Raw genomic sequence first — 104525 nt, 5'->3', positions numbered from 1 at the left:
TTCTTTCCTTGGGACCCAAGCCTCCTCTTTGCGTCTCCCTTCATATACCTTTCTCTTTTTTCCTTTTATACATTGTTGTCCCCTTTTGATCTAATGTGCTCTCTTTGAAAGGCTAATAGGCCACAAATTTTTATTTTTTATTATTTTATTTTTATTTTTTTAATTTTTACACATTCTCTTCTTTCTTTTTGGTTGTTTTCTTTTATTTTTTTATATTTTTTTTCTTTTCTTCTTTTTTTTCACGTTCTTTTTTTTCTTTTTCTTTTTTGCTTATTCATTTTTTTTTCTTTTCTTCTCTTTTTTATTATTATTTTTTATATGTTTTCTTTTTTTCCTTTTTTTTCCTTAATGTTTTTTCTTTTCTCTTTTTTTTTTCTTTTGAATCCGGATAGAATTAAGGTTGGAATGAAATGAAATGTTTATATTTAATTAAAATTTTAATCAAAATTGTTATAATTCTTCACTTTATTCTGTAAAGTTAATATCTCCCTTTTAAATTCTTATGAAATCTATGTCCTGGAATTTAAACAAAAGTTGACCTTCAAATAAATCAAGAAATAAAAAACTAAAAAGAAAGCCATAATTTCATTCATTAAACTAATTAGGGATCGATCGTTTGTTTATTCATAAGCCTAATTCGAGAAAGTAGACAGATATCAGCAAGTGCGATGCTATTCTTAAGTTGATGCATATACACACTAATGCCATTGTTAGAAATGCTTTTTAAGGTTTGGATAAATAGACAAATGCATCCCGGATAGTCTAATATGGTGGTAAATTTATTTTTTGAAAGATAAAAAATATAAATTTAGTTTTTAAATGTACAATTAGTATAACAAATTAGTAATGTCATTAAATTTGTGAGATCATTTTATCATTAAATTGTTATGTTCAAAGATAAATTTTATAATAGGTTATATTTTTCAAAGACAAATTCAACATTAAGTTACAAAATTTAAGCATCAAATTGTCATTAAATTATATGCAGGATAAATTTATCGCACTTCTTTTACATGACTATAATTTTTCATCTTCTAAACAACCAACAACAAATTTTCAGTGCCTCACACTTCATGAATAAATTTGACTATTTGACCTTAAGGTTTCCATGTAACCTTGCCATCAAATTGCAGCAGAGCGATGCGAAATATCATGTCATTACTAGTAGTAAACACAGCAGCACAATGTTTTCTACATTACGGAGGACAATGATTTTGATCGTTCCATCAACATCTCCCAAGTGAATGAAGTTGTTCCATGGTTTTTAGTTCAACAAGAACATTGCTCATGACATCAGTTAAGCCCCCCACACATTGAAGAACTTCGGCACCAGGTCTGTCTTTGACATAATGACATTTCCTAAGCTTTTATGTTTCCGGATAGAACCCATGAAGGCTTAATTTAGCATTAATTAATAACCTCACTTATGGTTATGATAATAATGGCATCCAGAGCAACTTGCCTCACTGTGCTAAGGGGTCTATTGGCCATAACTGACTCATTGGTATGGCCAGCTGCACATAGAGAAGTTGAGATATTAATCAGCTATGCTAGTTGTATTAGTTAGTTGAAATTTATTAATTAATTTTATTGTTAGAAACGTTTATCAGCTGTTAACTGGCTCTCAATAAGTTTTATAAATAGAACATGTAAACACTCCTATTTGCATATTCTTTCACATCAATCAGTAAAATGAAATATTTCTGTTGAAGTTCTATCTTATTCTTTAAACTCTGATTTTTGGCTTCATTAACTTGAAATCACTTATTATCTATTCTCAGATTTTTTATCATACCAATGCCAGAAAAGGAGTTTGATTTGTAATTGATAATATTAATTGATTTGGGTCAAATTGGGATAGAGATCGGGAAGTTGAATTGGTGCAGGTCCAAACATTCATTTATAACACTAAAAAAAGTCTCTTCTTGAACGGTTAAGAGGTGGTTTCACTTTCAAAATGCAGGGCCACAGTTTTTTAAGTGAACGACAGGTTAACGGATAATGCTTCCATGTCCAATCAGCCAATTAAAATATTAATTAATATTCAGGCAATATAAGCTAGCAAGTTGGTTCATCTATAATTCATAGTTCATAGTATAATATAAGCCCACCTAAGCAGTTGAGGCAGAGCAACTAAACTAAATAAAATATGAGACATGTAGTGTAGCATTGACTATAGGTAATAGCCATCCATCAACTTTGATATCAATCATCCTATGAAGAGACAGAGAAATTAAACAAGGAGGCAACCATATGCCTAATGAGGAATTAAAAGTATAGAATTTCAAGCCAGGAATAATAAAATGAGAAAGAAACAGAAAGCAGCTGTAACATTTTAAAGACCAACTTAGAACTACCCTTATTGATCCTAACCATAGCTTTCACATGACCTCACTGATAGATTCATAATACTAGTGCCTTAGAATTTTGCTTCAGTTGTTGAGAGGTGCAGGATATCTGTTGATGCAATCAAGCCAAGGGTTCCTAGAAGGCTTGGTAACTCGGCGCATGGCGCGCCAAACCACGCTGTTGCACTTGAAGCCTGAGCCAAATGCGAGTTGCCAAACGCGGTCTCCTCTTCTCACACTCTCTTTTGCTTCCATGTAAGCCAACTCATACCAAATGCTGCTGCTAGAGGTGTTGCCAAAGCGGTGCAGTGTCATCCTAGATGCTTCGATGTTCTTGTCACTCAGTTCTAAGTTCCTTTGAAGCTCATCAAGAATGGTCTTGCTTGCAGCATGAACACAAAAGTGCTCAAAAGCCAGTTTGTAGTCAGGAATGTATGGCTTCTTCATTGAGGGTGAATTCCCATCATTTTTGCTGCCAAATAAGTGCCTCCACACAAGGGTGCTAAAGAAGAGAAGCTGCTCAGAAAAGGGTAGCACCAAGGGTCCTAGTGTGGTGATGTTGGTTTTTAGAGCATCACCACCAATTTCAATTAAGTCTTTGCTGATCTTTAGTCCCTTTAGTTTTTGCTCATCTTCCTCTTGGTACACACACCTGCAGATATTTATTATAAATCACCAAAAAATTAAATTTAAGAAAATAATGCTGATTTAATTATTACTAACAATAGAAATGATGAAACAACTTGGCAACTGGTGTGTCTGCTGAGTTAATAATTAGACGGTTGGCAGATCGAACTAAAATGTCAACCCTCTTAAAAATACACTATGACATCTAATAAATTTAGGGGATGTTTTTGGCTCAACTTTATCCAAATTTTGCAGCAACCTCCAGTTTTGCCTAAAAAGCAATCTCGTTTTCCATTTAGGATTGGTATATATTGACGAGAATAAAGTCTCAACCTAAAATCTCATATAAATTACCTTAACCAAATATTCTACTATTAAGTCAACCTTAACAAGTTATTTAGAATTGGTCAACTTATACACAATATTTTTGTGGAGGATTAAATTTACTAATTACATGTTTTTGGCTGACCGATAATATATAATATATACTATATAAAACTATTTCAATATTTTTTTTTTACAACAGGTTAAATATAAAGGACCAAGGTATTAGTCAAAGAAGATATTATAGAAGCACTTAAAAATCCAATTAGGGGCCAGGATCATAAAGGTATATCCCAACATCCTTATGCCGTGCTCGATCAATTTATCTATTAAAAACATCTGTCCATGTTATCACCTATGTTATTTTGAAAAATATTATCTACACATTCTTTTTAACACATATTTTTTATTGATAAAAATTTATTAAAAATTATAACATATTATATGAGTTTTACTCCTATAACAATAAATTTCACTCATAATTTTATAATTTGTAGCAAATTTTAGTCAATTTATAAAAACATTAAAAAGAGTGTTAAAAACTACACTATTAGCTTATTGATGTAATAGAACTTGCCAACAACGAAATTAATAGCTTGTTTTAGATTAGTCCAATATCTGTCACATCGAAAATTAATCAAATTTATGAGACTTTAGAAGAAAATGCCGCACATAGATAATGAAACACTCAATAAGAGAATATTACGTTGACACACGTTAGTAATTTCCCTGCATAGCTCAACCCCAAGAAAACTCAACAAGCAACACACCAAACCAAAACGACAAATTAAAATCCCAAAAGCAAAGCCGAAAGACAAAGGTTAGTGATAGCCTGATTCGATAATATACAAGAATCAATCTTACATAATAAAAACATGGAGATAGGTGAAAAAATAAAAGTAATTATTTGTGATTTTGCTTTCACCATGAAAAATTAATTGATCATAAATCTAATCCAAACATATTAGAAAGCTAATTACGAACCTGAAGCTGCGGTCATCGGCACCCTTATGCGTGCGAACAATGTGTTCAAGGCGGTACTTTGCGCGGCTATAGTCCCTTCGACGGTTGGAAAGCAGAACCGCGGAACACCCCATGCGGAAGAAGCTATTCGGGATAAGCATAGACCTATCCTTCCCCTGGTACCAGTTGTACCCCACCATCTCCGTGCTCACCACCACCGCGTAGTTATTTGGGTTCGCCTGAAGAATGTCCTTGGCCAGGTCCACACCAATGATCCCGGCGCTGCAACCCATTCCTCCGAGGTTGTAGCTCAGAATGTTCCCTCTCATCTTGTAGTGGTTTATGATCATTGCTGAGAGCGATGGTGTAGGGTTGAAGATGCTGCAGTTTACTACTAGGACACCCACGTCCTTTGGTCGGACGCGGGTTTTCTCGAAGAGCTCGTCGAGGGCTCCGAACATTACCATGGAGGCCTCGGCCCGACCCTCTTTCATCGTTGCGGTGTTCTCGGTGGAGGCGATGACGGCCTTCGGTATATAGGTTTCATCGCCGATTCCGGAGGACATTAGCATCCTCTTCTGGAACTCTAGACTTGCTTCGTCGAACTTGCCTGATTTCCTTGCCACCTCCATTAACTGCTCCCTTGACACCTGCCATGCAGTACAATGCATATTCATCCATTAGTATTTCTTAAAATGTGCGTGTAAGGTGAGACTTTTTCTCTTCTTATATAGATTATTTTAGTCTTATCTCTATATCATGTGAGATCCCCCACAGCACAGTAATTCAACAATCACCCACTTCACACCAATTATATCCAAGTAAACTTATGTTTAACTTTGTTTCCCGAGAATTTGAGTCTGCAAATATTAAGAGTTTTTCAGTTTTGCTTTTTGAATAGAAATTGGAAGTCTCCCACTTGAAAACTAAACATAGCAAAGGTTAATTAACACAGAGTTTAGATGTAATTCTTTTAGTATTTATTGTTTTTTCATCAAAACTCTAAAGTTTCATGTCAATAATTCAAGTAGCAAAGATCTAGCTTAATGATTAGAGCAAATTACACTGAAATCTTCTGAGTTTCATCAAATTTTTTCTAATATTTTTTTATTTGTTTCCACTCTTATACTAATCTTTCTTAATTGTTTGAAATAAATACATTCATCCTCCTCCTTATATTATCCAAAAACACACATTACATTTGTGTACCCCTATCAAGAAAATAGTTATAGATGTTAAAAAATATATGAAATCTTGTACAATCTAAAAAAAAAACCTAAAAATGTTACTATAATTTCCTTTGAAGTTATTATAATTTATTTAAGAATTTTGTTTGAAAAACAATGTAAAAAACACCTAACAAATTACATCTGAGTGTTGACCATAAAACTAGTCCTTGGTCAATTATTTGGGTTTGAGAGATATACTACATCAGTTAAAAACTTCAAACAACAACTAATGCATTTAGATTAACTTTGTTTCAATAAAGATTTATAATTGACATACTAAAAAAACATGTTTGGTAAAACATAAGTTTGAAAAAAAAACAATAATCTTATAGTTTCAATAAAGATTTATAATTGACATACTAAAAAAACAATAACCTTATAGTTTCAATAAAGATTTATAATTGACATACTAAAAAAACTATTTTAAAATTATTTTTAGGTTAAATTACTCATTTAGTCCCTATATTTTCATGATTCTTACTTTTTTAGTTCCTATAGTTTTAAAGTGATATTTTTAGTCCTATAATTTACATTTTAATTCTCTTTTAATCCCTGTAATTTTGAAAGTGATCTTTTTAGTTTCTATAATTTCAGGATTCTTACTTTTTTTGTTTTTATAATTTTCAAATTATAGGGACTAAAAGAGAATTAAAATATAAATTATAAGGAATAAGAAGGACATTTTTAAACTACATGGACTGAAAAAGAACTAAAATATAAATTATAGGGACTAAAAAGATCATTTTCAAACTAAAAGGTAAGAATCATGAAATTATAAAAACCATTTAACCTTATTTTTATCAAACGACTCAGACAAAAAAAATATTAAACTACAGAATTTTCCCATTCAAATTACTTGACTTTGTTTCCATAAAGATTTATAAGTAAAATACTAATTAATTAAAAAAAACATTGAGTTTGAAAAAATCATTATTTTATTTTAAAATTCTTTTACCATACTACTTTATAAACTGAAAAGAAATTATTTTTTAAAATAAGGTGAATGAAATGTATTTGGACTAGTAGTATGTATAACTTTACTTTTGTGTGACAAAATTTAATACGGATCCGGACGAAATTTAAAGCTAACCAATCAAATGGTCGTGTTTAAATAAACCAAAAGAAAGAGAATACCATTCAATCCACCAATCACGTTGAAAATTCGTTTCGGTATAATCAAGCATTCATGAATGAAATAATCATTACTATCATGTTTCATAATAGACGTGTCCTATGAATATTGAGTAAGAAAAAATAGAAATATTTTTATTGAAAGATAAATATATTATATCGATATTTTTATATAATTTATATAACAAATATTTTTTTAAAAAATTCTTTAATGAATGTCGTTAGAAAACTGGTTAGGAAGACGTTGGTGTATTCAAAGAAAAAGCAAAAGCATTCTTTTTCATAAACGGTAAGGAGTAGTACCTTGAGTTCGTCATCGGGTTTATAACATGCAAAATCAATGAGGTAAATGGGACGTGGCCTCGACATGAAGTAGACGGACAAGGTGAAAACGAAGACCCCAAAGGAAGCAAGAACCGTAGCAAGGTCGTAACGCGCGTCTTCCCAAAGCTTCTTCCATAGGTCCTCTTTGCTGAGGCTCCCAACCTCAGCACTAAACACCACGAGAAGAACGGGTATGGTGAACAAGTATATGCCATGGTTTATGAGATAATGGTAACCCAATTTCACGTACTTAAGGTTCACCGATTGCAGAAAATCCGGTAAGCGCCTCCTCACCCTCACAGAGAATGTCAACGAGCCAGCGTTGGGTCCCGACGGTTCAATTCCACGATTCACAATCTCCGCCGAGAAGAGATCACGTTCATTATTAGCCATGGCCGAGGAAATAAGAGCTTAACAAATAGCAATATCAATATAACTATAGCTCTATATGCTACCTATATTATGAGTATTCTTGTTGATACTCACAATGTGTGTGGGATTGGGATTGTGTACATATTTTTATACTACCAAATTGATAATACACGAGGTGGGTGGAAATCAGTTAATGCTAGCACCTAATTGATGTTTGTGTAGTTGAGACTTTTCAACAGACTTAATTTCTTCATTTAATGTAAGTGGGTGTGCATGAGTTATAGTCCTAAAAGGCGAGGGAGCGCTATGCTAGCTATCCACTGTTTCTAACTTTTTTTTTCTCTTCTATCCCTAGCAATATCGTCCTCTTGTGTTAGGAAAAATTGTTACATTTATATCCACGATCTAGTTGTGTCTCTACTCTCTTGTGTCAACAATGAATGTTAGATCTAATTGGTCACACAAGCTGGCGCTCCACGTGTACATGCAGTTGGTACAGTTGCCTTCTTTCATATGGTTACCTTTATGCAAAAAAAAACAAAAAACTTATCAATGTTGACAACTCATTCTCTTGTATATTTTCATTAACAAACTCTTTATTATCACTTAAAATTATCATATATCACAAAGTTATAAATAAATAAGAAAGGTAATCAACAAATTTCACTACATAATAAAAAGTGTGTTAAAAAATATTTTTTGCATCTCCTTTAGTTTGATGATATAAGGTGTGTTTGGTATAAAAGATAAAAAAATTAAATTGAAGTAAAATATAAAAGATATAAATTTCACATGAAAAATATAAAATTTCTCTCATATTTCTTTCTCATCTTAAACCAAAGGCAGCCCTAGCGAAAATAAAATTGTTTCATTTGTTTGTTATGTTTCAATATCCATAATAATTTATTGTAAAGTGAGGAAATGAAAAAGGAGTATAGATAAAAGAGAATTTAACTAATATAAAATACAAAAGATACAATAAGAAATTATATGAGGGAGTATGACATATACTAGCTAGCTGTTTCAAAACTTTAAACATCAAATAAAATGAGACGTATGGAATATGTTACAAACATCATTTTTGAATCCATTTAGCATTTGACTAGTTTTGTTTTGTCTTGGTCGATCTCTGCCTAAGCATGCAGATTGCTACAGCTGATAAATGTGAGAAAGAATTCAGATCAGCAATGTTTGATAAACTGATCCTTAAGGTCACTAAATGAAGAGCATTATTAATTAGAAAAAAATAAGCAATATTGTTAGGATACGGTTGAAATCACTGTACATAATGCAGAACAATAAGTGTATACAAAAATTGAGGTTGTGTTGTAACACAAATATAAATGTTCCAACGCTAATCTTATGGCGCCAGCAGCAAGAGAACGAAATGAAAGTCACGGTTGAGATTGGAAGATAATAAGATGTTGATGGACTAATGGTCAATTGGTCACCATGAATAATGATATTTATTAGATATTAATTCAATGAAAAAAGTTGTAAAGTTTTTTTAAAAAAAAATATTGGCAAAGTATATGTAATATCACGCTTAAGCTTAACTATACAGATAAATGAATGAAAAATTTAGAGGGCAGCATAGCAGGGCCCAGAGGATAACCCTAACCTGACAACATCAGTGACATCACAAACAGTTCAGAGTGACCTGTAATGTAAAATAATGCGTCTTTAAGAAGCTGAGCAGAAGAGAAATTGATTGTATGTTATGTTTGGGCTTTTTTTTTCATAAGTATATTTTTCGGAAATAATCATCTTTAAAGTTTGGTTAAATACTAAATATAATATTTTTAATCACTAAAGCACGTGAAATTATTCCACTTTGCGTAGTGATTTAAACATTAATTCATTTCGTTGTAAAATGTTAGTCTCTTATAGTATTAAACCCAACTTCCATTTATTTGAAGATATCCACGGGTGATGCATGTGATTTTTACTGACACTGTGGTGTGGGTACCATACACGTACACATAACACGATGATGGTTATGTTGCAGAAGCAGCTGCGTAAATAATTACTCGATCAATAGTTGTTCAGTGTACGTATTGGCTACTACTGCCCTGTATTGAAGAAACTGTTTTCATGATACAACTTACATGACAAGTGGCTAACTGAAGGGAGAAAAACAAACACGATTGCAACTGCATAACCCAAAAATGCCATAAATTCTCATGTGCTCTTGGGCCAAGACAAATTGCTGTTCTCAAATATTCTTTTTTGAAACAAAAAAACATTTATTTCGAAAGTAACTTTTTAAAATAATTAAAAAATTAATTTGTTTTTTAGTTTCTATCAATTTTCTCCAAAATTTTAAACAAAACAAATACATTAAAAATTTGAAAACTATTTTTTAATAAAAAAAATAATAAAGAAATTAAAAAAAACTTTTCTATAAGAGTCCGTGAGTTTTCAACCAGGCCCCATACAAGTGCCAACAATATTTGTCTTTAACAGCTCAAGGAGCAGGTGAATCGTGAACATAACAATATTTTTTTTTTAAAATAACATAACAATAAATTTTGCATCAGGGTGTTAAACTGAAAAATTGGATGAATTCTAAATCTAATCAATGGTTATATTAAAATCAAAGTATTAATCTATTTATGAACAGTTAAATATGTACAAAGTGATCTAATTCAATATACCAATGATCCGTTTAATAAAAAAGTCATCTATTATCATTATCCATTTTTATAAAGTGATAAATGTGTCCAACCCATCCATTTAAATAATATTATATTTATTTTGAAAAAAAATTCTAAAATAAATTTCAATACTTATACATATTTTTGTACCCAAACATTGTAGAGCAGTTAAGAATCCATTCCTTAAAGGTTTATGCTTAACCAATAAACTTTGGATTATTTGATCCAATAAATTACAAATTATATTAGATAGTTCATTATCCATCCAATAACAAATTAGAATCTATTCATAAAAAAATTAGAATCCAATGTAATCAATCCATTAAATTTTATTTTTATAATTTGATGAATTAATTAAATTTATATAAAAATTGATTGCAGATGAAAAATGAATAAATGGATTAAATTGTCATCCCTAATTTACATAAATGATATATAGGTTTTGCTGAGGAGTAACGGCCAAAAATACTTGTCTAGAAATTAAAAATGGAAAATATTTAAGAAAAAAATAAGGTATTTAATACACAGAAAACTTAACAAGATATTTTTGTGTGAGATAATAGAACTTAACAAGTTTTATTCAAAATTTACACATCGCAACTAATTAAATTTGGCATTAATGTAATATATGTTAATTAAGGGACATGTGAATGGTGATGCAACTCGTAATTAATCAAGCTATTTTAAGTGTTGTTTTTTTTTGTAAATGATGTATTTTAAGTATTTTAGCATAACTCATATAAGTGTTCAAATTTAACAAAAAAAAAAATTAAATGGTTTGGCCAAGAACGTACTCGACGTGTCATGTGAAATATATTACACAAGCAGGTCCAACACAGGCATATTTATGAAGATGCTGCAACAAACATTGCCTTCTAAAAGAAGGGGGTAAGGCAGATACGATACTTATGATTTGGGGATACATAATACACCCATCTACCTTGGAGAAACACTGATCTTCCTTCATCAACTTTGATAGTGACAGACAGCTTGGTAAGCAGATGACGGATAACTGAAGACAATAAAAAGAGGGATAAAATTTTATATAAAGATAGGCCTTTTACTTAGATATATCATGCATAAATCTTTTAGAACGATGATCATACACGTCTTACAAAGTTTTTTTTTTTTTTTCATGTTCTCAGCTTCAAATACAACATTTTTTTTGCATCGGCTTTGCCAATTACTATCTTCCACCGGCACTGTACATCTTGATCTCTTTAATTCTTAAATTTATTAGATTTTTGTTTCACTTTGAGTTTGTACAAAACGTCATTTTAATATTATGCTTTTGTAAAATGAGAATAAAAAGTAAAATTCCTTTTTACAAAAATTAAATGTTAAGTTAAAGAATTTATAGATTTAAACAGACAATTAAAAAGATGAGAGTACATAGAAGAAACCAAAAATCCAACCAATAACAATTTGACTGTGAATCGTCATTGCTGACCCACTGGTAATCTTGGACTTGTTCATTAAAGAGCTTGTAACGCTTTGAACAACACATGACGATCAATCCACAAGACAAAATTATGCAATTTGCTCAATTTCTTTCTTGTCTAGTAATCAAATCAACACAACTATAACAACTTTATTCAACTAGGCTTAGATCATCTATTCATTGGACTAGGTCATAAAACTAAATTCTTAGATATATTATTCATTATTGAATCTCTTTTGATATTTTTCTCTAATATTTGTGTGTGTTTATTTTCTAACTTTTTAACTGAAATTAAGAATTATGCAATTTATTCTTTTAATTTGTACTCTTTGCATGTTTCCCAACTATGTTAATTAATTTTTTTATCACCTTCTCCTAGGTAGCACATCAATTTTTTTATGTTTTCATATTTTATCCTTTTCCTTATAGTCATACATTCATCTTAATATTATCATTTTTGTTACTTCTTTTTTTTTTTAATTTTGCTCATATTTTAAAACGGGTAAAATGTGGTTTAGATCCTTCAATTCCCTGTCAAAAACAATTTTACTTTCTATACTTTAAAAAGGAGGGTTTTGGTCCGCATTTTTTTATAGTTCGTGAATTTCGATTTCCTTTTGTCCAAATAAATGAACCATCTCTACTGAAACAAATACAAATTCCATGAAGCAAACAAGTTCACGTCCTAGACTTTTAGGCAAATATTAAGGTTACAGTTGGCCCTATTTATTTTTAACTTTAAATTCACTTTTAAGTTAAGGCTCAAAATAAAAGCTCAAAAATAAGCATAAGTTGTTTATTATTTTGGCTTAAAGTTTCAATAAAGTTAAAAATTGTTTGGTAAAAAATTTAATAGCAATAATTTTCTTTAAAACTAGTTATCTTGTGCAATACAAATATATATATATATATATATATATATATATATATATATATATATATATATACACACATGTGTGTGTGTATTTATAAATAAAAATAATTTTGTGAAAAATAATTTTATTTATATAAAATAATTTAATGATGAAAAAAATGTTAAAATAAAAAATTTTAAATTTTAAATTTTAAAAAATTTCAAGAATTACTTTAATTAATAAAAAATTAATGATATTTGAAAATATTTTATTATATAATATTAATTAAATAAAATGAAATATTAATTATAAAATATAAAATATTTTAAACCTCTATTTAGTTTTCAATAATATTTTAAAAAATAAAATTATTTTATTAAGATAGAATTCAATAATCCCTAACTAAAAAGTGAGGCAGGTTATGAAAATCACGAATTACTATACTACTACTGGATAGCAACGGGCAAGGCACGTGCTAACAATTGCTACAAGCCTACAACAATAGTACAGCTAGCATGGCAAATGAGCAACCAGCACTGAGGCATGCTATAAAAAAAATTAAAATATTAGTAATTATGGATATTGGCATTCGAAAATGGCTCACAAAAAAACTCCGTTTAAGAGGTTAAGCCATAAAAAAATTCCTAAGTTAGCTTTCCTTTTAAGCTCTTTTAAGTTTTAATTTTCTTCTTAACAAGCTAGTTATTATTTTAAGAACTTAATTTAAAATCTGTTTTGCCCAACTTCTGTTTTAAGGAGAAGTTAAACTAAAAATAAGTTGGGTCAAACATACTCTAAATGTTTAACAAAATATAATGAATACAAATTCTAGTCACAGATGTAATTGATTGAATGACTCCCTCGGGTAGTTGATATATATTGCTTAATTATATAATTGGATGGGAAAGATACCTGCAGACATTTGATGTAAGGTAAAAAAAAAATAAAAAAATGGAAGCTTAATATATGGTAAAAGGTTAAGGATTAAGGATTGTCAATTATTGATGTTTCATCATGTTATGGAATGAGCTTGTCCATTCCACTAAAAGCCCCACATCAAGGAATTAAACTATTAAAGAATCCAACCCATTCTAAGTTTTTTTTATAAATATAATCAACATTACTATTTAAGATAGACATTTATTTTAACAATGTTATTCTAGATTAATGTTTATTGACTTGAGTGTCAAATGTTAATTTTGCTTATTATCCTTCACTTAAGTTTTTCAGCCACAAAGGATGAATTGGAGAGCTCGGACAAACCAACAATCACTCCGATCCAAGCAACAACCAGTGAGGATGAGTCAGCAGTCTAGTATGGACATAACCCATCATAAATATCCAAACCTAAAATCACAAATCGTGTCTCTCTTGAATAGGCACAAACTTACATTTAAGATACAAGCTCAAAATATAGACAGCCAATAAGTGAGTTTAACACAAGTACATCAGATAATACGCATAAAACAACTCGGTCCAGTAGTTGAAAAAAGTGAAGGGAGAAGGAAAGGGGAGATGTTAGAGTTAGAGGGTTTGAAACCCTTAATTGATATTTCTAATAAAATTAACAAATTAATATTTGTCAAATAAAAAAATTCACATAAGCCATGAAAACAATAAATTCTTAAATAATTCAAGATCAATCATCTATTTATAATCTCAATAAGTATTTATGTGAAACATATATTTAAAATTTTCAATTTATGAGAGAAAATAAAAAGTACTCAAAACCACCTAATAATTTCTCTATAGACACTAGGTCTGCTTATTGAACACAACATCACTAGCTACTTATAGAAAGTATGAATTCATCCAATATAATATCAACCAAATTAATGATAATTATCCTTTAAACCAATTTTATTTCCATGCTGCAAGGATGCATCTGTATAATATTTATCAAACCACTTCATGATGATGATGATGCAACCATTCACTTCTAGAAGGGATCATCCTTTTGGATCAAGTTTCTCTACCCTTAAAGTAGTCAAGTTTTATGATGAAGATGTATCTATTCGTTCTCTGGAATGTTTTACTTCACACTTTAATCTTCAGTCAAACCTGTACTAACCATGTGTTTTTAGTTAATTTTATTATGCCCAAACCAAGTTGTCTATATAATCTTTTATGCAATAAAAATTGATGCATAGAAGTGATCGATCATGTTTGATTATTATACTTTATAGCATGTTACATTCAGAAGAAAAACATTACCCCACATTCAAAATGTCACAGGATTTCGAAACATCAACACCATACAGGCTACTCTACTTTTGAGATTTACTTAGTGATGAAAGTAGAAAGTAATCCTTAAATTTTGATTCACATTAAGGTGTACAATCCTTCCGCTGAGACCTTTGAGGTTTAAATTGAAAATTTTATATCTATGGTGAAATTTGAATACAAGTCCAACTCAAGAAGTTTCAATTTTTTTTTATATGTAGAGGTAATTAATCACTCCAATATCCATTTGAGAATCATCTCTAAGTAAAAAAAAATCTTGTAATCCAAGACTGTTAACTCATTAGTAAGTGCACCAATTTGTCTCAAGTAGTAAAGTTTACTTGGAAGTCCGAGTATCGAATTCACAGGGACTTTGTTTATACTTAAGACTGGTACAAACCCAATTTTCAAGCAATTGATAGAAAAGATAAGGAATTGTAAGTGGAAAATTTGAAAGAAAGAAATAGAAGATAAAAGACAAGAAAAGTAAATATTTGAATGGAAAAAAGACTTTAGAATTTAATTATGTTGGGACCTAGCATGCCTAACTATCATTGATGCAATGTTAATGTGTTTCTCTATTTAGTATTATTCTAATTTCCACTCACATCTATTATGATACTCAACCCTGATCCCTCAAGATAAAGAGCCTAATTTATCTATTCTCTCTCTCAAATCTCTTTGCAGAGATAAAATAGTAACTTGTATGAAGTTTAGAGATGTATGCATAATATCACTTTATCCCTAGCAATGTTTTGTTTAGATGCCCTTTCCCAGTTCTTTAAAAATTAAACACTTCCCAATGCCTAATTCATAAACATATGCATGGATTATCAGACCATAACAATGACAATAAAGTGCAGGAAAAAAACAATAAAAATTGGCATTGCATTTAATAGATAGTAAGGAAAGATTACATTACAAGGGTATTAGCTGCTAGGCTTCCAATAATGGGGGTTTAGCCTCTCATTTCCATGAGAGGCTTTATACTTTAAGGGATGATATGAATAAAATAAGAAGAGGGATGAATAAAGGAAGAGAAGGGGGAAATGACTATAGAAGGAGGATTTTCTCTATTAGAGATGCTCAGGCTTTGGATGTAAATAAATAATTGATACATCTTTATTATATAATACACATAAAATTAAACAGTGCAGTGACTGAGATAGTAGACGAGAATAACAAAACATACTAAAAATACAATTGCAACGTAAATATGACGAAATTAATGATAGTCTGAAAGATGTTGTGCATGAGACATGTCTTCTTCCATTTGGGTTACTAGTTTGTTAAAAATAACTAAAATTTCTATTGGGCAGAATCATTTTCAATAGTTGGATTCTACTAACACCTTTAGCACATCTTCGTCGTTTTTCAACTCTATTATTTCATGTTCGATTAATTTTTTTGAATATTTAGCATGGTCTGGCGGTCAAAAGAACAATCATCCGACCACCTGTGATTCGTGAATTATATAAAGGGGAACCCTTAGAGGTGCAACTTGCTTGATTATATCCTTGAGTTTGTCCATGCTACATCCAAGAGGAATGTCAAATCTTATTGGATTTGTTCAAGTGAAGGAGTAATCCAAAAACCTGCCTTGGCATGGTATGTTCCACTTTTCGTTGTAATACAACATTGCATCATGAGTAGGAGTAATAGTGGATTGAAGCAGGTTGAATATATCATCTGGTGGTCTGTTGATAGTACATAATAATTCTATAGGGCCAACACACGAGTATTGCTCATTGCACGTTAACATTGTGTAAACATCATCATCATTTTAAACTAAGGAAAAAATGTGTCACTGATATTAGTAATATATTGGACATATTTTTAAAAAAATGCATAACATGATCACTTAAGCATTATTTCAAGGGTCCAAATTATAGACATTATTTGTTCAATCACATGCATTGATAATATGCGGAGACCCGCATTAATAAAAAAACACCTTTAATCTATCGCATGGGTTCGCCGGTTGTGTGCAGTTGTTCACAATGCGGTCACATGCAATGATACTTGGCATGCAAGGTTGTCTTGCACATGACTTTTATCTGAATGTGAGGTCTCGAGATTCCAAAGGCCATTAAAAAATCATCTTACTGTCATGCCTCATGAGTCCAATTGCCATTAAAACAACAGCCTTACTGTAACACCTCAAGATTCCAAAACCCCTATGCACAACTATCTTATTGTCATGCATCTACCTTCCAAAGCACGCCTACCTCTATATTTAACTGCATAATATCACCCAATACTTTGCATAGTTATATCAAAGTGTCAGTGAGCCAAAAAAAAAAGTTTAACCCCAATTTGTGTGTTTGTTTATGTCAATGGTGAGATCACCAACAATTCAACTAGAAACACAGTTTTTACTAGTGACAACACAAGATCAATGTTGTACATGACATCGTTCACGATACTTTTCACGTTACTGCGCGCATTAGGAATCATGTAGACACAATGTTCATGTCACTCTGTGTGTTAGAACACTGTTCATGGATGAGAGAGAAAAAGGTAAATCAGAGTGGTGTTCAATCTGAAGGCTAGTTGGTCATTCAAAAAAATAGGTGCCCTCACCGTCCTGGAAGTTTAAGTCAAGTAAATTATTATTTTTTTACTATCAATGTATTTTATTTCACATCATTCATAAATTAATAAAATATTCTTCAACTGTACAATTTTTAACTAATGTAAATCTTCAAAACTAATTTACATTATAATATTTTTAACTAATTTTGTTTAATTTCATAATCTTCTCTAATTTTATTAATTAACTTTATTTATATATATTTTTCTAAAAAATAATTTTAAAAAATTATTTAAAAAAAAAACACGTTGAAGATTCGAGTTGGAGGGACCTGAATTCTCAATGTAAAAAACCAATTTTTTTTCAAAATCACCACAACCCGAATTTACACTGTAAATAGTAAACATATATATTGGTGTAAATAATAAGGGGAAATGTATGTTTTGGAAAAAAAAAATTGTTGTATATATGGGAAAAAAATCCAACTTAAACCAGAAACAAGAGAACCACATTAACAAGAATTTGCCAAGGTTCGAAGGCGTTGCTAGGTGAAGTAAGCCTAGCACCAATGTTGTTGGGCCTTGGCCTTCAGCTTATGCCTTAGGCCTGGAGTATTAATTTGTTCTTGCCAATTTGTTGTAAGAATATTGTTTAATATGATATAAAATAATTTTAAAATATGAGTAATTAAAGTTTGATATAGAATATAAAATTTTAATATAAGAATTTAAAATTATTAAATTTAAGATTTATAAATTCAAAATCTTAACTTTAGAGAAAAAAATTCAACATAAAAATGAATTAAACATAAATATAAATTTTTAAAATAAATGATAATTGAAAATTTGGAAAGAGAAAAATAAGTGTTAAAAAACGAGAAAATTACATGTTATAAAAAGAAAAAGAAATAGAGTGTAATGTACATTTTTGTGTTAAAAATTAAAGACTTGAATTTATAATAATATAATAAATGAATTAATGAAAACCAAGTTGGTAGCTATTGCAATTATAAATCAAACAAATGCATGTTGTTTTTTATAATAATAATGTTATAGGTGTGAAATATTTATTAATATTTTATCTTTTATTTACCCCTTAATTAAATCCTTAGAAACATTCAACTATAAATTTTCTATAGTTAAATATTAGTAATTAGTGTGATATGTTAGCGGAAAATTGGGTCTATAAGCTCCTTATTACTCCAACAGTTGTATCCTTTTTCTAGCCAACAAACCATCTTATGGCTCCCTAGGTTCATCCATCATTGAATGAGTATGAATATTATATTATTATTTTTTATGTTTGTCTCAAAAGAAAAGGCATAAATTACTCTTTTAGGCAACCAATCAACAATTAGTAGGTCCATATGAAATTGTTCTCAATGTCAAATATTGTATACTATAGTTGACCAAGAGCAACTAGTGTGTTTATAATTACTCTAATAAGCAAAAACAGGTATTTGACTCCGTACCGCTGTAGAAAGCATGATGTGACTGGTGACGTTAAGTGGTTAACAGCGCAGAGAGGTCGGAGGACTTGCCAAATCATATGTATGAAATATTTTTAAATTACAAAAATCAAAATTAACTTCTAAATAAGTATTGGGAAAAAAATATAAAATACATACAATATCAGATAAATATGTGCTATATCGGTGGACTAATCTTTACGGAAAAAAATTAGTAAAAATGTGTTTGGGATAACTTCAAAAATTAAATTATTTAAATAATCAATTAATTGTATAATAGATTATTGTTAAAAAGGATTATAATCACAATTTATTTTTGTTTGAAAAAGTTAATTGAAAAGTGATTTTAAGATGATTAATTTCATTTGGATGCAATAAAAAATTTAACTTTTACATAGTAAAAAAAAATATAAAAACAGCCGGCAGAAAAAAAGCTATTAGAAAATAATCACAAGTTATAAAATTTCATATTCATAAAAATAATTTATTTTTTCATAAAAGATTTCTTACAAATTTAAGTTATTGTCATAAAACATACACTTTATTTTCCAAAAAACTTTCTTACAACAAAAATAGCTAAAATCTCACTGCCTTCCTTTCATAATAATCTTGGTATAAAAAAATTATTTTAAAATAATTGTCATTTTAACTTTTTAATATAACATTAATTTTTTTTCTTATTTTTCTTATAATACTAATAACATGGACAGATAAATAAAAAAAAATAATAATAACAAAGTTAATTTTATAAAATTATTATTATTTTTCATTTTTTATTATTTTTTTCATCTGTCTTCCATAATAATGATCGTGTGAGTAGAAAATAAAATTTTCAAGCATGCTCAAAAAGATAAAATTTATGATGCATTAGTGGACTAGTCTAATTCTTATGAGGTCCACCGTAAGTGTTACTTACGAAGAAGGCCGGTGAAGAGAAGTTTCAAAAAAGAAAATGAAGGATAGATGTTTAATAATTACTTTATCTGTGGTTGTTTTCATTGCGCTGGATTATTGATATCTTTCAATCATATGATATGTATTGACAGAAATTATATATGGGAACTGAAAGACTTTCTTTTGACACGTTACGAAAGTAGGTAAATTTTTATTTTGGTTGCCAGAAAGTCAAAGTATTATAAAGTGGCTGAAGTTAATATTAAATTATTTGAATAACGTTTAAATAATTTATAATTAAATTTTATTTACTTTTTAATTAAATTTTAATTTAGTCAGATTTTTTTGTCAAATAATTAAAATAAAATAAAAATGTATACACCTAAGAATCTTCCGTTATTGGAAGAGCCATGTGGCCGGATATATGTGTTACAGTCCTAGAATGAAATGTATTTTTTTTTTCTTCCTCTTATAGTCTTCGTGATGGAAAGTCTAAGTATTACCAAAAATATTCTGATTAGGCTACTGTGATATCATTTCGAAATAATTATTAAAAACAACTTTTAAGCTTAAATTATTAATCAGGATTAGCAATTATTTTTCAGTTATTGGAGTATGTGCTGATCATTGAATTTTTGTTTATTTATTATTTCAAAAAAATAGTTGTTCATTAATGTTCAATATTATTTTCATTGAAAAAATGCATCCTTAATTATAAAACAATTACATTTTTTAATTTGTAAGAATAAAAAAATACTAGAAAGTTTATAATGAAATTAAGCAATTACATTAAAAAAATAGGTTATTAAATGCTAACTAATTCTTGTAAAAAAAAAAATGCTAACTAATAAATACATATATTGCACCCTTATATCCAACTATTTTATTTTATACATTTTTTTTTTCATTTTGAGTGTCGCTTTTGATGCTGTGCAAGTTGAATTCATGTTTCCTCACGGCGTGCCTACCTTTTGACTTATATTTTTCCTATGCTATACATAACTAGGGGCAGAGCCACTTATTATGATTTTTCAAAAGAGTTTTTTTTGAGAAAATCACGAAAAAAATTATAATCAAATACATAATCTGAATTGTATATCATTGTAATAATTGAGGCAACTTATATAACATTGTAATTTATCATGACAAATGTGTTAAAGTGAGCTAGCTAATTTGACTCACTTGAATTGGCTCATTATGAGTTTCTCAAAAAAATATATCAATTCAATTCGATTTCTTTTTTCACGAGCTAAAAAATACAACTCAACTCAATCTATCATAAGTTGTTAGGTTAAGTGGATAGACTCACGTGTTGACTCATCTGATGTTAAAAAATAAAAGAAATTAAAAGATACAAGAGAATATAAGAAAAATAAAAGAAAAAAACATAAATAGAAATTTTATACTAATATACCAAGGCCTTGTTTGGATAAAGTTTTCATTGATAAAATTAACTTATGCATAAGTTAATATAAAGAAATTATATAATATAATCTAGCTTTTCATAAGTTAACAATTAGGCTAATGGGTTTATTAGATACACAAATGAACGTGATTTTATATATACCTGAATAGTAACCAAAATTTCACTCATATTTATTATTACTAAATAAAAAAAGCTTATATATAGAGAGAGAGGCGTATGTATGTTATGTCTTTGGGGGTAATTGTCCCGTAAGATTTTTTTTACTTGGTAACATATGGAAAACAATATTTTGCATGCCCCCATTCAAAATTTGATGTTGCCCCTTGGGAACAGATACGGTCAATTGCCAAAGCCCAAAAAAACATGACATTCAATAAAAAAAAATTACATGCTCATTATTTTGTGTAAAGTCAGATATTGACATTCTAAATATGGATGATGCATAAGAAGATCAAAGCTTAAAGTTCAAAAAGTTTCAAATATCTATCACTTTTAAGTTCAATTATTTTATCAAGCAGTTTATAGACAACTTCAAAAGCTAAATAATATATTTATGTGAACCCTAAGTTGCTTTTTTTATAACAAACTTAAATCTAAAAGATTTATTTTTAATATTTGATAAGAAAAGGTTAATTTGTTTGACTAAATTTTATCTATTCAGATTTTATTTTTATGAAATTTATGATGTTTGAAAGTTAAATTGAAATTTTTATCAAGATGTTCGATTTGTTAATTAATTTTTAATATTAAATGAAATTATTGATCTTTCTTAAATGTTTGTGAAAATTAAAAAATATATTGTATATCAAATGATATACTTGTAAAATTAATTTTGATTTTGCCTATGACAATGACAATCATTGAAAATGTGTTTTTATGCAATAAATTTTGTAAAGAATAAAATACACCGTTATAAGAAAGATAAATGATTAAATAATTATTTTGTTACATACATAAGAGAGATTTTTGTATAGTATTAACAATAAAAGAAACCAGAGAACATTTTTAAAATATAAAAATGCATAAAGGATAAATATAATATAATTTGTAGAATATAGATATTTTAAATTTCTTTCGTCATGACGTATGTATTTTGTAAAACCTTATTGTTTTACTTTTACTTTTGTGAAAACATAAATTCTATATTGCTTCCACTGATTTTTTTTTTTAATCCTTCATTGTATATAATAATAATAATAATAATAATAATAATAATAATAATAATAATGACATATTAATATATCACAAGAACTAAAATATATATTTAGGTCAAATATTATCTAACTAAAAAACTAGGATTTAAATCATTTGAAGAAACTTATAAGTCTAACAAATTGATATATTTAAATGATTATAATTAATAAAACAAATAGTATTATTTATTATTATATTATTATTATTTATAATATTTTAAAATTATCTAATTATTTACCTATTTAATTTATATACATTATAATTTTCATTCATGGATCAAAGAAAATATATTTATGATTACTAAATAAACAAACTTAACTTGAATAGTAGGACCAACGTTAAACATAGATTTACTAGTTACTACTGCTAAATAATAAATTATATATATATTATTGTTAAACAAAAATGCCTGGATCCAAAATGGTGGTTAGTTAGATCAATTAAAATTTTCAAAATCCTCAAACTATTTTCAAGGGCCTATAATAAAACTTTCATTATTTCTTGAATCAAAACTAAATATTTAACTAATTGAATTTGATTCAAGAAATTTATAAATATTCTCAATATTGATCTAGATATTTTCGAAGGCACTTATCAACTGAGGCACATCAAAACTAAAATCAAAACTTAAAGCTTGTATACAATGATTTCGCTCTTCGAGCTTGTCTTCACAGTTTATTATTATTCATAATATTATCGATAAATTAATACTAATAATATTAATATAAATATTTTTTATTAAACTTCTTCTAATATATTAATTTATATTCAATATATTTATATTTATTGATTATTATTTTATCTATTAATACTAATAATATATATAATACAATTTTTTATTTAATAATAGTAAATATATGTGCAATTTTCATTCCTGTTGAAGATATACATATTATAATTTGAGTAAAATATGCTATCAGTTCCCATACTTAGGGTGAAAACTGATTTTAGTCATTGAACTTTAATTTTAATCAATTTGATCTTTGAATCTTAAAAAAAAAAATTGTTCCTTCTTGCGGTAAAAATCGTTTGTGACAAATGACAAATCATTCTTTTTCTAAATTTTAAAGATCAAATTAAAATACAAAAACTAAAATAAACTTTTATGAAAAAGTGTAGAGAGTAAAAACATATGGTATCCTTATAATTGTCATTTATAAGAAACTCAATATCCTAGTGATTAGGTATTGTTGTTGGAACTTAGGGTGTAGGGTTATCATTCTTAACATTTTTTTTAATCTTTTATTAGCTATTATTACATATTGAATTCTCACAAAGTCATCGTTTCTCTAATAGAATAATGATATGTGGATACTGTTGTTATCATACATTCTTTCTACATCTATTTTTTATTATATTATATTTCTCTCTATATATATAAATTTAAGATGAAATCCCGACCAATATTTTTCCTATGTAATATACACCTTAGAAAGTCTATACCCCAATCCATTACAGATCATCTATCAACCAGTGAAGCCATTTTATCATCTCTAAGGCCCAAATAATCCATGACATGATCGAAAACATAATTTAAATTAAAAGAATGTTTTCATGACTTCGAATATTATTCCTATGAAAGTAACAAAACAGCGAATAAGAAGAAACCGAAGATATGTATCATCCTTAATTTTTGGGTGTCGCTTTTGATGCTTGCATCTCGAATTCACGTTTCTCATCGCGTGCGTACCTTTTGACTTAATGTTTTGCCCTATGGTATTCATAACTAGTGGCAGAGCCATTTATTATGATTTTCCAAAACATTTTTTTTCCCTTAAGTGCTATTATGATTTTTTAACTTTTTTTTTGTTTAAATTAAGGATGTGTTTCAACTCGTTTTTGTCGTGTTATTTTTTCAATCATACCATATATGAAAACTTATTGTATTGTTCGATAACCATATTACATATTCACAAATTTGGTTCTCTATATATAACATGTAACCTTGGTAACCAAATTTTTTAATTCACAATAAAAAGTTAATAAAACTCATCTATATATCAATCGATGCCTTAGAGACATAATGTTCAGAGAAACATACAATAATTTCTCCGTATTATACACGTGGATTACCTCTCACTTGTGCAGCTTTTCTTTTTCTTTTTCTTTTTGTGAGTGTGCAACTCTTTATTTATTTACTTTTATATGAGTGAATGGACCCATTTTCACTCTCCAATATACACCGCCTTTCCTTAATTTAATGATCTATAGAAGTGAGTACGTATTTGACACCATTAAATACAAAAGTTCAGCATTTGTACATAATATTGGGGAAAGAATGTTCTTATGGAGATGAATTTGCTTGTCAAACCACACCTATACAAATTTCATCATGTTTAAACTTAATAGTTCGTTTAAAAACAAATGCCAAAGTGATGATATATGAGTGAAACATGAATTTGGTTTATAAAATTTATATGAGAAATAATACTTAATACAATAATTTATATAATCAAGAGAATGTGAGAAAAGAGAAAAAAATTGAAATGCAATCAATGATGGAGTGGAAAGAAATTAATAGACAAAAAAATGATGTTGAATAAATTGTTATATGCGCATCATATCTCAATTTATATCATTAAATCAATTTAGCCCTACATTACAAACAAACAAATTGAATTTTAACTTATTTGATAATTAATTAATATTACATTAAAATAATTTAATTTATTATTTAAAAAGTATTAATCAATTTGGTCTCTCACTTTAGTTCTTATCATTTATTTTTTATTTATTTTTATCATTCAGAAAGAAAGAGACTTTATCATTTAATTTGATAGGATTCTTAATGTTAGAAGTGTGAAATGCAGATGCGAAATGCTGCATTCTCACTTGGTTGAACTTAGCTTTTGGCTGGCATGTTAATTAATTTGTAAGTTTTTACAGCATGCTTTTGTAGATGACTCTTGTTTCTGCTAATCATATTCGACACATCTCATCCAAATCTTGTTTTTTCTTCCTTATCGAGGTTTTTTTGTGTGTGAAAATATTAAAGAACCTAGAAACCTCTAAAAAAGGAAATACATGTTGCCCGGCCTGAACCCTTAGAAAGAAACTACATCAAACATCCTACAACGATCATATATATCAAGAGAAATACCAAATTTAGTAAATGTGATTATATTTTATATATGTAATTTTATTTTCAGGATTCCAACTCAAGATTACTTTTATAGTAATTTTTCTCACTAATTAATTCGTTCAACTATGTATCCGTATAGTGTTACTCTATGCATGCATCTAATAAGATTGACTCTAAGATTTGGCCATCAACCACTTCATTAATTTCACAGCTTCAGTACTGTTAAATGTTAATAGCTTCGTATTATCTTCAGCTAGGAACCTTACGTACTTGTTTTATTAGGTGATTTAGTATTCCCTTAATGATATATGCAAGGCATCAATATTCAATACTGTCATTTTATTGTTATTCATACTAGGTGTTATAGAATAAACACTTGATTCTCCTTTCAAAATTGTATCATTTGTCACATGTTTCAAAATACGAATTTATTTTCCATGTTGTATGTCCATTACTTATTGGTAATAAAATTTATTCCAATCCCAATATTTAAAATATCTACTTCGAAACGTTATTTTTGCTATATGTTTGTAATTATGAAATTGCTTTCATAAATCGTTTTCAAAACAAACAGTTTGGAGTAAAAAAAAAAAGGTTGATAACTTGTTTCCGATCGAAATGCTTAAAAAAACGTGAGCAGTACTGTACAGATTATAAACTTAATTCTGAACTTACTATGTTGTAGGATATATACTAGGATACTAGCATATTATAAGTATTATGTTATAGCAGAAACTAGTTCAAGAACTATCTAGTCGTCATTGTCAAGCTATAGATATAGCTACACTAGTTTCTTTTGTAAGACATTAATTTCGTAGAGTTTAAGATGGATATTAAAGCAGTGTACGAACCTTTCTAGATGGCCCCGGCCCGAACTCCAAAATCCAAATAGAGAAACTCAGCATTTTGACATGTGAAGATATGAGCAGTGACAACGTACGGGAATATGTTAGTAACATGTTATGCATCTAATCCAACAACATCATTGAAATATTGGTGATGAGCACGTGTCTAAAACATTTAATAAGAAATACTAATCATCATTCGTATAGAACTCGATTTACTACACGTTAGTTGTCTGTTAGTTTGTTTATCACTTGCCACTGGGGACCTTTTTTTGTGGCCATAGATTTCTCTGGTAGTGATTTTTGATATGTTGGTATCACCGAGATATGGAGATTAACAATATTTGCTGGAAGTCAGCATAAGTTTGAACATATTTTTGTTGTCTCGATCAATCAAAATTAACAAATCATGAATTTAGCGAATATATATCCAATGATAAAAGAGTGATGGAACTATAGCAAAAGCGGCGATACCTTTTCTCCTAGAATAGGATGATAAAAGGCATAGGTGGCAGGTGAACAAATTAAGAAGAATAAGGAGGGACTACATGCGGAAGTGTTCCTTTATTTAGGGCAAATTTACACCACTTAAAAGCTTGTTGAATTATTATTACAATATAACTGTTATATATATGTTAACAAAAAAATTAATGTTAGTCCTTAATTATTATCTTTATCCCTTGAGTGAGGTTTTTATTTTTATTTTTACTAAAGTGAGACATTGTCCATGTAAATTAAATTGTTGATAAAATTTAGTATAAGTTAATATATGCACTAAAATCTTTTTACATTACTAAAATATACAATATATTTATTGACATTTATAATAATTATCTTAAAATTTATATAAAAATAATTTTTGATTGGTTACCAATACTTGCTTATTAAACACATAACTTTATATAATTTATTTTTAAAAAAATAAACTTTACATAACATGTAAATTGAATAAATCATGTGATACTATTTGGATAGTTATACCTAATAAAATTTAAATTAATTAAATATTTATTAGCATGTAATCTCATAGTTGATATTTATTTATAATAGGTATTAATTATCAATTATATACTATAAATTAATTGATTAATGGGGTATCAATTAATTTTTAAACTGTATAAATTTTTGCAGACTTGATCTATATATATATATATATATATATATATATATATATATAAAATCAAATCTAACGGTTAAATTGATAAAAATTGATCAACAAGTTATTAATTCGAATGATATTGCGTTCGACCTTTTTAAGCAAGATTTTTAAAATTTAGCATTATGAGAAAAAAAAAATTAATTGAAAGAGGAGCTGTTGACCAAAGATAACTGATGAAGTTCTCCAACGAAAACTAATCGATAAATAATTACCAACAACATGATGATAATAAAATTGGTAAAGGTTAATGTTGACAAAATATTGAACAAATTAAAGTAAATGAAAACTCATTACTACTAAAATATGTAATCACTTAACCATAGACCTAATGACACTGAACCGATTTTGTAGTTTTTGTTTTTTACAGAAGTGTGTTCTTTGTTTACCACATTTTTGTTTGAGATACGATCCACAATACTAATGTGAATGTTTCTCCAAGCAGGGATTCAAACTTAAATTGCCACTAAATGTACTTAAATAAAGTTCCGATTTTAATTAATTCCTACCAATAACATGGTAATACAGAGATTTGATGAACTTTAGCATCACAATTACAACGCCTAATGGGTGCTCATAAAGTACTATGATATACAGTTATCTACTTAAGTGTTAGGCCTAACCAATATTATTTACTATGTTGAAAAATTTAAATTAGGATCCATGAAAAGTATATTGAAGAACTAATTATATATTAAAAGAGCAAGAAAATCGGTAATAATAAAATAAATACAATATCATGCTATTGGTATAGGTTAATGTTCGCAAATCTGTACCAATTAATGTTACAATATTTTTCATAATACTAAAAATGAATATTAATGGCTTTAACATTATTACAGAGATTTGATGAACTTTAACATCACAATCCATAACGCCTAATGGAGTAATGGGTGCTCCTAAAGTATTATAATATGCAGTTATTTACTAGAGTGTTTGGCCTAACCAATATATTATTTACTATGTTGTAAAATTTATATTTGAATCCATGAAAATATATTGAAGAACTAATTATATATCAAAAGAGCAAGAAAATCGAATTTTTTTTAGTTTATCCGATTAATTATGTTGGTGAGTTCACTCTTTGGTCGGTCCTAGATTCTCAAAAATTTGTTATTAATTATGTCAGTTTTTCTTTTTATTGGATATCAATTTATACTTTTATTTTTAAACTTGAATAGTCTTTAGAAGTTAGAGGTCAAAACATTCTGGAAGAAATTTAATAATGTTCAGAAAACCTCCATGCATACATAAAAGATAAATTCTAGCAAAGAATTTTTTTAAATACACTTTTAAATATTTCTTTTACTGTTGGATGAAATTGATTGAAAAACATTTTTTATTTAATAAACCTCTCTTCTAATTTTATAATTTTCAATATAATTTAATCAATATTAAAATGTATGTTAAAAAGGTGTTAATTAGAAAGTATGTTGTTAATATGTGTATGGATCGCCTAGTGGTAGAGTAGAGAGATTTGAGTAACTTGCAAAAGATTGAATTCAAACCTTGTTGTTGCTACTGTATAAAAGAAAGAAAAATTACTTAATTGTATATTTTATGATCAAACTTTTATCATTTTGTAAATTTTATTAACCAAATTTATAATTTTTGCATATTTAAAGATGTTCACGTGTCACTAAAAAATTAAAGAAAAATAAAACAAAGCCGTTGGGGTAAAATTCATAAAATGATAATAGCTGACTAATAAAACATGCAGTTCAGCCTAAAAAATGTTGTGCAAGCACTCTTCTAAATAAAATATTGAAAAATATTTAATATATATGTTTGGATAAAATTTTCATAAATATTATAAAAAAATAAGAAGAAGAAATGTAATAGGATTTTTTGTAAGTTAAAAATTAATTTAATTTATGCATAAGTTAAAAATCATGTGAAGAAATAAATATGAAAAAAGATTTACAAACTAATTTATACACAAGATAATTTTATCTTACGAAAAAAATTTATTTCATTTTTATTTTTATTTTATTCTAAAAAAATGCTTATACGAAAGTTTATCTAAACATACTTATACTCACTTTCTTTACATTTCATTTTTACCTCATTTTCTTTTTATATATCTCTTTCTTTTCTAATTAGCGCCCCCATTACTTTCTCAGACTAATTTTTCTTGATTCTGTTCTTCTTTCTTATTTGTACTCCAATTCAAAAAGTTTTTCATTACTCTAAAATGTTTATATGTCTAACAGACTGCCACGTTGTCATAAGTGTTACGGGTTTGTCTATTTAATACAATCATAGTATTTCACATGACATTGTATGACTACCTAATTAAAAATATAACTAAAATATGAATTAAAAATATTTAAGGAAATATTAGTCCTATCCGGTAGAAGATTTATTTTATAATTAAAAAACAAAAAAATCAACATTTAAAATTTCAATTCTTAAAACTTAGTTTAGTTGACAAAGCACCGTAATTTTAATATTATTTGATAAACAATTACTTATTAATAATGTTAGTAAAAAAATTGAATATTAAATAAAATATTTTAAAAAATATCTTCTTTTCTTAAATTAGTTAACTAAAGAGAAAATATTAAATTAGTTTAATAAATATTTTAAAAAAACGTGACTATATGTGCAAAAAAGAGTACACGTGTAAAGACTGTTGTAAACGACTCAATTATTAGATGAATTCATTAAAATGATGAATCAACTTATTAGGTAACACATATAGTGTGTGGGCATAAAGTATCCTTTCAAATTCATAAATACAGTATCGTATATGCTTAGACATGATGTTTAAGTGTAACAATATTTTATAAATTAATTATCATCACCTTACCCTACATCATTTTCTTCTTCTTTTCCTTCTTGCTATAAATTCTTATATATTGCTTGTTATCAATTTTATATCACTCTTAGTGATTTATGAATCATTATAAAATTGTTAAGTGATAATTTTTAATTTTTTTGACAGAAAGTGATCATTTTAATTATTAACATTATTGTTATCAAATAGATATATGATTAGTTATTATCATATATATTATGCATCTCATTATAATTAAATTTTTATGATATAATGATGACAATATAAAACTTCTGTACTAGATCATTATGTTACAAAATCTACTGTTAAATTGATTTTTTATATAATAGAAATCATATTTATAAGTTTTTCATCATTATATATACACCAATAAAATAAAAGAATATTGAGCATTACCCAATTAACTTGGCCTTAAACCAAATAAATAGAAAAGAAAATAATAATTTCTTTATCTGAAAACTTCTATCTGCAACTAACATATAAAAATTTATCTATCTCACGCACCAAAACCTCTATCCTCAACCAAGCTGCCATCATAAATCCTGCATTAAGTCTATGATCATTGTTGGGCGAACTAAAACTCACTTTGGTCGATCAGTCACAAAACTGTTGTGTTAATTTGTGAACTCTATTTTTTCCGAATGACCAAAATATTTGTGAACACTATTGAATGATCAATATAACAGTTGTCATCATTTAAACCTCCATAATCACTCTGAAAGATTCCATGTCTTTTTGTCATACCTCAAGTAATGCACGTGAAGCAGTTGCTTATTGGAGCCAAGCCCACTTTTATATGCGAAGCTATTACAGACTCAAGCCAAACACCTCTTAATTTGAATCACATACGACTGCATAACTTGTTGTCCAATTAGGAAATGGTGAGTTTGGAAGAGAGATTCGAAAGGAGATAGAAGATGTCAGCTAGTTTTCAAATAAAATAAGTAAAATCTCTTATAAGTAATTATTTAAGCTCTTTTTTGTTTTTTATTAAAAAAATATCGTTTTACTTTTAATAAGTTCTCAAATATGTTAGTCCAGTTTTTCCAATTTTTTTAAATGGGTCAAATAATTTAATTATGAGCACGTTCCTAAAGTGGTGCCATAAAAGAGATACGTCATAAAAAAAGACAACGAGTCTACAAACTCCCGTGATTGTTTGAAAGCATTTTTTTAATAAAGAACTATTGATTATTGACTCTTTCTATCTTTTTACGACAATGAGAAGGACTAATATGTCCTCAAATTTTCTGAACCGACCAATATTTAAGTCACAATACCAAATTATTCAATATCTATATCAGTAAACTTTATAGTGGATCAAAAGTTTTTGACTCATTTGCACTATACTATTAATTTGTTCTCATGCATTTTGAGTGTCATTAAGGACCACGATCACTTTCTTGATTTAAAATTCCCGCACCATTGATGTTGTTATCTGAAAGAAGACGTAATTTCATGCATGATCTTGAAAATTTTAATTTACATGCTCAAGTTCACTATCATCATAAAAATAACTACTACTCCTATATCCTATCCTAGCTATCCTATACTACTACACATTATGGTGAATTGATTCAAAGTTTTGTTCAATCATAGCCGAAGAACAAAATGGATTGTAGCCGCCATTGATATAGTGATTACAGAGATAATGGATAAATGGCACATTAATTAACAAGCACTGGCCAGGCGAATGAATGCTTGTGAACTAATATTTTCATATTGGAAGGAATATATGAAAGAAAATGAAAAAAAAAATTGTTGATTTGAATTTCTCATTAACAAAAAAATTAATATTTATCGATAAAAAAATATTTTTATACTGTAAAATGAAATCAAATATTTTATTTTATTATTAAAATAATGTGATATAATTAATAAATAATATTATTTTGTAAGTATATTATTATGGATTGGGTCCCTTAAAGTATTTTGAAAAATTAATCATAATTTTCTGCCGATAAATATCAGATTCACACCCCAAAAAAAAATCCTCTATCTCATTTAATTTGCTGTGACTAGTGTCATTTGTGTCAAGTATGCGATCCACCAAGAACACACATAAACTGAAAACCGAAAGAAGGTAGTGCCATGTTAATTTGTATGTCAACGTCATACTCTACAATATCCCCCACGTGCTCAAAATATTTTTAGTATTTTAAATTATTAATCGATTAGACTTGTAGAATAAAGTAAATTAACTGGCCCTACCGCGTCTCATACCAATACCACGATGCACTGTAATCCCAACACAAGGCCTCGTGCTCTGACACTCCTTTTACGCTCCTTGCGATCAACACGTTTTAGAGCTTAGACCTTCAATTCGTTCAAAATCAAAATCAAAATCTTGTACCTGCTTCACACCACCCCACAACTTAATTCATATATATATAACAACACTTGCTCATTCTCCTTTGCCGCCGCCAATTTCATTTGATTGAAATTAAAAGTCACACACACATAAATATATGTATTCATAGACATACAGACATGGACATGGAGAACAATAATCATGCCATGGCTGCAGGTGCTAGTAGTGATTCTAACACTACTACTGATCACCCCACCCCAAAATCTTCTTCTTGTGTTAATGATAACAACAAGTTATACAAAGGGGTGAGAAAGCGAAAGTGGGGGAAATGGGTTTCTGAAATAAGGCTTCCCAATAGCCGTGAACGCATATGGCTAGGGTCTTATGACTCTCCTGAAAAAGCAGCGCGAGCCTTCGATGCTGCCCTTTACTGTCTACGTGGCCGCCATGCCAATTTCAATTTCCCCAACACACCTTGCAACATGGACACTACCAATGCTCCTCACCAATCTCTTACCCCACAAGAGATTCAAGAGGTTGCTGCTAATTTCGCAAACCAGGCCCCACTACTACAAAAACCTCAAGAACCATTGGAATACAAGTGTGAGATGAAGGTTACCCAACAAAAAACCCCTCAACTTAGTGGGGGTGGTGGTAATTCTTCATCGTTTGGTTCAAAGTCGTCATGTAAATCAGACAGCAAACAAGATAGTACTGGTACTAGTACTAATACTACTTGTACCCCCACCACCACTGCCTCGTCATGTTCTACTACTATGTATGAATGTGATGGAACGGTGCAAGTGGACCATGGGGACATGGATTGGACATTCTTGAACGTATTTGATTATTCCAATGAGGTGTTTCCTGTTGTTGGATCCGACTATGATCTCCATAATTCTGAGCTACACAAGATGCACTCAGGTTCAGGTGAGTTATTGTATTCCACTCCTTTTGATCAGGGTTACGAACAATTAATTGAAGCTGATCATGATGATGATGACCCTTTTTCTCACCAATCATTCCTTTGGAATTGGAACTTTTGATGATATCACTCGCTACTACGCTGCCAGATTATGTCTAGTTAAAATTACTTGCCCCGGCCTATATATATGTGTGTATATGGTGTTGTTTCTAAGTATACTATATAACAATAACAAGGACAGGACAAGTCACCGGTTTTTCTAGTGATATCAATTCCATAGATTAGCACAGGCTACCAATTAAGTATATGCCTAGCTAGTGACCCCGGTTTTTCTAGTGCTATCAATTCCATAGATTAGCACTGGCTGCCAAGTAGCATCCATCGATAGATGTCTTACTACATGTTTCCCCTTGGCAATAAAATATTTGTACTTTATAGGTTGTTTTATGTATACTGGTTAAAGTATATATTTATACCTAAGTACATATATATACAGTTATTGATCTGTGATGTGTCCCTTCTCCTTTCTTTATTTCTCTGTAAAATTAAATCTTAGTGTGGATTTGCAGTGCTTAATTCTCTTGTGTACAAATGTATAGCTCTAAAGTAGTCGATTTAATTAAGTGTGTTCTATGTTAGTATTTGTGGATAAAAAGGTTAAGCAGCTTAAAGAACATTGGGAATTTATATGTTCATCATGTATCAATTAACCGTATAATTAATATATAACTTAATTACTTCACTCGCTCTCTTTCTCCATTGTTAGGGATTTTTGTATTATATTATCTAGGGTCTGCTTTTTCTATATTATATGTAAATTTTCATTCCCGAATTTCTTAGATCTAGATAGCAGTTCAGAGTATCTGCTGGAAATTAAAGCATACATGCATATTCATATTTTTAAAAGAGAAGTGACATTTAGTTCGTCATCAATCATCTTGAATCATCTATTATTTGGTTCACATTTTGAATTATATATTTTTATACTTTTTCTGAAAAAAAAAAAAAGGAAGTGTGTTAACAGTACGGTTAGATGATTTTTTGTGTGTGGATATTTTTCTTAAATTCAACCTTAAATTAGGGTTTCCTATTTTGGAGATTATCGGTTGCTATATGTATGCACCATCGAGTCCCCCTTTTTTCATATAGTAACAAGCTAGACATCAGATTAAAATGTTTGCAAGTTACATGGGATTAACTATAATAATTATTATTATTATTTAATTTGATACAGATTAATATCTAAATAGAACAACATATCTTTAATTTTTATTTCTCTTTCATTCTCTGTATCAATTTAGCTGGCAACACCAATTATTAATATGGTTTACTTTAGAAACGAGGCATCTTATACGGGCTAGTCGAATAGTACATGGCAAACTATAAATTTGACACTTGGATGGGAACGGAGCTAAATACGATTTGATAAATTGTTAACTACACAGAAAGTTATAAATCCTTTTACCTAACCCATAGCCTACAAGTTTTATTTTTATATCCAACAATATATAGTTGAAAATCTAGTATGTATCATTTTATCGTTCTTTAGCCGCACATGGTAGTCCAGTTCCATCTATCCATTAACAACTTATAATATGGTTATTTATAAAGATGTGTAGCACACGCAATAAAAATACTAAAAGATTCGTACGTTATTGCTTGGGATACAGTCGTTGAATTATTTTTGCCTAGAAAGAAAGTTTAAGGTTTATTATAGTTGGATAGAGTGATCGAATCCAACGATCTTGTTGTTATTATTGTATTTCTGTCTAAGAAGTCTTCTTTTTCAAAATTTATCCTTGAAATTGCCCTAATCTTATAATTGTGAATGTTTTTTTGTAAATCAATAGGATATTTTATTTGTAGTGTTCTTAATGATTTTTAATTATTAATTATTAATTGGGCACATTAATTATGAAGTGTTAGTAAGACTGAGCAATAAAACGGTGAATCTTAGCTTAACGCGCAATGAACCGTGTGATGAAAGGGTATGTCAGGTTTTATCATCAAGTTGAGTTGTCTATATATATGACAACAAATTAGTAAGATTGAGCACTGTTAAAGTATTGGGTTTAATTTTTATTAGTAATTCCTGATATTTTTTTTGGTACATAGTAATTCCTGATTGATTAGTGATTTAATCATAAATATGGCAATCATATACTAATTGTTGAGAGTTCAAGAGAAAAAAAAGGTATTATATGTCATTGATAAATTGAAAATGAACCTTTTTTTAAGGGGAAAAGGAGCCTGTAGTATTCAGTTGCATGTGAACAATATATTTGTCGACCGATCTTAATTTATATGTGATCTCATTACATATAAATGCACACACAAATATGTAATCTCACAAATTCATGACAACATATAAATGCATATCCTTCAATCTGTTTTTGTGATAATATTTTGATATGATTTCTCAATGTGTTCAAATTATCACTTTTTTATTTTTTTACTTATGGCAATGTCTATCGTTACAACGGGCTCCAAAATTGCATTAAATCGCAATAAGCAACAGTTATTAATAATGCTGAATGAGTGAGAATAATTTTATATTTTTTTATACAACAATTAAAAATTGTCGTCGAAAATTGAGGACAACATTTTTTATCCACAATTTTTTTAAATTTCTATAACAACAAATAGATAATCGTTGTCTATTTATTTATCATATGTGTAAGTGAAAACGACTTTTAGAGGATTGAAGAACGGTTCTGTAATCTTTGCCTGATAATAATCATAAATAATGGGGAAAAATTCTTTTCATATATAGATTAAATTGGTAAAATACCAAATATATTTTGCTTGCATTACATAACAAGATTTTAAAAATTCAATTACTCCGAATGAACCCTTTCTCGACCCCATAAATAGTTTATAGTTTATTTTTGTATCGTAACTTGTAAAAAATAATAAATAGTTTATAGTTTATTTTGTATCATAAATTGTAAAAAATAATAATAACATTCTACAAAGTTACAAAATTATAGCATATTTTGGATCACTTAAAAGAGAGAATGAAGTTAATTAGTAGTTTTTTTTACAGAAGAATCAAGTTAATTAATTAGGATATGTTATATATATATATATATATATATATATATATATATATATATATAAACCAAAGAATTTATTAATAAATAAGGTGTTTAAGTTGAGCACAATTTGTGACAAACTCAAGTTTCTATTACAAAAGAACAAGAAAAGAAAAGAAAAGAAAAACAAAGCTACCTTATACGCCTTAATTAATTTGAGAAAGCCAAAAGCATGACAAAATATATACACATCGGCTGTCCACCAAGTCCTACACAGGATGAGAGTCATTACATCATGAATTCTGCCCGATGCCACATAAAAATGTGCCTCGATCTCATTTTAAAAAATCACAATTAAGTCTTTAATTAAACAAAAGACATTGAATTTGTGACCCTTAGCAATCCGAAAAACCCTTGCAAACGTTTAGCCAAAAAACCGCATAAACTAAGGGCACTACTACCCCACGAGCAAGGCACGACTCTAAAGGTACATATATAGGAAGAAAATATCAACTTTATCTTTGTTCCCGAGTTAATTCGAAAGAAAATTGTAAAGATCAAGAGAAGACAAAATTGTTCTCTTCCTAACAAGTGATCGCATATGTTAGTAAATTGTTTAATGAGAAAACAAAATTTAGGGTTAATTAAGTTTTTTTTACTTCAAGATTAATTAAGTTTTTAATTCTATAATTTTTAAAATTTCATTTTTCAGTCTCTAAAAATAATTAACTACTTTTAATCCTTTATTAATGTTTCAACAGTATTTTTAGTTCCTCTAAAAAATTGTCTATTTTTAGTCCATTGTCTATTTATATTTGAAATTAATTTTGATTAATAAAAATAAATAAAGGACTAAAAAAGGAAAAAAAGAGTTTAGAAGGACTAAAAATATTTCCAAAACAATGATGAAGAACTAAAAATTGTTAAAAAAATATTAAAATACTGAAAATTGAAATTTGAAAAAGTTAAGGAATTAAAAACTTAATTAAATCAATATTAAAATTCTATTTTTAGTTTATATAAAAAGATCGTATGCATGTTTTAGTTCTTACATTCTAATAGAAACACATGTTTTTAGCTGGTTTCTAATTAAATACTAGAACTACATAACTTTTAATAAATATAAGAACTAAAAATGTATTAAATTTTTATAGTAATTAAAACAAATTTTCAAATATTTTGATTGATAAAAAAATAATTTATTCTAAGAATTTCCATTTGTTAAGAGGTGTTGTACGTAGCTAAATCTGTTCATCATATCAAATTAACCCGGTGATGAATTTGACAATTCAAATCAAGCTAATCAGATTCGTTTAGCCAATTTTTATTTTTTTTTACTTCAAATTTGAACCAAACCAATTATGAGTGATTTGATTTTCAAATTCATCTTTTTTCTATATTAATTAGCCGAATAACTTGATCAATTATTTTTAACTTTTAGATTAATGCATTTCAGGTTTCAGTAGTTAAATTTTTCTTTTACTTCTATCTTTTTCTTTATTTTTTGTTTACTTTAATCTTTTAATGATTTTATAGTGTTGCCAATTATCATAATTTAGTCTTATTTATTATATTTTTTTATCACATTTTGGGTAAAGAAATTAGTGAAATATGTAAGTGATTATAACTATAAAAAATATTAAATAAATAAATAGTTATTAAAGAAAAATGAATATTTGTTCCTTGCAATAATATAAAACTAAACATTTATATAAAATAAATAATAAATAAAGATAAATACTTAAAAATAACAATTTTTTTTTATCATAATGACCTAAATCAAATCACCATGGTATTAATCATATTGATGTGGTTCAGCAGACAAATAACAAGGATCGTGAGATATGTGACAAGTTAGTTACAATTACATGAGGCCACACACAAATCATTCTTATCCTAACATGGTAAATAAATAATTGAATCTATGATAAAATAAGTCTAGGTTTAAATTGACTTGCAAGGCATATAAGACAATGAAGACTTTTTTTTTTAACTTAGAATATTTTTTGACTAAGAACCAACCATCCATTCTTCAAGTTATATATGTATTTAAGGGATTAATCTCTTATAACATATATGTTTTTTATATATGTATGTACCTGAAAATTAAACTATTAATTACAAATTTAATGAAAAATATTATTTATCAACCAAGTCATATAATATTGGTTAAGTAAATGAAGACAAAAAGGCTACCCAAAACAATTTCAAATTGATTTATAAATTTGTTACACAGAAGGAGTTATAATGAATTAATAAATTAATGAGTTGTTCTAAATAAAATGGCTAAAGAAAAAAGTCAAACAAAATTTTGCATTTGTACAGATTCCGTACTAGTCATCCCAAAAGCCGGTGGTCAAGTTACAGTTGTTTGATTGGGTCGCTTATTGAATGGCTCGTGTCGTGTTAACCGCGCGGAGGCGTCTCGTCTGACAAGTAAGAATGTGTCTTCTCTTTTCTTTTTCTTACAATAGAATAAAATTAAGTAGAATTTTCCGTCATCGTCACCCGTGTAATTATGTATCTTCCATCTCTCAACTTTCAACTTTCAAAAACACGACACTCTGCTGAAAAATTAATTCTTTAACTCAAACAATAAATTATTATTGTTTTATTTTATAAGCTTGTAATTATGATTTTTTTTATTTAATATATAATTTTGATTCTTTTATTTTAAAATTGACATATTTAATTCTCATATTTTAAAAAATCATAATTTTAGTTTTCTTATTTAAAAATATAAATATTTGATTATTATATTTTAAAAAATCTATAATTTTAATTTTCATATTTTAAAAAATCTATAATTTTGTTTAGTCTCTAATTTTACCTATATTTTAATTCTTTAATTTCTTACTTTATAATTAATTAAATCATTTTTTATGGTAAATATATTAGGTTCAGATTCAATTGAACTAAAAGAAAAAAATAAAACTTAAATAAAATTATAAATTTGACTAAAATTATAAATTTTTTAAAATAAAAATACTAAAATCATGAATTTTTAAAAAGAAGAGGATTAAATATCTTTATTTTAAAATGAAAAAAATTAAAATCGTGAATTTTTAAAAATAAAAGGATCAAATATCTCAATTTTAAAATAAAGTGACCAAAATTATAGAATAAACAAAATAAAGTGATTGAAATTACATTTAAACCTATTTTATATCCCAATAACTAATAAGTTGTTATTCCAAATTAAATGCAGGCGATAAAAACATTTTTTTCTTCTTCTGCTGCTCAATAAAATTTATTGAAATCTCGCTTTTGTAAAATTTAGAAAATAAAACATGATCATATGATAAAAATTATATATGATTACCCCCCCCCCCCCCCAAAAAAAAAAAAACGATTGATAAGTGCATATAAAGTTTTCTATAAACATCGATGGTAGGTATTCATAAATAGAATTTTTTTTTGAGAAATAACATTTACACTTATGGGGTTAAATTTTTTACTTCAATACTTTTTAAAGTAATTATTTTCAAAATAAAAAGGATTTTTCATACAAAAAGACAGCTAAAAGGCTTAATAACTAACTTTTGAAATAAAAATCCTTTTTTGATAATTATAAAGTAGATGAAAAAAGTATCTTCAACTTTTTTTAAAAAATAACCAAATTTGTCTCCCAAAGTGTAATGTAATAAATTGATCTCCCAAGAAAAATATAAATTTATTTTTTGGATGTGCAAAAAGTGTCATAAATTAGTTTTATCCATAAATTTTTTAGATCGTTTTGTCATTAAATTGTAATGTTTAAGGATTAATTTGACATTAAATTATATTTTTTAAGAATCAATTTGACATTAAGTTACAAAATTTATGAAGTAAATTGATATTAAATTATTTGTAAGATTAATTTTGTATACTTTGTACACATTCATGTACTAAATTTGAATTTTCCAGGAATTAATTTTTTAGTGTTACACTTTGAGGAATAAATTTGACTTTTCTTTTTCTTCAAAATCTCCAAATAATTTTTCGTATGTTATAAAGGTATTTTGTCAAAAGCTTAAATAAACTTTCATATTAATACTTGTAAGCTGGAACTGAAGGTGTTCTAGATTGTATCCGGCCTTAGTTTTTTCTCTGTTTCCCTGGATTTGAGTTTGACCTCTAGGCTTTTTCCATTCTCGACACATTCAACGATCAAATACGTGGTGTTTTCCCTTTCTTTGTGTTCTCCCATTAATGCAAAATTTAAAGAACATTAATTAACAACATAAACCAGGAGAGTGGACTTTGAACAACGTTCCCACACAAGATGTTGACGACGAAATTGGATACTCCTATATAACATGTTTCACAAGGTGCGGCCACAAGTAGTCAATAAATTAGTAATTATAGTTTCATACTTGTATGGTACTACACAACAAATAATGTCAACTTCCCAATATTTAATTAGTTTCAAGTTTCAACCGAAGGTGAGTAGGCATGATAGCCAGAAAGTCAGTTGCTGAATGCTGAATATATATATATATATATATATATATATATATATATATATATATATATATATATATATATATTAAATTTAGTGATTTGATTTTATGTGTAGGTGGTTAGTAAGTTTTTAGTGTTTTGAGCTTAAGAGAATGAACTTTAATTTATGTTTGAGGGGTGAGTGTGTATAGTAAGTTTTAGGTGTGAAAATGAGGAATTACAAGATTTATAAACTCTTTTTCAACTCTAAAAAATCTAATCTGAAAAAACAAACACAAAAACTCTCATTCTATTCTCTTCAAGAAAACACATTTCTTAAAGAGTTGAGAACTTGATTTTTTTTGTTCAAACAATGTATTTTTCTCCTCTTCATTAGTTGTCCCTTTATGTGGTAAACACCTCTTCCTTTTTTTATATTTCATTTTCATTTTTCACTAGGGCACCCATGGGGATTCCATGGGAAAGACTTAATTTTTGGGTTTGAATATGACTTTAGGTTGGTTTTGGGTATGGATAATGTCTTTGAAGTTTGAATTGCTAGTGGAGTTGAAGAAAGCTTTCACCTTGGACCCAAAGTTCCCTCCCTTCTTTATTTTCTTCATCTTAAAGCAAGTTCATTGGGTTTGATAGGTAAGGGAAGCTTTATCCTTTTCTATGCTTAGGTTGCTATGAATTGGTTTCAAGATTGCTAGAAAATGAATCATGTAAAAATGGAAGTTTAAGCATTTGAGTTTTAAAATTTGAATTATTGATTATTTGATGAATATTGATTAAAAGTTCTTATTTGTGAAGTGTTTTGATGTTGTTTATGTATTTGGAATTCACGGGAAAGAGTTTGAGTTTGTTATGAGATGATTTCGAAGTCATGAGAGGCAATTCCATAGAAATTTTGAAATTCTACAAAATTCACATCCAGTGACTATTTTCGCATCCAATGACCATTTTCGTGCCCCGCATCCAATATCACGTAGAATGACCATTTTGAATCTGATGATCATTTTGAATTTGATGATTAGTTTTGAGTCCAGTGAAAATTTTAATTCTGATGACTAGTTTTGAATTCAATGACCAATTTAAGTCTAATGATCAGTTTTGAGGTCAGTGACCATTTTAAGTCCAGTGAACATTTTAAGTCTGATGATCAGTTTTGGGTCTAATGACCAATTTTGATTCCAATAACCAATTTTGATGTGGATGTGTTTAATGTTTATTTTTCTTACATAAATTAACTATTTTGAGATCTTAAATAATTTATGATAATGAGATGCATTTGAGATTATGTTATTTTATTATTAAAGTTGACTTTATGTTGAGATCATGAGATTCACATTCATATGAATTTTGGTAAGTTGTCTGCAAGAATTCAAAGTGTTGGAATGTCTTGTTATGTTTATTGAACTATATGTGAGTTCATGAGTGTGATGAATGTATGAATGATGAATTTATGATGTTATAATCTCTTATGATGTGGAGATTGGTGAATGAATTTGTAATGATGTATGATATTAATTTGAATGATTATAACATACATGCATTGATGAATGACATTGCATGTGAGTAAGCACGTAAGTTGGGGTGCTAAGAAGGCCCTCAACCTAGTTTTGGAGGTTGTCGTGGTGGCTAACGCCAAATGGACCTATAGAATGGATGGATGAGTGAATCCCTATATAGGTTAATTAAGGTCTTTGCAAGCCTTACCGAGGTAAGCCATCATTACCCACGCTCATCCATTTTCAATAAAATCACACTTCTTTTCGCAGGGTTAATTCAAGTCTCCCTGAGTGATCATATCATAGAGTAAAACTATGTTAAGAGATGTACTTGTGTTGATCGGTCAAAAGGTGAAATCTTTGAAGAGTAAAGAATGAACATGATGTTAACTCATTGGCAAGTGTACCAAATTATTACAAGTAGTAAAGTACTCAGAAGTCCGAGTGTCGAATCCACATGAACTTTGTTTGTACTTAGATTAATGCAAACTCAATATAAAAGTAATAGATAAAGAATTTAAAATAAAGATAAAGAAGTATATTAGACAAGATAAAGATTTAAAAGAAAGAATAAAAGATTTAAAGATAAAAATAGAAGATAGAGAAGATAAAATATTTAAATTAAGATATGATAAAGATAAAAGAAAATAGAAGATAAAAGATAAGATAAGAAAAGTAAAAGATAAAAATAAAATAAAATCAGAATATAATAAGGTTGGGACTAGGGGTGGGAATAAGCTAGACCGGCCTACGACCTGGCCTACATAAAGCCTGGTCTGGATTGACCTATTTAATTAAAAGGTTAGGCTTAGCCTTTGTTAAAAGTCTATTAAATTAAATAGATCAGGCTTAGGCTTATTAAAAAATCTTATAAGTCTGATAGGCCGGCCTATATATATGTATATATACTTATATTATTTGGTACAATTAATTTTTTTTTGAAACTAGCAGACTTTAATTACACATTACTGCTCCATAACTTCCATTCCTATAATCAAGTAAGACTTTAATTACAATTTAAGTGTGAGTCATGTGCCCATATTCCTCAATATTTTTATTGGCTTTCCTATCCCTGTTAACTTTTCCTTTTACTTTAACTTTCCTATTACGTTCCTACTTCCGAGCAGAAATATTAAAGATTTAATGTGAAGAAGGCTTTTAGAAAGGTTAGGCTTTTAAAAAGGTCAGGCCGAACCAAAATAAAAGTCTTTGATAGGCCATAAGCCAGGCTCAAGCCTAAAAAATTCATCGTAGGCTAGGCTCAGACCTTTTAAAGCCTGGCCTGGCCTATTCCCACCCCTAGTTGGGACCTGGCCTGCCTTGTTTGCTTAGGATGTATGAGTTTATGATTTTTCTTTATCAATTTAGATGACTCTGTTCTACCCACATCTGTTTAATTACTTACCCCTGATTCCTCAAGATGACAAGCTTATTTTATTTATCTATCTTCCAAATTTCTTTGCAAAGACTCAACAAATAAAATGTATGAAGTATGAATTCTAGATGTTTGCAAGAATGCATGGGCATAAAATTATCATTCTATTTCTAGCAATGATTTTCTTATGAAATCCTTTCTTTTTGTTCTATTAGAAGTTACTCTCTTCTAAGCGTCTAACCCCTAAAACCAATACATGCATACCTTCTTTAAATCTTATCTAGAAGTTACTCTCTCTCGAACGTCTAACCCCTAACAGAATATAAAGATGAATAATGCAAAATAAAAACAGAAAAGATAATAGAATAGAAAGCACCTTTGCATTGATAAATAGTGAGTACATCATACATCGCTTAACTAGAGGTTTAACCACTCATGACCATTGAGGGCTTTACAATGGATGGGGTATAAGAACTGATGGGATAAGAGAGGGGTGAAAGAAAGGAAGGGAGTAAATGAAACCTCTATTAGAAGGTCTTGTGGTTCGCTTGGCTTGACTCTCATTTTATCGTTGTTGTATTGGACTTGGGTCTGATACTAGAAATCTTCCTTTTTGATATTTTTGATATCTTTTGGATTTATTTTGCTTTTAATCATATTTTCCTGAGATTTCCTGATATTTTGGATATTTTTTTGATTTTTTTCTCTTTTAATCTCTCCTTTTCATATATGTAAGCCTAATAAATCTTAATATTTAAGCCAAAGATAACTGCTAAATAAATATTTTTAAAGATATTTTCAATATATTTTTATTATCAAAATAACTCATATTTAACATTTATCACATGACATAACATAATAGTTAAACATGTGCATTGATAGTTGTGACTTGAGAATGATAGGTTACTTTAGGAGTTGTATCAGTACATGACCATTGGAAAAATAAGGAATTTTTATATCTTTCTTAACATATTGCTCCTATATTTCTTTCATATGTTGTTTTCTTTTAAAATAAGTTTACCCTTGCATTTTGTGTTGAATCGTGATGATCATGTCATTTGATACAAGAACAGATTATGATGTAGTTTCTATGGAACATGTCATTCGTGATTGATGTGGATTTGGTGGTGGACTTAGGGGTGAGATCTAATCCTTTGTCATTTATTTATATTTTATCTTAGTGGGGACCAACTTAAGATTTATATATCTTCATGGATCCATGCTGTATTTATTCCTTGAATGAGATACTTGAGTTTTGTTTAGAAATTTGTTTATAATGTTTGATAATTTAGTATATTGGAATACGCGTACTTTTACGTTATGCAACTTACGGATCTTTTATGGATTATGTTTATATGACATATTTGTATTCATGAAAAAAGTACATGTATTTTTATTAGTTAAACTAATTTAAAAAAATTAGTTTATTTTTTTTAAAAAAAAATTATAGTTTATTTTATTTTTTTTATAAATCAAATTTATTCGTCGTCAAATAATAGTGTTGACTCTTTTTATCCGTCTAACTTTGTGATGGTGTTTAAAATGTAATGAGTTGCAAATCTCATCAAAAGTAGTGATAGAGGATTTATGGATGTTGTTGTATAATAGTAGTATATGTTAATTTTAAATAAGAAATTGGGTTGCACTTTTTAATCTTTAATGGAGTATTGCGGGATGAACAACTCTAACCCTTCAATAATATTTTGTGATAATTATTATTTTTTTTTTATTAAAAAATCAAATTACTTTATCAGTTTGTTTGGTTCTACGCTTTAAATATAATTTAAAAAAGTTATTAATTATAGTTTTATACCTTAAGTTAAATGTGATATGATAAAAATTAAAAAATCTTAAATGTGATTCCTTAGTTCTCAATTGGGTTTTCAAACATGTTTTTTTATTATCAATGATTGACTTTTTAATAGATCTATAAGTGACTTTAATTAATTAAAATATTTGAATATAAAGATTAAATAAAAAATAATTTTTTAAATTGATAAAAATGACGTATTTATATAGACTGGATTCATGAATGCATGTATCAAAATGTTTTACTTAATGAAGTATCATATTAATTATGTTAACCATCAATAACATCTGTTTTTAATTAAATGGGTGGGTAAAAATGACCTTTTTTAGTCAGAAAAAAATGAAGAATTTGATTATAAAAAAAAACTATTAAAGAACAAAATTGCACGTGGGTTATATTTAGAGAAAAACTATTAAATTTAAATAGAAATTATTTAATATTAAAAGGTAACATGCATATTTCTTTTATGACTAAAATATATTTTTATCTCTATAAATATCGAAATGTTTTTCGTTTATCTCACTAAATTTTATATTTTTTAATACATTTTTTATCATTGCAAAATTAATATGTGTTAACTTGTAGTAAGTTAGGTTTGATTATATTTAAATCTAAGTGAGGACTATGCAAATAAGTCAATATATTAATTATGTAAATCATTGATCTTGGGTCACTAACATCTGTTTTTAATTAAATGGGCGGGTAAAAACGACATTTTTTTTAGTCAGAACAAAAATGAAGAATTTGATTATAACAAAAAAATTATTAAAGAACAAAATTGCACATGTGTTATATTTAGAGAAAAACTATAAAATTTAAATAGAAATTATTTAATATTAAAAGGTAATATGCATAATTCTTTTGACTAAAATATATTTTTGTTCCAATAAATATTAAAATGTTCTTTATTTGTCTCAATAAATTTTTTAGTATATTTTTTATCATTGTAAAATTAATATGTGTTAACTTGTAGTGGGTTAGGTTCGATTATATTTGACCCTGATAGTGAGTGCACAAATAACTCAATATATTAAAAGGTAATATGCATAATTGTTTTGACTAAAATATATTTTTGTTCCAATAAATATTAAAATGTTCTTTATTTGTCTCAATAAATTTTTTAGTATATTTTTTATCATTGTAAAATTAATATGTGTTAACTTGTAGTGAGTTAGGTTCGATTATCTTTTCTCAGCCTCTTCCTTATCACTTGTTTCCTTAGAAAAAAATAAGTTAACAAATCACAACTTTAACTTGTTTTAAAATATTTTTCCTAAAAATTAAGTATACATTTATTAACAAACTCTTGTATGTAACACATGTATACATGCACACACTACAAAATAATATTTAATACTGTATTTATACAACATAATAAATATTATATTCATTACATATAATATGTATATATTAAACGTGTGAAAATTTATATTAATAAATTTAATTAAAAAAATTGTCACTAACAAACACTAATACAAATTTAATATCTAAATATATACTAAAACATGTAGTAATGTTATTTTAACATTTAATTTTTATTTAAAAAAATGTTTATAAAATACATTTTAATAACTAAATTCAAACAAATTCGAATAAAGTACATATAATTAAATTGATAATACAAATAATATTTTATATCTTAATTTTCATGTTGATAATTATTTGAAATAAGTTACCGTGATTTATTTTAAAAATTTAAATTTTTATTATTATTCATCAATCATATTTTAAAATATAAAAATTCATATGCATAATTAGATAATTTTAAAATCATTTAAAATTTTACTATATGTTAATAATTTAATCTTTAACTTTTATTAATTGAACTTTTAATTATGGTAATTTAATTTTTATTTTTTAATAATATTTAAATAAAAAATTTAAAAGTATGCATAATATATTATACAATTTATTGTGCAAGTGAGCAATGTCTGCCTACCAGACTATAATAAGGTAATCCATTCCATTTTATCTCTCCTTTATTCAAAACACACTCCTTGTTACTTTGTCTTTTTATTTTTTGTCAAATTTTATTAATATACTTATTCATGTGGTTGGATTCAATGTTGTAGAAATTAAATTTTAGAAATGTGTAAACTTTTCATACTTCTGAATTTTTCTAAGTAAATTTTACTTCATACTAAGTTATTTAAGATTTTTATTGTAGGATAAATAGTTACATAATTAAAATTACTAGATAAATTAAATAAGAAAGAAAAATATTATGCTAGTTAAAAAAAAGGGTCAAATACTGTATAAAATTGAATACAAAATGATACAAATGGTGCATAAATAAAATACAAATCACAGAAAATACAAGTCAACTATAGGACTCCTTCTGTACGTCCTAAGAAATTATGAGTCATGTACTCTTTGTCTCAAGAAGTTATGACTCATCTCGATTATAAAAAAAACATATTTCACATTTATAAGAAAATTAATTAATTTTATTAAATTGTATTATTTTTAATTCAAAATAAATATTTTTTGTAAACTATTATTTATTTGAACTTGATATAAGTACAAAAAAGTCTTTGATCTTATAAAATGAAAAATATTTAGAGAGAATCTCGTTATATATAAGACATTAATTGAAATTTATTTAAATTTGAGATCAAAAATAAAAAAAAAGTTTTGTTACTTATATTCAAGACTAAAAAAATGTATTAAGAAGTTATAACTCATGAAATCTGTGCGTTAAGACGTTAATGACTCATGTACTTTATATGTTAGAAAGTTATCACTCATATTCTATGTGTTAGAAAGTTATGACTCATGTACACTGTGTTAAAAATTGTAACTAATGTAATCGAGCTGTGTTTATAAACTATTTGTTGAGTTTGTAGGACACCTTCTAGGACCTTTTCTTTCTAGTTTAAGTTTCATATTTTAGATTGGTAGTTTATAGAACTCTTGAGAAACTAACAAGGGGATATGATGTTCTATTTTGATGTGTTGATTTCATAGATTCTAGCCTTAGATGTTTTTTTTTTAATTAAGATCATTTATTTAAAGACTTATTCTTTTGTATGGATTTATGTTAACTTTTATTTTAAAATATTCTTGGTCATCTTAATTAATTTTATTTTGTTAATCACGTTAGCACGCGCTAAATTAACTACAGTTAGTGATAAGGAGTAAAAAGAATGATGAGAAAGAAAATGTGTGGACCTGACATTAAAAAAAATATATATTACAGTAACTAAGATCAAACAGAATTACATGGGCAAATTTAGAACTTACTTGAGCTCATTCAAAAATAATAATAAAAATCAATATTTGGTTTCTTTTTCACACTAAACTCTTTACTAAGCTCTATTTTCTCTTTCAGCATTCTTTGCACAACTTCTCTATTTAAAGGTAGGCAATTAAGGTAGATGGTTGGAAAGTTGTATTGGATAAAAGAATTGAACTCGAATGTCACAACTTAAACAGAGAAAATAAGATAATTTTAATGGTGAAACTTAGAAAAAAACAACAACACCTGGTGAGGAACTAACTATAAGATTGTGCCAACTCACTCTAATTAAAGAAGAGTCATACGATGATTAGAAACTTAGAACTAACAAGGACAAAAGAAGGTAAGACAAATGTAGGTCAATAAGAAGATCCTGCTTGAAAGGTGCGGTATAATCCAACTACCAATATATTCAATCATGGATTAAAAAATTATTTGACTAACGAATGAAAATATAGAATATATTATATTAGTGTATGCCCATATACCATAGACCGGGCAACAACATGAATGTTGGCTTTCATTTTCATTTAAATTGAAACACAGCATATCCTCCTTAGATTCCAAACATTTTAAAAGAAACAACTTAGGCACAGGCACATAAATTTTTTTTTTTACTAATCCAACCACCACATCCAATAATAGCCTTTCTTTTCCTAGTAGTTACAGTGAACTCTACCAACTATCACTTCTTGTCTTTAGAAAGTCATGCGCAATTAAAGCATAGTTGGTTATACTTTATAATTGGAAAGTCATACTTCATCTATCTCTCTCCAACCTTGATTGGTTATAAGGCATTCCCAATCATTTTTTGTACAAAAAAATATCGTGTTAAAATTATTATTATAATATAAAGCATAATCATGCAAGTAAATTGCAAATACAGTCAAATTCAGACATGCATATGGATATGCTGGGTAGTTTATTAAAATTACAAGCAATCTTAGGCACACTAACTGTAGCATCCATCAATGTGTTTTCATAAACTTTTTTAGAACAAGTTTTCACCATTAACTTTTTTCCTTGAAGCAACTTTCTCTACCTGAAAAAGAACCGAAACAAGTTTTACTTTTGGAAAACAAACATGTTTGTGAAAGCTTAATTTCCCAGAAACAATCGCCCATGTTTCAAAAGCTTTTTCAAGAAGCTAGCAAATAAGTGATTATTTCTCCAAAATAACTGAATCAAACATGCACTAAGTCACAGACTATGTGAATTGCTAATATATTGCTCCATGTTACTGATGCCAAGTCAACCATCATAGATGGATGGGCTCAGTCAGAATCCCAAGGCCCTGACAATATATGTAGATTCTGGAAAACTTGTCTGATCCCAAGAAGATTGAAAAATGAAAATCAGTTTATTTTGATTATAATGTCCTAATTCATTTTCAATTAATTACGTTATTGAACAAAAATAAATTTATGCAGGCTTGGTTCCAAAGCAAAAACTTATACATTCATGTCATACGACAGAGATGACTCCATTATTTTCATATGGGCATATGTTGTATCGCGCGTTAGAGTATAGGACATATTTGCATCAAATGATTGAATGTTGTTATTTTTTCAGTAGAGCAGAATCACGGTTTGAAGCACACGGCCGGCCTGAATGGAGTAAAAACATCTAGTCATTGGTCAAATCTAAGACAACAATGGGTAACTAGAAAATGATAGTTAAGCTCATCAATTCAATCCAAGCCACACCTTACCATTAGGAGCTTGAAAGAGTATGATTATGGGACCTGGACAATGGTTGGCATCCAAGCAAGTCAACCTTTTGATTCAGAGAAACATGTAATTTATCATATGAAATTCCAATGTTCATATTTACAAGTCTAGCTGTAACAGAGTAGCAATAAATCTTTCCGTGATTGAATGACTTGGTGAGACTTTGATAATCTGCAATTCACAAATGAGAACCGAACAGCCAAGGTGTGTGACTTGGAAAAGTTTGACTCTGATTCCATTTTTTATTTACTTGGTAGTTTAAACTAACTTATCCCATAATTAACGTGATCTGAAACTCTAATGTTTTCCTGATAGAGGGGAACAAGCATGAAAACATCCACCTGTAGTTTGACAGAAAACAGAATCCAGTTTTATATGACACATTTGATGCACTCCCATATATCAAGGATGCACCAAACCTACTTTGTTACTAAATTGTCAGTCATGATGTTCATGTTTGATCTCCTAATATGAATATATATGATTTCCATAGTAATAGTTGTATATCCAAATTGTATGATCAAAGTCAAGCATTATGCAGAGAAAGCATACCAAAACAACTATTCAAACTTAGTAAGCTAACCATTTCATGGAGTTCTGTGTGTCAAAACTACTAAGAGCTAACAATCCGTAGGCCTACCAAATAGATCACTTCTTAAAGCCAAAACTTATATTCCAAACTGTACTTAAAAAAAATTGAGTGAAAACAACACTGTTAAATTAATTAAAGGTCAACCAGATTGAAACAAATCATCAATATAACACAGCAATAAATCTATATCTATATATTTATTTTATATATAATAGATTTATATATATTTATATATTAATATAATATAATATAATGTATTAATAATACTATAATATAATATATAATAAGATAATACATATACACAAACACATCTTGCATGAAAATAGTGACTCACGAGTGAAATTTTATGATAAAGATTGAATGTTAACATGCAGAAGTAGACTTACGGTCCGAATGGAAGTGTGCGAGAAACCACTGGGAACAATCTCCTCTGAGACATTTGAAAGCATCCTGCACATAATAAAAGTATTTGTCAAACACCCGGACCTACATTAAAACGAAACCCTAGGTTGCGGTGTTCTGAGTCCGTTTCTTTCTTTCTCTTTTTTTTTTTTTTTTGTCTATGACGAGGAGGTTTACCAGGAGGACAATCTTGAGTTTGAGTCTGGATTTGGTAACATCATTGTCGTGGATAACCTCCGCTGGATCTGGATACCGTAAGACACATGCAACAACACGAAAAGCGTCGGATAAGGGGATGTGACCTCGTTCCGAGGGAGAAGTTTGAGAAGCTGGAAGGAGTGGTTCGGAAAATTTATAGTCAGATTGGTGTTATCAAGGAGGATGGCCTCTGGATGCCTATTTATCCTGAAACCGAGAAAACCCTAGGTTACTGCTTCATTGAGTACAATACCCCTCAGGTATACACTCTCTTTCTTCAATGTACCTGGACATAGTGAAATCTAAACAAATTGTTTGTTGTTAGTGATTTTAATGTCAATTGTGTTGTTGAAAGTGATTTTTAGTGGATATGATATTGGATTGGGTGTTGTTTTTTTTATTTGGTGTGGTTAAATTCGGTGTTTATTTTTCTTAGGAAGCTGAGCTTGCTAAGGAGAAGACTCATGGGTACAAATTGGACCGGGCACACATATTTGCCGTGAGCATGTTTGATGACTTTGACAGATTCATGAAGGTGCCTAATGAGTGGGCTCCTCCTGAAACTAAGCCATATACTCCAGGGGTAAGGTTCATATGCTTTTCTTTTCTGCTTTCTGCCTCTTACTATAGATGGTCATGCTTATATTTTAATGTATTATTGTATTTCCTACTACATATTGTAGCCATGACTTAAGCCTAGTTTTGTCTCAATCACCAATTGTCGCCTTTTAATACTATGATAATTAGGATTGTATGATGCTTTTTGCTAGTTTTGCATCCTATATATATATATATATATATATATATATATTCGCGTGTGTGTTTATTTTGCACATTTAAAATGTGATTAAATGTAGACACTGCCTCCTTTTTAATTTGGTTCTGCTGATATTAATATTAGTATTTAGATGAATTAAAGCATTTTCAGGCTTTCTCATGAACTACCCTTCTATGTGGAATTGTGAATACAATTGCTTTACTAGTTGTATAACTTAAAAGTTTGAAAAATATGTTTGTATGTTAGTTATGATTTAGTAGATTTTGCTCTGGAACATTATTGATATTTCTGATGCTCTTTGGTGTTTGTATCTCTTCCAGGAAAATCTTCAAGACTGGCTCACTGATGCAAAGGCCAGGGACCAGTTTGTGATTCGTGCTGGTTCAGATACTGAGGTTCTATGGAACGATGCCAGGCATTTAAAGCCTGATCCCGTTTATAAGCGAGCAGTGAGTGGGCATTTTAGTATCTTGTACTATTTAATATTTACTAGTGCCCTACTTTTACATGATTTTGTATTGCTGCTTGCCTGGGTGTTCATGTATTTTTTTAATTACAGTTTGGACAGAGTTTTGTGCAATGGTCTCCTTTGGGGACATACTTGGCCACTGTTCATAGACAGGGGGCAGCAGTCTGGGGAGGTGCTGCCAGTTTCAATAAACTTATGCGTTATTCGCATCCTCAGGCTTTCTTTGAGATTTATTCTGTATCATTGTTTGGCACACTTTTTTTTTCATACTTGTGATTATTTATATTGATATTAATATAAAACACAGGTAAAACTTATTGATTTTTCGCCTGGTGAGAAGTATTTGGTAACATATATTAGCCATGAACCAAGCAATCCCCGAGATGCCAATGTGAGTGCTTTCTTCTTTGCTTGTTTTTCTTTTATAATATTATAGGCACTGTTCCTTACACTGACTATTTATTTTTTTGTAGAGAGTTGTGATAAATATATTTGATGTGAGGACTGGTAAAGTGATGAGGGACTTAGGAAGTGCTGATGATTTTGCAGTCGGAGGTGCTGGGGGTGTCACTGGAGTTTCATGGTCTGTTTTCAAATACTATTTGTTTTCTTTATTTTTATGTAGTTCAAGCAATTATTTTTGCATCTGTCATGTGTCTAATGCAGTTATTCATTCTTGTCATTTTCTTTGCAGATGGATTGGTGGAAGAGATGATAAAATACTTTGCAAGGATGGGAAAAAATGTACTCTCCGTGTATGAGACAGAGACATTTTCTCTTGTTTGGATGGACCAATTCACTAAGATAGTTCATTTTTTCAAGGAATTTAAAAGGATTTATGATAAAATAACTTGTTTTGATAGAGTATTTGAAAGAAGATTTAACTTTTGATGTTTTTATAAATCATTTTGATTGACTAAAACGTGGGATTTCAAATTCTCTCAAAATATTAAAATTTAAAATTACTTTTTCGGAGATGCTCACTCTAACTTACGTTCCTGCTTGCGATTCTTTCTCACTCAACACTCACAACTAAAGGTGACTAAAGTTTTTACAGCTGACATCGACATAAGTTGTTTTTCACTGATGTTGACTAAGCTTTTTTCAATCAAAATTTTTTTGTATGATGTCAACCAAAGTTATTTTTTGCCGATATCGGCTAAGATTTTTTTAGATGATGTTGGTTAGGATTATTTTCTCATTGACGTTAGTCATGGGAAATTTTTGCTAACGTCGGCCAAGGATTTTTTTTGCGTTGTCATCTAGGTTTTTTTAGTTGATGTTAACCAATGATTTTTTTGGCCGATGTTGGTTAGATTTTTTCTATTGATATCGATCATGACTAACTTTTGAGCAGACACCTGCTAGGGTTTTTTAGTCGACATCAGCTAGGTTTTTCCTGCCAACATTAGCCAAAGCTATTTTTTAGCCAATATCGGCTAGGGTTATTTTTTAGCTGATGTTAGCTAGGGTATTTTGGCTGATGTCGACTAGATTTTCTTAGCTGACGTCGATTAGGATTTTTTTGTTGACATCGACTAGGGTTTTCTAGCTGACATCAGTCATGGCTATTTCTTAATCACATCAGCTAGGTTTTTTGGTTGATGTTGGCTAGGGCTTTTTCTGCTAACACCAGCTAGGTATTTTTGACCGACATCAGACATGACTATTTTTAGTTGACATCAACTAGGTTCTTACATTCGACATCCATTAGATTTTTTTCGGTCGACATCGGTCAGAGTTGTTTTTTAGCCAACATCAGTCAAGGCTATTTTATAGCCAATGTTGGGTAGGGTTTTTTATCCGGCATTGGTCATGACTATTTTTTAGTCAATCTCGACTAGGGATTTTTTGGTCAACGTTGACCAATGATATTTTTTGGCCGACATAGGGTAGGTTCTATTGGTTGGCATCAACCAAACTATTTTTTAGCCAATGTTAGGTAGATTTTTATGTCAACGTCTGCTAGGATTTTTTAGGTCAACGTTGACTAAAAATAACCTTAGTCAATGTTGTTCGAAAAGACCCTAGTCGATGCCGGCCAAACAAACTCTAGTCGACATTAGTTAAAAAACCTAGTCAACATCGGCTGAAAAATAAACTCAACTAGCGTTAGCTGAAAAATAGTTTCGACTGACGTCAGCTAACAACTATTCCCAACATACTGACAAAAAAAACTCTATTTGATGTCGACAAAAAAATAACCTTAGTTGATGTTGGTTTAAAAACATCATTGGTTGTGATCAGGTAAAAATTGAAAAAAATTAATTAATATTAAAAATTAGATTGTGATTATTTTCTATAAAGTTTAATATTAAAATTTCATCTATTTAAAATATAAAATTAAAATTTTGCATATGAAAAAAATTGAATTGTTCTATCCAAATAAAGAATTTAAAAGAGAATAAATTTGAATTGATTTATCCAAATAAAATATTCAAAGAACGAAGAAAATTAAAATCAAAGCAATTTAAATTCTATGCATTTCAAATTTTTTGAAATTTTGAAATTAACACAGAGTAAAGGTTGAAAATATAATGGATTTCTGCTGGTCTTCTACTGATCCAATTATTGCTCTTGTTGTTCCTGATATGGGAGGTGGTAACCAGCCTGCCAGGGTAAGTATGTATTTTTTCTTTCATGTAGGTCTATTGAAGTTTTATTTTACTTGGTTATTGTAATGAATGGTCATATATTATTTATTAATTATTTTATATTTATGTTCTTTGACATATTTATAGGTTAGTCTGATTCAAATCCCCAGCAAAGAGGAACTCAGGCAGAAGAACCTTTTCAGTGTCGGTGACTGCAAGATGTACTGGCAAAGCAATGGAGACTACCTCGCTGTTAATGTGGAGAGGTACACGAAAACAAAAAAAAAAGCACATATACAGGCTTTGAGCTTTTCCGTATAAAAGAACGGGATATACCAATTGAAGTTTTGGAGCTTGAGAATAAGAATGATAAGATCATAGCGTTTGCTTGGGAGCCAAAGGGCCACAGGTTTGCAGTTATTCATGGTGATAACCCTAAGCCTAATGTCATTTACTCCATGCGTACTGGTCAGAACAGCCAAGTTTCAAAACTCACTACTCTGAAGGGCAAGCAAGCAAATGCTCTGTTTTGGTCACCTGCTGGTCGCTACATTGTACTAGCTGGGTTGAAAGGCTTCAATGGACAGTTGGAATTTTACAACGTTGATGAACTTAAAACCATGGCTACTGCTGAACATTTTATGGCAACAGATATTGAATGGGATCCAACTGGAAGGTATATGGTCTATCTGAATGAATAATGATATTGCTAATAAAGGCAGCTCATAGGTTAATCTTTTGTAAAATCAGTCTAAAATTGTATTTACCTTAGTCATCAAAGTGTTTGGTATTTGCCACTTCACTGAAAAAGTACTTATTATGGTTTGTTAATTATCCCAAGCTTATATTGCTTTCTCTTTATGCCGCAGGTATGTTGCAACTGCTGTGACTTCAGTTCATGAAATGGAGAATGGTTTCAGTATGGTCTTTCAATGGCAAACATCTATATCGGATTCTGAAGGATCACTTATTTCAGGTACTTTGACATCTGCACTTGATGTATTGTTTGGCAATTATACTTGTATTACCGTGGTACAAGGAATGATGTGTGAATGTTCATACAATGATAGGTTTGGACATCGTAATGCTCCATTTTTGAATCTATGTTTTGGTAGTATAAATTTTTGTAATAGCAGAATTTACTCAGCATTGAAATCTGCATGTTATTTGGCACTCAATGCCTTTATTGTGTAATTCTGTGCTAGTCATTTGTGTGGATACTTATCAATCACACTTTCGTATTAGTTTTTCTTTTGCTATATAGTTCTTATGGAGACCAAGGCCGCCATCTTTCTTGACTCCTGAGAAAGAGGAAGAGATTGCCAAGAACTTGAAGAAGTACAGCATATACGAGGCAGAAGATCAAGATGTTTCGTTGCCGCTGAGTGAGCAGGAGCGTGAGAAGTGTAGGATGTTGAAAGAAGATTGGGACAAGTGGGTTAACGAATGGAAGCAGATCCACGAAGAGAGTTTACAGAGGCAAAAGCTCAGGGATGGAGAGGCTAGCGATGAAGAGGAAGAATATGAGGCAAAGGACATGGAGGTGGAGGAAGTGATGGATGTAACAGAAGAGGTCCTTCACCTTGAGTATGGTCATTGGTCAAGAGTGAGTTTTATAGCTGGACTACATTTTATTCACTTGTCCAGGTTTAGTTGGGCAGCTTACTTCGATTTCATCTTTCATTTGTTTCTTTTTTACGTGGAAGGAATTCCTTTTACTGTCAAATTTAACGTGAAAGACATTTTTGCTGTCTCCTTAGGGGAAAGTGTTCACTCATATACCTCGCTGCCTTCGAACTAACATGCATGAAATATGTGGAGTTAAATTATTATTTTTATATGTTGCTTTGTACATTTTTTTTATGTGTTTATACTTAGCGGTGTTTTGGATTAACTTATTTGAGCTTATGGAAGTAACTTTATAAATTTTTATAGACAAGTTTATCAAAATATTTTAATTTATTCCAACAAGTTTTAAATTCAATTTTATGAATAAGTTCTCATTTGATAAGAATTTTTATCGATTGAGTAATAAGTTATTTATCCATAATGCATTTTAGGTCACGTTGTGTTTTTGTGTTTTGTATATATGAAGAGTCAATTTATTAGAGACAATCTCTTTGAAATATTATAATCACATCTTATAAAAAAAGAAAAAAAGATGTCGGCCTATACAAGTGTACGAAGTATTCAAAACAGAAGCTTGACAATCAACTTAGATAATAGGTTGTTAAAATAATTAATATAGTTATATATAATATTAATTTTTAATATATATTCAATACACATATTAATTTACATAATAAATTTTGTAACAATTTATTTTGATCTAGTAATATAAATTTTTATATATATAAATTTTTATTAAACTTATTTTTTTTAATAATATATTTTTTTACATATATAAATTTTAAATAAAAATTATAGATTTAATAAAAAAAATTATATATGTAAAAAAAATATTAGATCAAAATTAATTATATAAATTTATATGTGCATTAAATATATATTAGAAATTTTAGTATTATATATAATAATATTAATTATTTTCTAACATAATTGATCTATTACTTTAGTTAATTCTAGCTTCATGTCAGGTCAAAGAAAATGTTATTTGCATAATTTTTTATATACTTTTTACGAGATGAAAGTTATTATAAATTACAAAAAATTTGTAAATGTCAATTTTTATTTAATGATTTTACACTTATAATTTTGTAGATTTAAATAATTTTAACTTATTGTAAAAAATGTGTTATTAGTATTCTTTCTATACAAATACCTTGTAACATGTTTTCCCTAAGTGTTAATTAACATTAAGGCGTGCACCGATCTTTTTTCTTCACCGAAATCCAAAGACAAAAATAATGTTATTGAACTTGGATTTTGGTTTAATCAAGTTAATACGAGGCTTGTTCAATATTCTTAATTTCTTACTATTATTCTCCAAAGTGCATCTCTTTCTTGAGTGGAGGTTAACACATAACACCTTCGTTGACTCCACCCTCCTACCTTTTGTTTTCCATTCTTTATTGCAACCAAGGGAATTTGATCCGTTCATGTCTCCATCCATTATCATTAGGCCACTAGCTACCTTTGGCAATTGCAACACATGTTGTGTGAATGTGTGGTGGCCTATGCATTGTATTTGCAGACTCGGGCTATATGCTGTAGCTGTATTGGAAGAATTGAGTTAAATAAATAAGTCCTCGGAATCTCTGTCAATGCTGTGAGCGCAGAAAATCCAATGCCACCTCCAAAAGCCATGAGTTGAATGACAATCAACTCACTTCTTTTTTTCCTTCTTTCTTTTCCATATTTTTACTTTCATATCACATTTTGCTATGTAAATTATATTTTGAAAAATAACATCATAAATTTAAGATTTCAATAGATATATATTATTGGTATAATAAATTTATCATTCTTAATAATTTATAATTGAATGGTAAAGTAAAAAATCTTTATTATTATCTTCATATGAGAAATAAAAAGATAATAAAAGTTAGTGGCTGATTTGTGAAAGTAATTATAAAAATTAAGTAATAAATTATGAGTATAGTTATAAAGATAAAATTGGTATAGAAATATATACAATAAAACACCATATTTCCTTTATATATAAATATAGATACAAATTACCACAAACAAACTAGCTTTAATTATGTTCTCCAACTAAATTTGAAGTCAACGATATCATTGTTTATTCTTTTGTGATGCACAACGATTTGTTTAGACAATATTATCCTGGCCTAGCTAGTTATGTGTAGATTAATAAAACAAACAGATAGGCATGGTAGTAGATTTCAATGTAGGCAAAGTGGCCATGTTGAGAAAGGCAGAAAGGTATTGTTATCCGTGAGAAGAAGACTAGGGTGAAGTCAAGTCACGAGAGAATTGCCAACTGCAAGCAACCTAGCTTTTCTTGGACTAATACCATCACCTGACAACTGTTGAGGTTGAGGATGTGGTCCTGTACGTAACGTTATGTTTACCACTCTATGCAAGTTCGTGGCATTTCTTGGAGTATGGCCTCAACTACGTGACAAAGACACATCATGTGTGCAAAGAGGATTTCATGCACAACGATTGTGATGATACATTTAACTAGGTTACAAAAATTAGGTTGTGACAAACATCAGTGGTAAGAATTTTGAAAGTAGAACAGTATAGTAGTGGGCATTGTTCATTCCATTGATTTTAAGCAAATGATGGGTTAACTATCTAGTTACGTGGCATGTACGTAGGTGTTGAATATTGGTGTAGTTCCCATCAACCGTCTTCCCAAAATCCCAAGTTTCATATCCGGATAACCAAAGTGAAAATATATTAAATATTAAATTTATAAGCTTAATTAAAAAAAAATATAAAGACAGAGTGGTGTCTAAAACTGTTGAACTAATATTCCAGCTATCTATTATGCATGGCAATTAAAATATAGTTTTAAATTGTTTTCGAAAGAATATTTCGTATAAATTGTTAGAAAAAATTGTATACTCTTCTATTAAAAAAAGGTCATCGACCCACCTTTACTTATTATATGATAATGATGTGATTAGACGACTCGCATATAACTGTTACATCATTTTGGAGAAAAAATAATTATTATTATATATGCATATTTAATAGAGAAATTAGTTTTTTTTTAGATAAAAATAATACTATGTATAGGTGTATACATCACATTTTAGGATTATGAACGTATGAATTACATAAAAGCAATAGGAAAAAGAAATGTGTTATATTATCCATAGTTTTAATAAAAATGTTCAGTCATCAATCAAAGCTACACGAGTTAGAATGTGACAATTGATGGTGCACATATGGCACTCCAGTAAGGAACCATCAAAATGTCAAAATGTCTCTTTTTTTTTTTGAGAGGTTATGCTAGCAAGTTAGCAATAAGACTTGTATTGGATCCTTTGGATAATCAAAATTTGCCAAATTATGTAAATTTAGAATACAAATGCATAAGAAAAAAATTTAAGGGCATAATTTGCAAAAGAATTAAAATTTGGACAAAAAGTGTAATTTAGAAAATTTAATATTAGAAACCAGTTTTTTTTGTAGAATTCTCATTTTTGGTAGAAATATTAGAAATCAGTTTGATTGATCATTACGATTTCAGAAAGTATTTTGTCATTTTATTTATTCATGAGACTAATTTGATCTTAATTTTAAAGATTAAATTGATTGATAATATACAATTTCAAGGACCATTTTACCACACTTCACCATAAAAAAAAAAGGACTACTTTAGTAATTATAAATTTTAGTAACCAATTTAACTCACCAATACAATTTTAAAGATTAAAGTGGCGATTCACAATCTTAGAGAATTTAATTAGCACGCTTAGCATTAACTTTCATTAACTGATCTTGTAAAAAACAAAAACTTTCCTTAACTGATAAAGTAATTATATGTAAGCATTTATTCACTTTAAACATGCTATTAATACTAATTATTTTTCTTTATCTTTCCCTTTTTATTATATCATATAATTTGTCTTATTTATTGTATCTTTTTTTTTTTCTTATTTTATTAGGCTTCAATTAGATTTGTGGCGTTTACAGATCATTTGTTATTCTGATATGTACTCCCTTCAATAATGTTCTTTGAGTATAATACAAGAAACATTATTTCTACAATTTTTTTACGTTTAATTTGTAATAGCCGTTTTTTTCAGCAATTACAATTATATATGCAAAAAAAAAATCGCTTTGAAAACAAAAATCATAAATTATAACTCACACATCATGATTCTTTGAAAAATCACAAAAATTTTCTTTGTGCTGTCAATTCAGTGACCAATGCCTTGAAAGTACTGCAACAAATTCAAGCAGCACATAATGTTTCCAAACTTAAAAAGGTAATGAATCATGATTGCTGAGCTGACAAAATAAACGAAAGGGAGATATAAAAAATAAGAAATATGACAAGATATCACATAAAAAAGAAATAAAAATTCAGAGAATAATTTTATTGTATTTTAGATTAAAAGTGACATATTTAAATAAACGTAATATTATCAATAAATAATGTTAGAGATTATTTAAAAAAAATTAAATTTTATATAAACTAAAACAAATAAAGCATTTTTTAGATAATTAAAATTAAATCTAATGATTATATTTATAGAGATAACCAACCACGCTTTATCCATTTAAAAACACTGCTAGAGAGTTGGGTTCCTTACGTGTAACAACACTAAGTAAAAATAAAAGAGGAGATGCCATATGTCGAAATAGTCTTGATCCTACGGAACACAGTATATACTAATAAGGAACATGTTGAGTGGATATCTCGTTCTAGAATATAAGGAGATGAAAAAAAAAGAAAAAAATCATGACAAATATCATAAGAGATATGATAAAATAATAAAATCTGTCAAAAAAATGATAAAATAAAAAAAGCAAGTGTATAAATATAATAATAAATAATCTGGTTAGACTTTTATTATAAATACTATTTTAGAAATGGCTAAAATAAAATTTTAGTGTCATATATAAATTTTTTAAGTTTAAAAAGTTTTTATTGTGAAATGTTGCTATTAGACTAAATTAGTTTTTCTTGTCAGTTTATTACACTAATGGTGAACTTGATGACACATAAATGTGACATCAAATTGTCATTTTACGCGACAACCAAAATTAATACATTAGAAATAAAATTTGACAGAAGACCGATTTACTCTAATAAATATACTTTAAGGAACTTGATCAAATTTGACAAAAAATTTAAATAAAAGATCAAAGTTTTTTTTTTAAACTTATAAAAATCAAACATAATCACTTTTAAGAACTCTAAATTGAGAGACTCAAGATACCATAACAAAATTTTAGAATCTACCACATAGGAGACAAAAAGAAAGTCACCTTTTATTTATTGAATGTAATTAAGTTAAAGATGAGAGAATCAATAATTCTACATTGAGAATATAATTAGGTTCAAGGTTATAGATTAAATTATCCGAGTATAAATCGTTCACTCATTATGTTTGATCGATTTATCTTAATAGATTGTGTACATCCCTTTAAGAATTGAGTTTAAAAGATGTGAATATGATCGGATGACCTACGTTCTTAGATAATTTATCAAAAATTGTTGACACGACTAATTGGATCCTTATATTCTTTAATCAAAATTTAAAAGTTTAATTTGAATTTAGATATGAAATCATAATTAAAAATATTACCTTACCTTAAGATACGTCAATTCAGTAGAATGAAATTAGTTGAATATTAAATAAAAAAACCTTAAATACCTCCTAGTTATACCATTTTTTTTCTCTAACATTTGCATAAAAAATAAACTCTAAATACAAATGTGAGTCGACGACATTGAATTTGAAATGAAGGTATCAGCGGGCGTGTTGCCCACATATGTACACAACACACGGGACGGACCACACAGCACTCTGTTCTGATCACCACGAACCCGAACGAGCGACACGGTCCTTAGTTGGAGTCTTGAACCACAACCCAGGTGAGCTTTGTCTCTTCCCTCTTACTCTCATTTTCATTTTCATAACCCCCCAATGAACAACCCAACCATCTTTAACTCACATTTCCTTGCATTGCGCTCACTTTAAGAAATGGGGAATCCTCCAAACTTTTTCAAAATAAAAGCCTGCTCTCTGTTCTCTCTCTTCTTTCTATTCAATTTGGGTTGAGTTAAGTTGAGACTTGAGAGGTGTGATTCCCGTTACTCCTCACTACTTTGACCCGCTTTTTGTTTCTCTCTCTCTCTCTCTCTCTCTTTCATCCCCCTACTTCCATCTCAGACATCACATGCAATTTACAAAAGCAGGCGTTTTTTTTTTTTTAATTTAAAAAAACCACTATAACAAGTAGAAACTATAATGGTATGGGGGCACTATTTTCTTTCGCGTACTCAAGCAGAAAAGAAGAGTGAAAACTCTGACTGTGACTCCTCGTCAGAGCAGAGCACCACATTCAAAAAAATTCCCTTTTCTCATTGTCCTCCCTCCCTCTGCAAAACAAAAACAAACACATCTTAAAAATTCACTCTGTGTCTCCCACTCCTCAACAACCCCCTTTACTCGAGATTCCGTTTTTTTTTCCTCACAGCCTTTGCAACTTGTTGAAAATTTCAATTTTGGAATCGTTTCACCACTTAACGTGATCTGGGTTTGTTCCATATAAAGTTCAGCTCTTCCCAGATCCAACATTTTTTTATTTCCCCTTTTAATTCATCCATTCATTGTTTCTATTGAATTATCAGAAACCCGTTTTAATGAATTTCAAGTCATATATATATATATATGTGTGTGTGTGTGTGTGTGTGTGTGTGTGTTGCCTTTTGGATTTTCAATTGCTGAGTGATGAATAGATTGATGCTTTTGTTTTCTGTGTAATAAAAATCTTGTGGCTGTTATGGGTGGTGATGGTAGAGTTGAAGTTGTGAGTGGCAAGGGGTGTTCGAGGCTGTTTTCATCTTCACTTCCTTCATTCAGAGGTTTGCAACCATTGGAGCCAATGTCTCCTGCTTCCTCCCCTTTGCAAGTGCCATCATCAACTACTCCTTTTGCTGGTCTTGTCATCTGCGTTACTGGTTTATCTAAAGGTGTGGATTCATCATTCATCTATTCAATTTTCCATCTTTGGTTGGTTGGATTTAGTTTCGTTTTTCATGGCTTGACACTTTCTATTGCTTTTTCTTTTCTTTGTTCCACTAACCTTTTTGTTTGTATCAATCAATTACTTCAAGCCATTGGCTTAATTCTACATGAATGTTTTCTTAACATTTTATTTTTGAGAAAGTGAACCTTGATTCTCTCCTCTCACCTTTTTTTGATGATTCATGACAGAGGGGATGGGTGGATGGTGGTTGTCCTTCTTGACAATATAAGATGTCAAATAACACATGTTAGGACTTCTGAATTTAGACTTCTGTTATCTATCATTTCTGATTTATCTTTAACAGTGAGCAAATAGAAGAAAGGGTTGAGAAATGAGAGGTGCCTGTTTTGAATTATCTATTTGGTTGATAGTGATTAGTGCATGTTCTCTATGGAATCTATCTTCATCTGTCGTTTTCTATTTTGTCTTTTCTTCTTGGCATAAAACTGTTCATGTAGGAGGCTGAAAAGGTGTAGTTTAAGTTATCAGTGGAACTGATAATAGATATTTTGTGATATCCTTGTTTCCCCTCTCTCTGACAAGTTGAAGAGATATTAATACAGTTATGTTGTTTTCATTGGATTGGTGTTTTGGCAGAAGCAAGGAATCAGGTCATGGAGGCTACAGATAGATTAGGTGGACAGTATAGCCCCAATTTGCATCCTCGATGTACCCATTTGGTGGTTCAGATATCCTTTTCTCCTTAAATTATATGAATTTTCCTACATGGTGATAGCAATAGCATGATGCTGTACTAGGAAGATGCAATTCTTATATACTGTTATACACTGATTTCACTAAGGGAAAAAATTCTGTGACATTCAGAAAAATCTTTTCTTAACTTTCTTGGTTGTGTCAGAGAACAAAGTTTTGTACCTTATCAATTCTTCCACTTTATTTAAATTTATTTGTATCGAGTTCAGAAAGATGATGTTATGTTAGAGTGGATCTCTCATGACATGATCATAATGATTGCTTGCAGTCCATTATCATAGCATTGACATTTATTCAATACATTTTATGTTGAGTGGTTCACTGCTGTCATGAAATCTTTAACATCTAGTACAGTTTTGGTGGACGCAAGTTTGAGCATGCGCTGAAGCATGGAGCAAAAAATGGCCTCTTTGTTGTCACACTGGGTTGGTTTGTGGATAGTGTCAGGAAAAGTGGTAATTGAGTGCAACTGTTTCAACTGACATGTTATATATTTTGGTTAGCTTTCTTGGTGATTATGATTCATCCCTCATGTTATAGAGTCTCACACTACAGGAACCTGATACAACTTTCATATTTTGCATCTTTTCACCTTATGTGAAGCACTCAAAGTATTAGTCTAATTGTATTTAACAAACTAGACATTGTTGTTGTGATTACAGTCAGCAGTGCAGTTTTTGTTGATTATCTGTCTACACACTGCTGCTCATTCAGAGGACGAGTAATTAAGCTTAAATTGTTACACATACCTTTTCATTTCATTTTATTTTTTAAATCAAAGAGTCCATTGGATTTGTCTTATCAATAGCATATTTCTGCACTTGATCAACATATCATAAATAATCCAGTAAGGAACAGTTTCCTGTGGTCTCTAAGATCATACAGATTTTCATTTTTGCTGAGTAAAGCTCTCTCAGATTTGATTATGATAATTAAATAGCATTGTTGAACTATTGTAGCCGGAATGAGGTATGAATTTAAATTATGCTTGTTGATATTTGTAGTTGTTATAACCTGAATACATTTTCTTGTATCTGGTGCAGTGAGGTTGAGTGAATCACATTATAGAGTGAAGAGTTATGGGGATAACAACACGCATTTGGAGGATTTTAGACTGCTTCCTGAGTATACAAATGCTGAAAATTCTTGTCTTCCTGCAAGAATCCTCCAAACCAAGCAAGCTATTAGTGTTGAAGAACTTCAAAGATTCACTGGGAGAGAGTCTATCAGAAATTTGGACTCAACTTTGTCTGGCTGCTCCATCTATGTTGATCCAGGCATTTCATCTGAATTGCGAAACAAGGTAAAATTATGTTTCTGAGAACAAATACAGACATTTTGTAATCATACTAGCTATATGTGAAGTCTTTCACATGATACGGAGTCTGCTGAACAATAGTCAGTGTCAGTTTCTTGTTTTGGTTAACCTAGTGGTTTATTCCAGTGCTCTTGGCCAAGACATTTATTTGCTTTGCATTGTTTGATAGGTTATTGAGACTGCTTCAAGAGAAGGTGCTAGTTTGGTGGAACAATGGTTTGTTGGCTGCAATGTTAGTCATGTAGTAACTGAAGGGACATCAATCCAAAGATATCTTGGATACTCTAGTTACCTCATTACAGTAAGTGCTCCTACATTATATTTTAATATTTATTTAATCATTGAGAAAAAACTTTTGGAAGCATCCAACTTTCTGAAGCTCAGACTTTGCTTGTCCTACTATTTTGCTTTCTTAACTGTACTAGCACCACTCCTGGAAAACATTAATATGTTATTCATTATGGTACTCTAGGTATGCCTCTACAGTTTTATTTATATCACAATGAAGTTCTTTGTATATGATATGTCTCAGCCTCTGTGGGTTCTCAAAACAGCTAAGGAGAAATATGTGCGAAGGCTTGTTCGCATGTCTGTTGATTTGGCAAAGCAAGTTGGCCTGATGCTGGAAGATATCCATAATGGCATTTCAGGAAAGGTAATTTCTCAATATATTCCTTTACAATTTGGAATTCATTTTTTCTTTTTCCTATTGTGGTTTCCAGCTTAGTAAAACATTTTCAATCTAGTTTTTAAAATATTGCTATAAGGTGTTAATGCCCTAGGTTCTCTTCTTATCATGAAATTATGATATGAGTTTTATCAAAATATCAGGAAGTAATAAAGCAAAAAGTCCTTAACAATCTTCTGGATACTGAAAGTGAAGTCGGCTATGAAGAAAGACAACAAATTGTGAATTCTGCAAAAAATGGAGTCAGAAGTCGCCGTGGTCGCCGAATGCAGGTCATCCTTTTATTCACTTCTGTTTATTCTGTGGAGCTTGCCCTGAATATGCTACCTGTTAGGCCCTCTAAATAATAAAAAAAAAACAACAAAATCTTGTTCTATTATTTTTCTTGTTCCTAGATCTTGTTCTAAATTTGAAGCTTTTAGTCGTTTGCTATTCATGTGATTTGAGTTAATAATTTGACACATGTTACTATGCTAGAGTTTAGAGAAGTCTTATTCACACTAGATATTTCAAGTATGTAACATGAAACTTGGGTACCCCATTGGAAATTGAATCCCAAGCAGGATTATCTCTCCTCTTTATTCTCTCTTCCTTTTCAAATAGGGAAAATTACACTGACACATCCAGTGGTTTGTTAAATTTCACAAAATACCCGTTTGAAAGTTGAAACACATTACTCCGGGTTATCCTGTTACCCAAAAAATGCATTACACCATGTATCTCTATAAAGGGAGTTACTGTAAATGTCAAAAACGGTATTTCCAAGAAATCACAATGGGGTGTCAGGGTAATTTGGTCTTTCAATTAAGTATAAGAAAAGTATATTGCAATATTTTGCATCAAAATGTTGAGCTTGGAAAACTTTGATTCATAAAGTGTTAAAACTTGAAAGTATGACAGGACACAATGTGATAGAATACCCATTTGCTGACATTTCATGATTTCTTCTATAGAGGGTCAACTGATCAGTCAACAGGTTTGGAAAAGACAGAGCATCATTTTGTTCTACTGCTTGCTATAGTTGGAGCTATGGATTGATTGCTTATTTGATTTGAACATGGTTTTGCAGACTTGTCAGACTCCAATACGTCCTATAACACCCAACAACCTTCTAGACTCTATCTGCTGGTCTATATCCGAGTCGACTTCGGCTGCTTCCATTTATACAGACTCTTTCAGTGTTGAAGATCCTAGTGAAAACCATACTTCAATATTTTTTTATGCAAAAGGGGATGGCAAGGATTCGGAAGCTTCATTTTCAAACTCCACTCGTCCTCTGACAGAAAGGTTGTAATTAACTCCCCATGGCTTGTCTCACACCTTTTCCTTACGTAGTAAGATACAGCCAAATGATTGTTAGTCATCCAATCTTTTCTCGAATCTTTTGCAGTGAGAAATCCGAGTTGATATTTAAAAACCCTTTCCTTACCATACTATTCCCAATTGACCGATTTGCTGAGATGGGTCCTTCTTCAAGAACATTTTTCAGCCATAATGGTTTTAGGTGTCTTCAGGTGTTGGATCATATCCATGCATTTTATCAGGTAAAATATTTTATTCTTTTGGAAATGTGCATGCTTTATTATTTGCTCTCTCTAACAATTTGGTTTGTTTCTATCAAACTTTTTGTTATGATAGGAGAACATGTCAAGGGAAGAAATAGAAGCTGCAATTCATAGTGATTCAAGACACGCTGATAGGCTTCGATCAGTGTACTCTAGTAAGGAAACAGCAGAACATGGCTATGTACTGTTTAAAAGGGTCGAATTCTTGGGTAGTCGTACAAGTTTTGAAATGTTGAAGCGTGTAACTGGGGCCAACTCCTCCAACGTTTATGAGCTATTACTTAGGGCCTAAGGTAATTTTATTATACAAGGATTCCCCATATTGGTATGAATGGCCAAAAATGGGGAAATGTTTAGCTTGTCCCTAGAACAAATGAGAAAAAATGATTCATTAATATTTTAATATTATTTTTGTTATATTATTTAGAGGGAAGGGCAAAAGGTTATATGGTAAGAAGTTCGAAACTTGGACATCATTATCAACGCCAAACCCGGTCTTAAATATTTGAGTGATAAGGTCCTATAGAATGAATGTTTTGAATTATATTTTATACTCCGTTCATGTAAAGGTTTTTCTGCTTTGTGCATATAAATTAATGATAAATAGGATTATGATTTTATTTCTCTTCTCAAGATAGGTTAAATTATAATGATTTGCTGAATCTGTCTATTTTTCTTTTTACCGTGAACATACAAATTTTCTTATTATTAATGCGTACGGGAAATGGACACATCGATTTAAAAGATGAGGGCTGTTGAATTGTTTTAAATGGGAAGGTATATTTATAATGTGAAAAAAGAATACCCACAGGAAGGTTAAAATTCTGAAGATGTTGTATACTTGTATTCATTAGTAAGTGTATGGTTTATACACAAAAATATGAAATTCAGACTCATGACAAGCTATGCTCTAGGGTCTAATTACTTCAAAATTTAGACAAAATATAATTTTGATCCTTGGTAAACATGAATCTATGGATATTTGAAACTTCAGTATATTGGGAAAAGGCAGAATATTTGATGGAAGAACAAAGAATTCTTTTAAACTTACTATAACGGGAAAGCTTCATATCTTTAAATTAATTAATCAAGTTGATGATAGATTACATAAACATTTTACTACGCATTATGTACTTATCACGTGAAAAGTAAACCTTTTAATTTAGATTAGAAGTTTTATATTAAAGGATTTATAGAATTTATAAAGTGACAACTCTTTATTTTATTTTAATTTGATTTAATTACTTGAGTTGGATGAGAGAGAACCTTCACACCCGAGTTTTAAAAGGGGACATCTTATTGGAGTAGATTCATTCTAACTTTTCATTTGCTAGGTTAATTTTATAATTATAATATAGTATACAATTAATTTCAAATTGATATTAAAAATTTGGATAAATACTTTCATGTATTATAAAAATAAGAAATAACACAATAGATAACAATAATAAATGAAATTACCATATTCATACTTCAAAGACCCACCCGGCCCACGCCCAACATTCTTTATTGAAAGACTTAGATACTTTGGTGCAACTTTATGCTTGCACTTGCACATCACCGCGTGCCAGAGTGAGATGAGGATTGACAAGTCAGGATAAAAGTGTCTTCGTGTATATGAAGATGAAATCAACTTAAATTATGTACGGAAAAAAATTGAACAAGATACTACATACATGCACAAGTGCCCTAAGAACAGCTACTACATTCATGTACATGCAATATTATTGCGTCAAAGTCATGTTCTGCAATTTTATGTTTTATGAATAAAATTGATCAACCTTTGCTGTTTGAGTTTTCTTTTCCTTCCCTGGGGAAAGGAAAGGAAAGGAAAGGAAAAGGACTTCTGTTTATTCTCACTTGAATCTTCTCAAACACCACCTCATTTTTTTCAATCCTTTTTTTTTCCAATCATTTTCTCTTCTTGGTCACAATACTAGTACCACAAATTTGCAACCCCAAAAATACTGTAAACTAATGGTCCTCTGCCATTAATCTGAGAGAATTTACCAGATCAATGGCACAAAACAACAGTTCATGTTTTTTGGGGGCACAAAATTGGGGTACTATCCCTTCTCTTATATTCTCTCCCTTTTCTTTTCCTTCCCTTCCCTTTTCTTTCCTTTCTCTTCCCCTAACTAGAAGGGAGAGGATCAATTTCAACTTTTCCCAGTCTTTGCAGCTCAAGAAGCATTTGAACTGCAGCAGAGTCAAAGGAGGTCTTCTTATCACTTCTAGCTTCTCCTTTGCTTTCTATATTACCATAATTGGGTATGCACAAGGTAATTTTCGACACAAAGCAGTTCTGTCCCTTGCTTCCTTGCAGCCCCTCACAGGATTCAAATAGAGATCTGTGACAAAATAAAAACTTGTCGGATTCACATGTCACAGCACTACCAATTCTAGAACAAAATATTCTTATCTGCACATCATATATAAACAATAATATCATTTAAAATCTGTTTTTTGCCATATCAAACCAATTTTTGAAATGCATGATGTAAGGTGGTGCAAGCGATTCCCTAAAAAAAGAAACCCCATGCTTCAAATACATTGGATTGTAAGAATGAGTATGAGAAATGACGGTTTTGAGTATGATCTATATTGTTTGATTTTGAAATACTCTTTCATTCAGTTTCTCTAGCTAGTTGATTGTTTCCTATGTTAGCTGATTTCAATCCCTAAAGTTTAGGGATCAATTCTGTTCTCCACATATTACACACACAAATCCTTCATGTAGTACTACATAACAAAAGTACTTTTCAGATTCAAGTTGCTCAAGCAATTGAAAGTACAAATTAGTTGATGGACTCACCTATCTTTATATTCTGTTGAATCAAATGTAGGCACTGGCCACTGTAATTTCTTACATACTTCATATAATGTGGTCCGCGGTCCTCCCTTCTTCATATTAATTGATAAATTAACTGTGTAACATGAATCCAAAATGAAGTTAATATGTAGGTAGTTAATAAATTAACTCATTGCCCTTGGATTTGAAAATAGCAGGGAATAAAAGGGTATAAAATGCCAAAAAGAAGACAAGGTAGAGAGACCACTAAGCACCAATCCTTTCATTTGTAGATAATGGAAACAAACCCATCACTTCAACTTGCTCTATTTGATTTAGAAACCAATTACAAAGAGTCTTTGGGAGGCAACTTACTTGCAGTTAAGTTAGTTTCATCCAATATGTGCCTTTTATGTGATGCTGGCTCTGAGGAATGTTCTTCAATTAGAATACTAGAATCCATTTTGAGATGAGATGAACCATAGACATGGTCAGGATTATCTCTTTTTCCCTTGGACATGAAACTACCATGTGAAATTCCCTGCTTCTGCCAAGTGGTCATCAAAATATATACTAATAAGGATAGCAGTAGTATGAGAAAAAATTAAAATAACTAATCAACTTCACTCATATCAAAAAATTAAATCCATTCCAAAAAAATCTTTTTCATTTCAGGTAAGGTGGACTGGACGACAAATAATGTCAGAAAAATTTATGATGGTTTGCTTTGTAATTGTGTTTAGCGCAAAAGTAGGCAGTACTGCTAGCTATTTATTCTTACCTTGTTATCGAGTATGGAATCCTTTCTTGGGGCCAATTAAAGAAGCTAGGCTATACAAAAAGTTCAGCACTTGGAGAAGGACAAATTTGAAACTAACCAGGGAGAAAGGTGGGTGAAATATTTTATACATTTTGTTAGCTTGGTCCATTATGTTTTCTTTTGGGAAATTTCAAGCATGATCAAATTGAGAAGCTTATATCTCTCCATTTTATATGTTTAGGTGTGTATATTCTACAGCTTGCCTAAGTATTTAATAGCATTATTGTTATCTACCATAAAACCACCCATGTTTTATTATCAGGAATAATTTTGACTAATGTTTTCCCTAGAAGCGTCTACTAGCTTCTTATTCATAAAAAAGAAAGAAGTCTGTGGGAGTTCTCAAAATAAACATTCTCCCTAAATAAACTATTGACCGACTCAGATTAAGATAATATGGGCAGATTTTAGAAGACCTTAAAACTAACAAAAAGGGAAAAGAAAACTCCAGAACACAATCATTAAAGAACAAACCTCAAGATCCTTCAACAAATAAAAAGCAGCTTCTCCTTTTGCAGTTTTTTTATTTGCCCCCTTTCCTTCACGAACCAATAGGGCATTTGGAAGTTGTACACTAACCTCAACATGCATTGCTGATCCCACTTTTTCACAATTTTCTTTTACTTTTACAAAATAACCGAGCGAATCACATAATTCATTTAATTCACGAAATGGAGGCAATTCAAGTTTATCAGGAGTAACAATGGGAGATAATAGAGAATAGAAAACGTTCCACACTTGGTCAAGACTGAGCTTGGTATCAATTAGTATAGCCCCAACTATACTTTCCACTACATCTCCAAGTGCCTGTGACATTTATAACAAAAATAACAATGTTACAACTTAAAAGAAGTGCCAGGTATATGTTTGGAGCCACATACTTCAGGAATTGTCTCTATTTATAAATGCTAATCTTTATTTGGGAAGTTATAAAATAGGACTTGCTTTGATTTTGTAAATCCCCTTGATTTGTGTTGTGTGCATGTAGAAAACCAATCAAATTTGGTCACATTTGTGTAAATTTGATTTGTTTCTAATCCTAATTTTAAATAATCGATTAACAATTTTGCCTTTATTAGTTTACCCATTTGATCCATCTAAGTATGGGTAATAAAGTAAAGTCATTGAAATAAAATGAATTTCACTCATCTTTGTTTGGTGTTGCTAACGTGGAAAACAATTTGCAAATCAAGGCAAATCATATTGTTGATTGTAATTAGAGAAGCAGTTTATCTTTTACCTTTTAGATAAGATTGGTTTATACTTTACCTTTTAGATTGGTTTATCTTTTAGATATCATTTTTGTCGTATATATGTGGGTATACATGCTGCAACCTAATACACTGAATAATATAGTTAACAAAAAGATTTGGTAAATATGTTGTAACGAGTTTCAAGCATTGTAATTGGTTTCTAAATCTAATCAATTCCAATTCAAAACATAATGCAACAGAAATTCAAATAAGTAATTACAAATGTATAAGTAACTCTATATAATAAAAAATTAACCAGAATGATCAACAAAACTAACCTTGGGAGCACTAATACTTGGAAGTGATCTGGGATCTGATTCAGAAATGACCTTCACATATTCTGATATCTGGCTCAGTAATAATCCTGAGCTATGTAGAAGGTGCTGGTGAAGGTTATGTCTAACAGCAACTTGAGCAAAATTGTCATTATTGACAGAAGCAGAACGTAAGTCAGTCAACACCCCTGGATCAATATCTGTGTGACTCTGATAAAGATGCCATGTGATAAGCAGGTCCAATACCGAGTCACCTAGAAATTCAAGCCTCTGCCATAAATTCAATAAGTCGTATTATATGTGTATCATATTAAGAAACTTTTACAAGTTAAATATCAATTACTTAAAGAATATATGAAACTTCGCAACTACCTCATAACAGCAGCCAATCCCAAGTTCTTTCTCAGACAAATGTGTGATTGCCTCCAGTAAGAGTCCCTTGACCGAAAATTCATACCCAATTTTCTTTTCAAGGCTTGCAATCTCACTTTCTTTTGGCAAACATGTACGCAGAGATGCAGCAGTGATTGCTTCATCAACCAATGATAGTTCAAGTTCAGCACCAATCCCAAGCCATTTCATCACATTAAGTGAAGCAAAAAGTCCACCATCTACATAGTATGCTCCTATCAGAGCTTCAACACAGTCAGCAATAGTCTTAGAACACATCCAGCGGTGACCTCTGTCGCAAAACTTCCCAACCACAACTTTTGGATCTTCAGTATGGAATTTTGCATCTAAAGGCACTTCAAGGGTTTCCAACCCACAATCACAACAAACAAGGTGTATAGAACGCTGTCCTGGAGCAACCCAACGGCGTGGTTCAAAAGCAGAGTCTCGAATATATCCCTAACGGATAACATGACAAAAAAACATGTGATTAATTCATTCCAATGCTTGCCCACTATTAAAAATCCCATAATGATAAATTATAAAAAAAACACAAAAATAAAGGTGGGAATTACAAAAGCAGGATGGTCCGGGAACTGAAAGGACTTTTATAATTTTTCTATATGCAAATTTTAATCTGTTGAAAACAATGAAAATAATAATTTCCCGGACTTGCCTAACGTAAATTATAGTTTTCAATATTGATACTGACATCCATAATAGTAGACAAATAACATTCATGCCATGAATAAATGCATGGCGTGGAATTGTATTTGTTAGAAAATAACTATTCCAGCAGCTAAACCTGATGAATCATCCAATGGTTTTTTAAATGGTATCAAAGTTTTCATCATTTGGTTAAGAGTTTGATTGTCTCCCGAGTCATCAGAATTTGTTTTGCTACCAAAAAAACAAAAACAGTAATGAATACCTGTAATTTGCGATCTGTCCCCAGTTTATGTAGGGTTGAGTTACAAACAGCCGATGATCGTCTGGCAGATAATTGTCCTTCGTGTTTTTTAGGATATTTAAGAAAGAGGTGACAACTCACCACATACTTCAAAACAGAATCTCCTAGCAACTCAAGACGTTCCATTGAAAAACTTTCACTACATCTCAAAGTTGTAAGTGATTCTAGAATCTATCATATACAAAAAGAAAAAAAAAACGCATAAGATTATCATAATGAAAATAGACATCAACAATCAATGAGTATTTTATTCAAAATCGTATATAGAACAAACCAGTGAGCTACGTATGTTGAACTTGCTAGTTTGACCATCTATCTCTTCTCTAAGCTGACTAGATAACATCAAAGATTCAATGCGGTACATCAGAGATGGCAGCAAGTACAGTGATTTCAACACATCTCTTTTAACATCAAGAATGTATAGAAGCTCGGGAGGAATATGAACATGCACTGGCAATTTTGAGGCTGCAGGGCCAATTTTTGATGACTTGTCTCGTGCATCTGCTCAACTCAAAGAAAATATCATAATCAAAGTGATGGTGCATGCAGGATTCACATAAATTCTATCAAGACAGAAAGTAATAGAGAAGGTCATATCTGCTATCATTTTTTCAAATCATCAGGGTGTCAAATGTGATTCCATAAGACAACTTCAACTGAGATGGTAAATTTTAATTTTATATGAAATCTCATTAAAATCATAATACAGAAATTTGAAACAGCATTTAAGAGCCACAAGATAAAAACTTCAATTAGGAACAACTAACCTTCCTCATAGAAGTTGAAAAGAAGATTGTGTGGATTATGACTTTGCTTCAACCGTAACATAGGCTGTCCAGGATGTCTCAGTGAAATTCCATAACTGATCAAAATTTTAAGTTGTTTAGTAAAGTATATCAAAATTTTAAGTTGATTGGGCAAGAAAAAGCATGAGGCGGGATAAAACAATTTATGCACCTTTTGCTGAAATAATCCGAGAAGGTAATGCTTTCCTTTGATTTTTCATTGTTTCCATAGAAAGGACTTTCAGCAGATAGGTTACTGTCGATCTCAATAATACAATATATTTTCCCAGTGTGAATGGCCAAAACTACCCTGTCTTTTATATTATCAGCATCAACCACACAATTAGCAAAGTGAATCTTGTTTGCTCCTACACATTCCATCTCTGATGAACTGGTATCATGAGGTGATGTGATTGTGCCGTTATCATCACAATCTCCAGTGACCAAAGAAAATTTCCTCCTTAAAAATTTGATAGCAGAAGCACAAGAATTAATTCCACACCAATTAATTTGCAAAGATCCCTCACAGATATCATTCAATTTCTCTAGTGGTAGAAGCAAATACAAGTGTTTTGGGCTCCACAATGAGTTTGTGTCTTTCTGAAGTAAAAATTCCCTTTCTCCTGCTGATTTGGACTTCAAGACCAGTCTCCCAAACAAACCATTGAAAAAAAGCTCATGGAAGCATTTTGCTCTCATCATCTAGTAGAGAACAAAGCATCAAGTTAACTTTCAAAACAAAATGAGATTAGTCCTATATACTACTTTGGATCAATCCTTATTTTTATACCTGTTCAGCATCCAAATCAACTTGCCCACATGAAGAGACGGAAGCTTTCACAATCTTTGAGACTAAATAAAGATCTAAATTTACATTTCCCACATCCTCATCAAGCTCTGACTCAATCAAAAGAGCAAACCCAGAGTATATTTCACTTACAATATTACATGTGAATTCAAATTTATACGCATTAAATTTGACTCTAGTGAGTTTGTCTCCCCATGCACCACTTAATGCATGAATGTTAGCTTTTCCATGTAACTCCTTTCTTTTTGTGGTCCCTTCAAATGTCAAAAGCAAAGCAAAATCAACATGCATTTCAATGCAAACAAACATTCAGTAGATTCCTATATAAAAGGAACAATGCAACATCCGACACATTCTGACATAGGTCCCATGAAGCTTAAACATTTCAAATCTGCATGCATACTCATTCAGTCCATGGTTGTCAAACTTGGGAGCATGTGTAAACTTGTGGAGGGTCAATAAAATCATTACCTTATACCAAAATAATATTAAAAATACCAAATATCCAAACCTAACATAACATCATAAATTGTCAAACTCATGAGTTTATGTAATCTTGTTGAGGGTTGATAAACTCACAATAGTTTACCTTATACCTAATAAATGGAAATAATTCATCACATGCTTGCATTTGACCAATAGTATCTATTTAATTTATTGTATTTCTAACATTGAAAAATATTGAATAATTAGAAGGAAAAAAAAATTAATTACAAAAATAGAAGTACAAATGAAAAACTACCATATAATAGACTTTTATCATCATAAACACTGTTTTGAAAAGGTTGATGCCTTAGGGTAAAAACAATTTTTTCCCCATAAAATTGAAGCTTTATTATTGATTCTTGCTTATTTCACAACTAGGGCAGAGAAATACTTTTTTGCCACCAAAAAACAATTCTTTAAATTATTTCATACAATCCAAATAAACATATTACCATGAAATCACTTTTCAGTACATACATCTTCTAAACATGAAACTAATCTTATAATAATTGATTTGAAAAAAATAAATCATACATATAATCAACTAATGGATAATCTTTTGCTCACAGCTAATCCAAACACACATCGGCAGACAAATGGTTTTTGTATGAATTTAAAAAATCAATTATGCAAATTTTGCAACACAGATTCAGAAGTTCGTAGTGGTTGTTTGCAAACAAAATACACGGGGGTGATGTTTTGTAAGTATTTATTATTAAATCAATTTGTGCAGTGCTGCATGTAGTTAAAAGGGATAAAAATTGTATTAAAAAAATTGCAAATGATATTTGAAATATGCACAGCCATTGTTTGGGAAGTCTGAGGTGTTAATGAAAATTTCAAATTAAGCAAAATATTTCCCCACAATTTACAGACAATGATAAAAAAAATAAATGAAAAATAATTAGCAGATAAATTATACCTGCACCAGAACTTGATTCTTTATTTTTCACAATATGGTCATCTTCTGAAGAATCTTCAATTAATGGAACCAAATGTTCATTTAAGGCACCCATTTGATGCAGCTTCTTACAAGCTTCGAAACATGCAAGATGCTTTGCCAAACGCATATCTTTTCCAGAAGGACCAATTATTGTTTGGAAAGCTGAATTAGATGGTAATATTAATTTACACTGATAACCCCCTTCCACAGACAGAAACTCAAAATTGGGCTTTACACAGGAGTACCTAATCCAAATTGCATGCAGAAGTATGTAAAGACTATGTTTCAATTTCAAATAGTTAAAAAGCATACAAGGACAACAGGATATAATCTTACTTATCTCGAGGGAGTGTTCCACAGTATCGGTGGATGAGACTAACACTAGAATCTAAAGTGAAAGATGCTCCAGTGGATTCCACATAGTATGCATTTGTTTTCCCCACCATACATGCCCTTAAACTAGATTCATGTTCTTTATAAATAGATGCATCAGTCATGGACCGCTCACTCCTAATGATATCAAAGAGTTGATCTCTTTGCTTCAAGTTTCCCCTGTAGATACAAGGGTTAATGTTGATAATTAAGTGTGAAAAGAGAGAAACAAAGACTATTTTCTTAATATGCTTTTCGGTTATCCTTCCACCCAGCAGATTGATCTATTTATAATCAGAATGATTACATAGATAATAAATAACTAAAGCTATTTTCAAGAGAACAAGTAAAATATCACAACTTTCCAAGATACATTGAACTCAGCTAAATATTAACTAAGCTACTTGGAAAGGAAATAAACATTAAATGCTCATATTTCCAACACTCCCCCTCAAGCTGGAGAACAGATGTTTTCCATTCCCAGCTTGCATATTATTCTTTCAAAATCTGGACTGCACAATCCTTAAATAAGTACTAAGAGTGTTCAGGGGAGAAGAAATCTCCAACATCAAACAGATTGTGAAAATCAGAATACTTGCCTCTCCAACATCACAACAAATTGGGAGTTTGCCTGCCTAGATCTTCCACGAGATTGGACATAACTACGAACTGTCTTTGGGAGGTCAAAACGTATCACACATGAGCAGTTTGGCACATGAATTCCTTCCTCAAGTACATCAGTAGTAAATAATAGATTGACCTAAAAAAAGAATTAATAATCTATTATTAGATTTTCAACACCAACATTTAGGACAAATTTATTGTACATCATTTGTTTCACATGATGCAATAAACAAAATACCTTTCCAGAGCGGAAAGAATCCAATATCTCCTTCTGCCTCTTAGGAGCCAGAGCATCAACCGATGTATTGTTACCAGTTAAATAGGAAACTGTGAAATGAGAAATATTGGGAACTGTCTTTGCGAATCTTTGGATCACCTTTGCGGTAATGATTCTATCAACAAAAATAAGGCACAACACCTGACTAGATTCTCTATAAAGACAAAGAATGATAGATTACCAATTTACCATGATATGTAATACAACTTTATTGCATAGAAAAACTATTTATATGACCAGAACGGCAGATCATAGCTCCATACCCAAATGACTGAAAGAGTTTAATAAGTTCAATTAATTTGGGAGATATGTATCCCAAATCTTCTGCCTGAGAATAATTAAAATCAACCTCCAAAATCTTTTTATCAGCTGCAGCAATAATAGTTAATTAGTTAGCAAAGATTAAGGCAAAGTGCAATGAATGAACAAATTACCATAGCCTCATAAGCATTTAGCATGTGTCATTTCTCCAAAAGCTGTCTAAAAGGACATGCTACTGTAATTTTTTGGCTAATTATGAACTGAATATGAAACCAACAAAGGAAGATCCATTTATCCACAGCATTTTGGCTTTGCAACAGATTGCTTGTGATGTCAAAAGCAGAATGCACCAATGGAAAGTCTGCAAATGGGGCCCTTTCAAAGAGGAAACTAACTATTCTAAAACCAAAGAAACATGAATAAAAAATTGTTGTTGACATAAAATATTGCTACATACTATAGCATCAGCATAAAATCTTGCCACATATTATGACAAATAGAGTTCGAAAGAATTTCTTAAAATATACTAGTAGCAGATAAACTAATAAAAATATTCCAGATTGCCTGAATTAGATATAGATACTTGCAATTTCAATTCTCAAAAATGCATAAAGATTCAAAAACATCAATAGCCCAAATAGGGGGAGGGGGGAAGATACTATAAAAAAATCATACCAAGATGGAGGGATTCTTCGATTAATTTGATTACTTCTTCAAGAAAAGTTATACATTGAAGATAACCTTTTCTGTAAATTTCACACTCTCCTTCAGATTTGGAAAAATTCTCATGACAGATTTTAACAGCCTGCGTAAAGCTAGACATGTTATAATGTGTGTGTGTCAGGAACAAAAGATAAGCCTATGATTAAAAAAATCTGGTGGCTTGTCAATTTCTACATGTACATACTGATGTATGTGTATAAATATGTACATTTTATTCTAATATATGGTGATATTTTTACATATCATTAAGATTTGCTTGCTACACATAATCAGTGAAGGTAAAAGAAAGAAACCTCGGAGCCAAAACTTTAAGTGGGTTAATTGAGAGTTGATATCTTTAATTTGATTTAATAAGAAGAAATTGATTTGTTAACAAAATATAAACCCAATTCAAAAACAGAGAAACTTTAATTAGTCTTGCTTAATTACAAACCATTAATAATTTACCATCAGCAATAACCCCTTATTGGTGTATGTATATAAATGTGTAAATTCAATGCGACTATATGGTGATATTTTTACATATCAGGAAGACTTTCTACCCCACCTCAAAGCAAAAAACTTTAAGTGGGTGAGAGTTGATATTTTTCATCTGATTTATAAGAAGCAATGGATTGGTTAACAAAATATATCCCCAATTCAAAAATAGAGACTTCAGTGACTCTTCCTTAATTACAAAACATTAATAATTTACTGGCAGCAGTAAACCCTTGTTAAAAACATCAGAAATTATGTCAGCTTTAAAATTCCATTAAACAAAAGCTTCCCTTTCTTTTTCTGTATCGCACAACTTTTTCCCCGCAATGAAAGTTTGATAAATACCTCATAAGCACATAGGATCCCAAGATCTTCAAGGCAATGTAAAATTTTTGCAAGTTCATTGGACATCCGCTGAGAAAGTGTCTTAAATTTATTTTCCACATCCTTATAGTTACTTTGATTTTCTGATAACAATGCATCAAACTGTCCAAACAGATTAAATTCAGTCAGTATCTTTTGCTGTAAGAAATAACGAGTACGGGGCAGAAAAGCAGTGTATTTTGTACATAGCAAGATGACCCACAGATACCTTGAACGACAAGGCTTCAATCTTTGGTTTCAAACTCAAAGCAGAAAATCGTGCTTGGTCATAATATCTACAACTCTCTTTAGCAGATGGGACACACCTATCCATCTCTGTCCGATCTTCAACAGTATATCTCTACAGAAAAAAACAAAAAAAAGCATTTACCTTTTATTGGTATAAACATACTATCACAAGTGCACTCGTGGAAAAATTAGTTCAAATCAAAGTCAAGAGATTAATTACCTGAGAATCCAAGATGCTTTCAAGTTCTGATATCTGATCCTCACAATCCATAGTAGAGGAAACACCTGATTCAGGATATAATACATAAATTACATATTATAGCAAGTCTTTATATTCACAATATGGACTCCAAGTGATTGTCGTAATATGAACATCACAAAATAATAATTCCTTAAGAAAAAAGCAATCATTAAAAAAATGCACAGTGAAGAGCTTCATCAGGAGGCAGGGCACAGCAAATCATGGCATAAATACATCAAATTCTAATTTAAAATAACTAGATAAATACGCTTGCTGGAGAGCTTTTATTTTATATGAAAAGAAAGTTAACTTGATGGTTGTATTTGAAGCAGAGATAAATTGCATATCCATATTTTTTAAATTGCAAATTGCAGCAATGGCTAAAACTTTCATCTTTCGCACAAAACATATTGATTAAAACCATAGCTGTCCCTTGGAAGGGCTTTTTTGCTCTATATAGATTAGAAATGAAATAGAATGGAAAGAAATAAGAGAAAAATAAATAGGAAAGATAGAAGTTAAAGAAATAGAGTATAAAAATGTGTTAAAGGTTTTATACTAATTAAAAAATTAAATTTAACCCGAAAAAATTTAAACATTTTACTATAGTATTTTTCCTAAAATAAAATTATTTTTTATTTATTTTTTATGTTACAAGAATAATTGCACTTTTTGCCACTATCTTTCACGTTTTTGCGAATTTTGTCACCAAACTATGAAATTTGCACATTTTGCCACCCAACTTTCAATATGTCATGCATTTTGCCACCTAATTTTCAAAATTTTGAGCATTTGCCCCCTATATTATAAGCATTTGTTGTTTTGAAATTGGGTGGCAAATACAAGTAAAACAAGTACAAATACACTTTTAAATTTTTCTCTTTTTTTATTAATGTTTTTCAGTTTCTATAATCACGTTGGAAGACTTATACAAGAATGTTGAATCTAAAATATATATTTTTTGTGTAAGTGGAAGCAGCACAAAGGCAAGGCAGATTGAGTAGATTTTTACCCTAAAAGGCCCTTTCATTCTATCAAATAATTAAAAAAAAAACTATACAGAGATTTTAGCAGTCAGATCACAAAACAAATTTTTCCCCATCATGGGGAAGGTAATCGAGGGGAAATAAATAGGACCAAACTCTTTTAAAACAGACATACATCATACAATTTAAGAAAAAAGTATACTATATGACAGGGAAGGTAAGAAATTTGGTGATACTTAACAGGTCACAAATTTAAAAATGGGGGCACACTCTAATAAAACATGTGAAAACAATACACTTCCGGGGCACAAGTAAGTTGAACAAAATGAATCAAGTACTAGCTATTTACCAGTTTCAGAAGATTGTTCTACTTCTAATTTAGTGTTTTTGTTTCTTTCTTACTGTAGGTAGTCATAGTCATCTTCACTGATTTGTCTTCTTAAGTGTGTTTTTCATTTACTCTTTTTAGTGAAAGAAATAAGACATTCAAATTTACAATGGATGTTGTATTGATGAATCACAAGGATTTTTTTTTAAAATGAGAATGAAGAAGCAAAACTAACTACAAAATAAATAAACAAAGAAGAACCCTCTATATGAGGATTGGGGAATAAATTGGATAGTCACAAATTACAAGGAAAGCCTTTTTCAACCGGTGATGCTGTCAAAGTTGGCACATAAACAATTACCTTTTTTACCAACAGGTGATGCTGTCATCCCAAAAATCTTTGGCTTTTCATTAGCTTGGTGATAAAATTCCTTCATTGGCATAAGACAATAGCTATTTGTAAATCTATTCTCTAACCCCAAAAATTTTAATTGACAAGAAGATAGAGAAATCATGCATGACCTACAAGGAAAAAAAGGATAATATTTTGTAGCCTCACCTTCATTATTTTTGTATAAGGATGATTGCCAATTGTTCTATGACATTCATCAATAACAATCAAGCATATCATTTCCATACGCAGGAATGCTTTTCTTAACGCATCCAAAAGAATCTGGGGTGTCATAACCAGAACCTAAAAGACAGAAAGATATTAATAGCAACCATAGATCTAAGTCAAGGGTATTCATGAGTTTATCAGCATAATTGAGACTTGAGGTTCACACAAAAGGCTATTTGAAAATTCACTTAGAACCATAAATGATAATCATCAAAAGTGAAAACAACTTAGTGATGCTTGTTAATACTTATAGTTGTGATAAAAGAATTTAAATATAATAATAAAGCAGAAATATTCAACACACGGGAGCAGTTCGAATGCTCTCCACATTGATTTTTTTTCCTTTAATACATCCTATTTATTTTATCAAATAACAACAATTTCCCCAAAAAACAGAGTTGTTTTAAATGGTACAAATTCATTATTAAGAATCATTGCAAGTGCCAGAAATTCTGAGCTTCAAATCTAAACACCATAAATGCTTTAAGACTAAGTTCTATAGAATATTCTTTGTTTTACAAAACACTAAGTAAACCCCAAAAATTTAAGAATGAAATTAACAATACACTGTCTTGTTTAAAATGAATACTTGTTGATTCATTGTGTTATTACAAACTAATCAAACAAGAGTTTGAATAATATTTCACCACAACAATGCTGTTGACATAACTAATTAACTATTATTCAAGGCTAGGAATTCAGAACAATTAAAAAATTCACTAGTTAAATTAATTATACACTTTTCAAGCTAATATCTCACATAAAATAAAAATGGAGAATCAAAAACCAGTAAGAGCATCATAAACACATGACAACCACAGAATGGTACCATATAATCAATCAACGTTGAGCAAAGATGGAGGGACATGGACCAAGATAGTGGCAAAGAAAATACCACAAGTTCTTAATTATGTAATATCTTGTGTCCCATGATTAATGAATGAAAACATGTAAGCTATATAGTTATACAATAAATTAACTTTAACAAGACTACTATAAGAGATCTTAAGGTAAATGCCATTGGGCCCAGAACAATGCTGCACAAATCAATGAAAGTAAAATTCACCGAAACAAAGTAAGCCTAAAGTATCTTTGTGACAATCAATTAGCAGGTTAATAAATAAACATACATCATTGTTACTAATCTCCTTCTCCCACGTCTTCAAAGTCCATGTATCAACTCCTTTAGCCCCATAGTATTCCTCAACTTGAAAATCAGTCAGAAATTTTATATTCTTGAATTGCTGCAAAGTGGACACAAACACCAAATAAGTTTAACCTGTGACTGAATAAACCATGCACTTTGTTATGAAGGAAGAGTACAACATCTCATCAGCCACATGTTGGACCTCTAAATCAATAAGACTTACCATATTAATATCATGTTAGCTGTTGTTATGTTAATATAGTCCTAGTTTTAAGTAGTTAGTTTAGCTTCCATTCCTTTTTTTTATTAATCGGCAAATGTTAGTGTGTTAGTTTTTGTTAGAAATGTCAGTTGGGGGATTCGAACCCGCGGCCTCTTCCCCCTCCCTAATCTTATATCTCCATTTAGCTTCTATTCCTTGTCAGATTTACTTACCACATCTTCAGGTAATGTAAACATGGATGTTATATTTTGATTTTATTCCTGTTTTGTAAGGCTGGCATAAAGCCACAGTTTTGCTATTGAATAATAGAGCTTTTGAACTCCCATACTAAGATTTCTCTGTTTTAAGCTTTCAACAAATTGGCATTAGAGCTCCACAAAAGGGGCTTGGTGGTGTAAGTTAGGAACTGCAGTCCCCTAATGTGTGAGAGAAACATTTGGTGAACAAAATAGGGGAGGGTGAGTTGGCAGCGAAAGGAAGCAATTTTGTGCAACAAGCCATACCTAAGTTTGATGGCCATTATGAACATTGGGCTATGCTCATGTAGAATCTTCTTCAATCTAAGGAGTATTAGCATTTGGTGGAGACAGGAATTCTCATGATAGCATATGGGATTAAGCCGACAAAAGCTCAGAGGAAAACTATCAAGGAACAGGAACTGAAAGATCTAAAGGTGAAAAACTACCTTTTCCAGGCTATTGGTCGAACTATCATGGAAGATGACAAGTGCAATTGGAGTACTACTGTTGAAGAAGTTAACTTTTTTTTTTTAACGGCCAAAAATATAATATATTAGTTTAAAGATAGAAGATACAAAGTACCAGAGGTACTATAACAGACCACAGGAGGTAGAGCCTCCTGAAACAAACCGCAATAAACAGAAGCTACCGACCCAACAAAAACCAAACAACCCATCCCAACAAGACAAACATTACTTAAAAGCTACTACCATAGCTGAGGACCATTGGTGAAAAGGAACATGAAAATCCTTTTCCCACCCCCTCATCCAGGACCAAGAGAGGAAAATTGTATTATCCACCAATTTAGAGATGACAAAAGGCTTATTGTTGAAGATAATGTCATTTCTAAGATTCCATATTGATGTTGTAGCTGCTATCCACCAGATTTTCCACTTTCTGTTGGTGTCTTTCAGACCTGCCGTAGAGAAATGCTGGATGAAATTATCCAAAGGTCTCCAATGAAGCACTCTAGGTTCCTTTACCCATGAGCTGAATTCCCACCATAGAGGCATAACTTTAGGACACAAGAAGAATATGTGGGAGGCAGATTCAGCTTTGTTCTGACAAAAAGGGCACAGGTCATTATCAATAGTGACATTCCTCCTAAGTAGATTATCCTTAGTGGGCAATCTGTCCCATAGAAGCCTCCAAGCAAATACTAGGGCTCTAGGAGGGATTTTGATGTTCCATAAGTGCTGGAAACCAAGACATTGATCTTCATTAAGATGATCAGCTTTAATATCAAGGTAGGCAGAGTTAGTGGAAAAAATTCCTTTTGAGTCAGCTCCCCATAACCAAGAATCTTTTAAAGCTGTAGAAGGCCTAATTGCAGCAGTTTGATCAATAAACTCAGAAGCTCTTCCCATTTCACTATCAAACAGATTTCGCCTCCAAGAAAAGCTCCATTCCCACCCAGATTCACTGAAGGTTCCCATCGTTGCCACTGTGTGAAATTTCTGAGATGAGAGATTGTATAATTCCGGGAACTTATCTTTTAACCTAATCCCTCTTTCCACCCAAGAGTCCTCCCAAAAGAGAATTTGATCACCCCTACCCAGAAGAAGTTAACTGTGGTTGTCAATTTTGCAGTCCAACTCATAAAATAGTATGAGTGTACAAGCTCACCTCCTTCAATTGATCCAACTTGCACACAGAATCGTTATTGTTTGGTTCAGTTCGGGTTCTGCAAGTTTCAAACACCCAAACCAATGTCTTTGGGTTTGGTATTTTAAAATCCAAATTGAACCAATTCAGATTTTTCTCATCAATTTGGTTTGGATTGATCAGAGTCCACCCCTAACTTCAGTATTCGAAGAAGCTGCCAAATGCTCATAATTATGGATTTGGAAATCAAAGCCTTTGAGAAGAATGGAACATGGGAATTAGCAGCATTACTAGATGGAGCCAAAATAGGAGTGAAATCGATATTTAAGAGCAAGTTGAATGACAATGGTGAGGTTGATAAATATAAAGCTCGGCTTGTGGCCAGTTTGGAATAGATTACACCAAGGTGTTTGCTCCAGTAGCTAGTCGGGATACCATTAGAATGATTCTTGCCCTTGTAGCCCACAAAGGTGGACTGTGTACCAGCCTGATGTAACAAGTGCATTTCTGCATGGTGAGTTGAATGAGGCAGTGTTTATTGAGCAACCTTAAGGGTATGAGAAGAATCAAAAAGCCCTATATTTTATTTTATTTTTTTGCTCAGCAAAAATAGATATATTATAGATTGAAATAGTACCAGTGGTACTATGGATACATATGGGTAATTATGCATCCAGCAGGGTTCCATCCTTTAAGCTGGACCAAGCTGAAAACACACTAATATGTTACATAATCCATCCACACCCAGTCCCTCCTAACTTTTAAACCCTTCCTTGAGATTGGATGACCATTGATTAATATGCATTACAAAGTCCTTCTCCATGGTTTTGATCCATGTCCAGATTAAAAGGACCGCATCATCCATCAATTTACTTCCATCAAAAGTAGCATTTTGGAAGACTATTTTATTTCTGTGCTGCCAGATTGTGGATGTTAAGGCAATCCACCAACACTTCCATCTTGTCGACTTTTTCCCTTCAGCAACCCCGTGTCCATGCTGCAGGTAGTGATCCCTACCTAGGATTTTGAGGCATTGCTGTTGATAAATTTACCCAGGACATTGTCTCCCACCATAAAGGGAGGATATTGCTGCAAGTGAAGAATAAATGTGCAAGCTCCTCAAGTTTGGTACAATAATATTGAATCCTATTTTGCCAAGGAGATGTTAGAAAAATGTTTTTGTCAGCCCACTTTGTTTACAAAGACAGAACAATGAAGAAGATTTCTTATAGTTAGCTTGTATGTGGACAATCTGATGGCAATGCAGTGGCAGTGTAAGCGCACTCACCGTTTGCGCATTACTGTTCACACGGAAGGAATGTTGTGGCGAAAAGGGGGGAAATTGCCGGAAAGAGAGATGTTAGCAAAGAGATCCACCAGGGACCTACTGACCCTGGTGGAACACAATTTTCGTTATTCCTCTGTCAAGAATAACTTAAGCTCTAGATACCATATAACAGTATTTTACTGTGTAATGTTGTGTGTTAATGTAGACCACACCTCATGCTAATAATGTGGAAAAAGGAATCAGTATTGATTACAAGATCAATCAATTAATGATTAATAGGAAATAGAATATTCTAATAATAAATACAAAATCAGGAATAATATAAAACATAGACAGTACCGAAAGCAACATAAGAAGGATATTGCTCAAGAAGCTGTGAAGAAGAGAAGATGTGCAACCAAAAAGCCTTACTGTGGGTCTATTGTTGGTGCCACTTTGTGAGTTCAATGTGGTGTTTTGTGACGATAGCTCATTTATTAAACTTTCAAAGAATCCTGTTTACATGGTAGAAGTAAACACATTGACATAAGATTTTATTTTCTTTATGATTTAACAAAAGATTGTGTTGTTGAGTTGGTGCACTGTGGTTCGAAAGATCAAATTGCTGACATTATGACTAAGCCCTTGAAGCTGTAGTTATTCTCGAGATTAAGAGATCTGCTTGGCACCAGAAATAAACTGACTGCAGTTTGCAGGTCAGTTTAAGGGAGGATATGTAGGACCTCTAAGCCAATAAGACTTGTCACGTTAAGACCATGTTAGTTGCTGTTATGTTAATAAATTCCTAGTTATTAGGAGTTAGCATAACTTCTATTCCTAATGAGATTTATCATGTCTTTAGGTAATGTGAACGTGGTTGTTATCTTTTGATTTTATTCGAGTTTTGTAAGGCTGGCATAAAGCCACAGTTTTGTTATTGAATAATAGAGGTTTTGAATTCCCATACCGAGATTTCTCTGTTTCGAGAGCTTTAAGCTTTCAATACCACATTTGTGGGAGAAAAAAACTAACAGGAAGCAAAAGCAGAAAGGGAAGAAAAAACTGTGTGACATGCCTGATTGACAAGATGAACTGTGGGAGCCAAGAAAATAATCAGCTTCTTTACACCACTAGTCTTGATGGCTTGACCAACCTCTTTCATAAGCATTACAGCAATCAGGGTCTTACCTGACCCTGTATCCAACACAGCTATAGTGTTCCTTCTCCTTGCAACTTCATACACCTCTATCTGATACCTATAGGGAAAACCCAAAACGCATGATTGATAAAAGAAACAAAATTTTCCCTCTGTCAAACTCGGTCAAGAAAATAGCAAAACCACAATCTTTATGATCAAACTCGAAGAGGAAGGATCAAGAAAATGACAAAAAAAACGCAATCTTTATGATCAAACTCGAACAGAAAGGAGCAAGAAAATAACAAAAAAAAACGCAATCTTTATTATCAAACTCGAAGAGAAAGGATCTAGAAAATAAGAAAAATGCAATCTTTATCATTATTATTTCCAAAACCCTTATGCCTAAAACACGAAAAGCGTAAATGGGGGCATGCATGCATATTGCAACATTACCCGCACCAAATGCAAAACTCGAAAAGAAGGGGCAAACAAATAAAATGGCTTTTCTTAAATAAAAAAATGAAGAAGATGCAAAATTCATGAAGTGTCTACCCAAAAAAACAGAGGGAAAAAAAGGCACCTTCTGGGGTTCATGTTGGAACAAGGCGATTCAAGCGATGGAGAATCTTCATCATTGGGTTGCTTTCGTTTTTTACTTTGGTCCTGGTTATGGTCTGATGAATCAATGTGGAAATTCGGCGCCGGAGAATCATCAGCATCGGGTAGGTTTCGTTTTCTGCTTTGATCCTGGCTATGGTCTGTTGAATCAATGTTGGAATTCATGGTCCTGGTTACTACGTAGGACGCAACGCAGAACAGTGAGTGTGAATGTGAAGTAGTCAAGTGAGTTTCAGAAGTATACGTCGGGTTTGTTTGTTTGCTAGAGTAGACGAGGTGTACAGTGCCAAAGCAAACTTCTATGCATCTTGCGAGAGTAAAAATGAAATAGCTGTGTTGGACAAGATTGGTTTGTCATATTTTTCTTCATGTGACTCGGTGGAACGAAAAGGTTAGGTTAAGTGTCCAACGATTGATCCAAGGTTCCAAAGGGTGAAGAAAAAAAAAATAATAATTTATTTCATTTCAAGTTGAGGTGAACTGGCTTTAGTTAGTTTTTAACTATTCCTTAGTTAGTTTTTAACTATTCCTTTGATTTGATAAGAATAAGAGTAATGTAATATGAATCAATTTTTATTTTAAACACCTTGTCAATATTTTTTATTTTTTATATTTTTAATCACACTATAAATTATATTATATTATTATTATATATATATATATATATATATATATATATATATATATATTCTTTTTAGATATATGATAACATATGTGTGATCACACCTAAATAAAAATATGTGTTAAAAGTTTCACATGGCGAAATTTGTTTTTATTTTTTCTTTCTTTCTTTTTTCCCGTTATCCTTTCTTCTTTTATTTTTAATAGTCACTTTTATAATTTGCTAACAAATACAATCATAAAAAATAAAAATATACAAATTTTAGTTTATAGGAGTGTGACAAATATATTTCGCGATTAAGTGTAACTATTAGTAAAAATAGGTTACTTGGCACGGAGGAACGTATTTGTTATAAAATATTTATTTTTTTTTTACTTTTATGACAATAAAAAGCGCACCCCACCATCAATGCCAACAAGTTTCACTTCGAGCTTGTCCAACACGGCTAATGTAGCTGCAGGCGCTATATTCTCCACTATATATATATATATATATATATATATATATATATCAGGAAACACTAATAAGAGAAAGAAACACTTTCTTTATTTATGATATTCGGTAGAAAATGATATCTCACACTGTTGACAGTACATGATGTCAAATTTATAGACAAAGCATGGAAATGATGATAAGTTGTAACTAGCATTTAACAGAAAAGCTACCAGAGGTAACCAATTTCTTCCTAATAACTCTAATACTATACAAGCCTTAGAAAGCATATATCCAAATATGAGAAACAAAGTGGGAAAGGGCACCCCTAGCCTCGGGCTCGGTCCATGGTGGGGCGCATTCCATTGACAATAACCTTTAAAGCTTACTTATTTAGAACAGCTAAAAGCTTAGAAAACATTATCAAAAGGAAACTGAATCTTTTCTGTACATAAACACCTGATTTGAACTGGTCCAAGAACAAACATGGTGCATAGAAACACAGATTTCAAGCAACACTATAAGCTTTGGTATATGTTGATATGGGAGTACATGGTTAATTTCTATACAGTTCCTCTCTCAGTTTGGCATCAGAAAATTTATGATACAAGTTAGGTTGACTTTCACTTGGCAGGAAAGTTAGATGCTCTTTGCCATTCCTAGGGTCACATGCAATAGGCCTTGCGGTAGTGGACTTTTAAGTCTGATTCATTATATTAACCACACGTCAATATATAATGATGACACTCAGACATTTTAATGCAATTATATATTTTGCCTTAAACGGCAATAAAAATAGCCACTAATATATTTACCGGCAAGGTTGGGATGTCCAAAGCTATCGCCGGCGATTATTATTCCTGGTAAAAGCCTCTTTTATTGACGCCAAAATTCGTATGACCACTAAAAAATGTTTTTCACTGCATTCGTTTCAATCCAATTTCAGCGACTGTGACTAACATAAAAGGCACTGCTGTATAAACTTTAGCGTGCTAATATCAAAACCATTAATGAATCAGGATTCAGAAGAAGAAGAAAAATCTAATTTATATAACCAAATTAGGTGACATGGTATTAGTCAGAAGCTTTTGCTGTATTTAACTAAAATCTTCAATAGTTAGGAGGATAAAGAAATAGGGTATGTTCTGATAGAGGTGGGGAGTTCAGTGTTTACCTCATCGGAATTCAGCAAATTTTGCAGTTCAAATGGCATTGGTAGGCAACTCACTACAGCCTACACCCCACAGTAAAATTGGATTGCAGAGCACCGAACAGTAATCATGAAAATGGTATGTTGCATGCTGTCAGAGAAACAAGTTCCTAAAGAATTCTGTCCTGAAGCTGTCAACTGGGCTTTCCATGTGCTAAATCGATGTCATACAATATACACGTAGTGAAGGATATGACTCCAAAGGAAGCATGGTGAGGTTTCATTGTTTCAAACCTTCAGTTGACTACTTTAGGGTGTTCGGTTGCAATATTGGTCATGTGCATATTCCTAACAACAAAAGGAAAAGGCTTAATAACAAGAGTTTCTAGCGTGTGTTCTCTTAGGCATAAGTGCAGAAACTAAAGCTTGCAAATGGCATGATCTCGTGTCAAAGAAAATTGTTATAAGCAGATGCGTTATGTTTGAGAAAGATGACAAGTGCAATTGTAGTGCAACGCATAAAATTCACCTCCTTTCAAAGATACAACTTGCATGCAAGATCGTTTTTGTTTGGTTGGATTCGGGTTCAAGTTTCAAACATCCAAACCCGATATCAATTGTGAATAATTCTTTGGTTCTTTTTCCCATTTCTGGCTATCCTATTTCTTTCTTATTTCTCTAAAATCAAACACTCTTAAAATTTATTATATTTACCACCTATTTCTCTTATTTATTTTCATCTTTCCCATTTCTCTCCTTTAGGCCACACAAACTCAATGAGCTTTTTAGTTATAGTAAAGGCTGCTTCAAATACTTATCCATTATCATAATATTAAGATAAAATTGTATCAATCATTATAAATTATAATATTAAATGTTTTATTAAAAAAATATTTTTCCAACAAACAAGTCCGGATTGGTTCTAGCCGATTTTGAACAACTAATTCTTTATAAGACCAGTTTTGAAGATTGACCAAACTGGCCCAGCAACTGAATTTTGGTTTAACCGACCTATTTGGTCCGGTTCGACAACAATGTGTTAAAGACTGAAATCAAGTGTATCTCTATACCTAGCTAGTGCATACTTTGCAAGTCAATGACAAAGAGGAGCCAACCAAAGGAAGGTTAGCTAATGGCTCTCACATAAGCCCACTTAAATAATGGGATAGTGTTAAGGGAAACATTCAATTGTCACCAGTAATCACCACAAGAGCAAATCCCATTCCTGAAATGATGAAATCGATTTGCATCTCTCAAAACAATCTCTCGCTTAAAAACCTTTGATATATATTTGATTGCACTATGGCAATCTCCACACACTCTGAGGTTTTTAATTACCCTTAATGTAGTGGATGGTGGAGTTTTCATAAGCCCATACGCTATTGCTAGCTTCTCACTATGATAATATAAAGAACACTCTTTATCTTCTTCTTCTACATCAACAAGTGCAAAGTCTGTGTCAGGGACATAGCCTTCTTCTCTGATCCTCTTCATAATATACTCCACCTTATTATATATCACATCAGTTTCTTCATGCGACCTATCACCGGCTACAAACAAATGCACCTTGTTCTTCAAATCTACCCAACTAAACCCAGGATCCTTCTTCACATTTACTTTTCTCATCATATTTCTAGCACTCGCCACATTTTCCCATTGGTTAGCAGCCGCATAAACATTGGATAAAAGAACATAAGCAGCTGAATCAGATGGCTCCAAGGCCAAAAGCTTTTCTGCTACACGCTTTCCTGTCTCTCTGTCAACCTGAACCCTACAAGCATTAAGCAATGTTCTATACATTGAAGCAGAAGCTTCAAAAGGCATTGATGATATCACCTTTTCAGCTTCTTCTATCCGCCCTGCACGGCTAAGGGCATCAACTAGACAAGAATAGTGCTCAATCTCAGGTTCAATACCATAGTTTTTCTGCATGGAATAAAAATTCTCATAGGCTTCAGATACCAAACCAGAGTGACTGCACGCAGAAAGAACCCCTATAAAAGTAACTCTATCTGGCATTACACCCCTAGATTTCATATATTTGAAAAACTGAAGGGCTTCCTTGGCATTTCCATGTTGAGCTAATCCTACTATCATGGCATTCCATGAGGCAATCCTCCTCGTGTTCGTTCTTTTAAATAAACCACGCGCATCTTCTATATTTCCACACTTAGCATACATGTCAACAAGTGAGGTCATTACAAAAGGATCAAAAGCACAGTTTAGCTTTACAATATTTGCATGAATTTGTCTCCCTTGTTCCAATGCCGTTAAAAGAGAGCAAGCCTTGACAAGGGTAGCAAAGGTATACTCATCAGGCTGCACCTTGGAAAGTCTCATCTGATGGTACGTGAAAAGAGCATGTTCCTCTTGTCCATTCTCCACACATCCTGATATCATAGTAGTCCAAGCAACATCATCAGGTGAGGGTATTTCACTGAAAACTCTGCGTGCACTTTCCATCTCTCCACATTTTAGATACATGTCAAGAACACCACTAGTGACAAACAAATCTAAATTAAAACCCCTTTTCACAACAACAGCGTGAATTTGCTTCCCTTGTTTAAGCCCCACCAATCCCCCAGCAGCTTTAGCTGCATTCACCAGAGTAATCTGATCCGATCTCTCTCCACTTTCTTGCATTAAAATGTAAAGCCTCAATGCCTTAGGAAAATCACCACTCACAATGTATCCATGCATTATAGCATTCCACGAAGCCAAATCAAATCCATCTTGGTTAACAAAAAGAAATTCCGCTTCCTCCATCTTCCCACGCTTGGAATAGACATCAATCAGAGCAGTTGAAACAAACGAATCCAAGACGACACCAGCTTTCATTGCACAAGCATGAATCTGTGTGGCAAGATAGTAACCTCCTTCAAGAGACGAACAAGCCCTCAAAACGCTTGCAACAGTGAATTGATCTGGCAATAAACTGTCGCGTAATAAATGAACAAACATCCCAACAGAACACTCCTCCAAACCACTCAGCGTGCAACCAGATATCATGGTGTTCCACGATATCAAATCCACTTCATTCATTTGACCAAACACCGACCTCGCACGAGAAACAGAACCAGCCTTAACATACATATTGATAAGGCAATTCCCAACAGAGACAACTTGATCCAACCCGGACCTCATGACAATGCCGTGAATCTGTTTCCCCAGTTCAAGACAGTTCAAACCGGCAACCACAGTCAACATCACAACAAAAGTCAAGCCATCACACGCAACACGTGAGTTTATCATATCCACAAAACAATCAACAGCTTCCCAAGCTTCACCTCTCTGAAGAAACCGAGACAGTGCCTTGTTCCACACAATAACATCTGAACCATCATCATCATACATAAACAACTTCGTCGCATAAGCTTTAAACTGCTTCAATTCCAAAATGTTTTTCTTACATTTAACAACCCGCGAGAGAGTGCGGAGAGTGACGTCATCGGGACGGAATCCAGTTCGATGAAACTCAGAGAAGAGAAGCATCGCTTCGTATTCGAGACATGTGTCGACGTAAGCCTTCATCATGACGTTCCAGAGAACAACGTCTCTCACAGCCATTCCGTCGAACAGAACGCGTGCCTCTCTGATTAGTCCAAATTTGGCATATATGTTGACCAGAGCACCGGCGACGAACACGTCCCATTGTAATCCGATCTTGACGGCGTAACCGTGGAGGGACTCGGAGGCGGAGGGGGAAGCTGAGAGGAGGCACATTTTGAAGACGGGGGCGAGAGTGTGGCGCGTGGTGGAGACAACGGAGCGACGGAGGAGACGGAAGAGGTGGAAGCCGTCGTGGGATTTGTCAGCGTGGGCGGCGAGGGCGGAGAGGATGGCGTTCCAGGTAACGAGGTCACGGTTGGTGTCGGGCGTTGTATCGAACAGTTTGCGCGCGGAGGAAAGGGAGCCGCATTTGGCATACATGGTGATGAGGTTGTTGGTGACGAAGCGGTCGGGGTGGTGGCCGGACGTGAGGATGCGGGCGTGGGCGCGCTTTCCGAGGGATAAGTCGGAGGCGGCGATGGCCTGGCGGAGGATGGAGAAGCATTGAGGGAGAGAGTGGATGAGGTGAGCGCGTGGGGTCAATGGGTTTGCAGTGGAAGTGGCAGCTCGAAGTCGCAAGTGCATCTTCGAGTTCGGAACTCAGTCTCCGATCATGTTGCCTACAACACGAGTTTGGAGAATTGTTGGTAGCTGTTTCAGTACAGGGGCATGCATATTTCTTTTAAAAAAGTTTAATTATTCATTTAGATTTTACGTTTTCAAATTTATTTTTTTACTTAATAAGCAGTCTCTAAAATTTAATAATAAGTAAAATTTTTAGTGTTTAACTGCAAGACCTCTTAAGAATTAAAATATAAATTTCAGCACTAAAAAATTTGCTTGTTATACCTTAAAAATTAAAAAGAATAAGTTTGAAAACTATAAAAATTAAATAGATAATTAAACCAATTAAAGAAATAGTAGTATTTTTTTTTAAAGTTGGCTGATATAAAAGAAAAGAAAATTTTTCTATAACCAAGGGACATAGACATTTTAGAGAACACATATGTGATCATGAAACAAGAAAGAGATTAAAAAAATAAGAGGTATTAATAAAATATTTTTATTGTTTGAGTGTATAAAAATTAGGATTAAAAAGAAAAGTATAACAATATTTATATAAAAAAGTAACTTTTTTTTCTAAATTATCAACTAGTTAGAAATTAGGTTAAATTGTAATTTTAATTTCTTATAATTTCAAATTCACAATATTGATGTTACATAAAAATGAAAAACAAAAAAAATATTAGTAGGAATTAAATTCAACACCCTTTATTAAAAGACAAAACTATAAGCCACTAAACCAATTGTTTTAATTAGTTAATATTATATTACATATACCATTATTCAAGAGTTGTTGATTTTTTTAATTATAAAAAATTCTAATAAAAAATAAATATTTAATATTTAAATATATTTAATATTAATTTCACGTGTATTTTCACTATAAAATTTTATTTTGATATAAATTAATAAATTATTATATGTAAAATATTGTTCTTATTTTATTATAATATAAAAAATATATATACATAAACTAATATATATATATATATATATATATATATATATATATATATATATATATATAGATGACGTATCATATAAGGATGATTCTCGTGTGAGAAAAGTCATCATCATCTTAGATTGATTAAGATTGAAATGTAAGGTTAACACATTTTAAATTTAAATTTATCATAAAATTTCTATAAGAACTAGACAATTAAATATTTTAAATATTTAATTTATGTCAAGATCATCACTACAACTACCACCATCACCACAACATCACTATCATGATCACCATTGATAGTCATGGTGACAATCACGACATTGGTGACATGTTAGTGTCAACATTGGTAGTCATGATGATGATCATGGTGGTGGTAATTGCAACAATGAGGATGATTATAGTGACGATCTTGACATAAATTAAATGTTTTAAATATTTAATTTTTTGTTTGGTAGATCTGATAGAAATTTTATGATTAAACAAGACTTTAATTTTAAACTAACGAATAAAGATAAGATTTTTATTCTCACATAAAAAAAAGTCAATCTCATGTGAAACATCATCATCTATCATACATATATACACACACTCATATATATATATATATATATTTTACAAAAATTATTTTATGTAATTTATACAAACTACGTAAATTTAAAATAATATTTAAACAGTCCTAAAATTAAAAATTTATTAATTTTCATAATTAATATAAAAACTTGTATTATTTATAGATACAAATAAATTTACATAATTTTTATAAATTAAATAAAGTAATTTACATGTGTAATTTTATTTATTTAAATAATTGTTATTAATAAGTTATTTACTAAATAATTTTCTTACAGTTAAAATGAAAATATTAACAAGTAAGTTTCCTTAAAAAATCAAATATTATAATTTTATTAATTTATATAATTAGAATAAAAATAATTTACACATTAAAATAAATTTAATTAATTTGTATAATTTACATATTGATTGATGTAATTATTTTGATTTATATAATTAGATTAAAAATAATTTATATATTAATTTGTAAAATTAAAATTAAAATATGTAAAATATTCAAAATTAAAATATATACCATAATATAAAATAAAATTATATATTAAATATTTATTAATTTATAAATTTTTATAATTCGAAAAAAATTGATAACTCTTGACTAATGATATATACAAAATAATATTTATAAAGTTAATTAAACAAAACAAGTGTCTTGATAGTTTATTATCTTATTTTTGAATAAAATGTCATGAGTTTAATTCTAAAATCAATGTTTGATTATAGATGATCAACTAAAAAATCAAAATTACTCAATGTGAAAAATAAGAGACTAAATGTCTTGATTTAAACATAGAAGAATCAAAATCGTAGATTTAAAATTATAAGAAAATCAAAATTACAATTTAGCCTAAAAATTAATAAAATTATTTTAAAGAGTAATTTTTAATTAGATAATGACATGGTAAATCTTTATACCATAGGAACATGTATTATTTATTTTCTTACTATATAATTTTTTTCACATGTTTTCAATTAAAAAAATTGTCATAGACTGTTTTGATAAAGTAATTTTTTTCAGATGTACCAAAAAAAGTAAATTTTTCCTATCTTTCGAAGTTAAAAATGATAAAATTATGCATACGATACGAACATGTATTTTTTATTTTCTTACTATATAATTTTTTTCACATGTTTTCAATTAAAAAATTGTCATAGAACAATCGTTTTGATAAAGTAATATTTTTCATATGTACCAAAAAAATTATCATTTTTCCTATTTTCCAAGTGAAAAATGATAAAATCATGCATCCAGCTAATCGGTGTTTCAAAAATATTATCAGATTAAAAAGAATGTCCTCTTCCTCAAATATAGGAGCTTGGTTTGATCCCCTGTTGGCATTCTTGCCTAATTACAGCTTGATCTGTCTACTTTGTAATTTCTTTTTTCTGTCTTTGTTTTCCTACTTTACCAAAAACAAAATTATAAGTTTTTTATTTATTTCTATGAGATGAAATTGGAGGGTTACTCCAAGCAAAACTTGTGTTTAGGTAAACAATGTAAATTTAAACCCAGTTTGAATCTCTCGTGCTAGTAAGGAACATACATGAAAGAGACACACCTGAGAGTTGAGACTATTATCTGCGTGAGACTAGTAAATAGTATGTCTCTCTCAACCTTGCTGGAATCATTATTAACATGACAAGGTTCTCATCTCCGGGATAATACCAAGGCCATGATCATTGCAGTGGGAGATGGATTGTCACTTTTGTGACTACATGGAATTCTTCTCACCATTAAAATAAATCGTATATAGTAATAAATTGTTCTATCGCGTAATTGAGTCTAATTTGCAAGGTTGCGAGATATAAATTGTTTGGCATTGAATCTAATTTGGAAAATCAATTGTTCTATAGGGTAATTGAATTCTATCAGTTACATCTGAATAAAAAAAAAAAATTAGGGTACAAAATTAACGGAAGGAAAATGACGCTGCCCCTAAACCTTAACGATACAATTCTGCTACAACCCTTCTCTTTCCTTCTCCCCTAACTGTTTTTTTCTTCTTTTTTTTTCCTGTTCTTCGGGCATATACAGATACAACAATAACTAAAATGTCCGTGTTGGTGGACTTTATACTGTGTCAAAAAACTTGTACACATTCTTGGCTGGTTCAATATATCACAACACGTAGTAGGCCTGGCTGAGTTTCCATGAAGTCAATGCCCTCTTCAAGAAGAAAACGCTGTACAGCTATTGGAAGTCTCGCAGGAGTGCGAGAACCCCTGGTATGATGACCTGTCCCCACAAGAATATAAACCTGCAAACGCTGCTCGGCAGCTATGGCAGTGCTTTTCAGCACACTCAACTCATGTTTCAGCACATGAATGGCTTCACTTGCGTGCAACCCATGTAGGTCTACTATCCTCTCATTTCCTCTTCCATTGCCCTGCACCTCTGGAGCAACTGGATTTCTGAAAAAAGCAACACTTGCAATGACTGAGGCAGAACCCAACAAACAATGTAAATAAACATTCTGGTTCATACAGTGATATGGCATGGGAGTATAGGACTCGGTAATCATTCCAGAAATAAACAGTTAGGCAGCCTGTACATGTGACAAAGAAAAAGGAAGAGCTGCAGCAACTTAGTGCAGTATATGTTCTCCATGGAGTTAAAATACACTCATGCTTCATACAGTTTTCTTTAGAAGCAAACGGGTAACAAATTAGCATCACAAAATTCTATTTGAAGGGTTCAGATTGTTCACACCTCTTAAATAGGCGAGAGACAATTATTGTCCTTCTCAATAACAAGTAATTGGCATAAAAAATATTTAAGGGGGAAAAAAATAAAAATATGTTTACAATCAAAAGGGGTAGAGCCAGCTCGCCAAACAAAAGGAATTCTTTCATGTCAATAAATATATACAGGTTGTGGGGCCAGCAAAATATGGTGGTAACATCATATAAACTTTTTTTATATCCAAACTTACATGGAGAGCAGGAATGAAAGCATTGGGGAACAACAAACCTCTGGCGGTAAATGGATTCTTGAGCTTTTCCATGAGCAGCCTTCATATGCATGTTGTGCAGTTGCCCTTTAGCACTTAGTTCCTTTGCTAGGGCTTTATCACCAATTAGATAGGCTTGCTGTGCCTGTTTTCAAATTAAAATCCAATTAAACTTTAAAAAAAAAAGTCAAATAGATTCAAAAACAAATGACTCAATAAGAGACTTTGTTGTTTATTCTTGAACTGGTATCAGCCCAACAACAGCTCTTATTGAATCTACAGTGTCAACTTGAATATCCAAAGATAAACACACACACACACACTAATATGAGCTGAGAAAGTCAAGGGAATGTGTCAATAGATCCAAGTAAGAGGTGTGAAGCCAAAATAACCATTATTTCATATTCTAATTGCCAGTGACTTCATCAAAGCATGAATTGAAGACACACCTGCTCAAAATATGCATTACGTAAGCATGCATGATCGCGAGCCTCTTCCCGCAGCTCTGAAAACATATTTGCTGCCATGCAAAATTGTTAAAGAAAATAATGGACAGAGAATACATCCCACAATTGAAGCATATAAACATAAGTATTTACCAACTGCATCACTGGTTTCAAGCCAAACAGGAGCTGCCCGAGCTGAACCAACGTTCTGTAACCGATCAACAAAGTGTGCTCTCCCCTGTCCACCATTGTAATCACTAGCCAGAACATTTGAAGTCCTACTTGAGCCGATAGCAGCATCACCAGAGCCATTTTTTTCATACTTCCAAATACCACCAGAATCCTGAGAAGCCAACTTCCTAACAGCTGAAGCAAATTCAATAGCACCACCCCCAGATGGAACTGAAGAGCCAGATTTGAAAAGCAGCACATCACTGTCAAATGATCGGTAAGGATTGCCACTTTGTTGGACATTATCAACCACATATTTTACTGAAGCAGTCTGGCCATCTGGTGAAGTAAGTGCAGGGTAGTCCATTGCACTGAGATTGGGAGCTGACAGAGTCTTTGAATTCAGATTCTGATTGAAACCGCCATCAACTTGAAGCTACAAATTTGTTGGGGGGGAAAGGGAGATTATCAACATAAAGTTCCTAGATTAAAAAATATTCCATAGAAATAGGAAATAATCATAAGAGATGACTATGGTATTCATGGAATGGAGAACTAATTGTACTACTTGATCATATACCAATACATAATTATATGTATCTAACAAAATGTTAATAAATGCCAATGGCCCTGGATAACATGCTGCAGAGGACTGTTATCACAAAATTAAACTCAAAAAGAGTGTAGATCAAAATTGAAAAATAAGATTATTTCTAACAACCGCTCCCCCCAGTACCAGGCAACAGCGATTAGGAACTGGAAGCTAGGTAGGTTGCACTTGAATCACCTCACAACTTTATAGGGAGCCGGATCTTCCCTGCCAAAACAAGGCACAGGTATTGCTCTAAATACTTAGCATCCATGCCATCAGACTTAGTATTGTACTAAGAGCAAATTTGGACAAACTTATACAAGAGAAGAAGAAAAAACGAATCAAGGAGGTAAAATGAGTTAAACTTTTACCAAAAACTAAAATCAACTCATGGAAAAGTTACATGAGCGGAACTTCTAAAACAATTGAGGTGTGTGAGTTGATTTTAACAGTCATGGGAAAAGTTTGATTCATTATACTTCAATTCATTTAATTTTCTTCTGCTAAAAGTGTTTGTAGAGAAGTTTACTCAAATGCTCAAGAGCATACTGCACTGCAACAAGCAGGAGATAGATATTGTGCATAAATGTAACTGACAACACATACATTTTCACAGTCAAATGCATGAGAAGGAGCTTATAAGGAACCATAATTTGACCACAGTTCAGTTATTATGTGAAAATCAACCTACCTCTAACTGATTGAGCATCTCAGTGGTCAGATGTAAATCACATCCATTAGCAAAGTAAGCTTCCGCAAGGCTTTCTGCTGCAAAACCAGGGAACAGGGAAGCTAAAAACTCCAAAGGATTCAGATCAGTATCATCCACAATTGCATTTTCAACCAAAACATCATTTAAGTATCCATGTATAGAGTTGTCATCATAAGTAAGGCCCTCTTGACCACTGCTAATACACTGGTCAGCACTCCCAATTGGCCCCTCCCAAGGCTTTGCCAGAACATTCAAAAAGCTTCCAGAAGATGGGTCCTCCCTGTAGCTTGAATTGGAAAACCCTAGTTTATCTGCCAAGCTATTGCCATTAACATGCTGTTGAGATATTTCCTCCTGCTCATTTATAATATATTTACTTCCTTTAGAAGAAGGAAACCTGGAGGCTTCATTGTCATCATGTATGGATAAGCCTGCTAAAGAAAGATCATCAAGAACTCGAGACTCATCTTCTCCCATGACCTTGAAATCAGGGGTGATATCATCAGGGAGCTGACATCGCCAGTATTGGTGTACCTCATCATCAGAATTATTTGAAATGGATGATTCTGATCTATCAAAAACTGCTTTCCCAAGAGCTCCAGCAGCAGAAAGCTTTGCTGTTGCATCTACCGAGCTGGTAGTTCCAGATAATGACGATGATCTGAGGGCAAAAGGAACAAACTCTGCTGCATTTGGATTCAGAGTTGTTGCCTTGTTTGGGCTTAATAGCTTTGCATCCCTTAGGGGTCCTTTCTTGGATAAGTTCATTATTAACTAAAATATGGACAAAATAACTACAGCATAAACAGACTTTAAAAGTAGTAACAGCGCATGTCCAGTCAGCCTCAACCAAACCCTGAAAATGGTTCAATTTGATCATGCTCGTTGATTAACCAAACTGCTATAAAAAGAACGGGGGGGGGGGGGGGGGGGGGGGATTTATAAAAATAAAATAAAAAATCACCACAAAATTTCCATACATCATCCAATAGATAATTTCAATAATATCCCATATAACATAAAAAAAGTGCCAAATAAATAACCCACTATAGAACTGCAGTTACTACTATTTTTCATTATCACGGCAATGAAATATAGCTTGCCATTTTTCGTCACTTTAATTTGGAAGTGAATCCGATAATGGTAAACTGTACAAAAAAGGAACCAGCGCAAATTAAGGAAATTATAGCAAAACTTACATTACATACACCCGAATAAGTTCCTGAGAACACTGACCAAATTCAGAACTGAAGCAGGAAGGATTAAAACCCTAAAAAATATTTCGTACTAAATAACAGAAAATGTCACAAAACAACTTCCAAGAGAAATTAAACAATACACAGAATTCCCGACCAGTACCTACATAGAAACCCCAATAACACGTTTAAAAAAAAAAATCAAAACCTAGAACATTCAAACCCGAATTTGACACTAACATTAACCAAGACAGGAATAACAGCGAACGAGTCAAAGCTCGAGCGCGCAAAGAACACAACCTTCCAATACAGAAGCCGCGAACTTCAAAAAGAGATCTTGCGCAATTCAACGACTAAGAAAATAGACCAAAAAAAGCACATAACAACAACAATAACAGTAATTCCAAAGCTGCAATTCGCAGAAAGAAAGAGATGAAAGATATATAAATTAATGAGAAGCGTAAGAAAAAGATCTGAAACAAATGGGAGTGTATGTGTGTATATATATATATATATATATACCTTCGCGTATTAAATCAAAGGGATCCATGGGGATGAGATCAGAAATGAAGAGGAGAAAAAAAAAATGAAGGTGATTGTTTATTTAATATTGTAGAAAATTGAGGTTGAGATGATCCAATATCATCCCAAGTACGAGTATGATTATTGGGTTGGGGTTTCCTTCTTCTCTCTCTTACATCTTTTTTTTTTTTTCTCTCAATGGATTCTGTTTGAAAGCCTCTTAGCCAATACCAGCAGCAGCACCACAAAAATACGAAACAAGACACCCAACCTTTGGCCACTCGATTTGACCTCTCTGGCTCTCTACAAAATCACACTCTTTACTGTATACTGTTCACAATTATTCAATGAATTAATTAGATCTGCCTGACTGGGATTTGGGAAGAAAGTAACCTCAACCCTCTTTTGTTTTTCCTTAATATTTACTTGGGTAAATATATTTTACACTTATTAAGAAGAAAATATTTTTGTTGCTGGTATTCGAGATTGGAGAGAATACTACTCCACTTAATAGCCCTTTTTTTCTTTCAATTAACAAAATTCTATAAATTTTCTTCATAAATAGTGTTTTTCAAGAGGGAGCGAGACAGTTCAAGTGGGTTTGGAACCCAT

The 104525-nt window shown here is 30.8% G+C and overlaps 5 protein-coding genes and 1 pseudogene across 8 annotated transcripts; 3 read left to right on the top strand and 3 right to left on the bottom strand.

The window, feature by feature from the left end:
* Window positions 1–2070: 2070 nt before the first annotated feature.
* On the bottom strand, window positions 2071–7452 carry LOC114408874 (3-ketoacyl-CoA synthase 10-like). The gene is made up of 3 exons (XM_028372072.1): window positions 6926–7452; window positions 4284–4912; window positions 2071–3000 (listed from the first exon to the last, which is right to left on the bottom strand). Exons 1-3 carry the CDS (start codon window positions 7337–7339, stop codon window positions 2433–2435), a joined length of 1611 nt encoding a protein of 536 aa, XP_028227873.1. The 5' UTR covers window positions 7340–7452; the 3' UTR covers window positions 2071–2432.
* A 24867-nt stretch (window positions 7453–32319) lies between these two features.
* Window positions 32320–33793, top strand: LOC114408873 (ethylene-responsive transcription factor ERF016-like). Its single transcript, XM_028372071.1, has one exon. The coding sequence runs from the start codon at window positions 32382–32384 to the stop codon at window positions 33246–33248; it is 867 nt and encodes a 288-aa protein (XP_028227872.1). The 5' UTR covers window positions 32320–32381; the 3' UTR covers window positions 33249–33793.
* Window positions 33794–51233: 17440 nt separating this feature from the next.
* On the top strand, window positions 51234–57082 carry LOC114408325 (annotated as a pseudogene).
* A 5565-nt stretch (window positions 57083–62647) lies between these two features.
* On the top strand, window positions 62648–68762 carry LOC114408872. Of its 3 annotated transcripts, none has more exons than XM_028372069.1 (11): window positions 62648–62767; window positions 63696–63868; window positions 64522–64613; window positions 64991–65093; window positions 65682–65941; window positions 66126–66257; window positions 66489–66611; window positions 66788–66916; window positions 67714–67931; window positions 68035–68188; window positions 68283–68762. In XM_028372069.1, exons 2-11 carry the CDS (start codon window positions 63781–63783, stop codon window positions 68499–68501), a joined length of 1518 nt encoding a protein of 505 aa, XP_028227870.1. In that variant the 5' UTR covers window positions 62648–62767; window positions 63696–63780; the 3' UTR covers window positions 68502–68762. The 3 variants fall into 3 exon arrangements, with proteins under 3 accessions (XP_028227870.1, XP_028227869.1, XP_028227871.1); XM_028372070.1 differs by lacking the exon at window positions 62648–62767 and adding an exon at window positions 62828–62974; XM_028372068.1 differs by lacking the exon at window positions 62648–62767 and having other exon boundaries at window positions 62827–63868.
* A 1039-nt stretch (window positions 68763–69801) lies between these two features.
* Window positions 69802–89861, bottom strand: LOC114408871 (endoribonuclease Dicer homolog 3a). Of its 2 annotated transcripts, XM_028372066.1 has the most exons (25): window positions 89450–89861; window positions 88807–88987; window positions 84381–84494; window positions 83191–83325; window positions 82993–83062; window positions 81297–81361; window positions 81057–81188; window positions 80810–80950; window positions 79940–80069; window positions 79267–79372; window positions 78965–79157; window positions 78702–78862; window positions 78067–78282; window positions 77710–77975; window positions 76284–76555; window positions 75666–76195; window positions 75476–75570; window positions 74983–75209; window positions 74670–74879; window positions 73721–74197; window positions 73352–73618; window positions 72295–72627; window positions 71376–71547; window positions 71025–71136; window positions 69802–70560 (listed from the first exon to the last, which is right to left on the bottom strand). In XM_028372066.1, exons 1-25 carry the CDS (start codon window positions 89650–89652, stop codon window positions 70344–70346), a joined length of 5025 nt encoding a protein of 1674 aa, XP_028227867.1. In that variant the 5' UTR covers window positions 89653–89861; the 3' UTR covers window positions 69802–70343. The 2 variants fall into 2 exon arrangements, with proteins under 2 accessions (XP_028227867.1, XP_028227868.1); XM_028372067.1 differs by lacking the exons at window positions 82993–83062; window positions 84381–84494; window positions 88807–88987; window positions 89450–89861 and having other exon boundaries at window positions 83191–83315.
* A 2927-nt stretch (window positions 89862–92788) lies between these two features.
* Window positions 92789–104308, bottom strand: LOC114408324 (pentatricopeptide repeat-containing protein At4g33170-like). Its single transcript, XM_028371349.1, has 7 exons — window positions 103914–104308; window positions 102175–103051; window positions 100874–101327; window positions 100724–100794; window positions 100295–100419; window positions 99438–99735; window positions 92789–95840 (listed from the first exon to the last, which is right to left on the bottom strand). Exons 2-7 carry the CDS (start codon window positions 102961–102963, stop codon window positions 92883–92885), a joined length of 4695 nt encoding a protein of 1564 aa, XP_028227150.1. The 5' UTR covers window positions 102964–103051; window positions 103914–104308; the 3' UTR covers window positions 92789–92882.
* Window positions 104309–104525: the final 217 nt, after the last annotated feature.

Source organism: Glycine soja, chromosome 4 (assembly GCF_004193775.1).
Source record: "Glycine soja cultivar W05 chromosome 4, ASM419377v2, whole genome shotgun sequence".
In the NCBI taxonomy this organism is placed as follows: domain Eukaryota; kingdom Viridiplantae; phylum Streptophyta; class Magnoliopsida; order Fabales; family Fabaceae; genus Glycine; species Glycine soja.
This window is presented reverse-complemented; position numbering and strand designations above follow the sequence as displayed.

What these genes read in the sequence shown, in the direction of transcription:
- LOC114408874 (XM_028372072.1), bottom strand. Translation starts at nt 7,339, where the DNA reads ATGGCTAATAATGAACGTGATCTCTTCTCGGCGGAGATTGTGAATCGT. An exon ending in AACCCGATGACGAACTCAAG is followed by an intron (nt 4,913 to 6,925) that starts GTACTACTCCTT and finishes ACTGCATGGCAG; the next exon opens with GTGTCAAGGGAGCAGTTAAT. An exon ending in GCCGATGACCGCAGCTTCAG is followed by an intron (nt 3,001 to 4,283) that starts GTTCGTAATTAG and finishes AAATATCTGCAG; the next exon opens with GTGTGTGTACCAAGAGGAAG.
- LOC114408873 (XM_028372071.1), top strand. Translation starts at nt 32,382, where the DNA reads ATGGACATGGAGAACAATAATCATGCCATGGCTGCAGGTGCTAGTAGT.
- LOC114408872 (XM_028372068.1), top strand. Translation starts at nt 63,679, where the DNA reads ATGGGTGGTGATGGTAGAGTTGAAGTTGTGAGTGGCAAGGGGTGTTCG. An exon ending in CGTTACTGGTTTATCTAAAG is followed by an intron (nt 63,869 to 64,521) that starts GTGTGGATTCAT and finishes GTGTTTTGGCAG; the next exon opens with AAGCAAGGAATCAGGTCATG. An exon ending in CATCTGAATTGCGAAACAAG is followed by an intron (nt 65,942 to 66,125) that starts GTAAAATTATGT and finishes ATTGTTTGATAG; the next exon opens with GTTATTGAGACTGCTTCAAG.
- LOC114408871 (XM_028372066.1), bottom strand. Translation starts at nt 89,652, where the DNA reads ATGAATTCCAACATTGATTCAACAGACCATAGCCAGGATCAAAGCAGA. An exon ending in TCCAACATGAACCCCAGAAG is followed by an intron (nt 88,988 to 89,449) that starts GTGCCTTTTTTT and finishes TTTTCCCTATAG; the next exon opens with GTATCAGATAGAGGTGTATG. An exon ending in CGAAGAATCCCTCCATCTTG is followed by an intron (nt 79,373 to 79,939) that starts GTATGATTTTTT and finishes TTATTGCTGCAG; the next exon opens with CTGATAAAAAGATTTTGGAG.
- LOC114408324 (XM_028371349.1), bottom strand. Translation starts at nt 102,963, where the DNA reads ATGAACTTATCCAAGAAAGGACCCCTAAGGGATGCAAAGCTATTAAGC. An exon ending in AGATGCTCAATCAGTTAGAG is followed by an intron (nt 101,328 to 102,174) that starts GTAGGTTGATTT and finishes ACAAATTTGTAG; the next exon opens with CTTCAAGTTGATGGCGGTTT. An exon ending in TACTACGTGTTGTGATATAT is followed by an intron (nt 95,841 to 99,437) that starts TGAACCAGCCAA and finishes ATCGGAGACTGA; the next exon opens with GTTCCGAACTCGAAGATGCA.